Genomic DNA, 138,006 nt, shown 5'->3' on the forward strand with positions numbered 1-138,006 from the left:
CAATTGAAGGTATTTTGGGCTCAACAATCACAACTAATCACTCCTTTTTTTTTTTTACTTATACTGCAACGAAAGTCTTAAAGTGTTTTGGGCGGTTTTGTTTGATTAGTTTGGGAGGTATTACCCAATGTCATTAGTGATCGCTGGGAGAGGCAGCGAAACACATATGCAGCCCTTCTTTAACAGTGGTGGGTGCCGAGACAAATCAAAGCATTCCAGGCCCACAGGGTTATAAATAGTGTCAGAGAAGGGTGTGTGTTCATGCCTTGCAAAGTTTCTGTGAGGAGCCTGTCATTGCCAAAATCCAGTGTTTACACAGAGCAATAACAGCGAGTAGTAAACAATTCATCTGCAGTGGCGTGTTCATTATTTTGTGTCGTTTCAAATAATCCGTCAATGGTTTCTGTTATTTCAAAGCAGCTCAGCAGATAAGCTTAATGTGGGCTATAATCCTAGGAGTGTTATTCAAATTTGGTCTATTGCGCGAATTCATTATGCCTTTAACCAATCCAGAAGCAAGGCTGACCTCAGGCTGAAACCATGCAGCAGAAGTTAGTGTTGTCTGTAGGAAATTGGCAATGGCTTTGGGACCTCGTTGATGTGGCTGCCTTGGCCTTAAAGTTGGGTATAGATCCCACATGTTTCCATGCTATCATTTGTATTAACCACTCTAGTCAGGGGCCTGTTACAGCTGGTGGTATATTCTGTAGCAGATTCATGATAGTCTGCTTCTCTCTTGCGCTGTTCCACTGGGAGCTGTGTGGAGGATGTTTCCAAGCTGGAAACAAATTCATGTGTTGAAGTGCCAAAGATAAAATGCAGCGATGTTGTGGTAATTAGCTTAGATCTGTTACATAAAAGCTATATGCTACCTTTTTTTTTCAAAGCCTTAAAGTCAAAATCTTGTGAAATACTAAATGTTAATTTGAAGATTTACTGAGATTGTTAACTGGATAGTGAACTTGGCAGCGAGCCAGCAGGAGCTCTGTAGCTGGCATCGGGACAGGAGGAAAGACCAAAATGTTGAGGTTAGCAGGCAGCGCTGTTGATTCTGGAGTGGAATTTCAGTTTTCATGGGACAGATTAAGTTAAATGGTTTCTTTTAATGGTATAACTTACGCATTTGGGCATGGAACAAGAAAAAAAAGTTGGATAAACACTGTAGTTTTAATTTGAACATGCCGTTCTGAGGCGCTTGACTGCATTTTGAAAAAAGGAAAAGGTTTTATGACTGAGAATCTAGTCCTGTTTAATCCTTGAGCTGAAATGCCAAGCAAACACAAACACTTTTAACTTACATGAACAATTAATAAGGTTGCTTCTAAAAATTCTCACAGAGCATGGACATTGATTTAAAACAGATGCGTTTTCCACCAAGTTATGGATTTTATGAGCTGTGATAATATTTCTAATAAAGTCAGATGATATTTTGTGTTATATTATTTCTCATTAAGACTGAAATAAGATTAAAACATGCAGGTCGTGACCATGAATGGAAAACAGAAGTGTCTCTAGGTACCAGGGACTCCCTCCTCTGGTGAGAGAGAGCCAAACATCCAGGCTCTGTGTGTCCTGTGTAACTTGCACCTCATCAGAAACTGAAGTGGAACACAACCAGAGAAGCCAGGATTGCTTCAGCAGACAAACATAATTTGGTTTCAATCCAAACTCCATTAACAAGGATCGCTCAGAGGAAATGAAAGCATTAAAGTTTCATTCACAAATGTTTTCTTTATATACTCTTCTTATCATAGCCTGTTGCTGACCACTGACGTTTGGTTAGGCAACGCTGAGCAAAAGGGATTACAGTTATCACCTTTATTTAACAAGGAAGTCCCATTGAGAGCAAATCTCTTTTGCAGGAGAGGCCTGGCTTAGGTAGCAGCCATATCTACTCAAAACATCTCAAAAGCTCTAAAAGAAACCAACATAAAATAGAGTATACAAGTAGCCTTATCAGTGGCCTCTCAAGAAAAATAATCAAGAAATCTCCTTCATCCCCTTTTTTATTTTTTTGTTTTTTGGATAGTAGACCAGTGAAGGGGGAAGACACACAGCAAAGGGCCAAGGGTCACACTCAAACCTGGGCTGCTGCACTCTGGCAATGCTCACCTATTGAGCTAAAGTGGTGCTCATTTGTGATGCTTTTAAATTCACCACCAAATATATATCCATGTTTAAGTTTAGGTTTTTTGTAAATTATGACATGTCCGGTGTGCATAGTAACAAAAACAAACACCCTCGTTAATTGTAACTGTTGGTACTGAGACAGAGAAGGGTACAAAGGTCAAATATAGAAGAGAAATATACCAGTGCTGTTTTCTGCAAGTTGTATTTGATGGCCAAACTACCAAATCATAAAGACATGGTAAGTGACAAGCTTTGTAATAAAATAATCCACAGTACAATAAAACAATTTTTTTCTTATAATAAAAAATAAATTAACTTTAGTTTCTAAAAAGAACAAACAAACTTTACTTTGAGCTTAGAACTCAAAGAAGATTTGTGACATCTACATTAAAGAGAAACTTGTCATCTAATCATATACTGGTAAGTATGTACCCCTTCATTTACCATCAGATGTCACAAATTCCTGCATCAAATCATCAAATTCCTGCAGGCAGGAACATAAATTTTGTTAAATATTTAAAAATCACTTTTAAATACAGTTTGTAATGAATGAGTGAAATCCAGCCTGCCTGCCCCACAGAGGCAGCATGTGTGTACATGACAGTATCGTCAGCATAAAACTGTATTTTCGCAGGAATGTTCTTTACTAAAGCATTCATAAAACAAGGCAATAAAATAGGCCCCACAATAGAGCCCTGCGGCACACCCTTAGTTAACTTTAGGGTTAACAAATTTAGGGTCCTCTACATAAACACAGAGTTCAATTTACAAAATAATTTCAAAATCCTTTAGCCTAACAGCCTCAGGACCAAGAGTAGCATTAAAGTGCTTTTTTCAGGGGCAATCCTTGAGCCACTGAATCAAATGACTTAGATCCAGAAACAAGACAGCACAGTGTACTTTCCTGCCCACGGCACCTATGAGATCATTTATCACAGTTGTAGCAGCAGTAATTATACTGTCCCTAGTCGTAAAACCAGACTGAAAATAACCTTAAAATGTAAGCAGATTAAAAACTTTTATAATAGCAAACTTACCTAAGATTCAAAGATTTCAGGATGATCTCCACCTTTAAAGAAAGGGAGAATAGAGGCAGCTTTCCAAATATTAGGTAGGGAGCTGGACTCGTATTAAAAATGTGAGCGATTGGCTCGGCAATGATATCAGCTGAGATCTTTAAGATATAAGGATCAGGATCGTCTGGAAATCATGGTGTGAAGAAGAATAGTAAAAGTAAAAAAATATCCCCAAGGATGGCACAATTAAAGAAAACATGTTTATTAATTATCATCACAACATTAACATCAGCACAGTTCTCCCTTTTTTGTTCTGCTCATTTGAGTGCAAACAACATTGTTAAATAAAACATGGCAATAAATTAAAAATTATGTTATTTACAAGCAAGCAAACCATTTTAGCATCATTTACGCTCTGCACTTCAATTACAACATAAAAATATACTAATTAGTTGTACAAAAAAAAAAAGATTCAGTGCAAACAGCTTGCTGTAGTCAGTGAAGACTGAAATTCCCATTTAGCATACAAAATTAATTATGGCACCCTGGATACTGACATATTAATTACATAAGAGAAAAGTAACGCCTTTTTAAAACTGAAACAATGTGGTCATGTTAGCTGCTGATTTTTCACAGTCCACCATCACACCACTAGTGAAATGAAATATGAGGAGTGTAGCATCGTGAAGCTTTTCTTTGAAGGTGCAGTACTAATACTTATTGACAATATTCACATTTGGATGAGTAGTGTGTTGATTTGATCCCTTTTTTTGTTGTTGCAGTGAGAAGTGAGGGGGCCCTGGATTAGCTGACATGAAAGGTGGCGGCTGGACGCCGGTCACCGGGGTATTTTCAGTTATGGCTTTAGGTCACTGTTACAGTGAGTCATCATGCAATGCTGAAGCGTGGCCGTTGCTGGCCTGCCCAAGTGGCCACATTAGAGACTGTGCATTCTCCTGTGAACAAACAGCCTGTCGGGAGCCCCGGCGGAAGGCTCGGCTGCAAATAACCGGCACTCCTTTGTGGTCGTTTTGACCACGCTCCACAAACAATAACAACTCAGGGTCCGCACAATGAGACAAGGACAGATTTAACATCAGACACCACGGGTCATGCTAAAATAAACTACCACACCACCTCCGCCGTGCTGGGATGTAGCTTCGAGGTGACGCATAAACAAATGCACAAACTTGCAGACGTCTGTTTTATGCAGTCTAGCCAGCAAACTTAACCGTAACCGTACAATTCTCAAACTCTGTTTAGAAATAACTGTTTAAGGAGAGTGTGACCCAAGTCCTGAGTGAAAATGCTACGTCAAATTCCAGTTCTTAGATTAAAAACTAATTTACTATTTAAGATGGAACTGGAAATTAGACCAAATTCCTTTGCAAAACCAGTGATACAGCTACAGATGTCTAAATGAGTTAACTTTCCAGTGTAATTTCCTAAATATAGAACAAATTGGACCTGTAAAATTCACTGAAAGCTGTTTGTATTTTGCATTTATTACATTCAGACTAAATGGTTTCAGGTATATTAATGTTAGGGATGTTTTTAATGCTGACAGGACAACTGAAACCAGTCTAAGCTGGTCAGTCTAATCCATCCCACAATTTGTTGCAGGTGCTCTTCACAATAACGATCAATCAATCTGTCCTTTCATGAAAATACATGCAATTAACACAGTTTTGTTGTTGTTGTTTTTTTTTAAACTGACACAAACTCTCCCAACCAGTAAACAATCTGTCCCTGTCGACTCAGTCTACATTTGACATTTCTAACAAGAGTTTTTCAGAGAAAATTAAAGGGCGTTTATCTGTATTTGATTCTCTGGTCAAGGTGCAGGTTTGCAGTTCAAAGAGAGGAAAATCTTTGTGTTTTCCCGCAAAAAACAAATCCTGAGACCTCTCGGAGGAGACCTTGGTTTAAGAGGTCAGCTTGGAGTAATTGGGTGGAGAGAAGCGTCTGCGCAGGTACTTGAGGATGTACAGGGGCAGACAGCTCACCAGCGTGATGACAGTCACTTTCCACAGGAACGATACGGTGGTGATGAAATAAATATCTGACACAAAAAAGAGGTAAAGGTAAGATCGTTGTCATAGGATACAAACAGACATGTCCCACCATCATACAAGAGTTCAGGAGGGAAAACGTTCTTCTCTTTTTTCTTGTTCGCACCTGCAACTCAGCAGGTGTTAAGAGTTCAGTTCTGACTTCTTTATGTCTGGGCTACAAGCTGATTGTTGTTGTTTTAGGGTGTCTGCAGGTACAGAATTTTAAATACCTTTTCAATGCCACTTTGAATGAAATTTAAGACCAGACTTTTAATCAAAATGCAAACTTGCAATAGAAATGCACATAAATAAAGTCTAAAACACATTCACACACAGTGCAGTTTGCTTTTTAAGTATTTCCAGACACTGACTTCAACCATCAACAGCAGCTGTTTTTCTTTTTGTCCTTAAACATCTTCCCAGTTTCACACACTGAATGCTGGCTACCAAGGTCTTTTTCATCACCTTCAGAATTTCAGTATTGCAAGACTTGGTGCTCCCTCAGGGTCAATGGGTATAAAATGACTTTTCCCCTTGTCTAACCTTGAGCCTAACCACCAGGGTTTGTTTGTTTTGTTTGACAATTTTTTAAGTGGTGTTTTAATTTTTAGCTAATGCTAAAAGCTAAAAGCTAACATGTACTAATGTGTCAGTAAAGTGGTGACACCGCTAAAAAGACTGAGGAAACTCCAACCTATGTTTAAGGGAATTTAATAGTTTTGAAGGTGTTTTAATTAAAATGATGCATATTATTATTCTGTTGTAATTTCACTCAGTTGTATACAGCATTTGTATTCTATTTTTATCCTATTGTATATTTTATTCTACTGTATATAGTATTTTATTTGATTCTATTCTGTACAGTTGTGTACAGTATATTATTCTTATTGTATTCTAATTTTTGCTATATAACTTTACACTGTCCACTTTCTGCTGTGACAAAACAAATTTCCCACATGTGGGACTGATAAAGGTTATCTTATCTTATACTCATGGGTGTAGAGACAACGGTTACAGCGTTAGAAGGTGATGGAAACAATAAGAGGATTTTCAGACAGGATGTGGGGTTATAAAGCTACATCATTTTTGTACTTCAAAACTATTCTTTGTGCAATGAAAAAAGGAAATGAGACCATGATGATCTCAGAAAGCACGACCACACTGAAACACACTTAATGCGTATAATGCTTCTGCTTTCATTTTTGCATCAATAAGGCTTTGAAGTAGCCTCTATGCTGCTCATTGTTCTTCAGCAGGCCAAACTACTTCCTATTGTTTTTCTAACACTGGCATGCACTTATACCTCACACACACACACACACACACACACACACACACACACACACACACACGCACACACACACGCACACACACACACACACACACACTGCCTTACATCACACCATCTGTACCCCCGAACCCTATCAGTGTCTTACTGGAAATGCACACCTCGCAGTTTACAATTTTATGGTATACATTTTCCATATTTAAAAAAGAACACAATTTCCTTCAGGAGTTCTTGACCAAGTCTTTTTGAGTTAAAGCCATATGGGTACAGAATGCTTAGAATGCAGGAGACAGAAAAATAAACCCTGGAAAATGTCCAATTAAAAGTGTAAACTGCACATTCAGCAGAAGAATAGGCTTTAAAATCTATTCTAGTCTGACTTGAAGAGGGAGAAAACGTGTACCAAAAGGGTATTCTTGACCACATGCCAGTCATGATCCTCAGTGGTCGAGGTTGCAGGCTGAAAATGGAACTCCACACCCCACATAAAGCTCAAAATAAGACCTTGAAGAGCCCTTGGTCACAGTATTGTGTATGTCACGAATCTTAATATGGCACAACTAAAAATGCCTTATTGTTTGTCAACTAAAGTAAATGTGTGGGTGCAACAGGGCAATAAACTGTTGTTCTATGAATGTTTTTCTTTTAGATTTTTAATGGCTATGAATTTATTTATTTGGTTGGAACATTTTTTTGGGTAATATTCTCTAACACACCTTTGCTGTGATAAACACATAAACCTTGGAAGCTCACAGGAAACTAACTGGACTGTAGGCATTTCCTCTTTGATACTACAGCATGCCTGACTGTCGTCCACACCAGGAGAATTTGTCAATACAGTCAGCTTTGGACTTCCTAATATTCAGCATACCGCTGTTTATTATACACTAGAGACACAATATGAATGAGCGGGGTCTCTGTACTGCTGACGTACTATTTCAAGGTCAGCAAAAAAACAAAATAACACTGTAGTGAAATCAATTCAGAAATGAATGCATTTTCCTTTGCTTCCCCATGAATTAGACAGCGCTTCAGCCTGAAAGTCACTCTTTGTCTGATAAAGGCATCTGTGTGTGATCGTGTTAACTTACCGATGAACTCGTGCAGGAAGACGAGCGAGGCGATATAAGAAGCCAGGCTCAGGAGCTCGGCAACTATCATGAGCCAGTGCCATGTCTGAATGGTCAGAGCCACCATCAGTAGCTCAGTCAGGATAAGAGAGGTGAACGAAATGGCAACGATATGGACAAATTCGGACTCGAAGAGCAGCATTGCTCCATACATGATGATGCTCCCTGTGGAGGAAAAAGAGGCCTTAATGTAATTAAAGCTTAAAAATGTGATAATTTAACTTGATCCACCTCCTCAGCTCATCCACAGTTTGAAATAAGCTGTTTACCATTACACTGATACAATTTGTTTTTATTAAAATAATGACAATGAAGATATAAAATATTTATGGTAATCTCATCGTATAACAATGACAATAATGAAACTTCTGCTTTGAATAAAAGGAAAACTGAGGTGCTTAGTTCAAACTGAGAATCCAAATGGGGGTGTCTGCATGTTTGTGTGACTACAGTGACTTTGAATGTGCACCATTGTTCGTGACAGGAGGGCTGGTCTGAGTATTTCAGAAACTGCTGATCTACTGGGATTTTCCCAAACAACCACCTCTAGGGTTTACAGAGAATCGCCCGAAAAAGAGAAAATATCCAGCGAATGGTAGCTTTCTAGGATAAAATGTAATGTTGATGTCAGAGAAGAATGGCCAGACTGCTTCGAGTGACAATAAGGGAAGAGTAACACAAACAAGCACTCGTTACAACTAAGATATGCAGAAGAGTATCTCTGAATGTACGACACGCTGACATGCTAAGAACAGACACGCTTTGATACCAACTAAACTTCATTTACATGTCACTGCCTAGCTGGGTACTGACGATAACACCAGTGTACCATCCTCTACATTGCGGAGGACTATAAATACCTTGGAGTATACATAGACAATAAACTGGACTGGGTTAAAAACACCACTGCACTTTACAAGAAGGGCCAGAGTCGTCTCTATTTTCTGAGGCGGCCGAAGTCCTTCAACATCTGTCGGGCAATGCTCAGGATTTCCCATCAGCCTGTTGTGGCCAGTGCTATCCTCTATGCTGTTGCATGCTGGGGCAGCAGGTTGAGGGTTGCAGACGCCAACAGACTCAAACTGATCCGTAAGGCCAGTAATGTTGTGGGGATGGAGCTGGCTTCCCTTAAGGTGGTGTCGGAGAGGCGAATGTTGTCCAAGATAAAGACAATGTTGGATAATACCTCCCACCCACTCCACGACATGCGGGCTAGCCACAGGAGCACATTCAGTGAGAGACTGAGATTACCAAAAAGCACCACTGAACAACACGGAAAATCATTCCTGCCTGTGGCCATCTCTCTGTACAGCTCCTCCATCTAACACACTGTAAACACTGCAATAGTTACAGCCTTTTTGCACATGCTCTTTTCTACTATGTAAAATTCCTGTCAATTCTTGATTTATAATCAGGGGTGCACATAAGTGGTCCGCAGGTGCGCATTCGCTGTCAAAATAAAAGACGCGCACCAAATGACAAGTTGCAACGCGCGTTCACGCACTTATAAAAGGCAGTGTTTTTGTCCGCTAGAGTGGGATTTTCACGGCATATTCTGCACCACATCTCTGCGCGTTCATCATTTATTTGAAGCCAGCTCACCTCCCGCAACCACTTTTCCGAGAATACGCGCTTCTTTTGCAGTTCCGACTCCTTCTGACATTTCTTTGAAGGTGATTGCTTAAAGGCGCTTCTTCGACATCTTTAAGAGTTCTAAACAAATGTCTGTCCTCCTCCAGAAAATCTTATGTACGCAAACGCGCGTTGTGACTTCTTATCTGGTGCGCGTCTTTTATTTTGACAGCGAATGCGCACCTGCGGACCACTTATGTACACCCCTGTTTATAATTGCAATCACCTCTGTCAATCCTTGATATTAATTATTGAGTGATTTGTATATATTGTGCTATTTCTTAAATTTCCTAAATCTGTAACATATTGTTAAATAGTCTAGTCTGTTTCTGTTATTTATACTGGAGCAACTGTAACCACATAATTTCCTTGGGGATTAATAAAGTATGCTGATTCTGATGCTCGATAACAAACCATCATGTCACAAAGCTCAAATGCTGTGAACATCGCAACGTGTTCACTGTACTCAATGTTCTCCAAAGTCAGCAGAGATCAACCTAATAGAGAACCTTTGCAATGTGGATGTGGAGAAATGGGAGATTCAGCAACTGTTTATTTACTTTATGTTGTCTTGTCAATATGTACCAAAAATCTCAGAGTAAAGTTTTCAGTGCCTCGTTGAACCATCGCAGTAAAGAATTAAGGTAGGCTGACAAGGTGTACCTAATAAAGTGGCCAATGTGTTTGGCTTATTACAGAGATTAAAAAAAAATTAATTAATCAAAATATTAATTTAAAAGAGAAAAATTTGCTCTTATATAAGAAGAACAAAGCCTACTTCATTACCTCCTTAAAACACCATTACATTTAGGCATTTCCTGCATATTATGGTTGTTATGAGAGATTTTCCAAAGTAATCTTTGGCCAGTAACAGTAGCACTCTTCTATCTAATAGAATCGTGCCTCCTTTAACATACAAGCATGAATAGGACCGAGAAGAATGATACAAACACACAGAAGTGGTTTGCAAAAAACGCCCTTACCACTGCTTGGATATACAGTGTTTCGACAGAAATAGACAAAAAAAGGTTTCGGGGTGTAGTTTAGAATGCCCGCGTAAACAGCTTTCATTGCAACGGTCCATGTCGGAAAGTTACCTCAAGTTTTTCTTTAACAAAGTCCCTAAAGAAAAGAAGAAAGTGTGTGGGCTTTTCAAGAGTGATAAGTCATGAACCTAAGCAATATATCTTGTTTGTTTGACGGGGAGTGACTCATCAGTCTGCCAGTGTAGACGTCTTGTACAGATACAAACATTTAAACAAACATATGACCTGAAATACAGCTTAGATGTTGTAAAGTACTTAAAAATTAAGTATATTTAGAATTACTGACTCATTGCCAGCAGTTTGCACAAACTCTCTCTTACCTTGATATATACTTATTAAAACCCATAATAGGAACGTCTTGAAAGATAGTGGTCGACCCTGTGAAAAGAAGACAGTGCGTTCATATTCACCGATTCAAAGCTACGTGCCTGCACAGCAATAGTTAATTTGCGAACATTTACTAGATACCTTCAGAAGATCCTTATACAACTCTGGGTATAGCATGGCAACCTCTGACTTAACATCTTTGTCCAACACCAGGGAGAAGACAGGGAACATGGTGTAGATAGTGGAATAGCTGAAACAGACAAAAATCGAGTGTGATGAATACTTCCCAGATAAAATGTCACGTGTACAAATTGGTTGAAATCTTTCATTGTAAGATTTTGCATATTTTCCCTTTTAAACATTTCAATAGTCTTAACACAGAGGAAATGCCAGGGACACAAGGCAGCTAAATGCTCTCTTGATAAGTCATCTCCATTCAGAGCGTGTATCTTACCCAATAATCAGGAATCCTTGGTAGAGTGGGACTGAAGCAAAGTAGAAAACAGAGGAGAAAACTGCCTAAAGAAACAGAAGAAGAACAAATGAGAAACTCTTATCTGAGATTTTTCTCATTTCAACACCCAAATGATATTATAAGCAGTATTGGAACATTGACACACTGATATTTGAACTCCATGACAGAAAAAACACCATACTTTCATTAAAGGAGGCCTTTTACACTCATTTTTAATCGAGTACTTTTGCATGATTCACATTTTAAGGGTAACTGCTTTGGCCATCATTAATATAACCATCCACCAATTCTAATAACATTTCTATGGAAAAAAAAATGGGAAAGTGTAATACGCCCCATTAAAAGAAACCCAGCTTAAACATTAACCTTCTGTGGGAACACAAAAATCAAAAGGTGACCACAAGGACATCATTCTAAATCAAACTACTGCAAATACTTGGACTACAATGGTAAATTCTACAGTTTAAAATGATGAGATGTCAATTAGTCAGACAGCTGCAAACTGGAGAGGTCACAGCTCCAGCTGTGGTTGGTGTTATTGTGAGACATGCGGAGGAAGGCCTCCCCAAAACCCCAAAGTCCACGATACAATGAGTCATGGGTTGCCCCTCCACCGCGGGGGCTGATGTTGGACTGGGACATGGGAACTAGACAGACTTGTTAGGCCTGGTGGGGGCAGTTTAGAAGGGCACCACAGACTGCCTTCTCTGAGTCATCATGCATCCCGCCCTTTCAAGACCACCCCTGAAACCTCTCCCTGCCTCTCCCCAAACTGATGCTCTCTACATTTAGATTTTAGGTGCTGTGAGTAAGAACAAAAAACACCTCCCTGCATTAACTTTAAGGCTGCATACACTTTTTTTGCAGTGTGGTTTTGGCTACAAACAAGCAGAAAAGGGCCAAACCGATTAGCTAAATTCAAACACTAAACACAGTCCTTTTGCTTGTAATCATCTCAACCTTTTTTGACATTATGCAGTTGAGCATGGGAGTAAAGAAAATAAAGAAAAGAGAAATATCTCTAGATCACTGAAGTTTTTAGAAGGTTAAATTTAATTCACAACATACTGAAATATCTTGACATCCTGATTACCAGCACAATATTTAACACAGAAAAAAGCACCCTCTCAAGTGTGTGGTGCATTACCTAAATTGTTACAACTGGAGACTGATAAAGGAGTAAAATATAAAGTAGTGACAGTTTTGCAAACTAAAACAAGAAACTATCCCACAGCAAGTGGAAAATACTTGTAGTTCTAAGTTATTCAGCTTGATGTTTACATGACTCATGCACACAAACCAATACGACACTGTGTATTTGTTAGTCTACCTGCATGGTGCTGATGCACAGGCTCCTGTGGATGACAAACTGGCTGAGGGCCGCAGACCTTTTGTAGCTGTTCCGCCCATGGACCATGAGGAGACGGCCTAAATGTTTAAACTGAGTCACCGAGAAGTCGGCAGCCAAAGAGGCCTGCTTTCCTTCCTGCCAAACACACAGCAGAGGACACTGAGGACATACTGCGCAAAGACTGACCTGAAAAGCATGCTTTGAGTATTGTGAATTGATTTTGTACAAATAAAACATTTTTTTTGGGGGGGGGGAAACAGACTGAAGGTACAATAAGCATAAAGTTCATAATTAGCAATACAAATTTACAAAAAGCAGCATTGCACATAATAAGTCACCTGTTTAAAAATCGAGCAAATATTCATGTTTGAGATGTTAGAACCAGAGGATTTTCATAGAAGAACTGCAGATTTTCTGTTATTAAACCTTTAGCTTCCTCTCTGACAAGCAGCCCAGGAATAACTGTGTAGTTTTCCACCTTTTATTTACCATCATAAGATTATGTTTGGAACATACAGAAAAAATGTATTTAAGATGCCAAGTCCATCCTGTGAGTGCACCATCTTCCTTCCAAAATCCAAATGGGTTTTCAGCTTTTTATGCACATTAGTCTGAACGAGTTTGTCTATGCAGTATGCATGAAATGAGAGAGTTAAGATCTGGCAATGATGCCCCCTATCCCAACAATCTTTGGGATAGGGGGCATCATTGCCAGAATGGTGGTACTGTAGTAAGCAACCATTTCCTCACAGTAAAAGGTTTCTGAGTTCCAGCCTGCTGTTATTTGTTTTCATGTTCTCTTTGTGCCTGCATAGAATCTCCCCTACAATCCAAAGTTGAACATGTTAGCTTAGATCAGTGGTTCTCACTGCAGAAAGGACAACGATGCCACGCTAAAAATATGGAGAAAAAGTTGTAGGAAAAACTTGATTGACTGTGGTGTGAACTTTCTCAATTTGGACATAGCAGAAGAAAAACCTGAGAATCAGAGAATCTGCATTGGTGTGGATGTGAGTATGCATGGTTGCCTCTGATAGCCCTGTCTCGGACTTGTCATCCTTTACCCAGCCTCTCGCCCCAATATCACCTGGGACAGGCTTCAGCTGTGTGAAACCTTATACGGATAAGCAGTTAAGAAAAGCGATGGACGATAAATACACAGAAGATAGCGGAAAAGATAAATTGTGTACATCAGTGGAGTCGTTTGGTACAGGGCCACGAGAGTTGAGGCCCGGGTGTGAAATTATGGTTTTTATCGTTTACCCGGTTTCCCTGGGTCTTTTCCCGTGTTGTAGTTGTGTGTCTTATTTTGAAAGAAATGTTTACACGTTACCACAGCAACCAAAGAGCATTAAGGGACAGAGAGGAGGATGTTACTCTCATTGTTGTTGGCGCATTTCAGGAGGACGCCGTTAATAAAGTTACACAATTACACAGTGAATTCGCGTTTATTATTATATTTACAAAATACCACAGTTTTTGTCTTGGTCGTATCATTTTATTTTGTTGTATTTATGTGCGACACCTTAATGGTCTGACATTAAACCGGTCTGTAGTGCAAAAAAGGTTGGGGACCGCTGATGTATGTCACCTACAGCATCTTTTAGTTTGCAACCAGATTTGTAAGTTTGTTTCTCTTCATAATAAAGATAAAATTTACAGTCAACTATTGAGCAGTTTTTAACTTTTAAGGTCAGCTGTACTAAACTCCATATTTTAATATGCTTATTTACTTTATGTTAAAAAGTAAAGAGTAAAGACTAAACCAGGAGCACAGCTGCACCGTCTGCTGTCGGTAATTCCACTGTTGTCACAAATACAAGGATCCATGTCTGAGCATACTAACCAACTTGACAGGCAACTTTCAGAGAGAACAATGAGAAGTAGAAGAGACGGGCTGATGGGAGATTCTTACTTTTATGTTAAATATACAATACAAAGCACAAAGCATCCTGTCATTTTGTTTCCTCTATTCACACAATAGTTCCTCAAAAAAAGGAATCATCTGTGTGCATGTCCTTTTACAACTCTCTGAATGTGAGAGAGATCTTGACAGGAAACAGAAAGCAAAAATCTGTGCGAGTGGCACGTCAATGTGAAGCGATGAGATGGAGAGTCTTACTTTCCCCTCCACTCCCACGCCACAGTCCGCTTCCTGGATCATGCTGACATCGTTTCCTCCATCCCCTAAGAGAAAACAAAAGCCATAGAGGTGTCAGGATTCACATCAGTGACTCACCAATACAAACTTTTAGTGAAAGTATCAAGTGCATGTTCACAAGACACTCCCTTAATTTGGCCTGATTAAGAGATCCAAGCTCCTACAAGTTCACTGGGTTGCAATTTAGAGTAACGCATATATATATTAGGGGTGCAACGATACACAAAATTCACGGTTCGGTTCGATACTTTGGTGTCACGGTTCGATATTTTTTCGATACAAAAAAATGTTCATGCCTTTTTAATTTGTCATTTATTAAAATTATAAATATATATTTTATCTCAAAAGTACAGTTTTTAAATTTAATGTTGCTGAAACAACAAAGTAATAAATAAATAAATCTATCTGATCGAGAAATCACTCATCTTTGGAAAAGAGAGTTTATTACAGAGAAATGGCTCTTTCCAAAATAAAAGCTATACTATACTCTTCTTCTGGGCTATATTCTCAGCAGCATATTATACATATCAGGTCCCCTTAAGGAGAATCATGTGCTAACGGCTGTCTAAATGACTCGGGTAAAGTTTGTAGCATGCGTGCTTGTTGTTTTTGTCTGCTTCCACTTGCAGTAAATGTGCAGTCATATTCATTGTGTTCCCACTAGTGCTGTCTGCGTTAATCTCGTTAAAATGACATTAACGCCATAAGGCGGCAAATCTCCGTTAACGATCGTCCTGTGCGTGGGGCTAGACGGCCAACACGTTATTGAGCTAACTGCGCTAACGCACTAGTTCCCACCAATTGAGCATTGTGGCACGTCCTACATACTGTTTTACTTTTGTCCATGATGCGCTTACCATCAGGGTCATACGTCACATGAAAACCAAGATGGTTCCAAACGCCAGATCTGAATGAGAGTGGGGGAGGTTCAATTTTGGGTAGCGTTGAGGCAGTTGCCATGTTGCAACGAGCTTAGCTTCTGTCTTGCTAGCTTGCACTGCGCTCATTGGATCTGCACTCAACAGTGCAGCCTAGGCGGAGTAGTCGAACGCAGATCCACTGAGCTCTCAACACAGACAGCATTGTCAGAAGAAAAGTTGATAAAATAAATAAAAGAAACTGTATTGTTCGATACATATGCGTACCGAAAGCACTATATCGAACGGTTCAATATCGATACGAGTATTGTTGCACCCCTAATGTGTGTATGTAATTAATATGTATGTATATATAGACAGACAGACAGACAGACAGACAGACAGATAGATAGATAGATAGATAGAGAGAGAGAGAGAGAGAGATGTAGATTTATATATAGAGAGAGATATAGCTTTTTTCATTATTATTCATTATTATAATAGCATAACAACATTATAAAGTTGGAAACACATATTAAAACTAAAACAAACAAACAAACAACAACAGCAAAAAAACAGTGCAAGGAAGAACTTTAAACAAATGAAAAACATGCTGGCCCAGTTTAAATTTTCCACTCACCTACTGCACAGGTGAGTTTGCCTGTGCGCTCTTGCAACAGTCGGACTATCTGAGCCTTCTGAGTGGGGGTGCATCGGCAGCAAACCACAGCGGGACACTGGCACGCAAGCTCCATGAACTCATATTCATAATACTTCAGACAAACCTGCAAGAAAACCAGCATAATGGACAGATAAAACACTCAGGCACCCACATTTAACTGCTTTCAGCTGTGGCGCTCGAATACCTCCACTCAACTTACAGTTTAGCTCCTATTGTGGTTGAGATAGTGACTCTAACCACAGACACCACTTCCAGAGTGATATATTGTGCACGCTTCATGCAGAATATATGTCAAAGTTTCATAAGGAGATATAAGTTAATGGGATGTGGGTTAGACAGTCTGAGTGGCACACTTACCTCAAGCGAGTCCCCCGATATCACCAGAGCGCAGTCATGCTTTCTCCTGAAAGCGTTGAGCTCCAGGTGGGCTTCCCCTCGTGTTGTCACCTATACCAATAGCAACCACATTGTTAAATGCACTTGTATGCCCCAACAAAACACTCTAATGTAGAATTATCACAGGGGAAAATCTGCCAGGCTTTGCATGTTTGTCTCTCTGTTATCAGACAGAAGAAGGGAAGCTTGTCTCTCTCCAACTGCAGCAATGACAAATGTTAGAGCAACCAAACACCTAGCTGACATTCAACTAGCTAAATACACTAGAATTCAGTCACACAACTCACGAGTGTGAGTTGTGTGACTGAGGGGGCGACCGTGGCTCAGGGGGTTGGGAAGCGCATCTGTAACCGGTTCGATCCCTGGGCTCTCTGTCCTGGTCGTTGTGTCCCTGGGCAAGACACTTCACCTACCGCCTACTGGTGATGGCCAGAGGGGCCGATGGCGCGATATGGCAGCCTCGCTTCTGTCAGTCTGCCCCAGGGCAGCTGTGGCTACAACTGTAGCTTGAGTGTATGAATGTGAGAGTGAATGAATAGTGGAATTGTAGTGGAATTGTAAAGCGCCTTGAAAAGCGCTATATAAATGCAAATGTTTAATTTATTAAACAGCACCATGTAGCTACTGAATAGCAAGTATAATTCGGCATATAGGTTCCTATCTCTACTTGTGTTTGAAATAAAATTGGAGTGACAATTAAATGTTTCTGTGGAGCCTACAGGCGGATATCAGGTTGATGTAGGGAATAGAAGTAAAGAGCAGGATGAGCCTGAAACTTCACTCAGTTTAAAACCTTACTGTTTCCAACCGTCAAGTTCCACTTTATATCCACGCCTGTCCATCCTTACAAAATATCTTTAGTTACGATTATTAATTGAGAGGTCAGAATCAAATACTGGTGACACAAATTGAGCATCTGACCACATGTGAAATATTGCTATACTGGTGAATAACTGCACGATTTCTTTTTCTTGCAGAACAAGATGATGTCACAGTGAAAGTGAGCATTTGGATACAAAATGTGCAGCACAAAGCAGATGAGAAGAGCACAAAGACATAGGAGGTTCAGCCAAGTAATCAACTAAAAGACACCGCACAGACTGAAAATGCAACTGTTAGACAAGTGCATAAAATTTTACCATAAATAGATTGTGAATTCTTGAGTTTAGGCCAATTTTGATCTTGTACCTCAAGTACAGTTACATGTTTTTGCCACATGTAATTACTCAGAACATTACGTCAAAGCGACTTTGACATTTTCCCATGAAAATATAAGTAGTTTTTCTCTGAGTCCAAGTGAGTATATTTCATTAAATTCCACCAAAGGTATCAAAAGCTATTGCATTTATGAGAATGGGAGTGACACACGACCTGAAAAGGAAGTAACTGAGTCCACAGATGCAGGCAAGGCTGGTACAAAAAACCTTAAAATTGTAATATTAGAAAATATTAGAAATATTAGAAGATTTTAATATCACAAAAGCTGGACTGTAAATGACTGAACTGAAAGAACATAAGATCATTCAGATTAAATTAAAAAGTAAAATTATTGACCTTTTAGCTGAGCACTGTGTCTTAAAGAGGCATGTGTTGACACGAAAAAGGCATAAGGTAATTTCACCCTATTGTAAAAATGTTTTTATACTTACCACAGAGGAGGTTAAAATGAAAATTATGCATATGCAAATTATTCAGGGTTTGTCCTTACATTTGCACACAACTAGCCTGTAGTGTATTGTTGATGTATTACAATGCAAATATTAAAAGGGTGTGTTAAAAGAAAAATGGAAAGGGGAAACGGGATAATATCCTGCATAAAAAAAATTGAAAAAATAAACAGAATTTCTTTACAGTTGTGTCAGGTTCAAATATAGACTCAAATTCTCCAAAAATTCAGCACTGACAAGGCATGGTGTTAATCTGTCAACAAAAGCTATGCTCTGGAATGAATATCCTTCAACCACTGACAATTCATACGTCAGTCCAGTTCAGGCCATTGGTGGCCACCAGGAAACTAATCCAGATGTGTGTGTAGCAGGCCCAGTCAGCACACCCCCGTCCCCCGGTGACAGAGGTTTTTAAGCACTGCCAACCATTGTTATTCTCTTCCAGTAACCACAGTTGTACGCAAGTTCTAACCTTCCTATATGGCAGACGCTCCTTCTGCTCTGGCATGGATCCAGAGGTTAAGGCAGAAGGGGACTATCAAAGCAGCTACAGTGCCTGAAACCTGCAAAACAAATTAGGAAGTGAGCCCTCTGCATGTTCCCTCTGGGAGTGGTTCAGCTGGTTTCTCCTCTGTTTGAGCGAAGGGCTGTTTGTTCTCTTTGACAGTGGCTTGGATGCTTTCACTGGTGGGAGGTGATTTATTCAGCTGTGGATGCTGGCTCGGCCTGCATGCGTAGCTGTGTTGGGCTGTATGACCACTAGCTAATGGGCCTTGGTCACAGAGCCTGGATGCCCGTGGGTTGACAGATTCAAGAAACTGTCAGGGCAGCTTTGAACTGACATCAGCCCTGGAGTAAAATCAACTATTACCCACTAGATATGTGCACAAGAGAAAGACGGGTCTGTTTCTTGGACTTACTGGTCTGAAGATATGAATGTCCTGGTTGCGGGTGATCAGATGGGCGTTCTTAGCAGTGCACGTGGCCGTTTCAAGCTTGTCTCCGGTCAGCATCCAAACCTACACAGGAAACAGAGACAGAAATCCCACTCCAGTGTCTTTAAACCCAGATATAAGACTTTGAGAATCATCTTGATAATAAAAGCCTGTAAAGATTGCTCCACGGGCTTTTAAGACAAAGCCTGTGGAGCAATTTTACCAATAAAAACAGTGTTAGTTTAGATCTTGTGCTTCAAACAAAAATAACACAAGTCATCACACAGACTGGTATCACAGCATCCAAATTCTTTCTCATTAGTATTTTGGATCTTGCATATAAGAGAATTGACATGGCTGATTCATCAATATCACAAAAAAGGTTTGGGGGGGATTTTATCCTCAGATCTTGACATTTCTGACTCCACCCAAACACAGCTGAATTTCATTTTAACAAATTACATGAGTGGTAACTTTTAAAAAGCAATGTTCTGTTCGTGTGGTTTATTTATAAAACACACACATTTATTTTTTTATTGGATGACTTTTTAAAGAAGAAACTGACTCCATGTTCAGTAGTTTGTCAAGAGTTTTGGAAAACTACATAGCCGCTGATTTTTAAAAATTTTTAAATGCCATGACCCAAAGAAATTTGACTCTATTTCTGTCTGCTGTACTAAAGCAGAGGATGAAAACGGGCTTAGAGTAAAGACTTAAGACTGTAAGTTGAATCGTTATCATATTTGTTGCCATGGTCACAATAAACCGGAGAAACTGAGATTTGTTACTTTTTCTGAAGTTTGGTTTAAGTGCCTCTTGTTTACCTTTTGGTGTGAAACATATGAGCTACGCTTGTGCTTTAGCACCTATGAAGAGCATACTGGGAAAGAGCATCCTTTTCAAAGACTGACGCTGTGTCCACACTAATACGTTTTCGTTTGAAAACGAATCTTTCCTCTCCGTTTTAGCCTTCCGTCCACACTGAGACAGCATTTTGAAAACGCTCTCCAAAGCGGATACATTTGAAAACGCTGTTTTTGTGTTACTCGCAGCAACAACTCCACCTCATTGTTAGTCCATTTAAAAAACTCGGTGCTTTTCCTCAATATTTTGCGTTTCAAAAGACGTTTCAAAGAGCCAGAAAGTAAATAAACGGCTGACAGAAATGAGGTAGGTCGAATCGTCGTGCGTTTCACGCAAGCACAGTACTGGAACGTAAGCGTTTTTGGCCGTTTCAATGTGGACGCACAACTCTGTGAAAACGACTGAAAATGATAGTGTGGACACGGAACGTTTTCACGAAAACGCCATTTTCAAATCTATCCGGGCTAGTGTGGACGTCGCCTGAATTGAACATCTAAAATAACTAAAGTGTCAGTTTTAAAGTTTAAGGGATGGAAAAAATGAAGGCTGTATTGAGATACATACAGCCAATATGAAAAACATATGTGCTTATCTTCTTAGTTTGTTGCTACTGTGCACTGTAAGGCCATTTACCCACTCCACCCCACCCCACCCCACAGACCTTGATGCCTGCATTGCGGAGGATCTCCAGAGTGGGCCTGACATCAGTCTGGAGCTGATCCTCCACCCCAGTCAGACACAACAACTCCATCTCCATCTCAAGACTCTCAATCACTGTGGCCACCTTCAGAGAGCGGTCATGGACGCTGAGCTTGGCCTGCACGTACCGTGCCTGGAGAGTCGTAGTGGGAGGATAAGAAAGTTTAAATACTGTGAAATTACTGCAAGAAGTGAAACAGCCAGGAATAAAAGAAGAAAACAGGAATGTGGCTGTCAGCCAGGAGAGTCAAGAAAAACAAATAAGGAATAAAATGAGCTAGGAATATGTCATGCATTGTGCATACATAAGGCCAAATTTGCAGTCTACCTACTATATACCATCCTAAATGCACTGATACTTTAAATACAAAAATAGCAAAATACAAAAATCTGTGTATAAATGTAAACTGTCAAGCAGCCCTGAAAGCTATAAATATAGCTTTGTTAAACAAAATAGCTATACATACAGCACACTGTACTTACAGCATACAGGACAGACATAATCAATCAGTTAACGCCCATCTTTAGCATTTCAGCTCGAGGGCAATTTGTGAGTGAGATAAAGCAAAAACAATCTGAGTGTGACTCATACAGAAACATAAACTCTGTGTGTGACTCAGTTGGTGACTCACTGCTGCCCACCAGCTCTGCTCACTCAATTATACACTTCAGTAATAGGCCTGGGGCTAACAACTGCAGGGAAGACAGCCATGCCCTGCTCAAACAATGAGGGGGGCCTGGTGTATGTGAGGAACAGTGGGGTAGAAATACTGAAGGGGGGGTCAGAGGTTAGTCTAATTACCCAAGGACACACTTTGACATTTAGAAATGCTGAACATGTCTCCTCCAAATATCAATATCATGTGTAATGCTTGTCAGTCGACAGATGCTTAATGTAACTTGAGCATGTTTTACTATCACACTGTTGAAACTGTAATGGCTTTACTAGACAGGGACCAAACAATGCATGTATAACAACGCTCGTAAACCTAAGCACACTTCAACAGCCCCATCTTCTCATACTTGAATCTGAAACCCAACTCTGAGCTCTGTCTTAGATTGCTGTAGGTCAATTTCATGGAGGGCTGTTACCTCAAAATCCTGATACTGCTCCTCTGTCAGCGACTTTTTGGAAACCACGAGGACTCTCAGACCTTCCCTCGCCATGTTCCCACACTAGAAAACACAGACAACATCTGCATGTGATCTAAAAGTTTGTGATTTACTATTAACAGGAATAAAATCAGTGTCATCAGGTATGCGGCATGACTCGTGGGAAACATAGAAACATACCTCCTCCTCCAGCCAGTCGTTATACTGGACGATGCCTGACATCACCACATCGGCACCTTTCATGTAGAAAGTGATCTCTCCTGTTGATTCATCCTAGAAAAACATTGATTTGTGCTTTATCATGTGCAAACGGTACATAAAATTGTATTTAATATTTGGTACAATGATTACCCAGCCGTGCTTCTCGCAGGGGGATTTCTACTCAGCGTGCACAAGCCAAAGTGCACGTGCGCCATTCTATTATTTAGTGTTGCCTAGAAATTCATAACTTATTTTGGTATCCACAAGAGAGTTTAAAAGTGTTTGAAAATATTATCAGGAGGAAGTCAACTTCAAAAATCCCTGGCTTCCTGAGCAATATCCCAGCCAGCAATAATAAAGTTAGTCATCCGACTTAGTCAGAGGTCACAAGGTGAGGTTTTTCTCAGATTATACACTTTAGCACAAATCTGTTTTTCGTTTGTTTTCCTTGTTAAAGTCAGCACCAAGCAAGAATCAACATCATAGCAACAACCACTGACCTACATTGACTGTAATTGAAAGTAATTTCTAAGCAATAGAGATGTGAGGAAATCAGTACATTTCCTTTGTATCAAAATATATTGAGCAAGATGGACAGCAGCCACTACTAACACTAACAACTAGTAATAATATTAATTTTGGCACTCACTCTGACTATAATTCCCATCCTTTTGCTCTCATAAGTGAAGGGAAATATCTGAAGGATTGTGAAGTTCAGTATTTGGCCAGTAGGGGTCCGCAGCTGCATGGATGACTGGTCTCTTCCTACAAGTGTAAGGCCGACGCTCTCAGTCCACTGCACCAGCGACACCTATCAAAAGCACAGCGTAAAGGCTTTAGTGAGCGGTCATTAAAATGCACAACTGACACTAAATATATATAGAGCACAATAAGAAGGCAAAATATGTAGCTTTTAGCTAATAACACATATTTCTACCAAATAAAATATTATCATCATTCAAGAACCCATTAAGAGAAAGTGACCTCTGCCTGGGTCATTTTATTATTTTCATGGCAAAAGCATTGTCAATATGATGTTCCATTACTTGAATTACACAGAAAACAGCGAAGGCCACTTTGAAGTAGACTGTCAGAGAACATCAATAGCTCAAGCATTTTCAGCACTTAAGACTATTGATTGAAAAACTGGGAAGATGTCCATTTCTTAACTGAAAATATAGTTTCTGCTTGTTCCTTTCTGAAGGACACAACAGACGACATCCATTAATACAATAGAAGCATGTGTGCGGGGGTGGTGTGTGTGTGTGTGTGTGTGTGGGGAGAGAGAATGAGGGGAGATGGCATTGCCCAATAACTTCCAGACTAGAAACCAGATCACATTCCCAATTCATCATCCATCTTCTGCCAGGACGAACAGCAGAGAAGCCAAACAGATGCAGATAAGAGACAATAAGGGAGACTGCTCTGCTCCTACAACAACTTTAAAATCACAGATTCTGGGATACCAAAATTACTTATTTTGGAAATATGCACCACATAGCCTAAAAATGTCTGACCAGAAACGCTTTAGCGTCATCAAAGCTCTGACTACTGAAGTGTTTGTCATACAGGTTGGGAAGTATGAAGATTATGCTTAGTCAGAGTCTAGAAATATTCACTGTGGAGGAATTTTGGGATCGGGTGTCTGCCACAACAGCACTACCTTATAACAGAAGCATCTGAGTTAGCGGCCCATTTGTAACTGGACTGAATAATGCTTGACCCAGATGGCTTGACTCACAAACACCACATGGCTGACATGTTCTTTATGAGCCAGAAAGCAAAGTGATTCAGATTTCACTCCTCGTTGAACCAAACCATACAAACGAACATTTATTAAAATTTTAATAAATGTTGAACAAAAAAAAAAAAAGAAAAAAAAAAACTACTTTCATCTGCATGCGGATGGTGGCAAACTGTCAGTTTACATTACAGTAGTAGAAACCATACATTTAACAGTCACTGACATTGCATCTAATGTGCTCACACACAAAACCAGATCTATAAATAAGACTTCCTGAAAGCTGTTGCAAAGCAAACTGAATCTGCCTCGATTGTATCAAACTGACTGAATGCAACTTTCAGGTCTCAGCAACTCAAAGCCAACTGTTTTATCCATTGTGACCTAAAACAATAAAACGGCTCCATTTCCTACCAACAACGCAAACCACCGATGCCAGACTTTTTTCTTTTTTCTTTTCTGGTGACCACCACATAGTGTATTGGGTGCTATTAAAATGCAAAAAAAAAAAAAAAAAAAGGAAACTCAGAGGGGGCTAAGTGCAATGGGCTGAGGAGCACATTAAGGAAATCCGTATTTACATGGCAGGAAATGGATCGAGTCGAAGTCCGCAGCCTTTTTCCTGAAGTTCAAAAGAATTCATACTGATCAAGGACATCAGTGTGGACTGCATTTCTGTGAGACTCTCCCTATTCAAGAAATACAGACACTCTTGTAATGGCCTTGACCAAAAACACAAACCTACGCATCTTATATGCTTAGAAATCTGCTTCCCTGTTTTGCTCTTGGTCTTAGGTTTGGGTAGAGTAACTACATTTTAAACATTTCAAACTGAAACATCAAAAAATAAGAGTTCAGCTTTATATATTAACATATATCATCTGATGAATGAATAATAAAGGTCTAATCACACTTTCAACTTCAGCACGTTGATATGAAAACAGTCTTTTAGAGTCATCATTTGTGTACGGATCAAAGTGAGGTGTCCTGCAGGTTTTACATGTGTCCTTGATCCAACACAGCTGATTCAAATGGCTAAATTACCTCCTCAACATGTCTTGAAGTTCTCCAGAGGCTTAGTAATGAACTAATCGTTTGATTCAGGTGTGTTGACCCAGGGTGAGATCTAAAACCTGCAGTACACCGGCCCTCGAGGCCTGGAGTTGGACACCCCTGTTTTACACAATAATAATGTGCATATCATTATATGCCTTATAGGTTTTTATAAAACAGCATTTTCTTGGACTGGATACCTCATCTGGGCTGGATGCCTGGTAGACTCTGCAAGTGTCTTCGTAGTGCTGCTCGGCCTCGGCCTGGTCCGTCACGCCGTTGGACTCGTACACGGGTGTTACGTTGTGCACCAGGGCGATGGCCTTCACAGCCTCGTGAACTCTACTGCTGATGGTTTTTCGAACCTTAGTGGCTGCTGGAGCCCTGGAGGCTGGAAGGTCATGGGTGGGCTGAAGAGAATTAGAGAAGGTACTGTTAGTGCAAGAAGAACAAAGAATATAAACGTTTTAACAGACTTCTTTTATGTGAGTCTTTCACTGTTGCCAGCTGTCAAGAGAGGGGAAGTATTCTAGCCAACAGAGCTAATTATCAGTACTGTCAACTTAAAAAAAAAAGATCAAAAAACCATGGGCCACTAGTGACTGAGAGTTTGTGAGGAAGCTGCATTAACACTTGAAATGTTTCACAGACTGAGGAACTAGCTTCTTCATTTCAACAGTTTCCATTATCGCTATGTTAGCAGCCTGTAAACATAACCAGATGTGTAGAGTAAATATGAACTATTTGCTTCTGCATTGTGAATTTGCTATTTTTAGAAGGCTGCATGTTCTCAGGGTTAATGATGGTGTCATTAAAGGAGTCCGGTCAGTGCTTCGCTTGTGGGCTAATCCTGTTTCCTGCTCTACTAACCTCTGGTGTCAAGAGGGATAAAGAATGTCATTTGAGGTCAGGAAGCATTCAGCTGAACAATAATCACAAACTAATACATTTTGTAAAAAAAAAAAATTGCTTTTTTAATCCTTTCAAGAGCTTTTTAAATTTGAATCTCTTCTTCTGAATACTGGGACACAGTTTGCTCAATTTAGTCACTTTTTCTTCTTAAGATACACATAACACCTTTCACCTGCGTGTAGGCACTGAACACATGGCTCTGTACTTCATCCATTGAGTCCATCCCATATGCCACAGTTCCAAGATGGAGCCGTCTGAACACCATTTCATTTTGGGTAAGAGTTCCTGTTGAAAGTTACATTACAGACATTTAAACAGTAAAAGTTATCACGCTTGACAGCACAAATTATGACCCTATTGTAGAGATTCAATTATCTAACTAACAAACAACAATCAGTCACCTGTAACAGCCACATATGGTGACCAGAAAAATGCCAGAAGCATTTGACACTACACACAACCTCCGTATCCTCACACTTACTTTAAAAGCATTTCTGCCAGTATATCAAAAAGACTTCAGGGGACTTACACATACATTAGTGTGACCTGAAGACCCCACTGGCCTTATCGCTCTCTGGATGTGGAAATGGCCGATCATTTTATTAGGCATGAGGGCTGTAAATCTGACGAGTAACACCTCCTGCCTGTGGAGGTTCACTGGTGGAGGTGTTATGCTCTAAAGGTGTGTATAGATGAGAGACTTAGATTTTTTATGATTTAAAGGTCCTGTAAGTCTCAGGGAGCAAGAAACCCACCGCATAGCAACGCTGCAGGGTAGGAAACAGCTAAACTCTGTCTTACAGAATACCTCCTAGGAAAATCCTCACCACTTTATCCTCTCGTGTTACTGCTCAACTAGGTCAACAAAAAACGGTATGCTAGGTTACCCGTTTTGTCAGTCAGCAGGTAGGAGATCCGTCCGAGCTGTTCAGGTATGGTGCTTGCCCTCACCACTGTCCCAGGGATCTTTGAGTCTTTCTTAATCATCCAACTGAAAACCATCTTTCCCATATCCAGATTTACACGCAAACTGCATCAGATAAAACAAGGAAGCACGCAATTTTTCATTCCTCACATGTAAATATAACATAGCACTGCAGATGCCATTAAAAAAAGAGCGTTAAGTCGGACCTAATGGGCACAATGTGGGAGAAGAGCAGCAGGAAGCGAAAGATTTGCAGGTACCAACGGCCGGCGAAGTGCTGGAGGGCCACCATGACCAGTGACACCACAACCAGGGCTCCAAACAGGATTTTAGTCAAACAGTTCACCTCTAGGTCAAACAAACCAACCTATAAGAGAAGCAAACATAAAGCATCTACTTACTGTAAATATAAAAGATCTGTGTACTGACAAAATGCAAATGTAAATAAGTGAAGCAACAAATTAATTTATCTGAATAATTAAGTTAAATCCAATCACACATATACTGTATAAAAAAACACATACTAGGAAAAACACCTTCATGCAATTAAATGATCAGACTTCTGTCTTCCAGCTCTGGCTTACACTACTGTACCTTGTGCCTAGGGTTGGAGGTGTTCATGACACTGCGCAGCTCCTTGCCTGTGTAAATCACGACCCCCACCACTGTGCCTGGAGTAAGTGAGGCAGAGACAAAAAAAAGACCAAAAAAAACGGCCTCAGGGCAATATAGTAAAGGTACAACATAAAACACAGCATGTCAGGAAGACGTTTTCCAGACTTATAATCTTGACATGAATAGATTTTTCCAAATGAAGAATGACATTTTGAATGGAGGACGCAGATTTCTAATTGCTTAATGAACAACACATGCTTGTGCCGGTTAAAGTGGATTCACTCTCCCACAGACGAAGCACACTTTCTTTACAATTATAGTTAGCGGTGCCTCTGCTTTTTTAGAAAGGGCTACCTCATTGGGCTTTTTTCCAGAGTGTAGATTTGATTAGATACACCATCAAATCAACAGCTATGAAGGATCAGTGCTTTAGTGAACACGCAGGTCCTGGTTACTTGGATATTAACAGCTTTATAGATGCACCACCAGTCAGATATTTACCAGAGGCAATAACAGTGCTCGCCCACAGGGTGTTTTCAATGCTGAGGCTTTCATTAACTGGTGGGTCTCCATCTTCCTGTAACAGTTGATACAACAGACATGCAGAATGATTACTAAGGACAGAAACCAGCTCGTCTCTGCTTCTCCTAATTGAGCCACAGATAACCTATTAATCGGTTTTATCATTCAATGTTTTAGTAGTCAGCTGAGACTGAAGAAGTCACTTGGATGAGTGACGAAACATTTCTCCCACAAAACGCTACGTCAGATGAACAGAATCAACTTTTGGAGATTTACTTACCTGGATGATTGAGCATGCATCAAGACATTCAATGTTTTAGAACATATAACACAGCAAGCGCTAGGGAGTTAAATTTGGACTCTTTTACTTGTTGGGGTGTGCTATATGTTAAGAGTTTTGCAGGATTTCAACTTTTTATCGATGTAGCTGAGTGATTGTTGCGGTGGGGTCCTCAAACGCTTTAAGGAAACTCATTTTTAAGTCTGATCTAATATCTATTCAACCATTTATCAAATTCAGGATTGCTGAAACTGGAGCCTAATCCAGCTATCACTGGGCGACAGGCGAGGTACAATCTGGAGAGGTCACTATTGTATCACAGCTCCTGATCTAAAATAAGACATTCAACAACTTAAAAGTGTCACTTTCACAGTTTTTATAGATGAAACCAATAAATTGTGTTCTATAAGACAACAATTGAGAGCACAAATACACTTCAATGAGCATCTTTCTTTCTGCATGCTTCTGTTGAGGGGTATTTAACAACACTGATATCACTGTACTCAGTTCAGCACGGTTTCTGTTACAGCTCGAGCATAAAAGTGACAAAGACTCAGATGTTGGAGATGAGATTAACATGTCTGAAGGGAGATTAGGGTTCAGCGTAACAATGCAACCACTTACCCTGGTAAAGGTTCCGATAAAGTTGTGGATATCAATGTTTGGCTCTTCTGCATACACGTATGATCTGATTTGGAGAAGGTCCTGTGAGAGATTAGACAACATGACTTAAAATTACCTGAAGAAGAAAAGAAAAGGCTTTACAAGTCCTACATGGTGCAGAACATTGTACATGCAACAATTATTAATGAATTTAATGTTTAGATTGCATACTTAACTTAGCATGTAGTGGCTAAATAAAAGACTTGTTTCTCTCAGTTCAAATTACTCTTGTATTTATTAGTTGTTATAAAAAAAAAGAAAAAGAGAAACAACAACAGGGCAAACATTCAGTTTCCAGTCGAATCGTTACTGCCAGCCTCCATCTACAGTTTACAACTCACGCCAGCAGTTGGTAGTCTCTGCGTGCAGGCCACTGGGAGGCGTAGTTTCCAGTCCGTCTCTCCATCAAGCTGGTCAGTCCGCAGGAAACAGGAGCCTGGAAAAGAGAGGACAAGAGCTGCTACTGACGCCATATGAAAACAGTCACCTCTAGGGGGCAACAACAGAAAGGTTTTTATTTCAAAGAAGGAAACTCATAAGCTCCATTATTGATCACTTCACTGCCTACAGCAGATTATCAACCATACTGAAGGCTAGACTGCGAGTTCATCATATTCTCATCTTTTCTAATAAACATCAATTTTTTAAGTTAATGTTATGTGTGAATTTATTTTAACATGGGGTCACAGATGAACACTGACTACTGGGAACAGGATTGAGCAGTTTATTGCTGTTGGGGTAGAAGTGGAAGCGTCTACCAGACCCCTTCCCCCCCACTGGCCAGCATGAGTCATCCTGCCCAAAACTCTAAATCCTATCCTAGGCCCTTCATAATTGACCTAATGGCCTCCACATGGAATGGGAGATAACCGAGCACTATTTCCAGTAAAACAAAGTTGATGTTTTTCTTCCCCCAACAGGAAGACGCAACAACAACAAGCATGTAGCGTTTCTTTCTTAGTCACATTTGGATTTCTAGGCTATAAATAAAACAGCAGCAGCCTGTGCATTTCAATTTAAACCGCCTTAGTCAATGTTTGGTGTCATCTCCCACAAATGATACACTAATCCATATTTGATTATTCAGATGAGGGATCTTCCCCTCTTGTCTTCTTTTTGTTCTTTGCATTTGATTTTTTTTTGTGTCCCTTGATTTTCCTTTTCATTATCTTCTCATTTGAAAGACAAAATTAGTCAGAGACAAAGATGAAAATCAAACAATGTTTTGTCTATGTGGCCGTGGCAACTCGCCACAATAACTTTGAGTGATAACTTAGTAGTGGTCACGGTTCCGATTTATACAATGTAGGACTTCCTGTCGCAGCTCAGGGCTAATCCCTGCACCTCAGCGCCTTTTTAAACAACTCATTTCCCCAGCCGGCCTGTTGTGGATATATGGATGAATGACCGGCAGATGTTTACCATTTCTTTCAGAGGTCCTTAGAAAGATCATGTCAGCAGGAACACGCTGGTTCTACAAAGAAAGGCAGAAAGAAAAAAAATGGCGTGAACCTTACATCCTGATTCTATACTTTCTTTCTACCTCCTTATGCTCTTGTGACTTTTTTTCACTTCATGTGCCACATTACCAACAGTCAGTCAGTCAAAAATATTAAGCCCCTCAGCAAATCATTCTGTCATGGCCCTAAAAGGACCCAAGCCAGCTTTTACACTCAGCCTGACCCGGCCATTTCACTCAAGATATTACACATTAAATTCACATGACCGCTTTGGCAAAATCTAACTGTTTAGATTTAGTTCACGTGATTAATAGCAGTTTAACAAAGCAAGTCGCATGGCTTTTCAAAGTGAGATTTATTTGAAAACTTTTGCCATCACCTCCACCGATGACTTAGTGAATTGTAACCCAGATGACTCGGAATCACTCGGTCATATTAGCAAAATGTGTAGGACAACATGTGTGACCTTTCCCTCAACTGCACTTAATGAGTGATTCAGAGAGAAGCCCTCCGCTGGAAACTGAAGACAGAACGCGCTTCTCACATTTCATGTACAAAGACCTCAGGGACTCCAGTCTGTCCGCGAGGGGAGCAACACAGCAGATCCAAAACTCACACAGATATCGAACTAGAAACTATAAATGAAATCTCGAGATAAAACTAAAGCGCTTAATTGAATTTGTATTTCAGATCTAATTAAAAGGCATTTCATGTTCACATATGCCACGCGCGCATCGAGTCTGACAGGCCGACACTCAGCATTGATCACAAGATTACAAAATCTTTACTAACTCTTTTCACCTCAGTCACCAGCGGAGCACAGAAGATTAACAACCCCCTCATTACTAGCTGTCATATAAACGGTAACTTGACAGGTCTAAAAAGCAAAACTATTCACAGATGTGGATGAAAAAAAAAACTTCAACAAACCTTTTCCACAATTATTAGATCACCAACTTGAATGCCGCTGCTTTTAACCTTCACAGTGCCTGAAATACAGAAGAAAACATAAAGTTAAGTGTTTGGCAAGTTTGAATGTTGATTAAAGTCTCACATACACAAAGCTATTTGAAACTTTTACGTGAGTCATGTAGTTAAGAATTTAAATGGAATCTAGACCACCCAACATTTAGATTTTTGTCTTAAAAGTTTCCCTAATTATAAGCTAGTGAGAGAATGTGGTATTTTTTCAGCAAATATGTCTTCACAAAACCCAGACCTCTGGGCGAATTGCATGGCTCACTAGTCACCTGAGTGAATCTGGGAAAGTAAGTCTCCATGAAGATTTGAAAGAATGCTGGGGGAGTTGAGCCTTTTCTTTCATTCCACTTGGAATGAACGGCAAAATTGTTTGGAAGAGATCACTGACCCTTGAACTCTGCCGTGACCTCTGAGCTTTGCATATGTAAGACATTAAAGCACATTAATATCGCTATGCATTCGGGTTCATGGAACTTTACTCTACAAATGCATTTTACATTTTACACGCTAACACAAAAAAGACCTATTCGGTAACACTTCACACCACAGCTTTTAGCAGAAAAGCATTAAGTGATGAAATGTTCTAGATGGTTTTGACTGATCATATGGCAATATCTCATGCACGTGTATTCATAAACATACAATTTAAAGGAACTTAGACAAAATAACTGCAACCAGTACACCGAGTTCTGACACCATAAAGTTTCTATAAACCACAAAATATGCAGAGGGGCTGCCACCATGGAGGCAACCAGTCATTGTGTTTATGGGTAAAACAAGCTGCCACATCAAAGAGGCAAAGTGATGGAAACCACAAGAGGTCCCATGCTTTTTATTGCTGGTAGCACTTTATACCAAGGCCTCTTATGTACACTTTTACATCTCTGCTTTGAATTACCCACCATTTCCCCCAGCCCCAATAAGTTTTAACAGGACCAACCTCCTACAGTTAATAGACATGTTTGCTAAGAAAACAAAAATGCAACACAGAAATCGACGCAGGTAAAACCTGCTTTCAGTTCTTACCTCTTGTTGAAAGCTTGCTGTAAATCTGAGAGTTCACTTCTTTGTCTCGAAGGTAGCACCTAATTTCTTCAATTGCCTCTCGCATGATGGTAATGATCAAAACAAGACCCTGGAGAGTGACAAGTCACAGTGAAAAAGTAACTAATAAAGTTTATGTGAGTGCTGCAACCGTGGAAGTGAAAAGAAATAGCTAAACCTTAATTTTCAGCAAAAGTACATTTTAAAAAAGCATTGAAGAGGAACACAAATAATGGAAAATGAAGCTGATTGACCTTAATGATTAACAGTAAGTGAAATGCCACATACCAGAGGGACCCAGTAGGTGTAGAGAGCACCTAAGCGTAACTCCTCGACAAATTGAGAGCAGGCCAAAAGCAAAAAGTACAAGTTGAAGAAGTACTTGAACTGATTGAACAGCACCTGAGAACAAAAAGGCAAAGGATCAAGAGTGAAATATTCACAGTTTCGCAAAGCAATGTGCATATGGAGGCTGTTGTTGAATATACACGATTTTCAGTTTCTGGCTTTCCCACAAAGAATAATAACCAGGACTGTGACAAACAGAATTCCAAGTATTATTTTAAGTAGGGTTTAGGAGCTTCATGGTGTAGTACACATTTGCCTAGCAAGCAAAAAATCCCTAGTTGGATCCCGAGAGGAGGCACAAATCCCCCGGGGGCTGCGTTAGGAAGGGCATCTAGTGTAAAAATCTGCTAAAATGCTGCTCAGATATGAGGACCTCTTGTGAATAAGGGAGTAGATAAAAGCAGCTTTCATATTAAATAGGGTTTAATTTACCCAAAAATAACATGTGCTGCCATTTCCCAGAAAACAAAACAAAACAGGAAAATGCTCACTCACTGCCTCAACCATACACCAATGTCACAACCTTCCCCCTCAAAAGTCTACTTTCCTGCTTGACAGTATGTGACTTAATAGAGAATTTATTTGTCATCTGATCATCAATGAAAATGCCTTTGAGTATGCCTGAAGGATTTTTTTTGTAGTTTCTTTCCGTTATCTTTAGTTTTGTGTAACAAGTATAATATGTTATTTAAAACAAATCTGTTTTCACTGCAGTTCCTCTAATGACCACTTGAGGCTGGCTACAAAAGCGAGTCATTTCCCATCTTAAAAATTACATTACAAAGTACGTTTACAAGCTTGAACAAAAACTGGTTATGGTCTCAACCAGTAGCTTTTCCTCCATAACAAATGTGTGCTGCATGAATCTTTTAATAACACATCCATATTGGATGCTGCTAAGTCTTAAAATCCCAGCTGTGGAGTCTTTGATTGTCAAGTGTGCCCACACAAGCAGCTATAGCTGATTGCTGTCTCCTTGGCCTCATCTCAGTTAATTCACTGAGCAGAACCTCACTTCTACTTTTAACAGGATTTTCTGGCAAACACTATGAGCTGCTTTGTCATACAGCTTATCCAGTAAGTTTGTGATTCAGCTTTGTTGAGCGATACCCTTGTATTTTATCGGTCTTCTACTTTTATAAATCATCAGGTATCTGCATCAGTACTTTTTACTCATCCAGTTTACAAATGCAGCACTTAGCACTCCACCCTCTCTTGCAAACATGATGATTTTTAGCCTTAGAAAACGACAATGGGCGCATCCAAAACACTAAAAATAAGGCCTCAAAATGTGGACTCGCCACCAATTAGGTGACGTCACGGACGCTGGATTCATCTTTCACTATTACTGACATGCAGCACCCAGCAAGACATTGTTCTCTCTAACGGAAATGCTCTCTTGGTTGAGATGACGATGCAATCTGAGTATACCAGCGCATAGGAAGACCACTAGCTGTGAGTTTGCTGGCCTATTATCTTCAGTAGTCTTCCTTTGCCATAAATTGGGACAGTCAGACATCACCTGGATCTTTTCCACATAGCTGGCAGGTTAAAAAGCATTGAATGTCTGACCGTTTGTGTAATTACACGAACAAATACCTGTGTCCGAGAATGTCTAGAACAGCCTGGAGATGCAGTAGAGACAGCTAAAGGCTTGCCTTTTAGAAAATGCAACGACACAGAGTTGAAAGTGGCAAAAATAGCAGTTTAACTGGCAATATGTTAACACGCTAAATTAATAAAGAATGAAAATGATCTGACACTGCAATCGTATCCTTTTGAGTGAATTAAAAATCAAAGTTAAAAGATGTTAATCTAGAACTAAAATCACTCCAATTAACTGCAACATTGTCCACATTTACACACAATATCCGAAAAAACCAACCACAGACGTAGCATTGCAGCAAATCTGGCAGCATCTATAGGTGTATAATTTCACAGCTCATATAAGCATCTCACGCACCCTTACTAAAGAAGTACATTTTTCAGTTAGGCGTACAAATCTTTTCATGAACCAACAGATATGGAGCAATGTGCAAACACATATGGCTACTTTTCATCTGCCAGCGTCAGTCTAAAATTCAACACACACACTACAGCTTTGCTCAGTTTCATTACCATCAGCGTGTGAGATTACTATCAGAAAAACCTTTCCTCTAAGAGGAAAGCACATGAGCAACAAATATGTTTTAAATATGATCTAGAGAAAAGAAGTTCTTCACATGAACCAAAGTAAATAAAAAGCATCTTGATTTGCAATGCAAAAAGGCTTTGCTCTTGTCTTTTGCTTTACAAACAAATCTGAGCTACGTCTGACTCCATAAGCAAAAATAAGATCTTAAGACAACTGAATGCCTGGAAAACAAATGCATATGTAAATAAGTTAGGGAAAATACAAAAATCAAAGGCACATAGCTCGGTAACTGCCTTCCATGCAATATCCAACCAAAGTCACATCTGTCACGCAATATCAAGAAAGTGCTTGTATAAGACCTGGTGCTGCGCAGGCGCTGGTCAGCTGGTAGCTGAAACTATGATGCATCTCTCATTCATTCGAATATGCAACATTGTACTGTTTAAAAATGGCAAATTATCTCTTTATACTACTTAGATGCAATCGGAATAAAGTAATTAATATTGAATTCACAAACCAAGCCCGTCCTGCATATCAGGGCTAAGACCGCACAAACAGTGCATCTCTCATATCCTCACATGTATCATCCAATGTTTTGGGTTAGGTTTAGTGTAAGCATAAAGACAGACTACAGTACTCTTATAGGAAACTAAAGAACCAAAAAAGCACTTGTCATTCATAAGGACCTGATCTTATCTGGAGATGCATCACTCGGTCACTTTCTTTATAGTCAGCTGTTTTTATAAAACAAACACTTCACTCTTTTCTGCTTTTTTTTATTGCTTACTCCTGTAAAAGTGACTTTTGGTTGATTAACAAAACATGACATTAAATACTCACAGTTGGTTATGGTGGATGAACCCAGATTACACCCTACTCTATTTAGTGTTTTTATTAATACTGTCATTTTTCAACCAATGCTAAAAATAACTACTAGCTGCAGGCCAAACTAAACCAAACCTGATACTCTGAAGAAGGATAATTTGAAATGAGCATCAATGCCTTGCATACTTACATTACAAGCAACCAACAGGGAGGATTTAAAAAATATCAATTAAGACAGACATATCCTATGATGCTCTGAAAATGTGCCGATCAAACAGACAGTGAATCATGACCAGGAGGAAAGAGCTGGATGACGGCTTCGGGGGGTTAAACAAAGGGCAGGTGAAGCGGTGACCTTTGACTGGCACTAACCCCAGGCAGGAAGGTGAAGAAGTTGTACTTCTGGTTGTTAATGACATTCCTGGGGTACCTCTGCTCCCTTTTTTCTGGGTGGCCGAGCCACACGGTGCGGGGACGGAAGTCACCCATGCCACAGCATCTCGACCACGGGCAGCACCTGAGAGGAGGAGGAGATGGAAGACACAAGTAACACTTCACATTTAATTCCAGTGTTTGATTCTGTAGTAAGGATGCAAAGACAAAGACTATTATGTGACGAAAAGACAATTAATATTTGGGAAGTATTTGAATTCACTCTCCACACCCTGAGAGAGCTGCATTGAGGTAACCCTAATGAATTTCCTCTCACATCTTCTTGTTAATGTGTTGCTTATTGTAGCCAAATCCCACAGCGCACACTGCACTGAGCTACAGACCCATGACCAAAGGTGTCTGGAAAGATCATGCCGTGAAAAATAAATATTAACTTTATCTTGGAAAAGCTGGTCACTCCCTTCAGACTAAGAAAACAAAGCATTTCGTAAAATCCAACGAACAGCTCAGTGGCTTTGCGATTAATAATTGAACCTAACCGTAAACAACATATTTGACTTTTATGGCAGATGACTCAAGTCTTAGATGCCAACAATATCCTGTCTGCCAGGCCTGACAAATTAAAAGAAAAACATCATAGCACCGTAGCAATAATTCAACAACCCTGCAGTGATAATATTTACGTCACTTGGAACCAAGTAGACCCCCTCATACTTGCAGACATAGAAAGAATAAACATGGAAAGCATAACACAGGCCATTAATCTGACTTTGGTGCAATGGCAATTCAAACCCACCCATCCAGACAATTTAAATTGTATTTGTTATGCAATACTGTGTTTCCTAATTAACTGTTTAGAGTAGTATCAGGCATATATAATGAGCAGTCATTATGCTAACCTGTGAAAAGTAGCTAAAACACCCAAGCTGACATATTCAAAATGTTCTCCCTTATGTTAATGAGTGTTACATGTACGTGTTATCAAAATACAGGTTAGTACTGTATATCAACTGATTATTTTTCTAATGCTTTTTAGTCTTTCTGTATAATTCTATATTTACATCAACCGTTAGAGTGGCTGTTTATTCACTAATAAATGGGACACCTAAATGTGGACTGTTATCAGCAATGAGATGACCTTTCCTGATGTCGGCTGCCATGTTTATCCGTTGTGCTGGATGAACTATGTGCCGGAACAAAGTTCAAAGATAGCGTGATGGAGAGATGAAAGACTTATATTAATTATTTTTTCTCATATTATTTTTTAACCTTTTTTCACAAATGGGGGAAACAAACAATCCGCCCAATCCCGAATTTTTAATACAAATTAAATGTGTAAGTGATTTATACAGAGCTCTCCCACTCCATCAGTGTTTTTATAAAGATCACTTTAAAATATTGATATAAAGACCCACTCGACCTCCTGAGACACAGCACCGACTAGTTTGTTGATATCTTTAATTTAAAAAATTACTAAGGAGCTTTACAAAGAAAGTCATGATCCACCTTTGCTTAAAGGCTCTAGATTATTTAGTTAATGGAAAACAACAAAATCTCTTTATGTAACATAATCTCAAAAACACAGAGCTCATAAACAACAAGAAGCAGATAGGTATAATGTTTTGGGCATCCACTGGAATGTGTGTGAATGTTAGACAGAAAGCAAATGAAACTAAAACCTCAATCATTTTACTTTATTACACCAAATCCAACGTATACGTGTTTCTTTGATATCATTAAAGACTTATGCAAGGCCCTCAAATGTCTTATTCAAGTGTGCTATACAAATAAACCCTCGCCTTGGCATGCCTCACTCTGTAGGAGGCAAAGAAAGTGCACTGGCTGCACTAATGGTCACTATATATCACACTGCCAGCTAGAAATCATACACCCATCATCCTTGTATATATGCAGGCCTTTATTTCTGCAACATCATAGCTCGTTCGAGGATCTTGAGTCTTTATAACAGGAGGTGACATCACCATGGCAGCCTGATCAGTCTGCTGGAAGCATTTCAGCACTGTGTCTCTCCACTTTCTCCATCATTATTTCTTAGGCCTGCCCCTTTTTGTGGTGGTCAAATAACACTACAGAGGATCACTTCGTCCGTATGTAAAAATTAGGGGCAGAATGTATTTAAATCAGGGCAGACAGCCTGAACTTAATGTCAGGCGAGCAAATATTGACAATGGGCGTTAATATGCACTTGCTACTGCAACCCCGGAACAAGGATGTGTCCGGCTAACATTAGCCGTTTCAAAGCTACAATGAATAGCTACATCATATTTATTAGTACATCTACGGGCTGCTCGTCCTTATGTTTCCCTCCGTACTGATATATTTTACCCAGAAAGCTGCTTAGCTGGTTTCTGAGACAATGTCGACGCGCTCCTGTAAACACTTTTAACCGCTACAGTGACAGCAGGAGATGCGACGAGCGAAGCACGTAAACAAATGGCTTCACAGTGATAATACCGAGCTGTATAACGCCCTTACCCATTTCTGTGTTTACTGTCGTGTCTTTTCGGTCGCCTCACGGGTTGTAGAGGGATATTGTCGGTCATTCCTGCAGCCCCTTGTCGCGGGTGGAAGCTGGAAGGAGTCCGCTTGGCTGTGGAGCTGCTGGGCGGAGGCTTCCCTGAGTGACAGCTGGGACAGTGCTACACCAAGCAAACCAATCTTCCACTGGAGTACTATACCACACTCGTGTCATTAATAATTACTTATTGTATTATTTTTTCAAATAAGGTGTTTTAGTTTTAATAGTATAGTACTAGTAATAGTATTTTTTTTTTCAATGGGGTGGCACAGGAAAGACCAAAAACGAACGAGACACAGTGAGGAGTACAGGAAATCCAGGACACATTACATTAGAAATAAATACAGTAAAAAATATATACATTTTAAAGAAAATCGAGAGAGACAAAAAATTTTAGCAAACAGTTATCAAGTGAAATTTGGCACTAAAAAGTTTAAATAGCTGAATTAAGTGTCATAGATTTTATTTGACATTAAAATAAACAAGCTGTTGAATTTCATACAGTATTTCTGGACTGTCTTGACTGAGGAGTCTTCTCTTTTTAATCAAAAATTATTGGCTTTATTATTAACTCTTCCAACCCCTTGTTTTTTCCTTTTTCATTATTTCTGTCATTTTTCTGACATGTTGATAGGACCATCTCAAGGACTGCTGCTCTGATACTCAGCTGTACAACATCTTTTACTTGATAAATGTTTATATGTTTATTAAAATGTTATCGTTTTAATTTCAATGCTACCTGATGACCGCAGCCCCAAACCATGTTGTTCTCTCCACTGTGCTTTACAGTTGGGGTATGGTTTGGGTGACAGTAAGGCTTTTCTCCAAACACAGGTTTGTGCAGTTTTTATGACCCATATTTGCTAGCACTATTCTTATTCAGCATGGTTCTTAAGACTAGAAAGGAGTGGTAATGATTTGTTTTTCACTAATTTCAGCATCTTTCCAAAATACCCACAAACAATCTGAGTAGAAAGTGATGTGATCTGATAGACTGTAATGTGATTAACACATATCGCTCAATCCATCCATCTATGGCAGAAGGCCATTTCGCTGAGCCTGGTTCTAAGAGGTTTCTTCCTGTCAAAAGCGTTTCTCTGTATTATTGTAGGGTCTTTACCTTACAATAAAAACCACCTCGAGGCATCTGTTGTTGTGATTTGGCATTATGTAAATAAAACTGAATCGAACCCATCCATCCTTCCATCCAGGCGTCCAATATTAAAACACACCCCAGTGTAATGCAGTCAAATGGGCCAGTCATCAGCCTATTGGGGCATTTTTGAGCACATTAGAAGAGATCTCATAAGACTGTAAAGTGCTTATTTAAAAAGGCTTGAGCAAGGACAAAAGGGTAAACTTAAACGACTGTAGCAAATTGTAAAATTTGTATAATGAGTTTAACCTACAGCAATTAAATTTGCATCCCACAACTTTGACCTCAGCCTGTGACAGAGAAAGAGTCGATTGAAAAAATGATGCGAAAAGGCAGCCACTATGAAAGCATCTATCGTGCGTCATGTTTCAGATATACGCATAAAACATTGCACTATCTTTGTATCTTTTTGTTGTCTGTAATGCTGCTTCCTTAACCACAAGGCTTTTCCCAGCAGGTAGCTCTGCATGTTTTGATTTGGCAGATTTTTACACTAGATGTGCTTCCTGACACATCCCCAAAGGGATTTGTGTATCCTCAAACTGGTAGGGTGAATGTGTAAACCACAACACTACAGAGCCATCTTTTTGTTAGCCCTTACAAAATCTAAAATGATATTGCATAAAAGGTACTATTAAAATGAGCTGACATGCAAACAACTCTCAACAAAGACATCTGACGGTTTTGATTGCCATTCTGTATTTTTGCATTACAGGTTTCTCTGTATATCTGCTCACTCTGTTTGCCTGGAACTACTTTGTATTCCATAGGGAGACTTATGCAAACTAATGGATCATTTCAAAATTCCTCAGGAAGAGGCCACTGTGCTGATTACCAAAAATGGACGATTGGATACCATGCTTCAGTTGGGGATGCAAATAGTTTTTCGTTGAGAATGCAAACTGGCAAAGGATTAATAGCTCCTGTTGGGAAATGAGAATTTAGAAAAAGAAAAGAAAATTTCCAGTAGTTATTGAAGGGTGAATTTATGTAAATAAGGGATTTTATGTACATTCAAACAAGCCTGTGTAGCCATAAATATTAGCCTAGAGGTCTGGCTAGCATAATGCTGTCTAGTCTTAAGGCTTTTTAAAAATGTATTTATTTATTTTCATCGCTAAAGTTCGATGATCTTTGAAGTAATGACAGGAGGAATGTTGAAAAAGTCACCCTGATTTTATTTTTCAAAAATCAGAAAACATTTATGTGAAGGAAACCTTTGGGAAAAAAAAAAAAAAGAAAAAAAAAAAAAAGGAAGAAGAAATATTTACACTGTAAACGGATCAAACTGGCTCAACATTACTTGAACTGTAGAGACAACTTGAAAGCAGTTTCTGACATGGTTGCTAAAGAAAGGCACAACTTGGCAAATGCATATCAATAAGGAATGTACAGCAGGGACCTACAAAGCACTTGGACCATTCTGAGTTGTGTAAAGTGTCAGACATACATTCATTACTGTTCAACTCAGCAGGTTGAGAGTGAGAAATCTTATCGCATTATCGGAAAAACTAAACTAAACAATGTACCCAGAAACGTACAGAGCATTGCATTGAGTGTAAGGGGCATGTGGGACAACTAAAATCTAAGAGAGGTAGAACTTACCCCTAAACTCAAGCACTGTGTAATATAAATAAATTAATCATGCTACAAGTTGTATATTACCGTAAACAGCTGTTTGTTACAGGAAGGAAATACACATACAAATGTTGGCTTGACCTCTTCCCCTTTTAGCCAGTACAATTAAGCAGTGACGTAAATGTATCTATACAATGTAAATGAAACTAAAACCTTAAATAAAGTGCAGGCATGAGAACATTAAGCATGGGATAGCCTTCAGAGCTCAGCCAACAAAATTTTACTCCGTAGTTGTAGAAGTGGACTACGTGGGTGTAAAAAATGATTTTAGTAAGCTGACAAAGATGTGATATACATGCCATGTCACAACACAATATCTCAAGTCAAACAGCACCTTTGTTACAACCAGATGGTGCCATGAAATCAGACTAGGCACTTGGAAAAGGGTACAAGTTATTAACTACTGTATCCTGGCGCCAGTGCAACCAAAATTCAGCTATGACTGAACTGTTGCACTTTGAGAGATTTTTGCATTGCCCATTACATTAATCTGATCAGAACGCCTCTTCAATTACAGACAAGCTAATAACATTTACCACTACAAATATGTACAATATCATGTAACCTATGGCACACAACAGGAGGGGGAAGTAGTATGGACACATGTGGTCAAATACGTCATTATTTCTGACTCATCAGGCTGGCACGTTCAGGTTATTTTCCTATTAAAGTCAAAATCCTTCAAAAGTATCAAGGAGACAGTCTTGAATTAAAGCAGTTTCAAGTAAGTTATACATTCAATTTCTGGAGAGACAACAAAACAACTCACTGGGGAAAAAAAAAAGAAAACAAATACCCGCATATATAATTACATGAAATAAAATACAACTACAGTAGTTTTTAGGGATGCACCAACTGGAATCATGAGCTTGGGATATTGTCATTCTCCTCCCTTTCTGTACCAGGGAACCAGAGAAATCTTTTTATAACTAAATTAATAAAGTTTTTCAGCGCTTCATCATGCCATCAAAGTTTATGCAACAATAGACAGACATTAATCGAAAGATCAGCAAGTCTTCTTTGTCAATGTCCTTGAAAAAAAATAAGCTGCTGTATTGATGCATCCCTAGCAGTTATACAGATTTGACTAGTAATAACACTTAAGAATCACTGAGATCAGGAGGAAAATAGCTGCAATAAAGTTAATTGGACATTTTTAACCAATTTAACAGCAAATCAACAAGGATTTCTCAGAATATTGATTGTACCTCAATAAAGAAGAGAGACATTCACAAAAGTGAATGTGTTTATTACCTGATGGATAAAGAAAGAAAGAAAGAAAGACAAAGGAAACTAATTAACTGCTATTTTGCCCTCTTCCATGAAATGTGGAAACTGTGATTTTGGCACACTGTCTGAGCCATTTTTCTCAATTTCAGCCATGGTGGCAGGCAAGCCTGAGTGGGATCCATCAATCTTCATGAGGCCTCCAGTGGAGCCAATCAGGGGCCCACCAGCAGGGCTCCCAGGGAGTGGGATGCCACCTCCCTGGATGACAGAAATTTCGTTGGTCTTCATGGTCAGGCCACCACTGAAGGTAGCAGTCGCATACTGGTTCCACAGAGATGGGTCAAAGTTCATCGGAGGAGCGACCAGCTCTTTGGGGGCCTGCATCATTTCTGGCATCATCTTTGCATCTGGGGTCATTGCAATCAACGCCATGGGATTATCTAGAGACAGACGCTGGCCACGCCTTGATGAGTTGTTCCACATGTGGGTGCCAATATGAACCTTAAAAAAAAAACCAAAAAACCAAAACACTTATTTTTCAGTACATCATCTATATACATGAACTCTAATGCCTAATTTAACCATTTCTCAGACAAGTGATGACTCACCTTTAGATTTCCCTTCGTTGTGAAAGCCCTGCCACAAATGTGGCAGGCGAAAGGCTTCTCTCCTGTATGTGTGCGCTCATGGATCTGCAGGGCACTGGCAGAGGAGAAGTTCTTGCCACAGACATGGCACACATGTGGTTTGGCTGATCGTCGTGGTGCAGGGGAGACTGAGGAGGGCATGGCTGTTCCCTGAGGCACATGGGAGCTGAACAACCCGTGAGGGCCCAGAGGATTCTCTGGGGGAACTTTCATCTCTAGACTGGCCAACGTTGGTGGTATCCTCATGAAAGGCATGTTACTGGAAGCTACTAATACAGAAAGATTGAAGATTAGGTCTACACATTCAAGATGACAGCATCTAATACACTTCACTCAACTTGTAAACTTACCATAGTCTCCATTTGAAAAAGACATGCCAGGCTCTTCCTTAATTGCTTTTGGGGTGAAGCTGCTGGAAGCTGTGAGGTCAAGTGCGCCACTTGACTCATCTTTAGCGTCACCTGACTCTGGTTTTGACCCGCTCTGGGGAAATTCATCAAGAGCAGGCTGAGGAGATTTGCCATTAAAGTTGTTAACTGGAGAAGAGGAGCGAAAAGACGCAGCCGAGTCTGAGATGGAGGGACTACGGCCGTTTTGATACTCCTGCTCTCTCTGAGCTGGTGGGGATTCTTTGGATGTTCCTTCACTTTCTGAAGTAGTGCTATTTTGTCGTTTCAGTGCAAGAGCATTGGAGAGATTCTTCAAAACATCTAGGCTGGACATTACAGGGGCTGCAAGCTTCTGTGGTTGCTCCTCAGCGGCAGATGGCAGGGAACTGGAGGAGTCATTTGCTGTCTTGTTAAGCTCTGGCTCTTGATCTTCCATGCTGGCTTCAAATCCGTTGGCGTCGATAGACTTCTCTTCTGGGAGAGAAGGCACAATTGCTTCTGCTGGTTCAAACTGGTTTTCTGGCATGGGGGTGTTGGGGATCTGCCCACCCATGTGCATGCGAATGTGCTGCTGTAGAACCACTGCATTTGTGAACTTTTTCTGGCAGATTGGGCATGAGTGTTGCATTTTAAGAGGAGTGCTAGCCCTGTGCACACCATAATGAGCCTTGAGATTACCCTTTGTGGTGAATGCGCGGCCACAGATTTTGCACTTGTACGGCCTTTCGCCAGTGTGTGTGCGATAATGCATTTTGAGTGAGCTCTGACAACTCAGTACCCTATGGCAGATCACACACTCATTGGGATCACCAGTCTTCTTCTCCAGTCCATCCACCATCTGCTGAAGTTTTGCTGTTCCAGAGCTTTGCTCCCCTAAGAGAGAATTACCATTCATGTGGTGCAATGCTCCAAGCATCTCTTTAGCATCTTTCTGGTTGGGCTCCAGGCCCACGTCTTGGCCATACACAGACGAAACATTTGGGGAGCCATTACTTGTTGATGGCGAGGGTCTCTGGGAAAATGGATCACCCCCAAAGCCATCAAATGTTTTAAACCCTGGCATGGATGATGGGCTGAAAACAGCCGCTGGGTGACTTAGCACAGGCTTCATTTCGGTTATGTTTGACTCATCCATGGGTACGGACATACCAAAGGGAATCCCACTGCTGGTCGGAATATTGTCAAGGTGCTCGGGTACAGGATGAGGATTCATGCTGATGTTGGGATATTTGTCTTTATGCCGCTGGAAATGCACTTTGAGGTTTCCCTTGGTTGTGAAACGGTTTCCGCAGATGTTACACTTGAAAGGCCTCTCCCCGGTGTGAGAACGCAAATGAATCTGGAGGGCACTGTCATTGCCAAAAGTCTTTCCACAGTATTTGCACTTGTGCTTGTATAGTGGGTCCCCACTCTTTGATTCCGGTGGGATGTTCAGCATCTTGGGCTTCACTTTTTTGGAGGCATCGATCCCTGCCTGGACTCCACTGAACACGCTAGGGAAACCCAGAACACCTGAAGACTGTGGCATGAGTACTGGTAAACGTCCGGCTAGATCTGGAGCACCCTTTAAAAGGTCTGTGTTTGATGTCATCGAGCCCATTCCTGCATTCAGAGCAGGAGACATGCCAGTGGGTAGAGGTAGTTTACCTTGCTTTAGTTTCTCCATGGAAAGGCTCTGACTGCCGGTTCTTTTTCCTATCAGTGCTGCTGCAGCAGACAGTTGCTGAGAGAGATGTGCACCAAGGGCTCTCAGAGGATCCATTGTTGACTCTACTGATGATTGGAGACTCTGTGGGACCATCATGGCTATTTGGATTCTGATCTGTTCGGTGAGCTGGATTTGCTGTAGCTGTTGCTGCTGGAGGCACACTAGCTGTTCCAGGATTACTGGAATGGCCTGCATGGCATCCTGTGAAGTCTGAGAAGTGTTTGAAGGAATTTGGGAAACAGCCACTTTAGTGTCAGCCATGGTTTCAAGAGTAACATTTGAATCTTGCCTTTTCGGGGAGGGTTGGAAAGTCATCACAGGACTAGCAGACATCTCTCCCCGATCCTGGTGTCTGGAATCATCTGCATTTGCACTGGACTCCTCCTCCAATCTTTCCAGCTGGTCTGTGTTGGCACGCGATGGAGAATGATTGCTGGAGTGGCCGTCTTCGTGATCACTGGCAAGGCCTTCAGAAGAACCCTGTGAATATTTCTCAGGCTCGTCACTGCCGTCTCCATCTTTCATGATGACCACTTGCTGACTTTTTGTGCAATTTTTCTCATGTTCAAGAAATTCTTCTTCGTCGAAGAATTCAGCACAGCACTTGGTGCACACTCTGGTTTCATCCATTCTGAACCTCTTTACTTCATTTCCAATCTCCTCAGCGGAATCACCTTGATGAATCCCTTCAACGAGAGAATAAAATATTTACATTAATACTTCTCATACAATTACAACCATGTTCGTCAAATCAAATAATGTAATTCCTGTAACACATTAAAGGCTACAATGTTTTGTTCATTTGTCAAGATCTGAGATTTTGCTGATTTGGTGTAATGTACTTATTCACTGGCTCACACCATCACATCTAAAAGGGTCCCCCCCCCCGTTTTGTCCACTCTCTCTAGGTAACTGCACCAGGCTGTAAAAATTGTGAATTGCTCTATTGTCCAAAGGGCCTGTAGAGGGCAATCATTTATCTTTGGCTACCTAGAACAATGTCCACAGAAACAAAGAGCTACAGATTGAGTATCAAGTTACACTCAAGTTAGATTCTGAAAGAAAAAAAGAAAAAAAAAAGACCCCCCCCCCCACCACCAAAAAACACACACAAAAAAGGAAACACCTTACACTAAACTAACCCCAGAAACAATAGAAACAATTTCTCTAAATTGCAGGTTTTATATTGTATAAATGAGAATGGCTCAAACACAAGACAGCTTTACATTTATTAAAACACTTCCCAAGCATTTTTCAGTCTTTTGAAAGATTGATAAGTGCTCCAAGTGAGCATTTTAATTTGTGTGCTAACCAGAGACCATTTCACAACTGGGTGTATTGTTAAATGCTAATGCATGGAAGAATGGGGGGTAGACCACCTGTTTGCATTTGCCCAAGGAATCTGCTGGACTTGTTAATTGCTCACCAGGCGGCACTGAGGCGGTGTCACGAAAAATTTGCAAACAGCATTACATTCTGATCCATGAGGAAGCGCTAACTATGGCTCTGCAACACTGTTAACGTCGACTGGAAAAGCACCCATGATGCAGCTTAGCAGCATTTAAAACTAAAGAAAAAAAAAGTCCTTATCAGAGCGGATCCATCATTAGATAACTACAGGACGCAGCACACTCGCTCGCCACTTGACGGCGCATGAGCCTCCTGTGATCACCTTTGGTGGACAACATGAGGAGGTCAGAGATAACCGTTCAGCTTATGCGGGCTGAATAAGATTCATGCATAACCTTTTGGCATTTTATGCTCTACAGTTCATGAAAAAAAGGAAAACTTGTCATCCCAAGTTTTCTAATTATGAGGGCTACAGCGGCGCTGAAGTTTGCTTATGGCAACACCAAAACGCACCCCCACCCAGTCTCCACAAAAAGGCCACTGCTCCATCCCCCACCTCTCCACATATGTACGAAAGGAAACAGTCATGCATTAAACTGGGGGATTTATTGCCTTTAGGTCGGCTTACTACAGAGTCATATTTCATACAGTTTTGGGTACCTTTGTCTGAAACTTCCAACTGAGGCGCAGATTTGCAAATAAACTCTCGCCAGATTACACAATTATTAATTACAAGGGGCAGAAAGTACGGATAATTATAATTACAGCAGAATAAACTGTAACGATACCTATGGGAATCCGGCACAAAGAGTCAAAGGTACTGCGCAAAATCTAAAAAAGCCGATTCAAATTTAACAGTAAAACCAGCTCGCAATACGTGAATGAAATAAAGTTACACGACAGGCATCCTGACCAAATTAGGTAATTATTCTAAATGTAAAAAGCGTAAACAATCCAAAATGTAGCAACGTGCCCTTCAATGAATCAACAAAAAGTTCAAAGTACTTTACCGTCTTTAATTTAGTCCGCGAAACAACCTCAATTCATTCATTAGAATCAAACCGTCAATATAAACAACGAAACAAGACAAAACAGAGCCAAGAATAAACGATGCTTTTCGGCTTTTACCAAAAAAGAGAGAGACAGAAAGCTTACAATGTTTCAATTTAAAAGAGCCCCTCGTGGAGCACCTGATTTCTAAATGTGTCGCTTCTCGACCGAAGTTTTAGCCCCGGTCAGTTGAGAGGGACAGCAACAGGTCAAAGTGCGAGGAGGACAATGTAAAAGCAGCCCCTCTCCACACTTTTAAATAAAATGTCGATACTGTGTCATTCCTACATGTTAACTTTTCTTGCCAACAAGCTCATCTTTTTGCGTAAACTTACCATTTTCCATCGATCCGGGCTCGTCGGAGTTGATGTGCTGCGGTTTGGCTTGCTTGCGCCGCGACATGGTGCGACCATCAGGAGCAAAGAGTTACAGACAAATTTCCTCCCCTTCTTCAACAGATTCTTCGGCTCGGAAAATTAACCCCTGAAGTAGAAATGCGCATGTCAACGTAATTATTATTATCAATAATGCATTGCGATTTATCACGGTCCCCTGACAGCTGATTGGCTCTGATCCAAGCGCTCACACATTATTTAAATGCGCTCCCTATTGATAAGCTGAGCAGAGTGCCAGAAGGGGGCGGGAGGAGCCATGCTAGTGGATGGCGCTCTGGATGGAGGCAGGGTTAATAACACCCAACTTATAGCACTTTTCCTTGTTCAGGAAAACTATATTTTGCCTGCCACAGAAAGACAAAGGCGACCGAGAGTTCAGCCAAATATTGTTTCTTTGACTTTAAACTCAAAGCAGCGAAATTTAATGATCCGATCCTACTTTATGCCATTTATTTTCATTAAAGCAACTTATTGTTTATGGGTTTTTGGCCATCCCTTTCCAGGAAACTCCACATATTTTACATACAGCGTTTTGTATCCAATAGCATCACTGTAGACTAAGTAGGATGTTCCTACAGGGAAATATGGCAAAATAGTTCTACAGAAAGTCAGTTTATGCTCATCAAAACATAGGCTATAACCATGTACATGCACATATGTGCCCCTCCCTTTAATCTTTTTAAAAAAAGAATATTGTGCACTAGTAAATGTTGATCTCCTAAATATGAAACGTTAGAGTAGTTTTGTCTCAAGGATGTACACTAATGGAGGGAACACAGTCATCTAAGGATACCGTTGAGCCATAACAGGAAACAGAGTCAAACATGAAATGAAAACAACGTCTTGTTGGTTATATTTGAATGAATGAGAAAGCCAAACGGTCAAGCTCCCCCACTACGCAACTCTTTTTTCAAAATAGCTCAAAATGTGTGGTTTTGCATTGAAGGAGCTGGTCAATAAATTATTGTGATGCTAGGTGATGTCCCTAACTGCTGTGTGGTTAACCATTTGCAGTGGTGTATTATTTATTAAAGAGGCTGAATCTGTCACTGTATTTCCTGCTGCTGTACTCGCCATAATAATGTTGTTTTGTCAGGGGGGGAAATCAAAATAAAGAAGAAAAAAAAAACAAGGGTTCTGTTATGGGATCAGGATGATGCTGGAATGACTCTGTTGGTCCTGCTTCACATTAGCATTCACATTGTTGGCACAGTCGGTGTGCCGAAAAAACATTCCAGGAAGTTCACTACACATCACAAAGGAGAATTTACAAAGGGGGAACCTTTATTAATGCAGAGCACAGTGATCACCTCCTGCATGTTTATAGCTCACCACACAACAGCAGTCACCCACAGATTTCTAAAGGGTGCTATATGTTCCGGTGGAAACACACAGTCTTGCTGCAGACTGTGTGTGGGGCAAAGTATAGGAATAGCAGAATATGGTTGTAGTGTAACCTTGGAGTTCTATTTGTAGGTCTTTTTCGCAGATTAACTCATGCAGACATTAATTGGTATACCAAGGGCATACTAAAGTGTTGCTTTCATAGAGGACAGTGAAGGTCACTGTAGTTTGACAAAAGTGTATTTTGGGTAAAATTATGCATGTTGACAGGAAAAGAAGCAACAGGCATACAGATATAAAGCTTGTAAAGGGATTAAACTGTTCGTGGAAGCACAATTGACACATAAATGCAGATCTTGTAGTCTATTAGGCAAGTTAGGGCAAGTGTGTTCATGCTTCATAGATTGAGGCTTGAACGTTAAAGTTTTAAGAAAAGCAAAAAACAAAAGTATAAACCGCAACACTGTAGTTAAGGCTGGTTTTCATGCAACTTCCTATGTGAAAATCAGATCAGCTTGCACTGTATCCTTTCAATTTTTTTTTTATTTATACAAAACATGTTTTTGACCCTGATAAGTTCAGGAAACATTTTTAATTTGGATTTTCCTTTTAACAAGTAGCTCCATGCATGAAAGAGTGATTGATACTAGGAGAAAGCGCTGATGTTCATTTAAGAAAATATCATTTAAATGACCTACAGACAGGAGTATGCAAAGTTTCAGTAACTCTTGGTGATACTGGCCTTTCTACCATTCTCTATCACTCTAAAATGCCTCAGTAAGTGTTATATAATGCCACAGCTGATAAGTGTGAGACAAAGACACAGCATTATATTCAAATAAACAAATGTCCTTTAAGGGACTTGCTGAAGGTGAAAAAGAGGGGAGTGTTGTCTAGACAGTTTATAGCCCCAATAAGAAACCATACTTCAATACGCTCTTCTTCAACATTCAATCTATACAACTTAAACTGTGCACAGTTGTAAAATTTGGAAAAATGGCTGACTGCTTGGAAAAAAGTTCCATAAGTAAATAATCATAATTAAATATACCAGCGAATTAAACTAAAAACTGTTTTCTATTCGACACACATTCTTGCTTTGTATAATGTAATACACCATTGAGACATATAGATTCAATGGCCTTGTGTTGAGGTTAGACGCATTTGTTGGTGCCTGAAATCTATAGTGATCATTTTGCACTGTTCAGTTTCAGTTATGTAATTTTTGAGAAAAGAGAAACAGCAGTAGAAGAGGCAGCGAACGCAGAAAGCAAACCTAATACTGTGTCCTTGACCAGGTCATGTATCTGACAATAGTATATCTACACTGGTGACAGAAGGTCTCATAAACGGCCAACAAGGCAGCTTGAAAACAGCCTCAGGACAGTAACTACTGAGTTATTATTTTCTATATCCTGGCCTAATTTTCACCCCCTCCTTGTCTTTTCACAAGAGAGTGCTGTGGGATAGAGAGACTTTAAGTTTCTCAGATGTGTCACTCGATGAGCTTTACGACGACCTTGCAGCGGACAAACAATAACAGCCTGACACTTGCTCAGGAATTGTGAATTGAACATGTGTTTTTTAGGACTCAGTAAAAGATGAAAGGCACAGAGCAATCGGGGAAGGGTGAGCCATTTCACCTCAGTGTGACAATCAGTGCTGCTGTCAAAACAAGCAGATTTGTTTTTTAGCTTTATTTCTGGAAAACCTTTACTCTTCCTTGCTGTCAAATAAAGTGATATAAACAGAAGCTTGCAGAGTTTGAAGAAAACACACCACGTTTGGCTTTTTTCTATATATTCAAGTCTAAAATAAAAGGTAGAGGTTATATTATTTTGTAAAATTGTGCATTCTTGTGATAAAACCTAAAGGCTCATAGCACATAAAAGCTACTACGCAGTATCATTAGCTATGAATCTCTTTGACATGACCCTCATCAACACTCTTGATGACATTTGAGTGTCATTCCCGAGCTCCTTGATTAAATCACCGACATTACACGTGTTAGATTGCAAATAATTAACTGTCTACTGGAGAAGCAAAAGGGAAAAATGGCATTTTTGTTCTATGTAAAGACCTAAAAAAACACCATGCCAGGCTGTCTGACCCTTTTAGATGTTTTCTCACCAGCAGGACACCACAAATAGTCTTTTAATGGTTGACTAGCTTCTTGCTCACTGACATCAGGATTTCTTATGAGTGTATTTCCCAGATCCTGTTTTATTATTTTATCCTTTGATGGCTTTCTTCAGGTGCCCCTTAAAACATTTCCTCCCTTGTAGTCATAAATAACGTCATTAAATTTACACAAAGGACAAAGGGGAATAGTTTTTTTTTTCATGCAAGACTTGAGTCCCATGGAAAGGGTAAGCAACGCTGAGGATAGGAAAAGAAAATGAAAACAGTTTGGGTGACCTTTTTTGTTACTTAGGTCCAGTGATTTCCCCCTTCATATTTGTCATATCAGAACGTGAGCGCTGCTTGAAGGCAATCAATGTGCCTTTTCTTAAGACTATACAGTCATTTTCCCTGCCACTGTTGATTTTCAATCACCTAAACATGGCATTATCTAGAAAATACAAGTATAGTGGCTCTCTGCAATTACTATAGTGTCCGACTGTTTTCGTTATTGATCAGCAAACACCCTTTGCAATGTCCTCCTTTTCATGAACGTGTATTTTGTTCTTTTGTTTGGTAGCATCGGCCTAGAATAGAGGCTGAGGGCACTGAGGTGAAAGGTATTGGATGTTTGCTGGCTGTGCCAATATTGTTTTTCCCGGTGAATGTTTCTGTTTATGTAGAGCCTATTAGATAAACCAGCTGGCTAATTTTCTTCATAGATGTAGATGGGTTGTCTCTAATAATTTCTTTCTTTTTAAAAAACAACAACAACAACAACAACTTGTCTCTCTATTTAAAAATGGACTGCACGTTTTGTTACCCTTCTTGGAAATTTGACCTTCACTGTGCAGAACATTGTACGTGCAGAGCTGGATGCTAAAAGGCTCTTTTAACATTTGTTTGCTGAAGGGGGAAATTTTTCTCTGTCATCGTCGTAAATGTGAAGTTAAGTCCAGGTTCAGTCCAGGTCCAACATGCAGCCTGCAGTGTGGAAACCTGACATTTCCAGTGGACATGTGAACCTTTCAGAGAAACAGGACCCATCTGTGTGCATTTAGTGCAATAAAAGCAGTTAAGCTTTTTAAACAAAGAATGTTTACTTATTTGTGCATTCTGCATTCTTCATGGGCCACTGAGTGTGAGTCTAGCTGTTTTTTCTAAGAGGTGTCTTAATTATTTTGGGATATATAAAATATATCATTTCAAATAAAATTTCAAATATATACCATTTCAAGTAAATATAAAAAAAACCCCATTTCATCGAGGGTACTTGATTATAAAATGTTAAAATTTAACAAACGCGTTTCCATGTAAAGAGTTTAACCGGAAATTGTTATGACACCTGGGTGGAACAGGAAGTATAAAAAAACTCTTTAAACTAGATCTGTGTCTTCAGAGATAGCGAGATGAGTGCTTATTTGTCTCACACCACTGACTGAGAGGATGGGGGGTAGGGGCCTGAGGAGATTATGTGCTACAGCATTCCACAAACAACTTCTACTCTGCTCGTGAATTCTTTGATTTTAGCTTTCGGGTGTAGTTTCTGCCCAAACTGAAGTAACTGTTTCGGCACACAATTTTAAACAATTTCAGGCGCTGACATCACAAAATGAGTCAGTGTTGGTTTTATTTGTTAAGTCCTGGTCTACAGTGATGGCAACAGTTTAATATCCAGCTCAACTCTGAGTGTGGGATCTGTGTGAATGTGTGTGTCTGTGGCACAGGGGCTAGCGGGTGAGGGGAGAGATCAGTGGCCCACACATGGCTGTAATTTAATGGAGAATTGCCCAGTGGTTCCTGTGCAGATGTAAACACAGCAATAGTCAGGCTTTTGTTATTGCATGACTATGACAACTGCCTTCATCAATAAACAATAGAGTGTTGGGGGAAACAAGGGCTCACTGTATGAATAGAACCCCACTGTGTCCACTTCTCACTCTCGTTTTTTTTTAGTTAGAGCCACAATAAAGAAGTCTGTGCAATAATAAGATTCGATACCTGAATTTACACATTAAAGAAGTTAATGCACAACCACAGATATATCATTTTTAAGACGCTGTTTAAGAAAATAAAGATGTCAGGGAGAAAAGCATTACAATAAGGCACTCTTAATTTACAAATCTTGATGGGATTATCTAAAGGAATTATAGTTTGGGGGATGAGGAGGTGAAACTTAAAGAATCTGCGACACAATAAACAAAGAGATAGGGAGAGCTGGGCAGTCCACATCAAGCTGTGAGTCAACAGGGGGCCAATCATTCAAATCTGAGATGCAATCTGGGTCAGGGCCATAAAGATTTACAGGGTGGGAAGTGGTGAGCAGAGGGGCTGCAGGATATCAGTCCTCTCGCACTTCTAATTAGCTTATGAGAATATAATGGTTATACAGCAGTACAGCGCACCATCCAAATTTGGTTATATATGTTCATTTAAGTTAATGAATAATCACTCTCAAGCGGGGGGATGAAAGGGAAAACTATGTACAAATAATTTAATTCTAACATTTCTCTTATTGTGTTCTTTTGGAAGATCACATTGTTTTCAGTGTCACCTGAAGACGAAACTAACTCAGCTGGTTCATGGGGGATGAGAACATGTATGGTATGGTGCCAATGAAACATTAATGACTGTAACACGTCTTTGTGTGTCAGCAATGATATCATGGGGACACACATGCTCAGTTTTTGCAAAAAAGCAGAAAGTCTATCTGGAATTTCTTATTGAACATATAAAATCATATTAACCTAAAACTGCTTAAATATGAGAAGACAAAAGTGAGTGTTGCCATAATGCTGACATTGTCAGACATGGATATATTTTTTTTAAATATCTGGGAATAAACCTTTAATTTTTGCATTACTAGTGGCAATGCAACCAGATCTAAAAATAAATAAATAAGTAAATTATTAAATGCAAATTAAGTGGTAGATTTACCATCAGCTGAAAGCACTCTAAAGGGCCCTTGGGAATCGAAAGGGTAAATCTTTTCTAAATACAAAAGAAACTGGCAGCCTATAGCACTTGACAGTGAATGCGGTGGCCCACAGACTTTAAAACACCTGGTGGGCTTTGAGTCTCTGGGTGGAGGTTTACAGTGGCTGCAGACAAAGACAGCCGTGGACCTGACGTACCAGATGTACTGACGGCTTTTTGTGAGCACTGAATGAAACTGTTTATCCCCTCGGCTTCTGCCTATTGTATTCAATAGTATTTACTTGGGGGCACTTAAAAAAAAAAATCTATTCGCATTTCCTGTAAGACGAGCAGCCTAAATATCATAGTTCTTATTACTGTGTGCTCATAAAAACTTATTAGAAGTATCTTCCTCTTGTCCCATGCAGGCTTACATGTTGAATAGCACTCTGATTAAAAAATTACAATAAAAAATAATTGAATAAGACTGCTAATTCTCATTCTTGTGAATACAGTTTAAAAAAATCAGATCTCATACTACCACAAGTACTGCACAGGAACATGGATAAGGGTGCATTATGGTTGTTATAGCAACCACAGAAATGGCTTTTCTGCTGAACAATAGTCAGATGGGTCTTTGGGGAGGCCCAGTGGCAACTCCCCCCCCTCCACACCCACATCTGCCGCCCTCACATAGAGACTTATGGGATGTTCTGCTGATTATTTTCTGTCCTGCTTCCCCCTTTCAAAACTGACAGGCTGAGAGAAAGAGAATAAAATTAGGAATTCTGCCAACATCTGTGGAGGGGCTGTGGTGTGGTAAGCTCTGCTGTGACAGTTTAGATAGAAAGTTTGAAAAAAAAAAAAAGAAACATTTGGAGAGTGTGCTGAATTCATTCGAGTCAGTGGAGTTGAAAGGTGTGTGACAAATGGTCTTATGAGCTTTGCAAGGTTTATAATGGCAAACAATTTAGAGGAAGAGTCAGTAACAGGCATCTGAAAAGGGCTGTGAATAATAACTTTGCATAGGATCCAGGATAAAATGCAGGACATAGGTCACGGTATCTATTATTCTCAGACTGAATGTATACATTTTATGGTACAATTACTTTTTAATGTTTCCTCTAGCAAAAACAATGAATTCGAGGGATGTAAACAGCCTCACTCTCTCCTGTAATATAAGGAATTGTTTGAAGTATAGAGAGAAAAGGGGTGGGGTTACTCTTTAACAAGCAAAACTGTAAATTAAAAGCTGGATAGAAAGGAGAAAACCCTATAGTGCCTTTGTCTTTTGATTTCTAGACAGCAGCCTTGGAAGAATTGGATCGAAGCCACCTGCGTGTCTGCAAAGACACCATGCAGACCGAATACAGTGCTTAGTAGAGTCACATAAAAGATCCCAAAGCTGGTGACTCCTAATATAAATAAAACTCCCAAATCTAAAAACAGGATTTATTATTAACAGGGCTTATTAAGCTCTCGACATCAGTTTTATTTATTTTTTCCACGAATTATTGACAAAATTTTCTCAAGCTGCATTCCAACCTTTGCAGCGTATCACACTAATTACTTTATTGATTCATACAAATACAACTTAAAAGGAGGGGAAAACGATAAAATTCAGCTAGAGCACATGAAAGTGGATTTTTCTTTCAGAACAAACATTCAATAGATGTTTTAAAAAGAAACTCTCTGCAATGAAGCACTCAAACTTGCATTGCTTGTTTGAATCCCTGCCCTATCCAGTTAACTACTGATAAATAAGTGCTTTCTCTCAGGTATGCTTCTATTTAGCATTTACATGCACACACACACACACACATGCAAGCACAGATAAACAGAAAGTAATCTTGTCGTCATCATAGGTAGTGACCAATGATGCATTTACAGGCAGGAAAAGAAGGCAAAAGAAAGACTTTAGACTTCCCCCGCATCCATATTGATTAAACAAATTTGCCACAAATCATTTTACAAATGCCCAGCGGGGGGCTATAGAAGTTGGTGGAAATACCCCATTCATGCTCCGTCCTCCCCGCAGGGCTGGAACCTCGACTCTTGGCTCGTTTAAGCGTGCTGACAGTCTCTGATCCTCTGGCCATCTGCGGGGTGGGCTGGTCAGCGCCGAGGGGTCTTTGTGTTCTAAACTTTAGGAGATTTAACAGTGAAACTAGGAGAAAAAAAACCTCTTAAGGTGAAGGATCCCCCCCATAAATCTGGTTTCTAGCTCATTTGCAAGACACACAAATCAAACTGTGAAGTCAAAATGGCGAAGAACTAAACTGAAAGGACGCCTAAGTGAAAAACGTCTGTATGGTGAACAGTTTCAGTCAAACTTTAAGTGATTTTTTTCCCACTGTAGCTGGAAAACAAGTGGCATTCTCTGCAGCACATGGCACATGCCTGTTGTGCTCTTTCAGTGACTCATACAAATTTGGAAAAAGATTAGCCCCGCCTCCCTACCCCCCACCACCACCACGCTTCTCTTTGTGAATGAAAATGGGAGGAGACAGCTTATGTGGAATCTATGTAAGAATGACTATTTTTGAATGCAGGTGGGTGTGTACATGTGCTGAGTTGTTGTCTGACAGAGGAAAATAACCAAAACTGCTTCGATTTTCTTCTGTTTGCTGCGGCTGCTTTTCAGCTGTTGTCATTGTTATTGACTACTTGATTTTAGCTTTTTGATAATGCAAAATTAACACAAAGAGGCAGGATACAATGCAAAGTAATGCAGCACTGTGATTTGACCTGCCTGATGAAAACCCTCTAAAGAAACTTTTATCATTCACACTCTCCAGGTCCTCCAAATGTTGAAGTAAACATCAGCAGTCCTCAGTGTGGCTGTTCTGTGTAAAGAGGCCATTCCTCCTCTTCTTATAACCTCAAACACATGGTAAGCTCCTATTATTTTAACTGCTTCCAGTTACTTTAGATCTCACTCGACCCCTGAGTGCAATCAAGGGAAGGTATGGCCACATTAAAACAACCAGGCAAACCACAGCTTAGGTTACCCTTGTTATAAAAATTGATAACATAAATGATTCATTAGTGATGTTAATTCATAAATAATTCATCTTGAATCTGGGAACAATTGTGAATGCTTATATATAAATCCTTCAAATTATATTTTAATTGAATATACATGACTAATCTGGTCTCAGATCTATTTTAAAACTCCTGTTTTTTTTTTCTTACTAATCATTAGATACATGTGTCTACTTTTTTTTTGTGCCTCTGTCTATACAGAAGTCCAAAGATGATGATGAGTGGGCTCAGAGGGAACAGCTGAGTTTGTTTCTGTAGAGAACAACAAACTGGTAATGCTTACAACAGCTGTGCGACCCAAGCGTATAAGAAGGCGCTACTGAGTGGGATTTTCACCTGTGTAACTATACACATAAAGTAGCTTTGTTATGATTAGCTTCAAGTCCGATTCATGCACGTACAAGCACGTGCTCCGGATTATGCACAGCTCACGTCCCGTCAAACATTTACTGGAATATTGAATCTATTCCTGTATTGCACAGCTCATAGACGGGCCCTAAATGCTTCCCCAGAAACTCAATCCAACAAAACAGGCCATCGCTCATAAAGATGCAACATGAGTGATGTGAGCAGAGCAAGTTATAGTGACCCTGGGACACACAACTCTTCCCTTCCCCAAACATGCAAATTCCCCTGCTTTCTACACATTTTTGATCTTTAGTAAACAACACATCGGATTCATTACAACATGTGTCCATACACAAGTTTTGCATTACTTGTAAAAAGTTTCAGAAGAGCAGCAGCTTCTTTCAACAACAGGCTGTTCATTTCATTCTGCTGCCGGTCGCTATTTGACAGCAGGTTGTTTGAGCTGCTGAGTCGTTTTTCCTTGCTTGCTGCTGCTGTTTGCATTGGTTGCAGACTGGATGACTGAGTAAACAAGAAATTGCTAATAATAAATTTTAGACCAGACAGTTAAATATCTTGCAAACACATCGCTCTGTATAGTTGGATGCTGTGTGCATGAATATGTTTTTCAGATAAATATAAAAGTATGTCTAATGAACCACCTCCAGTGGCTTAAAACATGAGAATGGAGCTCACGTTCAATAATTACAAATTCATATTTTGTATGCTCATCGATAGTGCGTAGGTTCCCACGTGCACACTCTGCTATGTAACTCGTCTTCAACTCTTTCTACCCGATCTAGTCGGAAGTTACAGAGGCTTGGTCCTCCAGACAATGAGATAAATATACTACTCCACCCTTGCCTGCAGATTTTTCTCATAAAAAACCCTTTGATAGTTTAGCCATCTGGCTCAGCCAAAAAAGTCCTCATAAAAGAGGCCCAAATAAGGTCAGGGGTCACTCCCTCCCTAGGTCAGGGGCCCTGGAAGGTTGTTATAGTGGACTTTACTAAAGTTGTCAGCTCAGATCCCCTTGACAAATTAAAGCACATTCTTCTGTTTTTTACTAGTATTCCATTACAGTCAGACTTCCCTAAAGGAAATGTTTTTCAGGACAGATGAGAGGTCTGTTACACTGATATGAAATATGAACTCACCTGGGTAGTGTAGGTTGGGACATGAATCATTCGTTTTTCATCAATATTTGATGATCAAAATCCAGTTATTTATCAGTGTTGACCTTTTTCTTTTCAAAACCATTATCTATGTGCGGATGAGAAAACGGCCTTTACTCAACACGTAGTACATTAAAGGTGCACTGACAGCCTGTCATTAACCCTGACCTGTCTGAGCCTCCGTCCAAATGTCCAGAGGATGAAAGGCTCGGACTGGAGTTATCTCGCAGACGCATTTAACTGACTGCTTTCTGTGTGTCAACACACAGAAACTGCCTGCTAACACGACGCAGACACTGGGAAGTTTCATACACAGACTGCAGAGATTTCAAGCTACTGTTTCCCATTTGCAAACTTAAAATTGGACACATTTTGATTTCTTGCTCAACTATTGAATGTTTGACTCATGTTTGTAAGGTTAATATGAGGCTACGGCATAAATCATAGCTTAGCATGAATACAAAGAAAGAAATATGTTTGGCTGAGTCTCTCCAACGGTTAAAGCAAAGTAAACAAACAAACTGCATATAAAAGATGGCATTTAGCCACTGAGATATCACTGAATAATTGTGGAAGTTGGGGTCGTAACCAGGGTTAGCACCTGTAATCTAATGACCAGTAGAATGACCAGCTACACTTCCAGACCATATTAACCTCACAGCTGTTTTTAAAGCCTGTATTTTGATGGCTGACAGTGGGGAAGAAATAGTAAAACTGTGAGAAAGACCAGGGGAAAAACACAGCAGATTGGCCTTGGTATGGAGTTGAACCCAGGTACCTCAGACTTATAGCATATCTATGCAATCTGCTCAACCCAATGAGCTAAACAAGCACCCTCAACTGCTGTTTTAAAGCCCTTTGGGGCATTTTGGCCACTATGAAATGCCCAAAAGGAAGCCACTACATTTTTGTTTTTGTTTTTGAAGACATTAGTGACCCATTTAGAGAAGATGGTTGTCAGCTAACGCTAGCAAAAATAATTAAAACTAGCAAGGTATATTTAAAAAAACCCTCCAAACATTTAAAGCTTTTTGAAATAATATATAGTATATATTATAAATCCTAATGCTTGATTTTCATTTTTATCATTAAATGAAATTTAATTTGCGTTCATTTCGCGTGTCACGTTCAATAGCTGTCACTGCTAAATAAAGAATTGAGATTATGAAAGAGCGGCTGATTTTCCCTAACAATAAAAAAATATTCTAAATAAATACCTGGAGGAATTACCAAGATGGCTGCTTAGTGGTGAGGCTTTCAGATGGACTTAGGTTCAACCAAGGAACAATGAGGTCACATACAAAGACACATTGTTTCTTCCTACAGATCTGAACCAAGCTAGCAATTTAGCATATAGATACAAAGCACTGTTATTTACAAATGTACTACTGTCATCTAACTCTGTAAGGATGAATGTAAATATACTGCTTTATCAGCCATAAATAAAAGACAGATGGGCGGAAACATCTGTGGCTATATGACAAAAAAGGCGATTCTTTTTAAACAGGCACTAAATCATTACAGAGATGAGGTGGGAGAATAGGAACTGAGCATTCATACATCTGTCTTTATACCCTGCGACTTTCACACATCTAAGGATGTGTTTGGTTTCACCCCACATGCATTCAAAAACCCATTAAAAAAGTTGAGCAAATGCTGAGCATATGACAGCCCCTATGCGACTGTGGGAAGGACTACACAAAGGCAAGTGTTTTCCACCACACAGCTGCTCAGTTGGAAATTTGTCTTGTTCCTATTGTCTTACTCTTTAAAAGAAGTGCTAAAGCTCTCACTCCATGCTCCAGTCACTTCCTAAGAAAGGTGCTATTGGATGATACATGTGGCAGAGTGTCCAGTTTCAGGGGAAATGGTGAGAGAATTAGTAGGGGACGATGAGCTCCATTAAACACTGAAGAAGTGGACCTGGAAAGGGTGTCTGGAGTAATCAGCGGTGCACAATCTACAGGTGGGGTATGGGAAAAGAACCCCCGCCAGACTAAAATCATATCTTTAATGACCACAAAGTGTATAATTTTTTATTATATCTTCTTAAAGAATTAACAGCATTGTTATTATAAATAAAACAATAATAAACTACAAAAGCAAACATTGCTTTGAGGCGTTAATAAATGATTTATCATAAAAAAATTGCCTTTTTTTCTTATATTTTCTGTAAAATAAAGTTTAAAATTGACAGAAATAGAAAAATAAAGCCTTCAAATTCCAAACAGACAAATCGGCAAACCTTTAAAAAACACATCCCTTTTGACGCTGCGACTGAAAATGAGAAAATTTTTCTCACAGAACTTTTGCCTGAGGGTCCGAGTATGAGGGGGGGGGGGGCTCCATCACAGCACACTGTTATTAATCTTAGTTAATTGTAGGCTTCTCCATTCAAACACCACACAGCTGTATTTTTCATCATTAAGCCTGTGTTTATAGTTGGAGGAAATTGGCCTACAATGTAAGTGATAGATAATCAAATCTCAGGAAAACTAACAGCTTGTGGTCAGCTACCACAAACCACACACTGTTTATCCAAGCATTCATGCTCTGAACATGGGAGAATCTATTGAAATATGCTTTAAACATGAATTAATCAGTTACAAAGCAATCTGAGCCATTGTAACTGTTACCTAATTTACAGACTGTGGTTGTCTATACAGAAGTTTTATTTTTTTTAGTTATTATCCATATACTTGATTTTCACTCAAATGTCACTATTTGATCTATTTTACACTTGTTTTTGCAGTGTTTCAGGGAAAACATCTTACTTTTTAGTCGACCATATTGGTTAAAAGGAACTGTAGTTACTTGTAACAAGCATTTTAGTTGTGCTCCATCTTAACCAATCATAATTGATTGATTGATTGATATTTGTTTTTGCTAACATCAGCAGCATCCCGACTGAGGAGATTCTGCATAATAAATACTACTTAACTTCAAGTAATGTCTTTTGCTTTACATGTTTTGTTCTGTTTTTATATTGTGGTCCTAATAAATTTATAGAACGCTTCAACTTATATAGTTTTTTTAAAGCACCTGATTTAATGTTTTCTTTCATGTACTTTTCTGTGAGTTGGATGTGGCATTCCTTCACTGGCCATAACACAGCTTGCATTCCATTTGTTGCACGGTGATGGCATCCTCTTTTGAAAAGGAATGCATCATGGTGGAATAATTGCCCTACTGCTCTCAGTCCACTTAGTTAAAAGGGATTCAGATGGTTTGGGATCTCTGTCTCTCTTCCCCCTCCACCATCTCGCCTCTCATGGGGCAAGGAGAAGAGGAGAGTCTGAGGGGGATGGGTGTTTGACTTGGGAGAGCAGAAACTGGGAGGGGGGGGTTGAGTATTTACATAAATGGCCAATCTAAGTTTTTCAACCTCCATTTTAATCTACAGAAACTAAAGGCAACCTTTGCCCTAAAATGACGACCCCGTCTTCTCCTTATCGATATCTAAAGTTAACACGTAGGCTGGCATTCCACAAAGATTCAGAGCATTAACTTTCCAACAGAAAGTGACGCGCACAACTAACAGACATGGATATTGGATTATTGCGGCATTTTAGAGGTCACATGATCCTCTCGGATCATGCGCACCTCTCGTCGGCTGCTGGGAGGTCCACCAAGTCTCGGTGGTGGAACAAGTGTGATCGCATGAGGCTGTGGCTTATCTCAGCCTACACATGCATGTTCACACACACCCCCACATGCACACATCTACCTACATTGCACTTGTTAAGCATGGTTTAGCAAGCATAACAGGTTCTAGAGTTTTAAAGTAATTTGCTTTTTAAAACTTTCTAGTGGGTGTATCGCTCATGAAATACTCATATTAATGCGCACTTAAATTAGTCTCTGGCTATTCAACTACAGGACGATACTTCTAATGGAACAATAAGTAAATAAAATATACTAAAAGTCATAATTTTTATTAGGAAGAGTAGCTGATTTTAAAATAAGCATAATTAACTATGATTTAAAAAGGCATCGTGTGCTTTGGAAGTTTCAGTTATCCATAAACATTTAGATGCTTTTATAATATTTGAAGTTGATTCACTGCTGCTTTCACATCACTCACCTTTTCAATTATATCACTGACTGTCATTTGCAATACTGTACTATCATACTTGTGTACTTTTGTCCATCCTACTGTCTCAATCTTATGTTTTCGACTTCTCCCTGCTGTGGTGCTAATTAAAACAATTTCAAGGACAAAAGAGGAGAAGCTATTGTATCGCACAACCAGCAGTGCAACAGACATGGTGTCAGAGGCGTGCAGTTGTCAGGGATTAGCTCCCCTTTGCTGGCACAGATGGATACATCAACCACCACCAGTGATGAGTGGCTGAGCATGGACAACTGCCTCAAAGGAGCTTCTAGCAGGAATTTAGGTCCAAAATCATACAACAAGACAACCACATCTGCATTTTAGGAGGATGACACGAAACAAAGGGTCAGTTTTGATTAACCTGTTGCACTGCAGATTTGTGGCAACAGACTAAACCTGCTGATCAAGATAAACATAATGCATATTCAGGCATTTGAAGCAGGTTTTGTTAGAAATAAAGAAAGTTGATTGGAACCACCAAATACTGGCACCACTATTTTGTCCCACATTATGAAATCATTTTATTTATATATTTTATGTAAATTAAATTAAAATTCTCTGTATTATATCAGTTAATAATGGAGCTATAATAATGCAGCTGGAATAGTATTCTTAGCTGTTCTTCCCACCCAGAAACTGGCGACTAGTCGCTCCTATTTATGGGAACAAACATTCCCAACACCCAGATCTTTCTTCACATTCCTGAGCTTTGTTGAGCCAACCCCCTTTCTAAAACAGAGAGATCTGATGGTGACAAATCTTCAAACCAACTTCCTCTTTTTCCTTTCAACTCAAGTAATGGCCCAGTGAACTGGATTCTCTGTCCTGACTCACATCCTCTGTGCCATAATATTTATGCTGCCTATTCAAATGGTGGCATGATCAAATTGCTGCATGAATCACACCACAGGCACCAGCTCACTAAATTACATCCTGACTAAGAGTCTGAATATTAGTCTGGGATAATGTGATATTAGCAACAATGGCTTACTTTCCCTGTATTATTTATTAAGTTAATTTAATGCACCTCTGATGACCGCAGCTGCTTGCCTAACCTGAATTGCGTATGAATCTGGGTGGAAATCTTGCTAACTGTGGCGCTGACAGTCAATGCCTCATCAGTGCTTTTAGGGCATTGTTGTTATCTCCGTGGCCAGGTCAGACTTATCTCACAGAAGGAACTGTATGTGAACAGAAACAATAGGCTTGATTGAGTGCATTCCCCACAAGGTGTTAGGTTACACGTGCCTGGTTTATTTAATAGATGATATCTGTCTGAAGGCACTTTGCCACATGATCTTTATCGCAAGCGAAATGGTGCATTATTCATAAACTAATTAATTTTCTGTCATGAAGACGTGATAGCAGGAAACAACCCGAGTCGACTTCATAACAGGGTAATACAATCGAGTTCGAGCAGAGAACTGCAAGAAAAAAATATGTAACTAATCGATTAGTCATTTTAAAAATCATATCCAACAATGCCAATTATTTAATTTACATGTGAAGAAAATACATCTCATCCATAAGTCCTTGTGCATTCATTCATAGGCTCACATACCCCCTGCTTGATTTTTAAACAGACACAATGCAATGCAATTAGCTTAACAAAGAAAATGGTAATCCACGAGCCGGTATGAGTGCATGGGTGGGGTGCATCTGTAACGACCCGAGAATGACTCTGAGAATGCTTCTGAGGAATTTTCACACCAATAAGCTGCAGGAGAGCCAGACTGAAACAGCAAAGTAGTGCAACTGAGAAAACAGGGGGGAAAAAACCCAACTTCCATTCAAAAAAGCATGAATTTCACAAAGCCTGCCTCCTATGCTTTAGTCAGGGGTTCGAATGTAAATGTCTAAACATTATTATGAAAATAAAGCCATTAATTAAACGGCGCAAAAAACGCAAACCAGGCATCCTAGTCTGTATTTACATTTATCAGTAACAGTAAGATCCATTATCAGACCACCAGGAGATACATAGCTGGGGGTAGATTCACATATGCTAATAAAGCAGATGTCCAGAGTCCTCAACACATTCCAGGCAGCCTATAAAAACAAAGTGTCTTTCTTCCCCCAGGAGCAGTGCCCCATCCCTGACTGTCTCCAACAGTCACAAAGATTCATATAAACACTTGGTGTTATAATCTGATGATCCCAGCCGTGCTCAGGCTCTCCCTGCCACTGTCCCTAAAACAACCACAGCATTTTGATCTCTTCAGACTACAGCTCCCCTCGTTTTGGGAGTACTCTGCATGTTTGGCCAAGGTGTTGGTCATTGTTTGAAACATTTCTATGACACTGGAAGTTTCGGCCATCGGCTCTGTGTCACTGCTGTCCAGTGTGCTGGACTCCAGCTAAATTCATCAGCCATTGTTTTCTCTGAGCAGGCATTTATGATGTCACTGCAAACATAAGCTTTGTCCTCAGATGAAGGATTAGCCAAGGTTCGTGCCCTTATGGGGTCAAACAAACATCAAATATGGACAGGCTATGACTTTCCATGGGGTTGGGTGGACATTATGGTGGCACAAAGACAACTTTATTTAAAGGTTAAAAAAGGCTGGCCATCCCCAGTTCACCAAAGCTTTTTCACTAGTAACAGTAAAACTGGAAATGTCTTCTTCTCTATCGTATTAATTGTAATATTAATACTAGTAAAGAGTCTAAATCTTACCCTTCATCTCTTCACCATTCCATTCCTGAGCATCTCAAACATTTCTATGGCTCTGCCAGTGACTCCTGCAGTGCAGTAAATGATCAACAATGATTATTACACAAACAAGATACACTGAAGAAATTATAGGTAGGATGCAATAAATGTATGTAGGGCCACCACAACAGATTTAGAAATATAAAAGTATTTCTGCAGTTCATTAAAAAGAAAATGTTTTAATTAAGTAAAATACATCAAACACACAAAAAGAATAAAAACTGGGGAGATTTTTGACGGGGATGCAGTTTTAAAACCCCCACATTTCTCAGGTGAAGTGTTTCAGATCCACCAAAGGCTTCAGTGTTTCCCATTGTGTAAGAATTATTGAGGCAGCAGTATCTGTGCGCATTAAGCACTCTGAAAGCACACATGGTAAACAAAGACTTAAGCGCATACACAAGCATGTGCGCGCACACGCACACACAACAATGGCTTGTATGTCAAAAGATTAGATTTCCATCGTGTTTGTTGTTTTAGGATAAGGCATGCGTGAACAGAGAAAATATTTTGCTTGCTCATAGGCATCTGCTGAGAACCAATTTCTAAAATTGTAAATAGGTTTGTTTGCTTATGCAACAGTTTTGTTCCTTCTTTGAGGACAATATTCACAGTTAACACATAAGTATTGATTCAAAAGCCACATGTGTAAAAAGCAACTCCTACCAGGGACTAACAACCAGTGTGTCCTTATAATAAACACATCAGTAATTGTACAAATACTCTTATTATCAAACTTACTATGACTGCAATTATGGAATGCTTAACAACAATCAAATCACCGTATAAAGGCAGTCTGATGAAAACAAATGTTGAAGCACACAAAAACTGACTGTGCTGCTCTGCAAACTATGAGACTATGCGGACAGAGAACACACAAAGCAACATGCTGACATATGAGAATGATCAAAGGTTGTCGCAAAACCGAGCATAAAAAAACAAATCCCATATCTGCGCAGAGCCAAACCTGATGGCCCAAGACTAACACTTGGCTCGGGTTCCCAGCAAAACCTGCATCCGACCATATATGGAATAAAAGAAAACAACTGAGTGCTTGTTTCCCTTTGAATATATGGCACTGATGTGCACGGCCAAAATCATTAAAACATGCATTTGTATAGGGTTAGCGGCACAGAAACAAGACAGGAAAACAATAGCTAAATGTCTTTGTTCCTGAATCACAAAAGCTGATAGCCGGGTTATTTGCATTCACAAGATTACGTGCAGCTATCGCTGCAAAACGGTGAAGCCCACATTGTCACAGAGGAATAAAAGACATTATTTTAAAAGGCACTGGCTCTGTGTTGAAGAGCAGGAGATACTGTAGCATTCTTTTGTCCACTAAAGGACTTTTATGGGCTCTTGTGCTCCCACTGAAGCCATGCCTATTGGCTCAAAATTATACTTATTTTGCTGCCCCCACCCCGAGGACTGGTTTTAAACTCTGCTTTCAATCTTAAAGTAACAACAACAAAAGGGCCTGTCAGAGTAATGCTTCCTGACAGCCCAAGATAGACGACAAAAGACAAAAACAACACCCCAAACACTCAAATGCTAAATAAATACCACAAAATAGTGTCAAAGCTTTGAGAGAGTGTGAAAAACTCAAGAATCACAGGAACAAATTTGAGCAGCTTTGAATTGTGCCCGAGTTCATTAAAGAAGAACAAACATGCAGCGTGAAATATACAACCACCCACAGAGGCAAAGTCATTTTAAATCCAGAGTTTGCCCTAAAGTGATACTATCGATTCCTCTCGTAGACGCTACAATAGCCTAATAATGTCTCAGCAAATAATCACATTGCATTCAGAAAAGCAAATTGAGGTGTCTTTTTGTCCCTCGGCTGATCACATACCGCTTTCATCATGAATTTCTATCAGAAAGACAAAAAGAATTGAACACAGACAAGATAAAAGCCTCCAGTGCACTAAGAAATCAAAATTCACTTAAGATGTCAATAGTGTCACAGCCAGAAGATGCCTGCATCGGAAAAACAAATCCATATCAATACTTCGCCAATCAGTTAATTTCATTAAGGCATTCAATGCCATTTACTGATGGGATTGCAAATTGTGTGCAAACAAACCAAAGGTCAAATATGCACTGTTGAACCGAGGGACAGATTGTATCTGAAGGAATGAAAAACTGTTTGGACTCGGTGGCTGATTAATAGCTACCTCTGATGACAGAAGTGAACAAACTCAATTCATTTAGGTTTATTTTACTACCATTTTCACACTATTTAGAGCACCGGCAGTTTTTTGCCAAAGTGTCATCTTGTTCTGGTTGTTGTCCATCTTTCCATCACCTGGTCCTTTCTGGATCTATTTATGTCCAGAAGGAATGCATCACAAGTTACGATTTCTTTAAGCAGCTGTGAGTGGAAATTGCTTTTTGGGAAGCCATTTATGGCCCCCATTCAAAGGCTGGCATCTCAAACACAGGAAGGAAGGAACACAGAAGTGCTATACAGTATGAAGAGCTTCATTTTAAACTCATCCTAGCATTTATCAAAAAAAGAAAAGCAAGCAAAGCTTTAGGATTTGCCAAGAGAATGCACTCTAGTTAGCTTTGAAATATGAAAACAAGCTTACAGACCAAATTGGGTATGATTTATACTGTAACCAATTCACTATTTTTCCAAAAAATGTAAACAGAATAAAATGAATAAATATAACAACTCTCTTCAAACCTTCTCCCCAAGTAGGGCTCTTAAGACATTGTAACCCATAGAAAAGGCACTTAACCCAGCTATGACGTCACATGTGGAAGAGGAGAAGGGGGAAAGAAAGGGTCTGTCCTCCTCAAGGGTGCTTAGGATTATGGCCTGGAAGTCTGTTAGATAATAGATCAAAGAGATACATCAGAGTGCTTTGTGGTTTTCCCACATAACACTCATCTTCATGCATAATGGAATTTCAGGATTTTTTCCCCCTAGTTCCACCTGAAGAAGAGGTGACACAGAGTGGTTCGAAAAATCTGAGTTTGAGTGCAGGCACTCATAATGCAACCCAAGTGCAGAACTGATGCAGATTTAGTGTTTGCATGCTGCTCTCTTTGTGGTACATTCTTCACTATAAGCTGGCTTTATGTTGCTTAAATAATACAAGAAACAGAACCTAACTTCAGATTTTCCCTTCTATTTAGGAGCAAAATTAGTATTTTGATCTGTCTTTTAATTTCAAGGTAGAAAATAGAGAAATAGTAGAAAAAGCACAGCAAACAATCTAAAGAGCTTGCTTAAGTTACATAAATGCACAAACAAAAACCAAACATGGTAACCACCATCTACGAATAAGATTTTAGTAGTAGTTTCTGTGGCATCTGGTGGTGGCGTCATATTTATTAAAAGTTAGCACTGTTATCCATGGAAGCTTTTTTCTGTCACTGGAAATAATTGAAGTTGAAATTTTAAGTTATCCTGGGTTATACAATGGATTATATTTCAAACGATTAGATTTCTACCATGTTTGTTGTTTGAGGACCTGCGTGAACAGAAAATAAGTGTAGCATTTTAATTTGATAGGTCAAATACTGCATTCACACGTAAAACAATTATTAGCAAATGTGGGCTAAAGCTAGCACTCAAACCAATCAGCACACAATTAGCATAGTTTGGATACACCCAAGTCTCTAAAACAATACGCCTAACCCTTTCATAAGGATGTCTCAAATTAGCCCCCTTAATTTTCAGTTCAAAGCAGAATTCACAAAATAAGTAACTATGCTTTCTTACCCAGCTAGGCTAGCTGTTTTCCATATCCAGTGTTTATGCTAAGGTAGCTGTCTCCTGCTCCTTTATTGACAGACACAGCAGTCATTTCATATCAAACAATTCTTGGCTAGCACTTTCAAAAAGACAAAACCTTCAAGTGAGTAGCAGTCGTATCTTATAGAAACACAATGGTATAAAAAAGTGCAGCATTTCTCAAGAAAATTAGTAGTATGGGGATATTATAGAAAAGCCATCCTTCATATATTTTCAGTGTTAAAGCACACACACTACAGTAATACCCTTACTGTGCAATGACAATAAAGACTTATCTTACTAGCTAGAGTCCCCTGTCTAAAACAGACACCAACTCTCTCAACCTACAGTGCTGGCAAACATGTTTTTTAAACCATCAAACCACTTCATCTGAGTTTGTGGCCATGCTGAGCGAGAAAATGTAAGAGTCTGCTTCAGCAGAGCCATTAGTGCTCAGAGACCAGAAAGAAATCAATGGTCAAGTGTTTACACAGGAGAATCCTATTCAGGTGCAGCATCCGCTCTCTGCAAATACTAAGTGCTTAAGTCTGAATGTAAAAATAGGAAGAATAATAGAAAGCAGCAAGCAAAAAACTGGCTCTTTATTGAAAAATCTATCGGGAATGCGAGTCGCCTTTTAGAAGCTAAGACCTTGATATGCAGCCTAATGCTTTCTACAATTGACATCTACTTTTTCAGATTCAGAATGAGGGCTTGAAAAAAATATTTATTTTTAACAAAAGCTATACATACAGAATATGTATAATCAATACCACGGGGCAGCAGTACACTTACAGTCTGAATACTCCATAAAGCAGAGCAAGTTTCATTATATACTCTCATCACTCTGCTGCCACCTAATGGACAAACATAAAAAATACATCATACAAATACATTCAGTCACTTTCACATTTTGTTAATTTGCGGAATTATTCTTTTATTTTTTTGTATGATGTTGCTTTAAATTAAACCTGATTTCAATTAAATATTGTAACTGAAATATGGTTTAATTTCAATTTTTGATGCCTGCAAATATAACACTTGAAAATACAGTGCATGAAACAATGTTAAAATTGATGTTTTATTCTAAAATGTTAAGACTAAACAAACGACACCTCCAAAGCCAACAGTCTTGCTATTTTAGTGGTTACCGTTAGATCTACAAGTTACTATCAGCAGAGAAATAGCTTATGATGCAGTTACTGTCTTTTTAACTTTCAGAAACACACAACGCTGTTCACTGTGGGATGCTTTCGAGTGTGTGTGAATTGGAATAGAGTGCATGAGGGGAGAGCTGATCCACCGTGCTCTGCTGAGGAGACACTATAAGTGGAACGCCGTGGATGACCACATTCTGGCTGCCCAGGCTGATGTTTGGCACCAGTAATGCACTTTCCTCACAGGGTAAGGCACTCTCCTCAACCGTCACCATCTCTGCTGGCTTGGACATGTCCACATCAGGCAGAGGTGCTGTGGTCACCAAAGCAGAGTTTCCTTCCGTAACCACTGTAATCTCTGTGCCACCTTCCTGGATCAAAGCATTGAGCCCCTCCAGTTCAGAGCAGGTGGTGATGAACGTCTGTGTGCTGCTGCTCGAGTCCTGAGCGGTTATGGCCGTTTGCATCAGGGCCTGGTGGAGCGGGTTGCTGGCATCGTCGGTGCTGAGTTGAGTCAGGAGGACAGTCTGGGGTTCAAGAGTGGCTTCTGTGGTTTGGGATGAACCGAGTGGTTGTACAGGCGCCAGCAGGTTGACCTGCTGGATCATGGAGTTAACTACCATGTCCTGGTTTTCTGGGCTAAGCAAGACCATGTTGCTCTTATTCTGGCCATCCCCACCAGTTGAGAGCAAGGGGTTATCCTGGCCTAACGGGTGAGATACAATGATTTTAAGCTGTGTATTACTATAAGGAGGCATTGGGTTACACGGGATAGGAACTTCGAGCTCAGAGCTGGTTTGTGACATGGTAACGGGAACCAAGTTAACTGCTTCTGCTGGGGTAGAGAGCTGGAGTTGCAACACACTCTGAGTGTCCCGATGCTGCTTTTTGTGGCTCCGCAGGGAGTCCTCCCTCACAAACGAAGCGTCACACGAGTCGCAGCAAAAGGCTCGAGCTGCATCTAGTTTGGCTCGATACCGAGAGCTGACAGGCTTCGGAGAGTCGGTGCCTAAATTTTTGCCTCCACCTCTGCCTCCTTTCCCACCGCTGCCTTTTTCAAGCTTATCCGACTGACACTTCTTCTTGTGAATGACAAGATTGCTGCGCTGCTTAGAGGCAAAGTTGCAGAAGTCACATTTGAAAGGGCGGTCTTCAGAGTGGATCCGCTCGTGGACCTTGAGCGCCCCCTTGCTGGAGCAGGAGTAAGTGCACTTGGAACACTGAATGGGCTGAGTGGGTTGGTGTTCTCTCAAGTGTTGTCGCAGAGCAGTCTTGTTGGCACACTTGAAATCACAGTGCACGCACTGAAAGGAGTTCTCCGTACCATGTTTGATCTGAATGTGCGATTTCAGGTTTCCTTTCATGGCGCAGCAGTACTCACAAAAGTCACATTTGTAAGGCTTTTCGCCGGAGTGAATCCGGATGTGCCTCTTCAGGTCTGAGTTTATTTTGAACTTTGCATCGCATTGTTGGCACTGAAAAGGTGCATCCCCTTAGAAAATAAATACATAAACAAAATAAAGCCAGTTTTAATACCAGTCTCTAAGCTACAACTGTCACACAGCTGCTGACAATTTTGGATTTTTTTGGCTACCTACCTGTGTGAGAGCGGAGATGCACGGTAAGTTGGCTGGAGTTGCGGCTGGCGTAAGGACAGATCTGGCATTTGAATGGCCGTTCATCATAGTGGATACGCAGGTGCTTCTTCAGGCTGCTGCTGTCTGCTGCTGCATAGGGACAGTGTTTACATTTGTGTGGCTTCTCACCTGTGTGCGAGCGGCTGTGCATGTTCAGCTTGTCCCGCCGACTGAAGCGTTTGTGGCACAGTTCACATTCAAATGGCTTCTCACCTGGATGGCAGACAGAAAAACAACTGGGGTTAAACCTTACTCTAAAGGGGTTTTGCAACTGAAGAACATATTTTGAAAGCATTAGCGTACCGGTGTGAGTTTTAAGATGCCGTTCCATGTCTTTTTGGCCATACTGTGTCTTGAAAGTGCAACCTGTAGATTGTAAAAAAAACAAAACAAACATTTTCTTAAATTGTGTGCAGCCTCTGCATTTGTGAAAAGTCCAATCAACACTGTACTAAATAAATACAGTGCTGTGAAAAAGTTCCCGATTTCTTTCTTCTTCTTCTTTTGCCTATTTGTCACTCTGTTGATGCTTTGTGCCCATAAATTTGTGGGGGTGCGTTTATAAAACTCTTTTATGGTTGTTTTTACTTGTGTCATTTTGTACATTTTAGTTCTACTTTACTGCCTCTCTTTTCAATTTTTTGCTGATGCACAGCATTTTGTGTCAGCGGTGGCTGTTTTACAGCACTTTCCAAAACTGGAATGGAATTTTGAACTTGCCAATGTGTTTTTTGGATTATTGTCCTGCTGCATAAGCCAAACTGATTTTGTAGTAGAGAGCAGAATTCATGGTTCTTTGAATTATAGCTAGTCATCCAGGTCCTGAAGGAGTAAAGCAGCCCAAGACCATCACAATACCACCATGTTTGACTGTTGGTATGATGTTGTTTATGAAATGCTGTGACAGGATGCAAACCTGCCAAAAAGTTAAACTTTTGTCTCAACAGTCCACAGAATATTTTCCTAAAGTCAAGTTTTGCACAGTCTCTTTATTATTGTTGAATAATGATCACTAGCTTTAACTGAGGTAAGTAAGGCTTAGAGTTCCTTAGATGCTTAGATGGGTTCTTTTGTGACCCCCTGGATGCTCCATCGATGCACTCTTGGGTGTAATTTTGTTATTTATAGATTACTTTGCTTGATTATCTTTTCACACGGGCAGCTTTGGATAGCTTTTTTTATTCTAATAAATAATAAATGAAATTAGCATTTAAAAACTGTATTTTGTATATACTTGGGTTTTCTTCGTATTTTACTTAATAAAGTTTGCTTGATGATATGGAACAGGAAAGTGAAGGAGGCAAATACTTTTTACAGCTATTAATGGTATGGGGCTTGAGTGGCAGGAAGTGCAGTTCTTCCTGTTAGAGATTGAAGATCTGTGTTCATCAGCAGCAAGAGGCACCAACCTGAGAAACAGCAGCTGTGTCTCTTTGAAGTCAGGGCAGCTTTTAGTTTTTTGGAAGGTGTCTTTGGGGCTTTGGTCATCTTTTTGACACCTCTCACAACACAGGTCTGGTAGGTCTCCTCAAAAATAAACTCAGTGCTGGAGTCTGAAAATAATTTGACAGGCAAAGTCAATTTTTCATTCAAATTATGGACAGCAAAAGCAGAAAGAGGAGTATGTTACCTGTGAGAGTGGATGTGGCAGTAATGGTTGGGGTGTCAGGTGTGGACAGGAAACATTCATTTTGCTTATGGGCGAGAAAGACCTTATAATTATTGTACTGCTTTTTGCAGGAGCCACAGATGTGGATATCTGGGCTCACCTCCACCACCACAGAATGACCTGCAGCCACTTCGGATGGCAGAGAACACAAAACAGGAAATAACGACTTCATAGGACGTTGCATAATGTACATCTGTGAAAGTGATTACAAGATAGCTACAATAATTTGGAGCTAAATCGTGATATCATAGATTTGTCTTCCAGTTATGAATTTTAGCAACTGTTTTGTTTTACCTTCAGCGGTGTATGCAGCCATTTTCGAGGTGGTTTTGCTGGAGATCAGCTCATTTTCTGTGTCCTCGCTGCGTCCATTGTAGTTTTAAAACATGCCGACTGGGGTCAAAAAGTAGCCAATGAAACATCACTACCTATTTCCAACTGCGAAATCTACCACGGTTTGCATATCAATAGAACTAGCACTTCACTTCTCTGCCGACTCCACGTTTTACGACATTCTACGTTGGGTTTGCGGCAACCGCACAAGGCTTTGCTGGTGTCGTCATATGCTGCTTTGGGAAACGTGGGAAAATCAAACTACAAAGTCTGATCACCCAAATCAACTTATAAGTCATTAAATAATACTATTAATAAAGCTATCTGACTTAGTGTTTGACTGTCCTATTTAGAATAAACCAATATCTATTTAACACTGTGTTAATTCTTTTGCAAACCGGGATTTTAAAAGCTGAAATTGCGTATTTATGAGCACTTGAACGCAACATCGTTGTGTGGTGGTGCCCCCGGCCCATTCGAGGTCTTCAGGCTCTGCTTTCCAGATGCTGAACAAAACTAAATCTGATTTCAAAATTTAAAATTCTTTAAAAACAGAAAGTATATTATTTAAAGGTTTAACGAGTAGCTGCATTAGTTGACTTGGAGAGGATAGTAGCTATTAGCTTACCTCTTTGTTCCTAGAAAGCCACCAAAACGGTTACTACTTATTAGAAATGTCACAAAGAGAGGCAACGATGGCTTTTACATGCATGTTGAAACTATTTGTTGGGCCATATAAATGTCAAATTCTAACTTACGTAGGCACGGAAATCAGCAGTTAGCTTTATTGTTTACTCTAGGCAGCAGAATATTGCCTTAACACTTGCTGTGGTGCCTGCAGCGACTTAATAGAGTATTGCTCGTGTGCAAGGTAAGCTTTCAGATGGTAGGCTACTTAAATATACATGCTCTACCATTTTCAAGTAAGGGCAATTTGCTTGGTTGTTGGTGTGAGTGAATGAGAATGCCTCTTTTTTTTTTATGCCAGAGCAGTTGTGCTAGTGTGAATAAGCCATGAAAGTGACTGACATACAGCTCCATTTTCAGTGGCAGGTCCTTAACTGCCTGATTGCCACTGTGAAGCTCAGGAATTTCCTTACGCTGACTTTCCTGCATGGCAAAGGCATAGGACTGATTCCTTCCCTGCTGAAACAGCAAATCCTTGAGACAGACAGGAGGTACACACACATATTTAAGTACACTAGACACATGAACACACACACTTAGACTTGCAAGGCCTTTCATAGCCTACCCACATGAATGTGACTAGTTGATTATCACCCTATTTGACTTATGATTTCACGTATAATCCATAAATGTTCAGTTAGTGATATGGTAAATGTATTGATGATATTATTAACAAAGTACTGTTTTCTTAGCAGTTTGAAATTTGATGACACAGCTCAGAAGGAGACATGGAGACATGAAAATGAGCTAATTAAATAAATAATTGCATCTGACTAAAGAGTGTGCAAATTGCATTCACATAAATCCCCCCCTCCCTCGCAAATTCAGTATACTTAAATGTACATCAAAAGACCACATTTACATGTGACACCCAAATGATTTAGTGGTGGTGTAATAAAAAAAAAGACTTATGTCCCTCCCGCCCTTCTCCCAGCAGTGAAGAACTGGCCAAAATGCTCCCTACTTTGATCTAGAACTGTAAATCTGTTTTTCTCACTTTTCACACTCGAAGCTTAGGATTCTTCTTTCTCTCATATGATTGAGCAGTTTGGTCACTTCGTTAAGTTCAGAAACACTGCAATAACCGCAGTGAAAATATTCCCAAACAACAATTGTAGTCATTTATTATTTGGGCAGATCGTTTTTCCACTTAATGATTTGAAATATCAGAAAGTAACAAGAAGTGCTCATCACAGTTTTTCCCAGTTTATATGTTTCAGTTTCTGCTCAAAATAATTTAAGATCCAGAGATATTAAATTTCAGTGATATGAAGAAGAAAAACATGTAACAAGTTGAAACCAATGAAAATTTGTTGTTTTACATCCCCCCAAAAAAACCAAAACAAAAGACAAAAAATCCATAAACTCTGAATTATCTAATTGTTGTCATTGTTTTCACTTGAACTAATCAATCAGTTCACTATTTGATTAATTTCCAATAGCTCCTGGTTGAGCACACTGCATAGTCTTGATTGTGTTTTCCCTAGGCTTCCATCTCTTGTTAGAAAACAATAAAAGCACTTTCAGTTTTTGCATTCAGAAACAAACTATCATTTGGACATCCAGCTGTGCCAGTCCTAATTTGTAGACATGCCCCTTTCCCATTCATTGAGACACCCGTGTATTTGGTGAGTGATGTAATGTCCCTCTTTTCCCCAATGAGACAAGGGCAACAATAGGGGGGAGTGCCTCTGTCACATTATTTTCCCCCACCGAGGCACGCCAGCTGCTTACAGTTGCTTAATGGCTACGAGCTGTCACAAGGCATCACAGCCCACTGCCACACAGGAGCGGCAGATGCTTTAATTGCACAATGACTTGTAGGTTGTCAACAGCAATTATACCAGGCTTCCACCTGAGGGCACCCAAAGAACACCGTCGACTCACTTCACAGACATAAGCCTCAAAAGCCGACTGCTGCACGCAAACCTGATCTCTCTCGCTTGCATCCAGATAAGAGCTGCCGATGGATTCCAAGTCTCCTCTAAGCTTAATGGTTTACCCATGTTCTGCAAGGATAAGGGCAGCATTGTCAGACACAAGACTCAGGACCCCAAAATCATATTTAGACATAAAATATTTACCCAGCTTTGTCACCTTAGGGCCCACTGCCCACCGTGCTGCGGCAGGTTGTGGTGTGCAGAGTTTGAGTAATTTTGCTCATTATTAATTCATGCAATTTTTTTTTTTCAGGCGAAGCTCATTTGCTGCCGCCAGTCCTAAGATTATCATCATTAAGAGGAGGCAAATAAATTGGTGAGTTCAGAGCTGTGCTGCAACCTGCTTCAACCCGCATTTGTTCTTATATGTTAATGATTTGTTATTTGTACAGTTCCAAGAAAATAAGATAGATTTGTTGTCCGTTCTATTTCTAGACAGTCCTTAACTCAGGAAACCAAAACACGCACGGCGACCTTTGGTTTGTGTCGTGTCAAATTGAATGGCTAAAAGATGTCCCATGTCCCGAGTTTGTTTTGAGCCATAAGACAAATTATACACACATGTATGAATTCCTTTGGTCAACAGCTGCCATCTCAGCATCAGATAAAACAGAGCCAAAGTCTGGGAACCATCAGATGCCTCTGACACTCCCACTTTATCATATAAGAAAAAAAAGACACTGTACACAAGCATGCGCACAAACACACACATTTGCACAGCAAGCAAGTGCAGCCGTGCTACACACAAAAGGCGCACATGCTCACACGCAAATCAGTGCTATGCTCTTTGTATCTGCCAAGTGATGCAGATGATAGGGCTGCATATGAGTGCATGCAAACCAGAGAGGAGAGGGTACATGTGGCTTCATAGACAATAGCAGGCCATAGCCCTGGGAGGAGTGTGTGCAATCCCAAGGAACATGCTGGGGTATAAATTAAGACAAAAATGTTAACCCCCCCCCCCCACTTTAAAAATAATGTAGTTTAGAATTGTCTGTATTGTCAAGTATTAAGATCTAGCGTGGTAGCATGCATTAATGCAAATGTGGCCTTAGTAGCAAATAAATAATTAGGTTTCTTCTCTCCATCTTTAAGGTGCACGTCGCTTAAAATAGATGATATTTTTGTCATCTGTTCTGTCATGTTTATCAGTGCAGTCTGCTTTGGAAAGAAGGTTCTGTAGGTTGTGTTTCACTTTAGTGTCAGCAGGGGGTGTCCAAAAGCAGTCCAGAGAAAGAGACCCCTGTGCTTGTTTGAAGCAGCTTACAAGGCACTGCTCCAGTTTGTAGTAGCTGACATTTTGGAACCAGTGGGTCAGCAAAATGGAGAAACCATGGAGATGTATCAAAACCAGTGAGACTTTTGATCACAGGATTGTTGTGTGTAATTTATTATGGGCCTTTGGTTATTCTTTATCGCGAGTCCTAATTATTTTCGGTGGGAAGTGACCGTTACTGTGAGCGCACGAGTAGTTTTCAGGTGTTGCTTTCTTCTTCCAAGTAGAGCAGAGGAGGAAATGAGGCCATGGGCCGAATATTTCAGGTTTAGGCCGATCTATGGAGCTAAATCTAAACAAAAGGCATGTGCATGCTGTGTGCGCGTGTGTGTCCGTGGTTGTGATGTGTGAGTATGAGTGCGCGTGCATACATTTTTTTGTGTGAAATTGTCAATGATGTCACAATGGAAGAGAGAATCTTGATAGTTAGACAGATAACAATGAGGGCGGCTTATTCATGCCCTCCACACACACATACGCACGTGCACACACACACCTATAGTCACACACACAGCATCATCATCGTCACAGAGGGAGCAAGGCTCATAATTGGACAGAGGTGTCTGTAGATAATGAAGCCAGACCTCACACCTGCCAAACCTTGGGGATTTCTCTTGACTGGCCACTTAAATCTTCCTCACTCTGTGGGTCTGGAGGGCAAGAGAGTGAGTAAGGAACTAATGGAAAAAAAGCATGCGCTACAGGGAGGATCCCTGTCAGCACGAATGTAGTGCGGACCCCCACCCCCCACCCCGGCTAACGCAGCCCCCACAGCTCGTTCCATACAGCACCCACCTCACTTCACTTCACTGTAAATCCTCTGGTGTCAAGGATTTCAGACGGAAATGGGGAAATGCTGCACCAGCTATTTTGTTTCAAACTCTCAAAACACTCGCTTCTCCCAAGTTGTCTTTGGTGACAGCGTTGTGTGCGGGAAGCGTATTGTGCCAGCTTTTAGTGGGGTGTCATTCGAGGTGCTGAAAGGGAAATCAGATAGACGCTTCAACGGAGAAATACTTCTATATAGAAAGTTTACCTGACAGTCATCAGTGACGGTGTGACACTATATCACTGGTAGCAAAAAGCTACACCAATTAGGGATCGAGTTTACTCTGGCAAAATCTTAACAATTTAAGGGCAACAAAATGGGATTTCACTCTGTCTTTCTTCATGACTCGATCCGTAAATGAGGGTTGGAAATCATTGTCATTCAGTATACAGATTAGGCACGGATATAAAAGCAGTGGAGAGATTTCTGCTTATATGTTATTCTTTTGTTTTTGTGTTCCATAAAACCACAGACAGCAACAAGACACCAGGGGGTTATCACTCTTTGTTAGCTTGTCATGAAGTCAGCCATGCCAGTTTTAACATATGAGCTTGTGTCTGCTGTCAAAGGGTTGTAGTGGTAAATGGTGAGAATCAATAACTTTGTAGTGCTAACAGACACAAATAGAGACTGGTAGCTTTGCTTGTTTAGCCGTATCCAGATGGCCTGAGTATATTTGTCATATTTTATTCTTTATCCTGCAGATATTGGATAAAAAGGATAAACACGCACCTGTCAAACTCTGCTGTTTTGTGGAAGCTGTTTTGTGCTTCTTATGCTACCCGACGCCAAGTCATGCATTAATGCTTTGACTTTAGGGCTGGAACAAGGTTACAGAGGGAGCTTCAATCATTTTTCTCTGTTTTCAGGAGGAATTTTCATACAGAGACAGTAGCGGTTCTCCTGATGGAGATTTGCATGTGCATCTAAATAGACAACAGCGTTACACGGAAAGAAACAGGATAATGTTCACAGCAGGATAATGTGCACCATTTGATTGGGTGCAATGAATGAATGAAATCATCACCTTTGGAATGAGGCTTTTATTCGGAATGAAAGGGGTCAGAAAACTTCTCTTATCTTGGATACTTTCGGGTCATTTTTCCAATGTCCAGGGCAAGTTGGGAGGTAAGTGAGCCCAGGTGGCTTTCCTGGACGGTGATACCCAGGAGGGAAATCTTGTAATCAACGGCAACAAAACCAAGCTTCCACGGTGATGGATAGTCTTGCATGTCCACCTAGTGTCTGCGCTAGGAGTGCTCAGCATACGTGGGCGATAGCTCACCTCATCCTCCCGCGTGATAGATGGATATGGATAGACAAAAAGCTGTGTGAGTGCAGCCAGTTTTGGGAAATTCGCTGTAACCGTAGACCCCGAGTCATCATCGTCCCATCTTTTACCAGCTTTAGACACTTTTAGTCGTCGGGCAACATTCGCTAATGTGGATCTTCTTTCCAAATTGCGATGATAAGCAACGCTGAAATGTGCCCTGAAATGAAATCACACGGAAACCGAAAGCTTATCAAGATGAAACTGTGCAATAATACAAGAATTATCCATCACCATCCATCATGTATTTGTTTGCAGGAAACAGATTACATGGATCTTAATTGAAATATTATTTTACCTTCATTTGAATTATTTATGCGTTTGCTGACTAGATTCATACCTCAGAGAAAAACATGAACACATTATGTGATGCAAGAATGTGAGTGTGTATTTGTGAGTATTTCTCATATATTATTCAAAGTGTAGAGTCAGAATATGGTCTTACGTAGCCATATGAAGGATATCAAAGGGCCCATCTTTGATACAATTTATTTGAGATCCACTGGCCAGAGCCGAGCTGTCCATTGGCCTTACATCGCTAATGAGATCGGGGGTAAAATTGAGAGTGGTGGGCTGGCTGTCATCCGCTAGGTGATGGTTTTAAGACTAAGCAGTGATACTTCATTAATTAACCTTCACATTCTATGTAGATCTGCTCATCAAGATGCAGTTAATTAAAGAAAGGTCATTCCAAGGGCTGCTGGGAAGCGGCATTATTACAATGGAGGGATGGCACTGCTTTGAGCGAGATAACACGGGGGAGGGGGCAGGGAGGAGGCGATCACCCAGTCATCACTGAAATGGCAGAGCGGCTAGCCAAAGCCAGTTTCTGAACTCCTGATGTGCACCGCCATGGTTCAAGAAAAAGGAAAAATGTATTTTTTAGTTGTTTGTGTTTTTATTTCTTAGTTTCCCTCCTCTTTTTATATAGAAATACACTGTTGAAAGGCTCTAATGGAGAAAACCTCACTAAAATATTCATTACACTCAATCGACAGCATCTATCTTTTAGCATCTCACTATAGTTTTTCTGCTTTCTTTTTGCAGCCCTGTTTCTTTCCTGCCAATTCCTCGGATGAATTTTACTTACTCTGACCTTGCTCGGTGTTCAGAAAAAAAAATGCCATCTTGAAATAAATAAAAGGCCAGGAGCTCAGCGACATATAAAATAGTTATGTGTCATCTGTAAGTGAAATCCACTTCAGGTTAGTGACTTATTCATTTCAATTTCCTGCTGTCAGTCTATATATATATATATATATATATATATATATATATATCTATATGTATATATATATATATATATATATGTGTATCTTTGTCACTGTCTACTAAAGCACAGCTCAAAATATGTAGTCTTGTTTCAGAAAGTGGATCAAATAGGTACTGTGTTTTGTTCTAAAAGTCACTGGTATATGTCAATATGCCTCTGAGGCTTTTATCAGTCACAAAGTGATTGTTTTTGTGCCGGCCTACATGCCAACCTAAGGACAGCAGCAGCTGGAGCGTACTATGAAATAACGCGTCTATACAATTGCCTCTTGGCCAATCGCACAAGTGAGATCAGACTTAGTGTTACAAATGGCTTTCTGTAATGTTTTTGCCAAGTTTTATTTTTTGATAATGGCACCCCCCTCCCCTCAGCGCTGTCTTGTTTGGAACCTTGGTGTCAGTTTTTCAAAATGTTGCTCTGCTGCAAAATTGCAGCGAGACATCGGCACCTCCCCTGTGTCCACTCAGTCCTCCTGTAGTCATCCCTGAGTGTCTTTTGGCATTGCTTCCTATGGCAGGTGTAGAGACAAACGAGAAACAGTGCTCAAACCTGCACGCGCTTGCATTCAAGGATGTGTGTGTGTCTCTCTCTATATATATATATGTGTGTGTGTGTGCGTGCGCGTGCATGTGTGTATATCCCTCCTACTCTGCAACGATACAGTAACTGCTGACCCCGGACACAGTGCCATTATGGCAGACGAGCAGGGCTCCCCTGGCAGCGGCTGGAGCGGCTGGTTGCTAGGTGGAGAGACATTACCGCGGGCCTCTGCAATAATTTATCCTAAGAGCGCGGCGAGCCGTCATGTAGCCCCTGACAGAGAGCTGCAGTACTTTATCTGCCTGCCTGTAAATCAGCCATGTGTGGGTGCAGACGGCAACATTGTTTGATCTCTTTCAGACACTCTAATAATCTGCTCCCCTCTGATTGATACCTTCACACAACAAAGCACATTACACCAGCACACCACAGCAGCCATCAGTGTGTGCGTGTATGTGTGAGTGTGTACGTGCATGCGCCGACGTCTAGCTGTATGAAAAGTGTTCACGCTTGTGTGTGTGCGTCTTTCTGGTGGTCATCAGTATTGCCAGTGGCCAAGGGAGGGAGGAAAGGGGATGAATTAGTCTTCTGCAGAAACAGAGAGTCATTTGGAGTCTCTAAACCAATGACAGGGTAAAGGGTTCACAAAACGATCACTGGATAAAAGGAGGGGCAGGAAGGGAGAGCAAGTGCCACAAAACTAAAAACAAAATACAGCAAAGAGGATAGCAGAAACAGTTATTCTTCTATTAAATGGTGGCCGCTTTCACAAGTGCTATTTTTTTAAGGAGTAGAGCCCGCTGTTGATGTAGATACATGCAATCAGAAGCAGCTTATGTATGAAAATATTTAATTCAGGCTTTTATAATTGCAGACTCTACAATGTATTTTCTTGCAAGGAAAAAAATATATTTGGATGAAAAATGTTGCCCTCTTTGGTTTTCAATACAGCAAACATGTTTGAAAATGAATGTTTGGTCTAGGCTTTAACAAACATAGAACTACACAGCTGAATGCTCAGATTTTTTCCCTTAAAATGCTGATATCTTTTCATGCCATCCATGGCCTTCTTTCAGCTCAAAGTGAATTGCATCCTTTCCAAATTGCCTTCCAACTCCTTGCTTGATATGGCTCATATACAAAGGAGAGCAATGTCCCGTCCAACAATACCCATACCATTTGTGCTGCTCAGCTTCAGAATGTCATTGGTTTGAGTGTGACAATAAAACATAACTCCACCTTTTCTGTGGGTTGCATTGGAACATAGCTTCCAATTATTCAGCCCCAAATTCAATAGCAATTTTCTGCTCAATGAAATAGTGGTTTCAATCTCTAGAGTAATGTCACTTTAGAGAGATTTTCAAAATGGCATGTCTGTGAGTGAATAGATGGACGCGGGAGGATTCATTTTGCTTGAGGAAATGATACTTGTCTGCTGAAGCTTGTCATTTATTGATGAAGAGAATTCCTCCTCACATACTATAGAATGGACAGACATAGTGTACAGACGTAGTGGGGTTTTTTCTGGGCAGATTTTTAGTTTTTAGTAAGTGTTTCTAAAAAGGATAAAAGATGCCAGCCAGATGCATAACGTTACGGTTGTGTTTGGTCAGATGGAGCCCATTTTGCTTCAGTGCAGCATTAAAAGTAGCACTGAACAATAAAAAAATGCAATTATAAGTGTGTTTGTGTGTAATGTATCAGTAGCCCATCCAGGGCCCCATAATGAATGCAATGCAACGTGCGATCACTGAGCCGTGCGTATGCCCCGCTCAATGCATCTCTGAAAATAAACAGAGCAATGGAAATGGTTCTCATTAGTGTTGTTTTCATATTAAGTCCCTCAGACAAGGTTGACAAACCCAGCTCCCTGTGCCAGGCTCCTCGGGGACCATCGCTTCAATACAGCTAGGGCAAACAACACCAGCCGATACCAACACCATTACCACCTCCTATAGTTACTTATCCTCCCCTCCCTCCCTGCGGAGTGCTCTGTCTACACAGACCAGAGGAAAATGCATTAAGATCTTCCAGCAGCATAGAGAAAGAGTCCTGCTTTCATTTATCACTATTGCTATTGGCCCTAAAAGGGACAAATGTCTGTTCTCCATCTCTGAGCAATTGGAATTGGAGAAATGTGTGCTGTGTGTGTGAGATGGAAGCTATTTTGTGCTCCAGAGACGATCCACTGCGAGGCTGTTTAGCAGGAAGGGAACAGGTGTGCTGAGCTTCTGGCTTCCACCATGTGTTCCAGTTGTTTCATCTGCACCTGTTTCCCCGAGTCCTGTATATGATGATCAAAACACTTTATTAACCATAAAGTGCTCTCGCTCATATGCCACAATGTCACTGTCTGTATCAGGCACATATCATTAGAAATAATTAAGTCGTGTGGCGCGTATTATTGTGTCACAAGTTACATTAACAAGGAAAACATGTCCAACCTAAACTTGAATATGCTACTTTTGCAGATTAATAAATAATGATTTAAACTACAGTAGAAATAGCTCGTGCAAGAATATAGTCGGCAGCAGCAGTAAGGAGACGCAGGCTCCATGGCGTTGTGATCTGTTTATATTAAAGTACAGCTTTCTAAACAATAACAGTGGCATTGCCATAAAGAACCGAAAGAAGTTGTGCTGTGTCGGTTACACATATTTCTCAAATACATGAAAGCACTGTTTCATCTATATGTGGCTGCATGTAACAAGTTTGATTGTAATTGTGATCAAAGCCATGCTGAGATGTGATATTTGCAGCAGATAAACAAATTTGAAAATCTAAAATTTGTCTAATAAGATAAAAATGAAGTGTGAAACTTGTGATGGTCTTGACACACTCATGATTTTAACAGAGAAGTTATTTGTTCAAGGCAGACAAAATGAAATGAAGTGAAAATATGCCATCGCTGCTTAACTTTAGGTGCCTTGAGACTACTATTGTTGTGAACTGGCTCCATATGTACATAAAAGCCAATCAGTCATGTTGTTCATACATAAAGTTAGAGAGATACAAGTTAAATCTGGATTTATGTTTTGTGTAATTTGCCGGTAGGAAAGAACTACAAAATTAAACAGGTGCATAGCTGCAACTTTGAAGTCAGCCGATAAGTACACTATGCATGCTGAATGTTTAGTGTAACACTACCCCAACACATGTTGTCACGTAACCATTAAAATGTGAAAAAAAAAACTTCTTATAAAGGACTGTAAGTGTTTTTCCTCCAAAATTGGTTAATATCTTCATTATGTTTTTTAATTAAAAGATGATGAAAAATACCAACTTTATAGGGCAAAAATGACACCTGTGGACTTGTTGAGTTCAACCAAAAATAAAGAACATAATGGTTATCACTTTACTTTCATGTAACATAATCAGAAGCTTGAACTTTGACACCTATGACTGTTTTTAGGTTGTACAGAAATGTGTCTTTCTTGAATGCCTGAAGATAATCTTTTCCAACCTTGCTCAAATATCCACTCAAACTCATGCATGAACTCAAATCTCAGGGTCGCTGATATCTCATCATGGCAGCATTCTTGTAAAGTCACAGGAAAAAAACTGTTTTGCAAAAACATGAACTTCGGCTGAAGGATGAACTGGTTGGAATTTGGTATTTGAAGGTCAAGATCACCTTGACAAAATGTTTTTTTGGTTATAACTCAGTAATCTTCTAACAATGGTGGTACCATTTTACCAAATAACTCACCAAATATTATAATAAATAATAAATAATGATATTTGGTGGTTTAAAAATTTATATAAAAATTTGATATCCTGACAAATCGCTATTTTTTTCCCCTAACATTTTATATTTATAATTATTTATTTGCTCATTTATGTTTTGACTCTTCTCAGATTGGCTGAGTGTTTGTAGCGTTTTAAACACCTGTTGTCAACAGGGATGCTACAGAGTGCCCACTGGTGGACAAAGCATGCAACAGCCACACTTATGATTGAAGGGTGTTTCTCCTGTCTCCCCTGTACTTTCACATTTTAATATATTGGTAGATACTGGTAGATCAGCAAATAGCTAATATTCACCAGTAATACTGGCCTGCCAATAAATCAGTCGGCTCTACATTTTACACACATGGGATGACATTTTACACTCAAATTGTTAAAGGTCAATTCACCGTTACGTCAGAATATTGTGCAAGAATACTTATTCATAACCATTACTTATTAAAAGAAGGATAGGTTGTGAATTTATTTCACATTTGATCATATACTGAATTAATATCAATAACCTCAGGTGCCCACCTAGGTGATTTTGGCTTTACAGTGTTGCTCCATTAAAGATGTCTATGAAGCATCCATGTTTTAGAATTTGTAGCATCCTTGCATCAACATTCACTTTTGTTGCATTGTTTACTGTCATGGCTTCAACTTTGGGCTCTGTCAGAATCAGCTTAATTGGCCAGTGATGAATATACTTAACACATTTCTCGACTACATATGAGCCTTAGCCCTGTGAGCTTAGAAAAGCATACAGAAAAGGGTGAAAAATGCTAATTTACTGGTCTAGGAAGGCATACAGAGTTACAGACGTGAGGAGGAAATTCTAATTTATTTGAAAATAAATGAATTCTTGCTGTTTTGATTTCTGTTGATCAACTAATCTGCTAATTGAGTAATTGTTTTGGTTGTAATCCATGCTTAATCTTCTGTAGTTTTTCCAAAAATGTTACTGACCAGACTTGTGAGCTGAGCTGAGCTTGATAATACACTATGTTGCATGACTATAAAAACCAAATACTTAAAATATCTATCTATCTATCTATCTATCTATCTATCTATCTATCTATCTATCTATCTATCTATCTATCTATCTATCTATCTATCTATCTATCTATCTATCTATCTATCTATCTATCTATCTATCTATCTATCTATCTATCTGCTTAAAAAATTGTGTTAATTAACCTAATACAACTGTCTGGTTATTGCCACATAAACCTTGGCATCCTTGAGGAAATTCACTGGACACCATGTCTTAACTTGAAGTATATGACTGTTTGTAAAAGCACAGGTGTTACCTATAACAAAGCGATGGCTCTTTTTTGTTCCAGTGAGCCATGACAGATTATCAGTGAGGCAGTGTGCACGATACAAGGAGCCTGAAACTAAAGTAGCTAAATGGAATTCAGACATCATTAATTTTGGTATTTACAACCATGCTTGTCCTACACTTGCACGTTACAGGAGACAATCTAAAACAGGAGAAAATCAAAATGATACTTAAACCTTAGTTGCTCATCTTCACAGACAATTATATGAATTGCTTTTAAACACACTGATATGAGAGCGATCTTTAAAAATGCATCTTGCCAGTGTGTCTAACATAGTCGCATCCTCCCACCTAGCACAAAGAAGTTACTTGGCCCACCTGAGCTGTGATTTGGCAGGACACATCACACTGCTGCAGGCTACTGTAAATATCACCTTTCTTGTTATCTCCAAGACCTGCTTTTCCAGTAAATAGGGGAACATGTAATTCAATATACTGTCAGCTCCTGTGCTTTCAGAGGACATCTAGGTGACATGACTTAGTGGCTTACTTAATAAGTAATGGCCACATAAAGATGATATTTGCACTCAGATATCGCCTTTTTTTAGATTAATGCTTTTGATCACAGGGAAAGTGGTAATACAAAACGAGTAGACGGCAGAAGGTATGACATCTCAACACAATCTGGTGCATTAGGATTCTGGAGTACTTTTCATGCTTGGCCCAAACAAACTTCTTCCCCCCCCCCCCTTTTATTATTCCCAGTGCTTCTGCTGCTCTTGCATGATATTTTTGACAATGCACAATTGTGAATTATCAAAGATACCCCATGCTTTGATATGTGAGACAGGCAGTGATAACTCAAACTAGCTTGCATGCTACAATTTATTGACAATAACGATAATATTGAACCGCATGTCCCACACTCTAAAATGAAATGGTATTTGGCTGTCCTCTGTAATACTGTTGTCGGTCCCCCTGGTATTTTGTAATTTGTTGCAGTGTTTGTGTTCTCTTTCACACTTTAATATCACAGTATTGCTTCAATTTAAGCTCCAAGATAAAGTTCTATTTCATTTTGTGGGATTAACTTACTGTGTAGCACACGTCTCAAGGTATTTGTTGTGTTTTGTTTTATCTATGAATTATTTAGGAGCTTCAAAAATCGAGAATGGGTTAGAAGACTGTGTGTTCTGTCTCTCTCAGCAATCTCAGTCAGATGTTTAATTTGGTCTGCTAGCGTAGAATAGCACTCAACACGACTGGGATTAGGTGGTTGGCTATGTAATTTCCCTGAAGGAGGAGCATGTTGAATTGGAGAATAATGATAAAAGAGGTACTGAACATTTGAAGCAAGGAAATATTAACTCATGATTGCTACGTGCGCTTGAAGGTATCACGGATCTTAGCTTTCATATTAAATACGTTGCAAAAATAGAGAGAGTTTTAGGGAATATAGTCACATGAACCGCACAGTTCATGCTAGTAAGATGTTGCTTTAAAGTCTGCGGCAATGCTGTAGCCATCCTTTATCGGCTGATTCTACATAATTTACCCAACATGCTAAAGTTCACTAGGTCTATTAATGAAAGATTCCCTGTTTTGCTTTATACTCTGTAGCACTTTTTAAAAATGCTAATGGACTCCAACAAGCACCTGAGCAAGGATGAAAGTGCCCTAATTCCTGCTCAAAAGGTCACAGAGATGAGTTATAGTGGTATAAGCACCTGAAAGCTATTCCCTTGTTAGATTTGACAAAGGGAGGCTGCCATTTCCCACCTTAAAAATAGTGTCGGGTAATAAATGATCATTTGTGGAATGCAGTTGCTATCGGCAGTGACTTTTCCTCTGACATAACTTTACTGTTGGCTGATTTACATACGGAAAGTTGTCCCCAAAATATTTAAAATGGGCATTTTATTCATGATGCACAGCAGACGGTAGTGACACACACAAGAGCTCTTATTGTTCTTCTTAGGGGAAATAGCTAATTAGTTGGCCATGAAAAATGCCTGCGTCCTTGTTTTACTGTCATCCTCTGTTTGACTCGACAACATTGTAGGCTTTTGTGGAGATTTGCAGTTATACATCCAGAATCAGCACAAAATAAAATATCTGCATGCCCACACTTTGCTTTTACCCCACTGAGTTACTGACACATGCACGCTACTATCAATTATGAAGCATACTGGTCTCTGGATAAGCACTGCCGTCTGTACAGTAGCTGCCGTGTGCACCGCGGCATATGTGATAGTCCTTTTCAGCAGCCCTTTACAGGTCCCGGGAAGGTGCTCCTGGTGTGGATGCAGGGCTGTAGAGCAGGGATCACAATGACAGTTTCAGGTAGAGGAGTCTATTAATAGTTTACCTCTCAGCCAAAGCATTTCATCATTTTTGGTGTCTGTGGGCTTCCTGCTTAAAAAGGGGGTGAAGTTATGCATCTCAATCTACCCCTTCATCTTTCATGTTGTTGAGGATTATAAATAAAAGGACAGACTTTGACCTGAGCTATTAGTTACCCGGGATCCTGTGGCTAGATGGTGCTTTGTCTTCTGTCAGATTCTGGTGTTTTTCCTTCAGAAGGCAGCAGGATTACAATCAGAGTCTTTGGGAATACCACATGAGATATGATACCTGCTACCTAGAATTGAAAAGGAGGAAGACGGATCAACAAAAGACAAAACAAAACCAATCAGTCAAAATCAGCCAAAAGGGAGCAGCAGAACAGAAGAAGGTGGAGAATTTGACAGTAGGTCAAGCTATGGGTCAGTGTGAAGTACCACTCTGTTGATTGCTGTTTTTCCCCTTGTGTAACTCTCTTGTTTTGACCACACAAACTGCCCCAATGTCCCCAGAGATGTGCCCCTCTGACAGAGCGATGAAGAAAACAGAAACCTCTCGCTCTCTCACCTTCCCCGTGGTCCAATAGAAAGGCCCAACATATGCCAAAGCAGCCTGTCAGTGCTGCTTGTTGTTGGACAGACCTTTGATCTTGAACAAATAGAGAGTCTCAGAGCACCTGCCTTGGGGCATGAAGAAATATGGGCACCACAAAGGGTCAAATTCTAGAAGAAGGCAGTAAAATTAAAACCTTTATTGCCATCTTTATGGCCTCATTCGCTATGGCAATTACATTATCTATGGAAAATGACAGAGCTTTGTTCCCATTATCAGTGAAATCTCTGGCAAGGAGTGTCTGATGTGCTGAAAATGAAAGTGATGTATGTCAGTCTGAATAGATCACAGCGAGTGTGGACTTACAGTATGTCAAGGTGGTTGTATTCAGCAGTTTAACGTGCTGAAATTTGATTACAATTTGCAAGTAAACAGAAGTGCTCAGACATGCAAGTAATCAATAAATAATACGAAAAAAACTTTTTTCAGCTCAGAGTGTTTCTGTCAAATCTAGATTGACAGCCCTCACTTGGAATTAATGATTTTGCTTTTCTGTGACCACTCAGACGCTAACCACCCGAAACCCCACACATTGACTTTTCTCCACAGATTGCAACTCATCCATTTTTTAATTGTGTTCATTTTTACCTGGGTCCCACTGGACTCGGTGCAGCGGTGGTCGTTGTCATCCGTCTGCTCTGACAGGAAGGGAGAGTGAGAGAGTGGCGCCACACCACTTTCCACCCCAAGCTGATGTGTCAGGCTTATCACACAGCCGAGCGATCCTGAGGTGACATCCTCCACTGAATCAGTGACATTTCACGGACGGTGCAAATCTATCCATCTTTGTCAAGCATCCGCCTCGATTTTAGCATTCCCAGAGTTAGCATATTGATCACTGAGAAACGCATGAGTGAGGACTTCTTGTTTTCTGCTCCTTAAAATGGGCATTGTGAGTCCACGGGACTCTTCTGTCAAAGTCTACTGCAGTGGGCCTTAATCTGCCCTCCTCAAAGTTGCATAAAAGATGCAGGGCTTTTGTCATTCAGGACCAAGAGACACACCAAAGACTTTCTTTAGTTTATATCAAAAACTTTGGTCGGGTGAAGTTTCTACAAAATGAACTCTTTCAGTATAGTGTTGTTTTCATTAGTTTAGTTGTTTTACTCTCATTAGTTTTCACTTTCTTTTTTTCCTATTTAGATTTAACAACTTAAATAGAGACTGTTACAGTTTTTAATTTTTATTTTTAGCTGTCTATGATAAGATTGGATATCCCTGGAAAACAGCCCTGACTTAGTCCCACACACCTTTGGTTCAAACCTTCTGTTTGCAAAAGGTACCCAATGTCTTACAGGCAGGGGGGAAGGACTTAAAACAGCTTGTTTCAGGTAGCAGATGAACAGAGGGTCTGCAAAAAGCCACAGTTTTGGTAGAACAAAGAGTAGCTAATGTGGAAATGAGAATAATATGTCTTCATTATATATAAAACAAACAGCTGACGAGGAAATCAATTGGGGAGGCTATAGCTCAGGAGGTAGATCAGGTCATTTACTAATCACAAAGTTCCCTGGCTTCTGCTCCGGTTTCCATGCCAAATATCGTCGGGCAAGCTACTAACGTCAAGTTGCTCTCTGATCCATCCATCGGTGTGTGAATGTTAGATAGAAGGCCCTTAAGCATAGGTCAAAAAGTACTTGTATGAATTTGTGAATCATGTTTTAGAAAGTGTAAAAAGCACTGTATAAGAAACAGTTCATTTAACATGAAATAACGTTTGATAACTTGCCAAAATGCTGTTGAAGTTTAGACACGTTTGTGTTTGATAAACCGACTGCTTATGCTTCCCCGAGCCGCTTTAGATTACAGCTTTGCTTTTGTAATTTAAATTGCTGTGATGCATATTGAAACAAACAGGAAGGAGCCCAGTTTATAATGGTCAATATCCTAACCACCTGGGCCCAGCAGTGTGTAAACCGTAGCAGCTTCTGTTATTTGTGTTGGGGAGCGGGTGGGGGTATGGGGTTGGGGTGGGGGCGCAATGTAATAATTGATTAATAATGCAAAGCTTTAGGGAAAACTATAACCCCTAAAATGAGGGCGATGATTGTGCTTGCGCCGAAGCAAATCAACAGCGACAGAATAGCACCAGGGATTACAACATCTGCAGTCTGCGGTGTCGAGGTTAACTTGTCCTGTGATTACAAAACGCATTTACCGGGAGCAGGTGTTACATTGACACTGTTGCGAGCATGTATGTGCAAAGGATGGTGCAAACCGAAGCGCGCGCATGCACGCACACACACAATGTGAAGCACCCAATCATACAAAGAGCGTAAGAGAGCAGAAAGGAGAGAATGGCTGCTTTCCTAACTATATGCCTTTGGCCGCTCTGCCTGTGAGACCCGTGTGAAAACATGAATGAGCAGCCTGCAAATCGATAGGGACAAGAGATCTAGTGTCTAGCAAATCCAGTGCAGACTGACATGTTCTCCATGTAATCTCCTGCATTGTGCTACGAGGGGAAAGATTATCCTTCTCTGACTGGCTGGTAAAAGGTTGCTTTGCTGTAGTTCATGACTGTGTGAAGGGAGGGAGCATATGCCTCTCTGTGAACGATGCTGGCTCCCCCTCCTCCTCTGTCAGAGGCTGGATTATGTCCAACATTATCCACCACCACCCCCCCAGCACACACACCCGACTCTCCAATAAAGGGCTTTCTCTCTCCTCTTCTCCTTTCAAAAATCATCGGATTTATGACAGTGGATTTCGGAAAAGTTCTTCGCCAATTTTGATGCCTGCTAAGTACCCCGCCAGGATTAGAAGAGGCCTCTTGATGTGTGCACTCCACGGTGTTGAGCAATGCATTGTGGTCAGGGTGATCAACTGAGGAAAAAGGGGAGTAGTACAGTGTGCATAATGATAAGGCTCGTTGTACATGTCAAGTGCTAAAAGCAGAGAGTGAGAAAAGGCCTGTGTTTGTTTAGAATCAATAGAATACACTATCACATTTAATTTGTCTTGTGCTGCCTTTTCTACCTCTTTGCGTTGCGTTCATAAACAGCAGATTGGAGGAGACGGTTAGCTCCACTGTAGCAGTGCCATTATGGCAGATGCAAGGGAAACAGAATAGGAGCTGCTTGAATGAAATGACCGCTTACACTGACAGTAAATTGAAACTTAACACTGCCGCACAATTTACAAAGGCATAATAAAAGGCAGTGACTATCTCGGGATAGACTTATAAAAATGCAGTATACATGTTGTAAATTGTAATGAAATACAGGAATGACTTTCCTGAAATAAACAGGAAAAAGTTGTGCGATATCTGATGCAAGATTTATTGTGCCACGCTTGTATTGGCATATGTGTGTGTGTGCGTGCTCTTCAAGTCTAGACACAGGAGGCAGACAGTCACCTTCACAGCCAGCTATCCCTCCCACCGGTAGGCCTGCGTGTCTCTCTGTGATGATGCTAGGTGGCCTGTATGTGCAGCTGTATATTCCGACTCACTGAAGCGGTTTTGACTGTCTGCCTGCGATATGACTGACAGAAGGTCTGGCTTTGGGCAGGTGTGAGACGAGGAAGAGCCAGCTTAGACTCAGTTAATAAAGCTTCAACCAGTTCCTCAGTCTGCCCTTGGAGATCGCTTACATCAAAGCACCAATCAAAAACTGGTGCAGATATAATTTGTCATCAGGGATTTCCTGGTGGAGAATTATAGAGAAGATACAGGCCGATCAATACTATGGATTTTCACTGCAGTGGCTGATTGTCCAATTGCCGTGAAACATGTACCGAGATAAAAGGGCACGCCTGCCATTTTGTAACAGACTGCCGAGTCAGCATAGGGCTTGTCAGATACTTATAGGCTGCTGTGATAGAAAATTATCATGCTGCAGTGTCCAAGTACTATTTAACACATTTTCTCTCCATGGGACGTGATTCATCTCAGATTTCCTCTTTCTCTGCTTTTGAGGGGGCATCACTCTGCGTCATTGTCAAGTGGGGCTCTGGCCACACATGGATGGTGCTTAAAAAGGAGCAGACACACACGGATGCCAGTGCAATGCAATCCCTCCGCGGGAAGATGTCAGCTAGAATTAAGAAAGACGTTGGAGGAATATGTTAAATCCCTGGAACACTCCACAGCACTGACCACTTAAATCACTTAATACTGACTTCAAATAATTCCTAATCATTTCAGATTAACTTCCCCAAAACATTATTTGAACATGAACATTTTCAAGAGGCTATCTTTTGGAAGACTTGTTGAACACGCTGGCATTTACCTCCAGTCACACCACACAAAAACTACCTGTAAACATATATTAAACCTCTGCTCTCAACAAAGTTAAGCCTTTGTCTGGTGTACCATCTGCCTGAAAAGCCTCTGTCAGGCCTGGAGACCAGTTGGCAGCAAGTACTTGCTAGGAAGGTATATTCCCCATGTGGTTGGCAAGTGTTTGCTGAAGGCTCTTGGCTTTTGCTAAGTGCAGTTGGTTTTAAAGGGTGTGGCTCACCAAAAAACCTTCTTGCAATATTATTGGTTACCAACAGATTGGCATGGTTGCATGGGAAATGTGAACTTGTCTGCACTCGCCAACTACTTACCAAGCAGTAGGGGAACTTTTAAAAGTGCAGCAGAATCTAAATACAGGGAATGTTGGCCTTCAAAGTAGACGTTTCCATGCCTTAACACTGCAGCCAACATGTTTCAGAAGGACAAGGTTTTACTTTGAAGGTGAATGGTCTTTGTTTGACTGCCAGTAACCTCCAACATCTGCTCACCAACCAGTCAGCTACCAGTGCTTGCCACAGGGTTGCACACTGGTCTTCAGGCCTTCGATGGGCTGCCAGTAATAACTAGTTGTTGCAAACCCCCTCCAAAAGACAGGAGACTGTCATAGTAATCAAAATTCATTTTCCTCTCTCCTATTAACTGAAAGATGCAACCATTTTATGCTTTATAACATAAGTTGATAAAGCACAAACAGCATAAACAAGGTCAAGATGTCCAGTGAATGGAATTTGCAGAGGTGACACTTAGCAGCCAGCTGCCTATGTGGGCACAACTGTCAATCAAAACAGCCTTGCCCCTAACTTTAAGCCTCATCAATATTCATATGGAAGAGTTGGACAGTTATCGTGAAGGAGGAGATGATTCATACAGGTCCAATCTGTAAAAATTATTTTTTAAAAACATTGAAACTGGTGATCAACTTGCTGTGAAGCAAGCCTCATGTGGCCAATAGAGGAATTGCAGTTTATGGCACCACTGCGTTGATTTCAATTTTGTAGCCCCTGCGGTTGCAGGTGGGCGCTAGAGTGTAGCTGGTTATGTGTTATAAAGCAGAAGCTGGGGTTACTTCTATGGGAAGAAAACCCATTATACAGGCACCAGCATTAGTGGTTCCAGCTTTGTAATTTTAGATTAGGCACTGGCACCACTTTGGTGGAAAAATATTTGCTCTCAATTTTAATTAAAGAAGAGTAATATCCAAAAGCATTATGAATACCAGTACCTATTCATTAGTATGTTTTGAACAAATTCTGTGTCTGACAGATTTGTTATAGTGATTATACTTTGGCTCTATGTTCTTAATCCTGATCTGGTCTGAAGCTGATCCTAAAAGCTGATAGACCAAACTCAAATTACAGCCATGTGGGGTGACGTAGAAGAGTGAATAGTGTCATGCCAGGTTTGTGCAAGTAGACTCAACCAGGCAAGCAGTGAGCTCAGCAAAGTCTCATTTGTCTTCGGGAATGAGAACCACAAGCAAGCACATAAAGGCTGTTTTTTCTTGGTAATCTTCACCCCACAGTGACTTTCTTTAGCCACGCTTAATAGCTCTGCGTATGGAAATGTCACTTGGATGTTGGTTAACTGGTTTACCACACTGTTCAAGACTTAAATATCTTAACTGTGTTTCATCTGGGATGCAGATCCCTTTCTGTGTCCTGCTCATGATGAATTGTAATAAATATAGCAATCCCTTAACTTTACATCTGGTGTAATCATCAGGTCAAATGTCATCTCTTTGGTTTATGATGTTCCCAACACCCAAAGCTTTAGATCTAATTAGAAAATGTTAGCATACTACAACAGTAAATGAAGATGTGAACATGGTCGCATTTTTATCTCAAGGCACTGCAGTCCCTACAGTCTCAGAGCTACTTGTAAACGCTGTATACTCTTAATTGGCTTTTTAAAAAAGATTATATGTAAGGGAAAGTTTTCAGATTAGTTGCTAGATAGGTTAAAAGTACAGACTGAAAGATACAAACTTCATTAACAAGTTAATGTTTCTTCTGCTTTTCTTTTCTTCCTTCTTTTTGGGGAAATTCTTGCCAGATGGACAATACCGTTGCACATGTCATGAAGGGAAAACAAGCACTTCAGAGTGGGTGGGCCTTGTACCATGGAGCACTGAATTGTGTCCAGAAATGTCTGTCTTTGTTGTATATGCAAAGGCAGTCTCCAGACTGAGGGCAGTGACTTATAGGGCTGATGCCAGGCTGGGAAAATGAGCTACCGCAGCTCAGTGACAGAAGCACTGACCCTCAACGCAGCCATCTTTTACTGTTTACGGATGTACTGTTGCTGTAATGACCTACTTTTAAAGCTACATTATAATTTGATGTATTAAGGGAGAGTTTGGTGCATTCCTTTTAGGGGTGACAGAAGGCCACAAGAGTCAAAGGAGATAGAATTCATCCGTCAAAATTAAAGAAATCGAATATTACATGAGTTTTGGTTTGGTATACGTCTCTTTAAGAAAAAAAAATTCGGAAATGTTTTTCAGTGGAATACTTAAAGAGCCTTTCCCTCCAAGAAAACTAAATGTTGTTGTTAACAAGCTGAATTCACACTATTTGTTTTGGATCTATGATATTGCTTAACTGAGCCGTACTTCTTCTTTTCAATGAATCTGAGTCTGTGCCACAAATGAATGGGACTTTTATTCTGAAACACTCTCTCCACGTAATCCTGCTTATGCTCCTTTTACTCTAAAACACACAGCGTAGCACTGAGTTACAAATGTTATTAGATCGCATTCACATATTTGTCTGTTTGGGGTAGATTGTGCTTCGATCCTAAAATCCTCACCACACCACCTGTTTTAGTGCAAATTACACTGCCAAGAGCTTGAAAATTTTGCTGTTCATCTCAGCATGAATACAACTGCAGTTGTTGGCATGCTGCAGAGATGCTGAAATAAAGACTCATGTTATAATTAGTTCAACAGCAATAAGATCTTCTCCACTAACGGGAAAATCTGTGTCACCGAACAGCCGGCAGCCTTAATTTTGCCATATTTTCCTTAAACCATTAATCTTCCTGGATTGGTAGCTAGAACAGGACCCCACCCTGTAAATGCAGGACAATTTGAGTAGCCAAAATGAATCAGAGGCAGGTCTGGCAGGACTAATCCTGCTTAAAGTTAATGGTCAACCATAACAAAGTTTACCATTTTGTTTTCCATCCTGTGTTGTCCTTCCCGTTGCCCGTCTCAGCTGACGGGTGTGGACATAAGCGTTTTGGGAAATATGCACAGCAAAATGAATTCATACTATAAGGTAATGAGGACTTGCATGAGCTGTAATTGTTATTATTGCCAGACACAAATTGAAAAGCATAACCTGTCTGACACCAGCTATCAGTTGTCATTATGTGGGAAAACATGCCCTCGTTGCAGATAGCTGTCTGTTGACACCCAAAGTAATTGAGGAGGTAGTCGAGCTGTTGAAGGCTCTCAAAGGGGAGGACGAACACTTGATCAGAGCTTTTTTATGTCTTCTGAGATGATTTGATTTCACATAATGTCTATTTTACAGCCAGATATGCCATTAATTTGCATGATAGCGAGCCAAAATGTGACATTTTTATTTAGACGTCCCCACAATGTTTGGAGAACAATTGGGTGGTGTTTTTTCTTCTGTCAGTCTTTCAGCGCGGTGGCGTCTCATTATATCATATCTAACAGAGCAGTGAATAGCTGCCTCTCTCCTCACATTGCTGTGTCAGGTCAATGTGCCATTTTTTAAGTGGTGACGGGAGAGAGGCGGTGGGGGTATATTGTTGACAGCGAGATGATGATTTCACATTTAACTCTTCGTTGTTGTTTACCAAAAGCAGAAACTAATAGAAGAAACAAAGTAATTACTTTAGCCTGCATATTGTGCTACATCCTATATCATCTGGCTTTAAAAAAAAAAAGGAAGAAAAGGACATCTCACAAGGAATTCTTGAAGTGTGATCCAATTTGAGTGCAGTGCAGTATCTGGAAGTGTATCTGTAAGACATCGTATACCAGTATTTAAGCCTTATAGTCCGATGGTGTCTCTCCTGTTAGCTCCTGCTGGCAAACTGGGCAAGTCTGTGCTCGGTGCCTGAAGCGCTGAAGCGAGAACAAGGGGCTTCTTTCCCATGAACTGGAGCCAAGTGCCAGCACTTAAGGTGAAGGGCCGAGGCGCTGGAGAAGTAATTTAATCTGAGGCTCTGCCCAATTCCCTGGGCGGCTGAGTTTAAGAAAGGTCACACAGAGAAACAGGCACTGGTGACCCCTTCCCAATTACGGGCGCTACAGCAGAACATATCACAGCACCGTCCAAAGTGACAGTCATTTAGCAGCAACTCATCTGAGGGGAGGAAGTGGGAGATGGATGATAAGGAAATAAAAAATGATTTGCCAGGACCTGTTAGCCACTTCTCTACACAGGCCTTCTGCCCCCCCCCCCCCCCCCCCCCCCTCAGCTCCTCCCTGTCTTATTCACACACTCATAGACTCCCTCTCTCTCTCTCTTTCTCTCTCTCACTCACTCTGCCTCTTCCCACCCCCTGCCACCCCTGCTGCCCATCTCCCTCCTGCTCCACAGACACGTGACGACTCCGCATGATTATTGGCGCAATCACTCATGTAACAGCCTGCCCAGCTTTCTGTGGGGGCTCCAGTATTTGTCACTGTCACTTCCCCAAGTGCTCCGCCATTGTCTTGGAAATTGTATGTGTAAGGCAAGAGATGCCTGTGACCCACTTCGACAAGGGAGCCAGCGATGTGAGGGCGCTCATCACACAAAAAAACAGCAGTTTGATGTGTCCTATTATGTGTCCCAGCAAGAGCCATAAATAATTGTGACAAGTTTTTTGTTGCGCGTGAAAGTCCTTGACTCTGCCTCCTGTTCCAGCACCTCCTCTCTCGTATGGAGACGCTGCCAAGCACCCCCGATGATAGATGGCACGGTGCAGCAAATGACAACGGGATAGATTTTTAGTTTGTGCTTTGGAAGGGATCAGTAATGGTGCTTTGCTGTACAAAGCAATAAAAGAGAAGGACAAGAGACAGAGGGGGGAGAACGAGGGAAAAACAAAAAAAGATGCTTCGACGCTGAAAAGGGAAAAATGATGGCCAGTGACGCATGAATTTTGGACATTTTAGCACTTAGATAAATGAAATCAGGGTTTGTCAGAATGGACAAGTGCTGTGGTACTGGGCCACTCGCTGCAAAAAAAACCCCAATATATATATATATATATATAAATGCATGGAATACATTTCACAGTATTAAACTGTCCACTATAACCGAAAAAAATAGTCTTTTCCTCGCAATAAAAGAATAAACTGATAGACCTCTGTACAACTGCATCGTTTTTGCAGTTTGTCTTCACCTTAGAAAAACAGAAGCTGTATGCAGTTGTTCAACTATTCATTTGAGTAAATGTTTTTGCTCTTTGTTCCTTGCCAAGCTGTGATTTCGGACTGCTTAGCTGCAAAAAATTTCTGTGAAAAATTGACATGGACATTAGATAAAGTACCACCTGCAGGTCCTGGGTGCCAGGCGGGCAGGATACTGGAAGACAGTATGATCAGTCATGGTAATGAGCACAAGGCAGACATACATGCTTTGAATTATATGACTTTGAGGCCTGGGCACCCTCAAAGCAGGCCTCAGCCATTAGTTTAACCACTCTTTCCTTATCTCAGAGTCAAGCTGTGAAGTTTTTACAGCACCATCATTCTCCTCTTTCCTCCCTAAATTGTTCCACAGTCGCTGTGTATACTAGTAGACTTATAGCTAAATTAAGATTGTTTGTCTACTCATATCGTGTGATCTTCAGTTAAATGAATATGGAGAGCTTCTTTCGGCTGAATTGCTGAGGTCAAAAAGCCCAAGTGTGTTTATTTAAACAACGTGGAATGACGTGTTGATATCTGGAGTTTACGTGGCAAAAAAACACGCGAGCATGCACGTTTTTATCTTCGTTAGTTGACCGCAGATGCATTTGCTAATTGTATTCCGCTTCCTCTATCACAATTATTAATTTATCTCTTAAGACTACCGCAGCAGTGACGATCATTCATATCGCCGCATCCGATAGTTAAGAAGTGGGCTTCCGTAAAAATCCATCATGTACATCAATGCACATTACCGAGGTAATTAAACAGGAGGTAATACTGCCAGATATCGTAAAATATCGAGGGGTGATCATACGCCCCTTAACACAGTAAAGCCTCGGCACATGGAAATGATGCAGTAGATGAGGCATCAGCTGCACAGAAATCCAACACACAAATGTAAATGTAATTTGTCTATTTTAGAGCATCTGTACCTTATCCTGTGAAAAATACTAATTATTTGAAATATACTGATTACAGCTAGGCGAGAAAGTGGCATTAAAATAATTACTTGTGAGCCCTCTCAGAGTTTGTACATTTAGCACTGTACCACCATTAGGAATAATCTGTCCAATTAAAGGTTGTGTAATTAATTAAGTGCACATTCTGTGAAGAGGAGAGGGGAGAAAATTTATCAACCTGCTGAAATATGACCTATCTTGTCCAAAAGACTAATATGTTTAAACAAAAGATGAAAATTGATGACAACATTATTTGTAACAAAATGCTCACTGTGCAACTATGATGCATCTGTACTTGGATTTGGCTTCGTAGCATTGTCCTCACAAAAGCTGTGATGTATTACCCCCGGCTGCCTGGCGGTAACTTTCGACGAAGGGCGCTTTGCCTATCTCCTGGAACAGTCTGTTACTTTATCCCACTTCACATCTCAGGCCTTCACTGTAAGCATCGTCTGGTAGATAAAGACACTTTCATAAGCAGAAATGCAAAGATGGATTCTGTCGAGGTCCTACAAATAGACGTGTATTGTAACAACATAGGAGGAACTCAGTGTTGGCACCGAACGGACATCCTGATACCACCACCCAAAAGTGTAGCAGAGCAGAAAACATCTTGCTGCGCTAAACCTGTCGGGTCATTTCTGTTATAGCAAGAAAATTTGAGCCAATGTCCTGTGTGTGCCTCCGAGAGTGTGAGAAAGATGCCAAGTGCACATTCTTTCACCTGCTATTACAGTTTGTTGCCAGCTCTACATATGGCCTAGATCAACACTTCAGGGAACAGACATCAAAGCCCAACACTTAGTAATGTACAAATACAAACACGTGTCTGCTGCTAACATGACCAAGATATATACTGTATATGTACGTACATCCACCGTGGGGAGTGCAGTACTACCGCAGTGACACATTTATTTAGGAACTGAGTCAAGCACTCAGGAAGCAAGAGTAACTGCAAAAGTATTTCAAGAGTACAATGGCTGGTGTAATAATTAAAACAGTACTTAAGAAATAGGCACTTAGTGGTAGCTATTGTAAATTGTCTTTATTAGTAAACATCTTCAGTGATACGTCTCATAATCAGAATACTGTTAAGGAAAAGTGCAATGGGGAGTCATAAGCTAATGCTAGCACTCGCTAAGCAGGGTTTGTAATAGGGTACATCAGTTTGCTGTGATTTTAAATTGAAAGCATTTCCCTAAAACCTGTATATACCTTGTGTCCATGTACACATTTCTGTACAAATTTCAAATTTTGATTTGTCTCATCCCAATTTTCCACTTTGCATCAATCCATCGTGTTCACAGATGTGTGCTTCGTTGCATGATAACACTTTAACTTGCATATGTAAATGAAATGGTGATTTCTGGAAGTGTTCCTGAGCCCATGTCTGAGTTTTCCATGGTGCAATCATATCTGTTTTTAATGCAGCGCTGCCCGTAGTTCAGTGGGATCCAAATTTATTTACAACCTTATCCCTTGTGAGTTTTAGCCATCCTTTAATGACGTTATGTACAGTAGACAATGTGATACTAGAAGTTGAGGAGCATAATTTTAAATTGCTCCATAATTTGTATATGCAGCAAACACCTTAAGATAGCGGTCTTAAGAAAAAAGGGTGAAATTCCAACAATATGTTTCGGGTCGTCGAGTCTGCTATCATTAAAAAACACCATGGTTATAATTCCAAGAAACTCATTGGCAAACTGACAATTGATAGCTCATTGGCTGATATGAAAATAACAGTGAGGAGAACTTCCTCCTTCTCTGCATATTTTTACAAAACAAGAGTGCCATGCTGAACGTTTTGGCAGCTCAAGCTAACTTTTTGAAGTCCAGCCTAAGTGGCCATTTGAGGAATTGTAGTTTTTGGCACATCAGTTCTCGAGTCATTTTTCATTCCTAAGATCTGTCATTTGGAGGCACCCTCATCAGGGTTTTTTTGATCTTATCATTTCGATTAGACCTTAGCCTTGTGAAGTCTTGTTGTGAAGCCTCAACCTCAGCATTTTGGCCTTCACCATCTCACTTGAACCAGACGAGACAAGCGAGCGGTCGATCTGACTGATAAACCGAGGAACATTGCACGCTTATGCCATAGAGACTTGCAAGAAAGGTCCACATCAAAGTGTACTTTTATTTTCTTTTTTGTCTGTAATGGGGGCAATAACTTGCAAAACAAGTGTCATCTCGTATTCAGTAACACTTTAAAACTCACAATTGACACCATAAACTTCTCAAGAAAGTGTTTACTGAGGTCATAGATCAAAAGAACTGAGGGCAGTTTTCCTGTTGTCTTTCATGCTATCAGACTTTTTTTTGTTCCTTGCATGCCATTAGAAAGAATTCACGTTTAAGGCACTTAAGTTCAAAACATACCTGCACAATCTGTTAGCAAGGAAAATAACAGCAGCAGAAAATGTTGAGAATAAGCGTTACTTCAGAGATGTATTATTTTATGATGCCTCATATTTGTGTGGTAATTTCCCACATGCAAATGTGCGCCTTTTGCATGCATTTAACATGACTGTATGGCTAAATATATGTATTTGTAATCGACAAATTGGATAGCTCCAGGAAAGCGAATATTTCTCCAGATAGTTTGCACATCATATTCACACTAATATTATTTCTGCACAGAAAAAACAAACTGTGATGCAGCAGGGTTCTAGTGCAGTGTAATATCATCTGCTGGAGCACACCATTGGTTTATCACATATGTGCAAGCCCACAGTTTGGCTAGATGACTGAAAGAAAAAAAGAAAAACATTACCAGCAGAGTAACTTTCCAGAGTTATAAAATCCAGTCTTCGAGTATTATAAACTGCAGCGCAGTGTTTTGACATCCGATAAGCCTTGAAATTTATTGATGTTTTACTTCAGCTTGACTTCCTTGAATGTATCTTATCATCTCACCAGTACATGGGAAAAAAAGCCAGCAAAAAAACACAGAATTGTTTTATGTCTGAATGCCTCCTTAGGTTCAGTGTTACATGTGCTGGTTGTTCATATTTTGTAGATTTAAATAATTACAATCATTCTTTCATTTGTCAAGCCTTAAAAGGTAGCATTTGATCTTAAATAGATTTGTATGTATAGCTTATGTAAGTATATTTATTATAATTTAACACGCCATTGTTGGATCTCTCAGCAGTCTAGAGTTGTTGATTTCTGACTTTCTAAGGTTTCAGTTCCCACATTATACTTTTATTTTTTAATCCAGCCCCAGAATTTATTCCAGAATGGAAAAGTGTTTCATGTTCTCTACTGAAGCACCAGCTGACACCTTCTGTAAAAACATAACAGGCAAGGATAGGGCCACATAATGTCCATATTTTCTGTTGTATAAGCAAGATATACTTTGAGCTCTATGAGCCCTGTGGCCCTGGTATGTGCACCTTCCCAAACTGCCATCCAGCCGACAGCTCAGCCAGGCAAGAGAGGAAGAGAGGCTGATAGGAGAGGGAGACATAAATCCTATGTCCTATATAAAAAGAAATACTATCCGTGTCAAGGAAAGGTGGGATGCCCTAAAATGAATGATAACAGACTCATTAAAAATAACGGCCGCCTAAATGATAAATAGCTCGCCTTCTGAAAAGAGCTCAGGACAATGACTTTAACAAATTAAGACTGCAGTGCTCTGCCTAAAGCTGCTATTGCCTCTATGCTACCTCACCAAAAAAACAACAATATGTACAGTTCACCATTATGATCATCATACTCCATTATGTATAATTTTATCCATTAAATACCGCCCATCATTTACTTTGTTGTCTCCAAAATTCCACAAAACAGATTTTTAAATTTTTTTTATTTATGTGTAGCGGCAGGAAGAACTTGCTGAGAAAGTTATCCACGTGTGAAATAAAAAAATAAAATAAAAAACAAACCATAAGCCACCCAATTTATTCCACATCAGCTGGCATTTGCAAACGAGAGCCTAACAAGGACGCTGCTGGATTTGGCACTACAAACAGACCACGATTAAACATGTAAACCTGGCACCATGCTTAAAAGCAATAACTGGTGTCTGAGACAGATCTCACATTCCTAATGATGACAGTAAATTAAGCTAAACTATTTCCACACATTCAAAACCGTACACATCTTTTCGGACTGTAAAAACTCAGCCAGTGTTCATCAAGTATAAACATTTACATCTGTGTGACATAAACAGATTCCACCGCTGTAAATACTGCAGAGAAGAGACAGAGCCCGGGCCTGTCAGAGGGAATTAAATGAAGAATGGGTGACTCGTGCAAGTCGCTGACTTCTGAACTGATAGACGTCCACTCCCGAGCAGGCTTGATGAGGGCAGACGCGTCCATGTGTGCACCCTCTCCCTGTCTCTTCTGTAAACACGGACATTCCACGCACATGAGAACATCATTTGGAAAAAGCTTTGTCAAGAATTCAAAGACCTGCGATGACAAGACTTATGTGGCTCACCCAGAATGCTGTGTTTTATGTTGTTATCAATCATGAAAACGTCTCTGTTTGGAATACATGTAGTCAGATTGTCGGGCGGCGTAGCAACACGGACTCCGAGGTTACGTTCTGTGTCGCGTGGTCGCGGGGAACGTGGTCACGGCTGCTTTTAAAGTTAATAATTTTGCTGTCATTGAGCTTCCAAATACATTGGACGATACGTTTGTGGCATTTTAATCCCAGACTTTGTTGTAGCGGTGCCCAGTGCAGCTGAGCTCTCTTATCTGTGTGTACAAACTTGCACTTAGGACAGATACAGGAAACAAGGCTTTGATCCCACTGACAGGATGTCCCAAAACTATATCTGGTCTGGTAAAAACAAACCACATACCAAGTACTTGTGTTAATGTCAACACAGTTTTTGTTTTAATTTTATAGCAAATTCTCAAAGAAGCGTACACTGATCTTCTGGCTTGGTTGATTTGTTTGGTTGCCTGCGCTTTGATATTGAACATAACATTTAGACGCTGATACCTAAAAGCAAATCTAATCCATCCTTTAGGGATTTAACCAGTGTGTTTTCAGACAGAGGAGTGGACTGAGGGACTTTTCACTAAAGCAAACAACAAATAAAAATCCAGCTGAAGTAGGTCATCACTGCTGAGCTATGAACAACTGTTATGTGTGCAGCACATGTGCATAGAGAGCATACATATATTTGACTTGAATGTATATTAAGTGCTTCTTGATGCGTAAGTACGCCGGATTGCTTCCTACATGTGCTTATTGCTTCTATTTAATTGCATTTCTTAAACTGGAAACGCCACCCCTAAATTTACATGGGAATGCCATCATCTCAATCCCATATTATCTACTGTACTGTGTGCATTAAAACGCGCTTGCTTAGCTTACAAACAATGGCCCTTTAATCTCTCTAGTGATTTTAAACAAAAGCTATTTAAGGAAAATGGTAGTTTGAGTGAAGTTGTGGACAAGAGTTGCAAGGGAGGATGATGGGGGTTTCTAGGCAATTCAAGCACTTGTACTGCTTGATTATACATAGCAACGCTGTGATAAGGCTTCATTGAAATTTACAACAAGCAATCTCTACCATATGGACTCACCAAATGGAGATCACAGACTGGCAAAAGCAATCAGCTTTTTAATTAACAGAATTAACAGTGCGATGTTAAACCATAATGACAGCAATAAAAACAGTTGATGTGACAATCAAAGTGCACCAAAAACATTCATAACCATTATTTTCATTAGTCGGAGGGAAAGACAATAGCAGCGAGCGGGGTTATATTGGAGAGGGATCTCAGACCCCCCCTGTAATCACACTTGAATTAGCTGCAGATAGTGCAACTACTCCAATAGACTATAAAACATGAGGTCACAGAGAATACTCGTTTGGGTTTATCTTGGACACTTCATTTGATGTTGGCCCATTCTCTGAAGGAGCGAGTGTTGTCAGAAGCAATAAACATCGTCCATTTCTGAATGTGAGACCAGGCCCAAATCTACAAAGTTGGCTGATCTGCAGAGATTCATCTTCCAAACTGCTATTGGAACATTATAACCAGAGATCTGACCAGCAGCTGAAAGACTTTGGCAGAAAATAGCTGTTTATTGACCATAAAACATGTGCGTGCACACATGAAAGCACAAACGCACGCCCCTGCACTTACACGAGTGCAAGTGCACACACGCAAACACCTACACATACAGAGATAAACCATAGTGCCAAAGCAAGGGCCATACCCCCGGCAACAGCACACAAAAGAAAGTCAAATTATTAGAAATAATGAAAAGCCATCAATAAGAATTCTGCAGAGAGTCATTTCATTCTGTTTTCAACAGCGCTTTTCAGCCCATTATTTTCTGTAAATGTTAACATCGCCAAGCCTGCCTATTGATTCTATTATTTTTGACCTTGCATTAGAGTCGGCTAATCTCGCATGCTATAAAATTTCATTTCATAGTGAAAAATACTCCAAGGCCCTAAGGGTGAGTTATACACAGGTTGCGGCACCCTTGGGATTCATAAGTGCACATGCGGGTAAACAAACCGTACATTTAATGTTTCTTAGATGAGTGAGCAGCGCTGGGGGTTTCATTTCTTCCTAAACCTCAAGGTTTTTTTCTTTCTTTTCTGTGAGGTGGCTAAAAGTGAGGCTTAGTTTGAGAGACTCATTCTAAGATGAATGCAAGCATCTTCCAAAACGATATTGTATTTTCACTCCCGTACACATGCCTGAGAAGAATGCTGATCCACAGAAGCCAAATAGCTTTTTTTTGTTGTTTTCAGTGCATGTATGAGGCATCACTGAGGACTGAGCATTTTTCAGATCACATTCAGGAATGACCTGAACTTGGCCTGGACGGAAAACAATGAAGCAGCACCTGCTGTACACCAGATATTATTCAATAGACACAAATGGCCTCATATAGTTAACTGCAGTGATTACCATTGTACAGTTCCTCTATCTGGTGATTGTGTTAATGTATAAAACAAATGATTGCAACTTTTAGTTATCATGTAAAGCAAACAAGTTAAACTTTTACTACTTTGCTTTGTTTAAGTTTAAAAATAAATAAATAATAAAAATCATGTTACGATCGGTTGTATTTTACTCATCGCCATGAAAGTTATCCGGTTGATTAAGTATGTAAAGATTAGAATTTTTAAGATGCAAATGAGACATCTCTATAAATTTGGGCTAATTCATTTACTTTTTCAGAATATTGAATATCGGATAAAACCAGGTTTGTAATCCTTGATTCATTTAGTTTCATTAGAGTCAAAAGTGTTTACAGATGGATTTTTGATAACAGAAAAAATCTGTTTTTTCCCCCCTGTAAATCAAGCTCTGTTTCATGGCCTATATAAACAAAATCTTCTGCAAAAACCTTTAAAAATTAGACAGGAATAAACTGGAATGTCTGATTACATGCTGCTGGGAACTTCTCGCTCCAAGTGTCATTTTAAGAAAATAGCCTGTATTTAATTGTATGAATTTTAATAAACCAATATTACAGTGAAATGTCTTTCAATGATAACCTTAATTTAAACTTCTTTTTTTTTTGTAAAATTTCAAGTTCAAGTTTTATGTTAAAATAAGGAAATTGTGCGCATCAGATTGAAATTTTTGCTAGTCTGAAAGAAGAAATGTTACAGAAACAATTAGCGCACAGCAAAAACTGTTATTTCTTTGTTTCTTTCACTTTCTTTTTCTTTATGTTTTTACAAAAGCAGTTTTATAAGTAAAGTGAAAGAAATATTTTGTCATAACTCTCCTCCACCACCCTGATATTAAAGAGATTGAAGCAATTTTTCATAAACAGAAACAATATTGCATGTTTGATTACCAATGAATAACAAAGCAATATCAAATTGCCAAAAAGTACTTTCTTAATTTGTAATTAAATAATTCTTAATTCTCTGTCAGTATACAGAGTCAGATATCTGGCCTTCATTTCATATTCTAAATGCTGGTCACATCTACTTTATTCCACTAGTCTAATTTAGGGAGCGAGGAGGCTGGAGTCTGTCCCAGCTATCATAGGGTAAAAGGCTGGATAAACCTTGGACAAGTCACCAGTCTATCAGAGGGATGACACAGAAAGACAGACAACCATGCTGGAGTAACTCTATGGGACCACATACAGAAAGGCCACAGCTGACTGGTGAATTCAAACCAGAGGCCTTCTTGCTATGAGGTGACAGTGATCACCATTGCACCACTGTGCTGCTCTATAGTGAAGGGCTTCACAAACAAAGGAAGAATTATCCCACACAAAAGCATTGACTGCCTTTAATGGCAGCTGCAGTGATGGGCTAAATAAAAATGACATAAACAAAACAAAAACATATGAAATCAGTGTCAGCACCAACTATTGATCAAATTGTAGTTTCAAACATTCACATCTGCCCAGAATTACGCTGTTGGTGCATCTTTAACATTCCTATTGTCTTATTTTGTAGAGTTGCACGCACATGTTATTTGACTTTTTTTTTCTCTTGTTTGTTATGTTTAAATTGGTCTCCAGTTACCACTATTGTACCATTTGTGAAAACTGTGCTGCCCATTAAGAATAAAAGTGTTTATCAAGAATTCCTGGAGGAACAGTAACTGATAACAATTAGCATTAAGCCTCTCTATATAAAATTATACTAAAATATTTGTACCCCCGCAACATCAAGGCTACTTGGAGTGCAAATAAAGTAAAAGAAGGAACAACTTTGTGCTGCCTTATAGCTGCAACGATCATTACAGCATCTTCACACCATTTCACCGTTCATTCTGTAACCAAAGTTTGAATGTTCAACTCAACAACATCCAGAGAACAATAAAGACACAAAAGGCATCGCAGTAATGATAATGAATAAAATATTTCTATTCAAGTGTAACACCTGAAGGCACCTAACCTGTGCCGATGTGAACTCATGATACATTACTTAAATTACATTAAGAGGCAAGTGGGAGGTAAAGTTGTGAAATTCAATGCACAGAACTATAAAAGTTCTAAAGTGAATACATTTATCAGCTTCACCACCACTTAAATGACCCCATATCTTGTATTTTAGGTGAATAATTAGTAAACAAATACTGTTAAAATCAAAGAAACTGTTCAGCATTATCATAGCGTTCATTATTATGAATAGAAAAATATCATTGTCAGCTCAGGTACTAATGTATATTGTGTATTTAATGTATGTTCTCCTAACCTGATGCATTGTCTGTTTAAATAGAAAGCAGACCTATTGAGTTAATGTTTCTGAATAATTTAGTCATAGCAGAGTCATTTCAGGACATCAGTCTATTGGACCGACGACAGATCCAATCTCCCCTGTTTTTCTCGAATCACTTGATAAGCAGGGATATGATCCTCATCCCACCTTGTTCATTGTTTTTTTCCCCTCAGATTAGTCCAGAGATGTGTGTTTATCTATTTTTAATGTTGCTCCTACCTTATCACACTTTTCAATTTGGAACTTTTGACACAAACATGCTGGAGCACTTTGCTGCAGCTCCAAAATTAGAGAGCCAGAAAGCAAACGGCAGAGGGAAAAGGAGAGAGAGAGAGAGAGACACCCAGTGATTTTCCAACTGTGGATGCCTGTGTTCTGGGTGTCACTTTGTTTAATAATCTCCTACCAATCCTTCAACTTGGGTGCACGTTCAGGACGCTTCAAACCATGAAAACAGCTGGCTTTGTGCAGCCCAACTGTCAGAGTCTCCTTTGCTGTCGATGATGGAAATATCAAACCAGTGAGCCGTGAGTGGACATCTCAATCTGAATCTCTTCAGCTCAGCTAAACCACAGCCGTCCTCCCACTGATAATTCATGCAACATACACTTTCATTAGCAACACACTGAACCATCCCTGCACACTTCTCTCCTTTCTCTGGTAGTTGTTCACAGGCGGCATCAAGCCCAGTAATTCTGTTAAACTTGAAATGAAATGGATTTTTGTCATTTCTTAGACTTGGCCATCACTTTGATATACAGTTGTCCAATGAACATCAATTCAATCCATTCAGGCCCCGGCACAGGCTCTTTTCAAATATTGAACAAAATAGCGCATTTAATGAAAAAGCCCGAGTTCAGTGATATATAAGAGAAAGCATTTTCTCACAAAGTACATAGTTCCAGAAATGATCTCCATTCTGAGAATGAGCAGTTTCTCCTTGATACCATCAAGCGAACACCACATCAGTCCCTTTCAGCTGTTTCTATATTATCATGCTGCTATCAATTGCTTTGCCTGCGTGCACTCATCCTCCCCATTTATTTTAATCATTGCAGCAAGCTAAAAAACAAGGCGCGGTGTTCCATGAGAAGCACAATCAACATCGATGTCTAAACATTTCCAAGTCGTTCATCACGTAAAAACAAAGAATGTCTGGGTCTCTATTTGGAGTGCCTGCATTTTAGATTTATTAACAAGTAGATAGGGTGGAAATTAAAACATAGTAGTGGAATCATTTTGCACTGAGAGCAGATTGCTGTCGGATGTTCGGAGGAGAGGCGGAAGGAATGTCGTGTTTGTTTTTTCTTCTTCAGACCACCGTTATGTGTTTTCAGTAGATGCGAGTTGTAGATAGAATTATAAAGTCCCTGGGGCTCATCCAAGTTTAACAAAGCACCAAGGACAGACAACCTTAAGCCCACACAGTGTTATAATGCTCCTCTCATGGAGAATGTAATAAATAAATTAGCAGATGAGTTTGGTTCTGACAAGTGAGGGACATGGCGCTCCCTGTGCATTTTTGATAGTGATCTAATTCATCTGGCAGGCGTGGATGTTGATTAAATCAGAATGTCAGCCACTTGACAAGACAAGACACAAGCCGGCGTGGAACCTGTTTGAACAGCGTGAGCCGTGCAAGATGGCCAGGGAGATTTGCAGCGCTGCGTGGCCGCTGAACTCCACGCACATCCCTGTTATCATCTCTTCCCCATAACATGTCCGGAGAGACAGAAAGACAGACGTGGAGGAATTCACCAAGGCCCGCCTCTTCTGTTCTCTCCCAGGGTGACATCAGCCCTCTGACACTCGGGGTAAACACAAGGGTGTGATGGCGCGACCATGTTGCCCTTCACTCACACGTGCTTGATACCTCCATCAAATCTCCTTGACAATCACAGAGCTCGAGGCAAGACAGACGTTCGTGCTGAAATCACATTCCCTGTAATTATAGAGAACAAAGCCTCTCTGAGCAGACTCACTATATGAAAGACCATCAATGGAAAATCAGAGCAAAGAATGCTTAGGGTTTGTCTGTCTCGAGCAGCACACAATAGGTGTATGATAAGGGGGGAGTTTCGGAGACAGAAATTGTTGAGGCAGGTTGCTATTTAACTGATGAGTGCCTCTCCAGAATCACTATATCTGTGGAAAACTATTGCTTTCCCCCAAATTCAACACAATATCCAAACCCCGTCTGCCAAAATATGACAACAGACTGATGTAAATACGCTTGGGAAACTTGGGAAATGATACACATCTTTTCAGATTTGCTAGATACATAAGAAATCTAACTGACGTGTCGTCAAAAGTGTTTTTTATGTGATAGCTTGTTCAGAAAATACATTTTATTCGTCAACAAATCAATTAGCAGTTCATCTCAAATGTGGATTTTTTGTGAAGCGCACAGAAGCGGATCCATGGGCGTCTCCTCTCCTGCCTTCCCTTTCACCTTCCTGCATGCACAGCTCCAAGGAGGTCAAAGTTACATGTACAAAGTCACTCTACTAATCTTCTTTGTCACTCATAAAATTTACACAACATCTCCCTCATGGAGGCCTGTCAGTTTGCTGCTGCCTGTGGCTGTCAGAGAACACAGATAATTACTTGCAAGGATCGGAGAAGGCCTTGATTATTTATAGGGCTGAATGTCTGAAGAGAAAAAAATATACATGCTAGTTTAAATGATTTCCTGTTGCTAAAAGATCATATTATTGCAAAAAAACCTCCAAAAAACAGGGATTCCAATACGTAGTTTCTCTTTCTGAAATGTGTGAGATTAAATAATTGGAATCGTAAAAGTTGCTTTTGTTCGTAACACTCATGTAATGCATCGCTTCAAGTGAGGCTTTCTGCCAGCGTATTATATGCCAGGCCTTGACATGACATGCTGGACATGAGTCATGCATGTGAGTGAGCCTGGTCAGGAATGACTTCTGGATTGTCAGCATTGTTTCATGGTGCTTTTGTTCGCCTTGTTTTTGTGACTTCACCTGCTGTTTGTGTGTAATTCTCCCCCATGTTTGCAACATGAAAAGCCCGTGAATTGTACGAAGCTTTGTTGGAGAGAAAAGAGAAAAACAAGCATCCCTTCAAGAGAATAATGATCACGTTATTGTGACTAGTGCTTTTGATTCACCTTACCCTCTGATCATGATCAGCTTATTTTACTTTTCAAAAAAAAAAAAAACAACAACCCAAAAAACAACAAGATAGAGTGTCAGGTTTTAATGTCCCAGTAGGGAGGATTTAAAACCTCTGAAAACTTGGTTTCAAGTCTTAAATATCTTTCAATAAAAAAGAAAATTAATTATTTAATAAACATCAATTAAATCATAGAAATCAAAATGACTTGAGGTTAGCCTTAATTTCAACAACAAAAATATATATATTTTAACATTTTTAGAATCAAATTAAAGAACAATCTTTAAAACAAGGCCTGTTATATGTATGTAAAACACCAGTTCACAACAACTTCTTTTGTAAAGAAGCAGTTGGCAATAAATAAACATGAACTAATATACTGGGAGCTTTTAATCCTTTTTAACTATTACCATTGGTTTTATTTGGTTACACTTCATGTTCATGTTCATCTTTCTTTAAAGGTGATTTAATAGAAAAAGGAATCTTGTACTCATAAATATATGTTGATTAGTGTGCATTTTCTATTCAAATTCAACAAATTGATGCATTCTCATAACTACATAGGAAGGTCTGTGGAAGCCGCCATGTTGTTCCAACATTATGAATACGGTGGCCGAGGTGGACGTTGTTGTTTCTCCTGATTTTATGTATTTGGCAAAACGTTGGCCATCGTACAATGAGCTAGCGAAACAACAACAGCTGGTTATAAGACTTAAAAATAATATTTTCCCTATGATAAGCTGTTTGATTATATTCTCACATGTTATGGGAGTTTATTCACTAAGTGTCTGAGTCCAGTATCATCTGAACCTGTCGTTCACTTCAGTGAAAGTTTCACTAATCCTGGCTAACAGTGTCAAAAAGGAAATTGCTTAGCTTACCAGCATAAAGTTCAAGAACTCATCCTCAACAATTTGGTGAAATATAGCGAGGTCAAAAATGTTGAACTCAACACAAACAGTAGTAGAAACATGCTGGCCAGCTGCAGCTGTTATGGGGGAAACAAAAAGCAACGGCCGCAGCCGTTATGTGGCGCAGTCTAAACATGAACCACCCCCCGCCAAAAAAAATGCTTTTGATCTCTCTTGACTGACTTAAACATGTTAAGTACTCCAGTGGCCAACATAGCTACAATTATGCACATATATTGATTGCAATATTATGACATCCAGAGTTGAGGTTTTACATACTGTACCTTTAAAGGAAGGAGAAACTACCTTTATCTGGACTTTTGCAATTGGCAGAATTTTAGTGAAGCAGTTAGTGAATCTAATTTCTGAATAATTTCCGTTTGCAGTAATGGTAATAGTTTCTGACTTTTACAGTATTGTGCAGAGTTACATTTTTTTTTCTGCAGGTACCCTAATCTACTAACATTGCACTGTAACACATGTGTAACTATGGTTGTTTTATGCAAAAAATGGGCACAGTTGAAGTGTAAAAAATGAAAGAGACTGTTGATTAAAACTCACAAGAATCAAAAGGCTGCGCTATACCTAAATTGAGATTAACGTACAATACATAAAACCAAATAAAGAGTACAAGATCAACTCTGCTTAATGTAATATTTATTTAGAGATATGGATTTCAAAATCTGTCAGCTCTCCTTCCGCCAATCCTTATTCAAACAATTCTACATAGGAGCTAGTACCTGAATTTACTGAGGGTGAAACAATTCTCCAAATCTGTAGATTCTAACAATAAAAAAGAAGGAAAAATAATTTCAAAACAGTGTTCATTCATTACCTGAATGATCCTTAAACGTTATAGCTTTAAGCATTACAGACTAGTATGTTTCAAGGTGGCATTACAACTCCACGTTGCTAGTAAGCATAAAAGCTAATCATAAAAGCTAATCACTATATAGCCATCCATCCATTTTCTTACGCTTATCTAAATTAGTTCAGGCTTGTTGCGGGGGGAGGTCTAGCTTAGCTGTCATACAGCAAGAGGGAAGGCACACCCTGGACAGGTCGGCAGTCTGTCGCAGGGCTAACACATAGAGACAGCCATTCACACCTATGGCCAATTTGGACCCACCAATTAACCAAACCACATGCATGTGTTTGGGCTGTGGCAGGAAGCCAGAGTACCCAAAGAGAACTCCATTCGAATAGAGAATACCCAGTATCACTACAAAGCGTGTAATGGACCACTGTGTCCATTTTGCGCTTAGGAGCGGCAAAGCAAAACAAAGAAGTTGCAGTAAGCTGCAGTACCAGCAAAGCTAAATACTTTATTTCAAGCCAACATGAAAATAATGATAGGAAAGTGTTTAAAAAGACATTATTTACACATTTACATGTAAATGCATGTTAGCAACCTATCTTAAGAATGACCCTGGAATGTACTTTATACCTTTTTTGGTCACTAGCGACTTCTTGGCTTTAAATATATTATCTCCCTCCTGCTGGTAATGTAACTTCTATATGCATGTCCATTTCACACTTTGGAGAGGCAAAGCGTGAAATGGACACAGTGGACCAGCGTGTCTGTTACACGCTTTGACGTGATATCAGTTTGCATGCAGACATGGGAGGAACATGCAAACTCCACACAGAGGCCCTAGTTTGGATTTGAACCCAGGACCCACTGTTCTGCCCCTGGTAGAGCTAGACTTAAAAATTTACCAAAGCTCATTTTGAATGCTTTCATGCATCCTATATAGAGACATGCTGTTTAGACCAAAACAAAATAAAGTGTGCTCATCATTAAAAAAATGTGTATTTCACTACAAATCTTGACTAATGTGCTTGTAGTGTACCTGCAGTGCAACGATGCAGTGTTGTGGTTGTCATCTAATCATCCTGATGTTTCTTCTGTGACATAATCCTGGTTTGTCTGTGTTTACATTTGTGCACTGAGTTACTTTTACAGCCTCTTGATGTCAGAGAGACCAGAGTCTCTATTAGTAACATGATAAGAGGTCAATGGAGGAACTCAAACACACATCACAGTAAATATTTGTATGGCAAATTCAGTGTCTGTTTTAGAACCACCCACCAGAAGTCATGTTTTCCCAGCTGAATCACATCCAGCTCAGAGTACTAAAGGAAAATCAGGATCTTTTTGTGTTAACTAAGCAAAAATGTTGCAACATACATAAAAATATTGTTTTAACATACATGAAGGAATCACTGAAAGTAAAAGAAGTGATCAAGAAAATGGGATTAAGGAGGCTTTAACCCTGCCTGTTTAAACCTCTAGTCTAACTGTGTGAGTGACCATCACGTGGCTAGTCATACCTCCAGACACATATGCCTTTTTAAATCTTGTACACTGCTTAAATGCCAGCTTAATAAGAGATGACAACTCCATGTGCAAATCAATTTAATATCTACGGGGACTGAAAAGTGCACATCACACATTACGAGCCAGGATCAAGCTGGGGGCAGGTGCCTCTCTTCTCAGAATTACAAGGAGAGTTTGCAGACAGATATGAATTTACAATTAGTCTCATCCTGGCGACTTCTTAAGGTTTGTGACAGTGTCTGGGGCTCCACTAAAGGCCATGTGTGCGAAGCCATGAATTTCTTGCGACAGGCTATGATACCAGAGAGGCTATATTTAGGGAGGATAACTAGTACTGCACGGTATAATCTGACATTTGTACCACAAGGGAGTCATACTGCATTGCCAACAAATGACAGTGTCACTGTTGGTTTGTGTCCCCGGTGGAATAGGTTAAAGAGAACAAAACATGTTTTTGCAGTGGAGTGCCGCTCTGCAAGACAGATCTAATAAAACTGTATTTGATTGTGGGGGTATGATCTGACTGCGGCTGTCACTGGTGAGTGAGCCCCCTGAGCGCGGAGACAGCAGCAGTCTGGTTGAAAAGGAACAAAGAGTCCCTGGGAGCAGTCTCAGTAGACTCTGAAACAGGAGTCTGTATGACTGGCCTGCTTTTGATGGCTGACTTCAGCAGGGCACTTCAACTTCCCCTACTTCTCTGGCCCTCAAACCAAGGACAAAGAGAACAAGCAAAGTGCACTGCTGTTCTGGGGTTAGTAGCTGCAGTTTTTCTTTTCCCTGAAAACATAAATATTATCAAGTACTGTGCATCACTTATATCAGCTGTTCATGAATAAACATCCTGCATATCCAGGACCGTAACATTTGATCAATCTACAGTAACGTTTTCTTTCTGTTCCCTCATGCAGCGTGTCGCAGCTTAAATTATAACGTTAGCCAGCATATTTGAGTACCTGTCAAATCCTTTTAAAGAAAACAAGCATGATGTAATTCTGTTCAACCAGGCAATTCATTAGCCCAAGTCAAACACTCGTCCTTCTGCACCTAGCTGCTGTTGTCCTCCCTGCAGACTTGGTGAAGCCACTTAGGTCCACATTCACCAAGGTGATCAAACCTGCGTCAGCCCACACCTGCCTCCCCTCTCAGGAGAAACCAGGACAGGCAGCACAACAAAGCTGTGGCGGCACACTTGGGGAGTTCAGCTAACTGCATCTTCAATCACCGCATCTCAGAGCCAACCAAGGATTGCAGGCAGCAGTGTGCATGGAGGAGTTTGTTTAGGATGCATATGGCACGAGGAATATTCCAGTCACTTAGCCACTGTAGTGGTGTGGCAGTTATATGACACCTTGCATTTCCTATACAGCGCTTGCACGTTCTTCCCTAGTAACCTCCAGAAGAAGGAGAAACTGTACCGCTAATAAATAGACATATGGAATATGAGCGTTGAAGACATCTTTACTAGAAGACAGTAAAGCTACGTTAGCAGAGAGGCGGCAGAATATTATACTCTCTGGATGCTGAGTGGAGATTTGGGGATCAGCAATGTGCAGGCTGTTTTTTTCAATGATATGTTTGAATTATTTCTTATGGGTGTGCATAATGGCAGTATAAATCTTTCTGGGTGTGCAATTACAAAGACTGGCATGGTCTATTCCCCGCTGGGTGATCGCCTGCGAACAATGACATATTACCGGCTGGCCAGCAGTGGTCATTAAGAACTGATATGGGATTTATGGCCAGTCTTTAAACATGAGATGGCATTAAAGAGATTTGAATACAGTCAAAATGGTACAAAGAATCCTGCCTGAGCAAGATGGAGCTAATGAACTGTGGTTGGAAAGCACAGGGATATAAAGTTATTTTGGGTAAAGCCAATTTCTCATCAAGCAAAATGAGTCTGATTTTAATCACGGGTTGTCAGAGTCCATAACAAGCTCACTGTGCTATTATGGAATTGTATTGGTGAGGCTTTATATGGCTGTAATGAGCAAAGTTGAGCAATTAATGTATTAACACACGGCTGAATTTGTAACGCCAACTGGATGCACGTGCAAAAGCAGACGACAGTATATGAAATCTTATCGTGAAGTACGATATGCTAGAATTCAAAATGATGCAGATCTTAAGAGACGGTACACAATCATCAGTGTTTCTGCATGACAACAAAGCGCCCTATGTAACTGTGCTACTAATTTCCAGTGGCAATTAAGGAGTCTTACATTCCACATGATACCTGCTGAGTGAGTATAAGGAGCTTAAACATCAGATGTGTTCATTGGAAAGTGAGAAATAAAGACTTTGCCTCATCATATTAGTGCCAGCCCTTAAAGTGACTGTTTATCATGAGGTAGTGCTCAAGGTTTTAATGAGATCCCTGCCTGTTCTAGTATAATTCCAATTAGTCCCTCTGTCTCATATAATGGCATGATTACCTTGTGAAGCCTCCATTGTTTTCTGTACAAGTCTTGAAAGGAACCCTGACTATTTTAATCTGTTTCCCTGTGGCAGCACACCTGCCAAGCCAGTTACACCTCCTGCAGAATGATCACAGGTATTGGTTCATTAATACAGAGAATGGCAGTGCATGAATTCCCCCGGTCACACTGAGCGGATAGATAAAAAAACCACAAAAAACGAATGTTATAATCTGATTTTGACTGCATTTCATAGCAAATTCACAGCATTCAAAATTACATCCAGTAAGGAGAAGGAGGAGTTTAGGAAAACTGAAATTCCCAAAAAGCCAACACTGTTCATTTCTGGATTTGGCTGTACTCACGCTACATGTGCATATGAGTCATTATTTCATGAAAGTCTCAGCTGACTTGTTAAAAAGTGAGACTGATCTCAGTCAAAGTGATAACAAATCCTGCAGCTGTGCCAGAGTCTAAAGTAAGGGCCATTACCTCAATTTTGCTCACTGGCGAGAGAGAGAGAGGAGAAGGAGCTATTTTTGATCAAAACCCATGGAAGAGGAGAATTAGTCATTATCAGTCGCCGTTCGCAGTGTCATGTTGTTTGGACAGCCTGTGGCTTCCACTTGAAGACAGTTGCGGCTCTAAAGGAAATGCACCTGCCTCGTCCCTCGCAGCCTCAGCCTCCTCTGCAGAGATGATTCGCCAAGAAACTCACGGCACAATCGAAATGACTTATTACTTATAGCATTTGTCAAAAGGGCATGTTGTAGAAATGTGTAACAAGAAGAAAAATGTGCGGTAACTTCCTGCAAACTAATAACCGAGCTGAAGTTGTTGATTCAATAACTTCGGCTACTGCGAGGGCAGCCTGCTCTGACCGCACCGTATTGTTGCCAGTATCTCAGTAATTGATTCGGAGCTCTGAGGACACCATCTTGCACAAGAAAATATTTTATTCAAATCATAATTTAACAGGGTATCAGCAACAATGAGCACAATAGGAGAAGACGGTAATAGCCAGAACCTAAAACTGAATTTAGATTTTCTCTCAGATTTGACACTCGTGCGGAAAAAGAGACAGGAGGGAAGAAATGGTAATCTGCAAGAAAACCCTTAAAAGAATCAATTTGGCAAGGTGTCTAAGAATGTGACTTTATCCGGCACTGTGATTCCGACTGTCTCCTGTAAGAGTGGGATGACTGTCTTTCTTCCCTGCTGACAGGCAGACCCAGGCCAAATTGACAGTTCTTTAAAGCGCCTGACAGAAAGCCGCATTAATTAAGTCATTGCTGGACTTTAATTGTGTTAAGAAGTTGAAAAAAAAAATCTAATATGAGAAAAGGTTACCAAGTCCTCCGTGGTGTCAGATTTTCTACTTTCTATGAATATTAATGTGCCTAATGAAGACAATCTTCGCTTCATCTCCCCATTGTTCTGTATTCAGGTGCCAAGCTTTCACAGCCATTGATTTGTTGTTAAAGAACAAATATGTCATGGGAGAAAATGACTGCCACGTCTTTTATCTTAAATTTATCAAGAAAAACGCCTCTCTTTTCAGTTGAAGTGAGGATTTTTTTTGTTATTCTAAAAGGATTTTAGCTGAGTGAGTGTCATGCAAAAGTTGTCAAGGTGTGTTTGGGTGTTAATTAGATGTGGTAAGGCAATTTTGCCGTTCTGCTGCTAAGAGGGAACAAAAGGAAATTCGGATTTCAGAAGAGGTGGTTGTGGACAACAAATAAATATAAATCCAGCAAAATAAACCAAGTCTTTGTCTTTTGCCAGCGGCATAAAATCATTTTGCTTTTAGCCCCCAGTGCTTGCTTGAGAAAATAACCATTCAGAATTATATTTGTTCATAAAGCCAGACCATATTGAATGCTATCAGGATAGAAGAGAGAAAACACATTTGGGAGCTCATGATTTCTACAAGGTGGAAATCTGCTGAGGTGAGACTGTCTGCCATTGCTGGCAGATAAAAGTCATGTGATAAGATATTTGATGGCAACTTACAAGTTCTTTGTGGCTGCCACTGAGCCTGGGGGAGAACAACACCGAGCACTCCCCAAACTTCAATATTAAGCGGGCATCATGATTGCCAGGCATATTGAAGAGACAGAAATTCAAATGAACCTCTCTCCCCGTGATAAGACGACCTGAGTCCTTGTGAAAGATGAGCTATGGCTATTTCTGGAGAACGAAGTGCTCGGTCTCGCCACAGGGCAAACCCTGAATAGCCGGGGTTGGAATTACTTGAAAAGAAGGCCTGGCTGATGTACTTGGCACTTGTCATTGAAGGAGTGTCTTTTGTTCACAACGCCATAGATCTCCATCTGAGGAAATTGTACAAAAGGACTCATGTATTTGTGAATCCTTTTGTGAAAAATTAACAGACTCATTTTACCGAGGGGAAAAGGATAGCGTCAGAAAATTAATTTTACAAGATCTCATCGGAATTTACTGTTTGCATTTTGGGAAACCTGGCTAGCAACACATCCTTAGCGCTTATCTTTTTTCTTGTTTTTCCACCCCCGTCCCGTCCCCGTGTTGGACAGGTGTTGAAAGGAGAGTAGTCGCTGTAGCTAATTTATGTTGTGGGTTGGGTGTAAACAAAGCGTGAAGGATGGGGAACTATGCGCATGTGGACTTGCTTTTATTGCATGTGACAGAGATGACTTCTTTCTGAAGTCATCCCTCTGCGCATGTGGGAGTCTGTGAAGTTCCCATTGTTTCCCACAAGAGGAGATGCACGTGCGTGCGCACACACACACACACACAGGAGGAATCAGTCAAAGCTGTGCTGAGTTCAAGTCTCCAACATCATCAACTTAATGCTTCCTTCAAGGGGAAATGTGGGTTTTATGTGTTAAGAGTCTATGGAAATTTCCCACAAGATAATCTTTATCAGTGAATGCGATACATTTGTTAGTAAGTGCATTCCTAAGTCTTCAACTGTAGTGTACTTTTTGGCATCCAAAGAGCCAATCTATTATCAATATGTACGACTGTTTAATTTTTACTCTTGTTAAAGGTTAGTTGACATCAGTATTTCTGGGTAAAAGAGCAGGGAAACATGTATGATGAGGTTATTTTTAATCTATAAATCAAAGCATATATTTATGAGAATATACTTAACATTTATACGGGGGAAGAAAAGATGGATTGTGGCTTTAATGTTCCTCCCTCAGAACAATTTATGTTGTATAAAGCAGATTTCTCAAAGGTAACTCAGCTGGGGGAAAGGTCTTGCTCAGATTTTGTTCCCATGTGCGAAGAACCAGACTAACTTTTATTTATGGGCAAAGTTTAACTTCTGGCTTCATGCTACAATGATTATGGCTCGGTGTCAAAATTCTAAATGAATCAAATCCAGCGGTCGTGCACAGTTGATGTAACTCTCCCCTTTTTTATTATAATAATGCAAATAATTATTTATTAATATTTCTTTGTCGCCGTCATTGATCGCGACTAGACTGACCCAAAAAAGACACGGGAGAACAAATGAAGAGCAGCATCAGAGGGAAAGTAATGAAACGTCTTTCAACAACACTTTGTCTCCGCTCCTTTGGCCAAGTCTGGGATACCTATTAACACTCCCTTTAAATTATTCATTCTGATGGATAAAACACCTCCACAATTAATTGCATGTGAGCCACCCAACCCCCTTAAATCTCTTGAAGAGGCTGAAATTCATAGCGTGCGCTTGTTAAATGTATCATTTCCGTACACGGGACTTTTAAATATAGAGTTAAATGTGAAAATAATAACTTCTAGGTAAATACAGTCAAAGACGGATGCTGATTAATGGGCGTGAGATGAAATATCGCTCTCTTTGTCGCTTCACGCCCACCCTTCCCCACCTTTTGTGGCATGCCAGAGGAGAAGGAAAATAAAAGAGAGACGCCCTTCTGATAGGAAACTTTCCCATCCTTTGTACATTCTGTTTCATGGACATCACTTCAGAGAAAATGAGCACCCCGCGTCTCGCTCACTCATGTAAATTACATCAGAATCCCAACCTTGCACCATTCACTGTGAAAACGACATTCAGGGTTATATATTAATCATAGACATCACCAATGTATGCAGTATTAATTGTCCTACTTTCTTAAGATGAAAGAAAACTTGGGTATCGTGTTCTGCTGTGGGGAGGTCTGCTGAGTCTGAGTTGTTAATTTGTAGATAATGTGTAACATGATTTCATTTACTAGCTGCTTATTTATATTTGATTTTGTCCTAAGTCTTGCTTTACACTATTAGCTTGCTGGAACTGTACTGTTGGATCCATCTGGAGAGGAATGGATATTACATTTGTGTCTCACATTCAAGGATTAAGTGGGCAGAAAGTGCAGTATTGATGTGGGATATAAACATAAAGGAAGACTGATGGCTGCTACTAAACTGATGTTAGTGTCAGTATTGACGTTTTTGTAAAATGCCGTTTTAAAAATGCAAACTCAGAAGCTAGAAGAAAAAAAAAGAAGAAGTTATATTAAAAAAAAGTAATGCTGTAAGCAAAGAGGGAAAATAAGCATTGTGTTTTTGTAAAAGAAGCTCATCCAGGAAGAAGAGTGTGCTGCCCAGCTATTTATTGCTGTGCTGCTGAATGCATCGCCAGCTCAAAAGGCTTCAAATCATTGGGGAGATTGTTAGGCTTCTGTGAAAATTACGGAAATGCAGGGGAAATGGATGAGCAACACTTCATAACAATTAATCAGAGGCCGCTGATTAATAAAGTTCATTTTTTATTCCCGATGATTCAGGGGATTATCAAAAGGACACTGTCCTTGTCATTTTGATTAACAAACCCATCCTCGCTCTGGAAGAGGACGCGCTGAAGGGAGACGCTCTCTTTCGCCCATAAAATAAATATTGAATGAGAATATTAACTCGTTAACCTTGACAAGTATTTGTAATTTTCATAAGGGGGTAAACTAGCAGATTCAGCACAAAAAATGCTGTGGGGGCTTGAGAAAAGGCACAGGAACAGGGGAGGGGGAACGACAACGCACAACAAATTAGAGAGAATGAAGAATGCTACTGCATGAATCCTGTCATTTTTATGGGCTGCAATGATTAATTTGTTTGTTCAAATTCTCAATTAAGCCAGGAGGAACTGGCAGAATTAGAAAAGGAGAGCAGTGCAGTGCTGTCTTGGCTTTGCAAGCACCCTGGGGAGATATAGCCCTACCTGATCTCAGGTCATCAGGCTATTCTGCAGACAGCTCACACAGCCAGGAGCAGGGGTGCGGTATATGTCTTCACTATTCATTTCGAACAGCACGGAAAAAACGTAAGTCAAAATATTTCAGCAGCCCCCCCCGCTCCGATAAATCATTCTGCCTTTTTCTTTCATTTGTCCAGGTCGCCTTGTCAAGGGTAATGCCCTTAAAATGTCAATTGTCAGTGTGAGCATGCATTGCATTAGATATAAAGTACAGTTCACCGCACACAAAAACAGCAGTCAGTCGCAGTGCTATACAAAAAGAAATAAAATATGGAGCTTGCACTTCCCTTTTCCCTGGAGGCCCTGTGCACTTATTATTTGTCAGAGTGACAGATGTTTTTCAAATGATGGTGTCTCATGTGTGCTGAACTTCTACCAAAGCCCAACCGTGAGAGACTGCGGGATGCTATACACCATCTGATGGAAACCTCTGCGGACTCGCTCCCTGCGCTCGGAGGCTTTTCTTCGGGGAAGTCGAACACAGAGGAAGAGGTTGTCTGGGTGGTCTGCTGAGGTGATTGCAGCAATTTGCTAAGTAACATGCTCGGACCCGGACCCGACGGGAGCAAATATACAGCCCAGGAACCCAGAGTGCAGAGCGGAGTCGCTCATTAGAGTTGAATTTTCAGAGTGCTGCGAATTTGTTTTGGTGGCTGCAACAAATATTATTTACAGCAAAGACATGCATATTTATATAGATAGAAAAACACATTTGCAAGTAAATCTGCAACCGCTCAGTTCCACCAACTGAGCAAAAAGAAAGAGGTCATTTAGTGGTGTGCATTTTTAACTCTGTGTGGGAGGAAAACACTCAGGTAGCATCGTAGAGCTAAAATACTTTTTAGTGGTTGGTTGTTGAAATATGAAGTGTCTGCCAGCACAAAGAAGGTCAATGAGGTCTTCTTGTTCTACTTTCTTTCTCGGTTTTAGAGTAAAGGGCCGTAAAGGACGAGCCAACAGCAAGCTGCGCATGAATTTTATTACAGGCGTTTGTGAGATTCTTACCCATTGGTGAGAGACTGTTAATATGTGTCACATCTTTTAACAATATAAACCTCAGATATGCGGGGCCACTCGTGCTCTCAAATACATAACTTGGGGATATCCCTCAGCAAATGTACTATTTTTACTCACCTACATTTATGAAACATCTGCAGCACATCATAAAGATGCACTCTGTAAACGAACATACAATGCCCCAGTTAAAGAGAGAGGAATCACAGCATCCGCTCTAAGCTGACCCATTAATGTGTGGACAGTGTCCTTTTCTTTTTCACACAATGCATTCAAAATCAAGTGCCACCCTATTTTATCTTTAATGCACCGCCTTCTGTTTGCTCAGTAAGATATCGGTTTACCACTATAACCATTCTGCTGAAATCAAACAAAGGGAAGCATCTTGTGCATTCAAGTGCAACTTGTCACAGAAAGAAAGCGCTGTATCTGTTCTACATACGCTGCAAATTCCCCGAGTAAAATTGCAACTTTTTTATTGTGTTTACGACCATTATATGATTTTTGTAATGAAATCACAGTGTGTTTTCCGGACCAGTGGGTGCTTTTAATAGTGTTGGCCACCTTTCTTTCTTTTTTTTCCAATTCAAGGTGTCCTCTATACCGTATGTATATCCGTAGCAGCAGCATTGACTAGAGCCAGCACTTGTGAAACGAAAATGCTTATTAGTCAAACAGTCCCCATCGGAATAATGCCACGGTCAGCCAGTGGTGAGGGATAACTCTGCCTGGATGACACTCTGGATCCTATTCTGTAGGGGATCTGCTTTAGTACAGCCCGCACAAACATGATGTATGGAAACACAAGCAGAGAAGCATCATGGGACCACACAATGGAAGAGCTGCAGATGAGATACTGTAGCAAGAGCTGGGCTTGCACAGAATATGCTCTTCAAAACAATGACAGTATGTTCTAGTTTCTGTTTAATGATCCATTTGCCCCTGAATCCTTGATCCAAACCGACAGGCAAAAAGAACGCAGTTAAAAATGAAGATCGAATGATTACGGGCGGTGTTAAAACTTGTGTCCTTCGAAGAATCGATTAACTCTGAACAAAAACTTAAGACACATTTTTAGGCTAGTGACTTCAGATCCGGCTACACAGAATATATACATACAAAAGATGGGCTTTTCAGTTTTATGCATAATCGCTTTAAGCCTGCTTTCTTTCTAATGGCCAGAAGGGTGTGACTCATAAGGTCACAAAATAAATCAGGTTGTTTCAAAGTATAGGAAAGTGATCATACAAGTGTATTTTGACATGTTTTACATTTTTATGCTTTTTAAAGTTATAGTTATAGAATGATAGGTGATATAATAAAGAATGGCAGGTAGCCTATGGTCCAGAGCGGGTCTGCTTTCTGGTTGTTACTCTTTGTGTGCGTTGTGTTCAAATTCTCAGCAGAATCTGCTCTTTGCTCGCAAGGCCCAGTTTCAAAACACCAAAATAGTGAGGTTCCAAAACTCAGAGCTTTAAAACAGAACTGACAAATCCATGGTTGACATAATGGTAGCCATTAATTCATCTTTTACTCTGGCAGGGCTTCTCAAAGCTCTGACTGAGTGCCAATTTATGAAACCGGCATATGATTGAGGGCTGCACAGGAAGAATCAATCCATCAAACAAAATAACTGCAAATCCAATGATTTATCTCTTTTTTATTTCTTTACATTTTTTTAAAAGTTATTTTTAAATGACTTACTTTTCAAAAGAAAAACCTTTCTGGTAGTACAGGACAACCTGGAGAAAGGTCACTAAATTCCTGACCTGACACGTGTGTTGGGGGCGGAGTTTTGGGCAAATGTTACTTTTAGTTAATGTTTGAAGTTTGTCTGTTGTGGCTGTTTCTTCATTCTATGAGAACCTTAAGAAATTGTAGGCAAAGATTTTGTGTTGCTGGGCTAACAGCTAATCCACCACCAGTTTTTAATTTAAACTGTAAATTATTTATATTATTTTTACATTGAACTAGAGTGAAGAAAACAAATTTAGTAACATAACGAGAACTCGTTTGATATAATAGATTAGGCTAAATATTATAAAATTATTTTTGAAATTTAGCAAGCTCTCCGGGATATTTTGTATTCACATATTAGACAAAATACTAGACATGATTCCTTTTGTATTGTTAAAAAAAGATTAAAGGTGGTCAAACATGCCTAGAATGATGGAAGTGTAAGTACTGTATTTATTGAAGAGCTACCAAAAGGGGGAAAAGATCAGAGCTAGCAAACCCAACTTATCTGTCAGTTAATAGGCTCGTTAGCTTTGTTGCTAACCAGGCACGCAGTTTATACAATTACACCGTCTTGTTTTATGACCACACACACTATGTTTGGCACTTTATCCCTAGACAGTCTTTATTTGAGCATTTCAAGCTAAAGTAGATTCAGCCACACCTGTTTAAAGCTGGATTCCTTTATTTTGAAATCTGTAACTCTTTCTACCTTAAAGTGAGGATGGTGTTTCCTGGTCAGTTGGTTTCACTCCTTCCTTTGTGTAAATGTTTATACAGATTATAATGATGCAAAAGTATGCTGCTGTGGCTGGGCCCTAACAGAGTTATATTTAGTCTGACTTTCATTGCCAGGATCCTTCACGTTTAATGTGAGGAGGTTTGTCAAAGCATCATATATTTATGTGGAACATTTGCTGCGTATGGGGAAGGGGAAAATCAATTTCCCACCCCTCTTGATAATTTTTTTTTCAGAGTGTACTGGAAAAATGTCATAGCAGGTCTATTATTTTTTGAATGGTAGTCAGGCAGCTGTCCGTCTATATATTTAACATATTTTTGAACACATCAATCTGTCAATAAATTCAGGCAATGACAGTGAAAGGTGATGAAAAAAGCAATAGCTAAAATTAAGCGGGGTACTGGCTTGTGTACTCTACTGATTTAATTCCTCCTCTCCACTTAACAGTCTCAGACACCTTGTCATTAGCCAGTAAACCTTCTCAAAATAAATCCAATCCCATAAATCTACCTCTGAAGGAATCTGATACTTTTAAAAAGTGACAGCAACTGACCTTGAGATTTATTTTTGTCACACCAGAAACTGTCTCCCTCAGCAACGAGAGATGTGCCTGTCCAGATGGTTTTGTGTGGCATCGTCTTGCTAATTGTCAGTGATGCCATCAAAGGGATGTAGCAGACCTGACAACTTAGCTGATGAGCAATAAGATGAGTATGAGGGGGGAAATTAGAGCCAAAAACATGTGACAGTTATTTCGTGCAGCCTACCAATGCTTTTAAGCACTTTAAGTCGTTTGGCTTCTTTTGTTTCCTGCAGTCTAGAATAGAGTAGAAAGCAAAGCTATTATTATTAAACTGGGGTTCAAAATAGTCATTACTGTGTAATTATAATGTCTAATTGCATTTTGCAGGCTATAAATATCTCTGAACGTATAATAACGCTGAAGGAATAGGCCCATAATAGTATGCTGCACTGGGCCTCTGAATACTGTCTCTATGGTAATAATATGTTACATGTTTTTTGAAGCTATCACCTGTCTAAGTTCACTTTAAAGTTGAATAGGCTGCAGCGCAGCAGCACAGCGGTGCGTCCCTGGTGACTGTAAAACATGCAAGACAAAACATATGACACGGGGGATAATCCTGACCTGAGACTGACATGTGCTAAAGTACATTATAGTCATTGCCAGGATAAAGGTCACATTGACTTCTGTTATAAATTGGAGAGGACAGCTCCAGCATACATGGAGTGTCAAGTGTGAGGAGGTCTGAAAGAAAATCTCTCGGATGTTTCAGGACACACACGCAGGCGGACAGACGGATAAAAGTGTCTACGTCTCGCTCTTACTTGTGATTAGCACACTTAATCATCGCATTAAAAGAGAAGTCCGAGCTAAGTTCATCCCATAATGGAGACGCACTCGTAGGTTTTTGCTGCCTTTACTTCCAAACCTGGTGGTGGTCATTAAAATAACAGATAAAGGTGGGATAACAGCTAAAGTTGGAGTTTATTATTGTTACTGTTTATACTTAATGAGTAAATTCAGGGTCTCGACTATTCTGCGGCAGGAAAAAAAGTGCATTTACATATTCATTTGAGGCATGATAGTCTTTTGACTAAGAATACCCTGCTTGAAACGACAGTGAGCACAAGAGCAGACTTTTGCTCTGAGATACAAAGGGAAATGACTTGAAAGGAAATAAGCAAATGAATGCAATGCCTCATTAGGCGGGTTTTATTTGACCGTAGCCAATTAGAGAGCATCTGTAATTTAAAACAGTCAGCCTAAAAAAAGACTCAACGAAGAACACATTTCTCTCATGGGACTGAATCCTTTGCCTTGTTTTCATTCAAATTATTTTTTACCAGTGACATTTTCTATTTGAGTAAAAATAAATAATACTCAGAGGACACTGGAGTTCAGAAATATGCAGATAGGCAGACCGCGATATGAGTTTACAAGTTTAGATTTTAAAACATGCCCGGTCTGAGGGACTTCGCAGAGGTCAAGGTTGCTTGCCGAGGTGTTTGGCCTCGCTCTCGGCTGGCTGTGCTGAATTGTTTCGCCGTTGCTTTGTGATCAATATCCCTCCCTCTGTCTTAATCAGCGACCTGCTGAGGTATTTGCGGGCTGTTACCTTAATGACACAAAGGTGCGCTTTGAAAACAGAGCTGCAGTCGAGGCAAGACTGACAGCTGGTTTAGCCATGAATCACACCTGAGTGCAGATTAACGTGGCGCTTCTCGCAAACAGAGACAGCACTGAAATATTGATAGGGGGAAGTCGTTTCTGGGGCTTGTGCGAGTGATCCGCAAAGATATGACCAAAACACGATCCCAACTGCTTACTTTGCAGGGAGAGCCTCGTGAAAAATAGTAACACCTGTATTGCTTATACTGGTTGTTAAGCATTGGAATAAAATTTTGTGCAATATGCATAACCAAATGCTGGAATAATGAGCCATCTGTATGTGTGGTCCCTTCCTTGGAGATGCCAAGAACGGCACCATCTGTGATGCAGCTACCAGCTGTTTTCCTTCTTATTACATGTTTATTAAAAGCTGAAGTTGTCCTCTTCAAGAAGAGGAAAAGAGAGCATGGGTGGCAGTGTTGGTTATCTGATTGCCTCCATCTCCATTAGAAACAGACTTGAGCTCTATTCCTGGTCCTATAAAAATACACTTACTGTTTCAACAGAACAGAGGGAGCGCTAATTAAATACTCCTGCTTTTTCATCAGCGACTCGAAGGAAATTAAGAGAACAAACACAAGATTGACTGGCAGCAAAGCAACAAACATAAAAGAGGATGAATGAATCGAATCCACAAGAGCTGCAAATAAATAAATAAATGATGTCACTTACCCCACCTTCGCTTAGCCTTTTGGGTTTGTATTTCAAAATCCCTCAGCAGGGTTTGCGCATCTTTTCTATTTGCATTGTTTTCAATTTTCAAAACCTATTAGCAAGATATCGATCGACCACAATTGAGCATTTATGCACAGCAGGCAACCTACATCCCTCAAGTCAGAATCAGATCACATCTCCCATAATTGAGGGTGGCAGAACTGCAGACCACCCTCTGCAACTGTCAACAAATTTCAGGAGCTCAAACTAAGATGCGTCAGGGATGCATCCTGCACCGAGTGATGGACACCGAGAAGGAGAACTGGAAATGTCCATCAGCGTCCTCTGCCATGAGCTGAACAAGACAGGTCAGGTCTGAATAGACACTGACAAACCCAGAGTGGACACACTGTCGACGCAGACTAAAGCAATACCAAGGGACAAGTGACAGGCTGTTCTGATGCCTTACCTAACTGCAGCACACGCATGCTGGGAGGCAAAAATAGTGTGTGGCTGATCGGACACCCACATCCACTCTAGTCTTTACGGACAGATGGGCCTCACACCCTAGAAAAGGATATTTAATGAACTACAGCGCGTGGCTCAATTCAAAAAAGTCCGAATGCTGAAGTTGGCACTGTGTGTTCATATGTGTGATAAGAGTTACAAGCGCAGAATGCAGTCGAAAACAGCAAATTAATATTTCTGACAGTGCATCCATTTCTGAGGTTAGTATGTTCACTCTGCTCAATGCTCAATAAAACAAACAAAATGCCCTCTCTTTCTCTATAAACAATTACCTGCCATAGATTGTAACCTTATTGGATCGAGTGAAATGTTTGAAATAAATCATTAAAGGCACTGACAGGGCATTTATCTTCACTCTTGCTTTAATGCTCTGTGCACAACACACTGGATGAAGTCAGTCAAGGGTGTTCTTTTCTTTTTTTTTGTTCGAGTAAGCCGGGCCCCAGTGTGCCTCAGTGTGTGTGCTTGTAAGAGCACTGTTGCGTGTGTCAATCCTCCTGTGGAGCCATGTTCTCAAAGCTCTTCATTTTGAAATCAAGCATGAATAATTAAGCTATTTCACAAGGCTGCTTTAACGATATATTACATGAGAAGAAATAGGTCAAGCAGCAGTGTAAGAAAGATTGTTTGTATGTTGTATGGGTTTTATTGGGTTAAAAAGACGGTGTACAATGCTCCCCTCCCTTCTCGGCCCGCGTGCTGTACTTACTCTGCAGGATGACTGACAGCCCCAGATTCAGACTCATTTTCCTACACATATGTAAACCTTTAATGACGAGTCATTCGTTTGTTAGGGTTAGATTTAGGTCACGGTGCCATTCCACCTGAGATAACAGGTCAACTTTAACCTTAACTAACCTTAATAATTTTACTTTTTAAGATGTCTATCTGAATGTTTTGCTGTTGTTTTTAACAGACTCTATTTTTATAAAGAATGAGTCTTTTATCATAAAGCATTTTTTAAAATTATACACATTGTAAAGAAATATCTTCTGGGCGTGGCATGGATAATAAAGACCGGAATAATCCAATTATGACAACATCTAAGAGACTATCCAAGGTATTGTATTTACTTAAAGGTTTCCTGTTGTGTATTATAGTGAAGCCCCGTCATAAAGAGGCCCTAAATTCCCCCAGGAAGTCTGGACTCATAACTATATGATTGTAGGTTATTTCCTTTAACCTTCCATAGTGTGAGAGGCGGGGTACATCCTGGAAAACGAATCAAACACAAAAACTCCCAAAGAGTTTGTAAATTATGGTGATTGCCACCTACCCAGCCTCACAATGCAGTCTTTGCTGCTCTTAAAAAGAGCAACTTGTGGTCCAGAGCATTGCCACGACTGGAGAACTGACACCAAAATACTCCTTGTGCTTAATTAGTGACACCAGCAGCATTTAACAGAACCATGGGATGAGAATGTGTTGATTTTACAACTAGTTGCTAGCTTGGTCTGCCTGTTGTAAAGGGCTGGGTCTGTCATATGGGTGTATTTTATTTTCTAACCCTAAACATCTGCTTGCTTTTAAAATTAAGTTCAAGTGAAACGAAGAGCTGGAAGATCATAAAATGATCTGTAGAGCAAATGCAAACTGCAGAGCCAGATTTTTTTTTCAGTCCGTTTATCACCAAACACGACTCGTTTACACATCAGATCCACTTTACCTACATTTAAAAAAGGCTTTAAGGAGTCTGATCTTTGACACTGTGTCATAACCCACAACATTTGTTTTTCAGTGGCCAGAACAAAATGTCTCTAAATCCTTTAGTTTTCTCTGTTTTGACAAGAGTTTACGACATGTCCCTGTTTTTGTGTCCACTGCTCGGTTTACATTATGGCGCTACAGTTCTCAGATGTTTTTGTAATCATGTTCCAAAATGAAATCTGACGGCTTGTAAAATCTTTGTTAGAGTTTATCCTGTAAATCAGCACTACATAAATAAGATGAGGTGGCATGGTGATGCAGTGTTAGCACTGTGGCCGGCAGCAACAAACTCCTGGGTTTGAATCCACCGGCCAGCTTTGGCCTTTCTGCGTAGAGCTTACATGTTCTCTCTGTGCCTTTGTAGGTTCTCTCCTGGTATGCTGGCTTTCCCCTACAGTCCAAAGACTTGCTTGTTAGGCTAACTAGTGACTAGTAACTGCCTGTAGGTGTGAATGTGAGCATCAGTGGTCGGCTGGCTGTCTCTGTCCAGGGTGTCTCTTGCCCCAGAATAGTTGGAACAAGGTTTCAAAACCCCCATGACCCTGCTTGGTGACAGTGGTGAGGAAAAAACCTCCAGCTCAGAGAGGGGCATACATCTGCCTTCACTGTTTAAGGAGGGGAGGAAGTCGGGACAAAAACACACTGTGGAAGAGAGCCAGAGGTTAATATTAGCTAAATAAATGCACAGCAATGGCAGTATATTCTTCTGCACATACAATTTCCGATGTGCAAAAAGCCTTAGACAATACAGAATCAAAAAGTAGTCACCAAAATAACAGGAGAAGGAGTGTGAGGCATTAACACCTGTCAAGAAAAGAACAACAAGTACCCACTTGTCAAGTACCAACCTTAGTTCAACAATATCAGAATGGTGTCTGGGTCTCTATGGAGTACTGTAAAATTGTGAAAAGGAGTAAGTTCTGACTAATGTGAAAAAAAGCTCCAACGATCTCTGTCATCTGTTACACCGAGCCCCGAGGACAAACACGCCGAGTCCCGCAAAGCTCCTTTAAATGTGCTTTCAACAACAACACACACATCAGCTTGTTCACCTACTTTTAACAAAACGGTTTTCTTCTCACACAGGACGGGCCCACATACTGTCGCGTGTGTATATAACCACGGGTAGCCTTTTCCTCTCTCTGTGTTTAGATTAACTCTTTCATTGCAAACATTATTTATAACTCACGCTATTCATCGAGACGTCTTAATGTCATCATCAAAAATCCACAACCGCGGCGTCATTTGAAAAATGTTAGATGATGTTTGTATCTGTTTATATGATCACAGATTACTCCTGTTTCATGTGTGTGCGTGTGTTATTTTTTTTATCCCTCAGTCTTGACATAAGTTCATATTAAGCGTGCATCATTAAATTGCTGAAATGTAGTCCTGCTCTCAGAAATTTTTATTTTTAACCACTTGTCAATCACGCAACTGGAAACTTCAGTTATTTCCACAGAAAATGTAATAGCTCTTTGTTTTTTTAAGGCTTTGGTAAGTTTTCACAAGCATTACAAGAATTACATCTTAAAATCAAGCAGCTGCTTTTGACTGTATGCATATGTTGTTGCACTGCTTTGAAAATAGTGAAACCAGACTTCAATCAGAGGCTGTCCATTGTACATGAAATTTCATCTTTTGATTAAAGACAGGTTTGGATTTTCAGACCATCCTCCTTTTATCATGACTAGAACATTATAATTAGATTCCCTATTGTGGAAAGACTGTAACTAAATAGTTCAGCCACAAAATATGAATGCACTCAGTCTCATGATATTGGAAACATTCTTAGGTTGAGCCCAGATTTCACTCGAATGGATAATTGACCAGTGCGGCTCCACAAAAAGCTCGTGTGTTTTTAAATGTTCCACGTTCGCAGGCGGTAGCTTGTCAATCTCGTAACGTGAGCGGATCTGTGAAGTCTCGACGACGTTGCTTGTTTGGGTTCACTTTGAACTCGCTCTGTTCTTGTGCATCGCTGTCTGTCAGATATTTTCTGAGTCTGTTGCATTGTCTTAACAATTATGAAATAATTTGAAAGATTCCCCTGGATTGTGTTTGCATGGCAGAGCTTTAGAGGAACTGTGTCGAAATTGTTTTCACATTTCCTGTTCTGACCTGGGAAAAAGTGTCCATAAATCTTCTTGGAGAGTCTATAATGTCTATGATGATCAAACAGGAAAAAATGCTATAATTCCTGTATAAAAACACTGGAAAATCTTGACACATTTCACACTCAGATTTTTTAAACTGCACTTTTAAGTGCTGGTGAACTGTGTGAGCTCATATGCAGCCAATTAGATAAATCTGAAATGCTAGAGAGTGGGAGAAGACGGACACAAATGTCAAAGATGGGGGAAAAAAGAAATAAAATGTCTTAATTGCAGTATTGTCCTCTATCTCGCTGCACTGGCTCAAACCAAAGAGTTGCGATTCATTTTCTTTAAAGGCCATTAGTTTCACAAAGAAACAAATCAGGGAATTTGAAAGACATCCATTCATTTTCTGGGCATATTAAACATAACAAATAGGGTCACTTTGGGTCAGCAAAACAAGCTGTAAAAACACAATCAACATATGTATATTATAAGATTTAGGAAACAGTTGCGTCTTTACGCGATCAGGATAAACGATGTAGCATTAACGTTGTGTATTCGCTATCCTTTAAGCCCTTGTCTGGCCTATATCATCTCCTGTGGGAAATATGTGCCTTTTTAGCTTTCAGGGCTTTACTGTGCTGTCCAAGCAGTTACTTTGTCTCTGCTATTTGCTTCCTTTGTACAGTTTGTTTATTGAGATGCATATGATGAGGTGAGACCAAAATAACACGCTGAAAGATGCGAAAGTGTTCCAGTTGGCTAGGAGAAACTGAAAATGCACTTCAAGCTATATATTTTGCTTAAATTAGTATCTTGTGAAGTATTACTGACTTTAATCTATTTTAGCTGTTTAGATCCATATCGGGAGTCACGGTTATCGTATAATGTTCTTTTTGAAAAAAATGAGAACTGGTTTTTCAGACACCGATATCAAACATGTGAAACTCCTAACAGCTGTCTGTTATGCAGTTTTATTTCAGTTTACAACACCGACTGTATGTGAGGCACACCGTTCAAGGTTAACCTCAAACTTCACTCCAAAAGCGGTGTTTGACAAGCTCTGAATGGTCCAAAATAGACTGCGAAGATGCTTCAAACCCTCTCAAAGTAAAAACTATGAGAGGTCAGAACTTTGGCTGCAGTCAAAAGACACTTTGTTGAGCCTCTTTGTTGACAATAAATAAAAGACTGATTTTGTTGACACTCCAAAAAACAGTGCTATGGGTGACTTCCAAGGAATGTGGGCACATTTTTGGTTTCAGAGCTGACTGATCGGGATTACATGGGTGTCAAAGCTCAAACAAAAATTTCAAGAATGCAAAAACTCTGTTTTTTGTTCTTTGTCGGAGACGCAGCCTCGCTTCGTGATGAGATATGAGGCAAAAGATTTACTGAATTAAGATCCGATTTCCAGCTTGGGAAACATCTGCTTGTGTAACTGGGAAGAATTTCAATTAGTTTTGTAGATTTGTTTTTTTTTTTTTCAGCAGTAAATTTGATATATGATTTTAATTCCACTTACGGTTTATAAGCCTGTCGTCAAAAACTAGTCAAGTTTTTTTTTTCCTGTTTTTTGATGTCTAGTTTCTCAGCATGTGTGCTCTATATTAACTTCACTGTAATGAGAGCCACAGGTGGCTGTGAAAAAGCACTAACAAGATATATGTTTGTCAGATGCGGTTACAGTGGCGGATCACACTTAAGTGAAATCTGTTGAAGTTGTATCCCGGAAAATCCTCGAGTATCCAGGCATAAAAACTGCAAACACGAGAAGAAGAAAAAAGCTCATCAAGACTTAAAGGATGGCAGATTCAACCATCTGCATGTGTGCGCTACTGACGCATGAACGGTAGGTAAAAAGTTGTAAACACAAGCGCTGATCAGAAACTTTTTTTTAACCCGCCAGTCATGCTCCAGCACCACATCCACATGCATGGACGGTGTGTAAAAAGCTGTAAATACAAGCGCTGATCAGAAACTTTTTTGTTTTTACAGCTCGGTGAATGAAGGTGTGGAGATACGGGATTCAGTAGGTGCAGGCGGCAGCGGAGCGAGGCCATTCTGGGAGAGATAAGGTGAGTTTGTGGTGGGCGCTGGTGTAACGGCTGTCACCGCACATGCATGCTTTGTGTACACACAGGGTGTTAAGAGCTGTCAGACAGGTATGGCTCAGGCTTGATCTGAGACGTGATTGATCGCACAGGTTCAGGTGGAGTTCACGGGAGGTCTCTGGTATCATTGGCGAAATGAGTGACAGACACAAAATAGGGTGATGGAATATTATCAGGAAGCCATTTGTAATGCGGGGAGAGCCTGGATCTCAGAGGGGTGTTGTCTCTCTGAAATGAAGTCATCCATCAACTCAACTTCATATTTGATTAGGTCACGAGTTGCTTTTAAAGAGAAAGAGAGTCTTTACTATTATGCTCCTTAGTCATAGAGGATTAAGGCAAAGAAATGTTCGGTTTAAAGTGAATAAAGTTAAAAATGCCTTCTGAGATTGTTTCAGAAAAATCTGGCAACATACAAACCCCCTTCCTGGAAGTAGAGCAGAGCTACTAATATTTTTTTCCTACCACTTTGTCACTTTTAGAAAATGGGATCAAATTAGAAGTAGAATAAAATGTCATGTTAGCAGTGGTGATGATTTTCTTTGTTTTATTCAGAAAGTAAAGTTTGTAGTATTTTGGAGTGTTGGTCAGGGGAAAAAAGCAATGTGATTACATCAGTGTGAGCATTTTTTTCTTTACTCTTTTCCCTCACAGTTTGCAGACTACACTCAAACAAAAAAGTCAGTGTCACTGTAGCTTTGCTGCTTTTACTTTCATCGTACACTTTATCAAGAAAATAATGGGCAGATTAATTTATAGTGAAAATATTCTTAGGTTGTAATTCTAAATTAAATAGTTGGTCATGTTTTCACTTGGATTGATGCCTCTTATTTGTAGCCATAATGAGAAGATTAATCAGAGATACAGGAAGGACTAGAGAACTAAGAGGAAGGAACTAAGTCTAATGTGATCTTTATGTAAACAGTGTCCTGAAATGTCAGTTTTTACTGTGTGTTTTGTAATTATCGATTCAGGACCCTTTTGTAATTTGAGTATCCACAATGCCATCGACATGGCCATACATAATCTCAGACCAATTACACGTTCATAGGGACTTTATGAAGCATTTACAACGCATATAAAGCATTTTTACATCAGGCCTCCAGAACTGCATTCAGCTTGGAAAGTATTAACCGAAACAAAAAAAAACAAAACAATTTTGTGCATTTTGATACTCCTGCAAAGAGCGGGCTGTTTTTTGGAATCAGCCTGTTCACATAAGTAGGTT

At 40.1% G+C, this 138,006-nt stretch overlaps 3 protein-coding genes across 7 annotated transcripts; all 3 read right to left on the reverse strand.

Annotated features, from left to right (window-relative positions):
* Window positions 1-3,392: 3,392 nt before the first annotated feature.
* atp9a (ATPase phospholipid transporting 9A) lies at window positions 3,393-38,599 on the reverse strand. The gene is made up of 28 exons (XM_085259491.1): window positions 38,417-38,599; window positions 35,900-36,044; window positions 32,509-32,622; window positions 32,203-32,311; window positions 31,126-31,184; window positions 30,158-30,209; window positions 29,077-29,171; window positions 28,697-28,777; window positions 27,772-27,847; window positions 27,250-27,326; window positions 26,862-27,022; window positions 26,618-26,760; window positions 25,903-26,015; window positions 25,019-25,228; window positions 22,674-22,835; window positions 22,004-22,096; window positions 21,803-21,886; window positions 20,673-20,843; window positions 19,133-19,231; window positions 16,507-16,596; window positions 16,108-16,252; window positions 14,572-14,636; window positions 12,429-12,584; window positions 11,078-11,142; window positions 10,765-10,873; window positions 10,617-10,674; window positions 7,580-7,783; window positions 3,393-5,208 (listed from the first exon to the last, which is right to left on the reverse strand). Exons 1-28 carry the CDS (start codon window positions 38,482-38,484, stop codon window positions 5,072-5,074), a joined length of 3,141 nt encoding a protein of 1,046 aa, XP_085115617.1. The 5' UTR covers window positions 38,485-38,599; the 3' UTR covers window positions 3,393-5,071.
* A 2,122-nt stretch (window positions 38,600-40,721) lies between these two features.
* On the reverse strand, window positions 40,722-69,553 carry sall4 (spalt-like transcription factor 4). 2 transcript variants are annotated; one of them, XM_085260400.1, is made up of 7 exons: window positions 69,538-69,553; window positions 65,763-65,827; window positions 56,415-56,547; window positions 47,963-48,110; window positions 43,481-45,913; window positions 43,092-43,399; window positions 40,722-42,984 (listed from the first exon to the last, which is right to left on the reverse strand). In XM_085260400.1, the coding sequence occupies exons 4-7, from the start codon at window positions 48,027-48,029 to the stop codon at window positions 42,547-42,549; spliced, it is 3,246 nt and encodes a 1,081-aa protein (XP_085116526.1). In that variant the 5' UTR covers window positions 48,030-48,110; window positions 56,415-56,547; window positions 65,763-65,827; window positions 69,538-69,553; the 3' UTR covers window positions 40,722-42,546. The 2 variants fall into 2 exon arrangements, with proteins under 2 accessions (XP_085116526.1, XP_085116527.1); XM_085260401.1 differs by lacking the exons at window positions 56,415-56,547; window positions 65,763-65,827; window positions 69,538-69,553 and having other exon boundaries at window positions 43,092-43,396; window positions 47,963-49,454.
* Window positions 69,554-70,131: 578 nt separating this feature from the next.
* On the reverse strand, window positions 70,132-75,147 carry zfp64 (zinc finger protein 64 homolog (mouse)). Of its 4 annotated transcripts, none has more exons than XM_085259332.1 (7): window positions 74,974-75,147; window positions 74,307-74,405; window positions 73,974-74,141; window positions 73,753-73,896; window positions 72,647-72,709; window positions 72,305-72,556; window positions 70,132-72,198 (listed from the first exon to the last, which is right to left on the reverse strand). In XM_085259332.1, the coding sequence occupies exons 2-7, from the start codon at window positions 74,326-74,328 to the stop codon at window positions 70,787-70,789; spliced, it is 2,061 nt and encodes a 686-aa protein (XP_085115458.1). In that variant the 5' UTR covers window positions 74,329-74,405; window positions 74,974-75,147; the 3' UTR covers window positions 70,132-70,786. The 4 variants fall into 4 exon arrangements, with proteins under 4 accessions (XP_085115458.1, XP_085115459.1, XP_085115460.1 ...); XM_085259333.1 differs by lacking the exon at window positions 74,974-75,147 and having other exon boundaries at window positions 73,974-74,037; window positions 74,113-74,141; window positions 74,307-74,533; XM_085259334.1 differs by lacking the exon at window positions 74,974-75,147 and having other exon boundaries at window positions 73,974-74,037; window positions 74,307-74,533.
* Between the last annotated feature and the right edge of the window lie 62,859 nt (window positions 75,148-138,006).

The sequence above is a fragment of the Mchenga conophoros genome, linkage group LG20, assembly GCF_057382185.1.
Source record: "Mchenga conophoros isolate Kocher_MC1m ecotype Shallow Benthic linkage group LG20, M_conophoros_male_GT1.1, whole genome shotgun sequence".
Lineage (NCBI taxonomy): Eukaryota > Metazoa > Chordata > Actinopteri > Cichliformes > Cichlidae > Mchenga > Mchenga conophoros.

Coding starts and splice junctions, on each gene's coding strand:
- atp9a (XM_085259491.1), bottom strand. CDS start 38,484: ATGACCGACAATATCCCTCTACAACCCGTGAGGCGACCGAAAAGACAC. Junction 27,848..28,696: donor TTATCGGAACCTTTACCAGG/GTAAGTGGTTGC, acceptor CAACTGTTACAG/GAAGATGGAGACCCACCAGT. Junction 26,016..26,617: donor CCTGCTGACTGACAAAACGG/GTAACCTAGCAT, acceptor AACTTTCAACAG/GAACTCTTACCCAAAATGAA.
- sall4 (XM_085260400.1), bottom strand. CDS start 48,029: ATGTCGCGGCGCAAGCAAGCCAAACCGCAGCACATCAACTCCGACGAG. Junction 43,400..43,480: donor TTTTTCAAATGGAGACTATG/GTAAGTTTACAA, acceptor TTTCTGTATTAG/TAGCTTCCAGTAACATGCCT. Junction 42,985..43,091: donor CAACGAAGGGAAATCTAAAG/GTGAGTCATCAC, acceptor TTTTTTTTTAAG/GTTCATATTGGCACCCACAT.
- zfp64 (XM_085259332.1), bottom strand. CDS start 74,328: ATGGCTGCATACACCGCTGAAG. Junction 74,142..74,306: donor GGCTGCATACACCGCTGAAG/GTAAAACAAAAC, acceptor TGCCATCCGAAG/TGGCTGCAGGTCATTCTGTG. Junction 73,897..73,973: donor TGCCACATCCACTCTCACAG/GTAACATACTCC, acceptor AATTATTTTCAG/ACTCCAGCACTGAGTTTATT.